The 122,500-nt window shown below is 36.0% G+C and overlaps 7 protein-coding genes across 7 annotated transcripts in view; 5 read left to right on the forward strand and 2 right to left on the reverse strand.

Annotated features, from left to right (window-relative positions):
- Positions 1-9,042: 9,042 nt before the first annotated feature.
- On the reverse strand, positions 9,043-11,188 carry tmem53 (transmembrane protein 53). The gene is made up of 3 exons (XM_030159855.1): positions 10,959-11,188; positions 10,675-10,778; positions 9,043-10,557 (listed from the first exon to the last, which is right to left on the reverse strand). Exons 1-3 carry the CDS (start codon positions 11,011-11,013, stop codon positions 9,856-9,858), a joined length of 861 nt encoding a protein of 286 aa, XP_030015715.1. The 5' UTR covers positions 11,014-11,188; the 3' UTR covers positions 9,043-9,855.
- Positions 11,189-16,593: 5,405 nt separating this feature from the next.
- toe1 (target of EGR1, exonuclease) lies at positions 16,594-24,436 on the reverse strand. The gene is made up of 8 exons (XM_030159853.1): positions 24,314-24,436; positions 24,148-24,188; positions 22,417-22,513; positions 22,098-22,256; positions 20,555-20,668; positions 19,378-19,526; positions 18,951-19,113; positions 16,594-17,463 (listed from the first exon to the last, which is right to left on the reverse strand). The coding sequence occupies exons 1-8, from the start codon at positions 24,425-24,427 to the stop codon at positions 16,729-16,731; spliced, it is 1,572 nt and encodes a 523-aa protein (XP_030015713.1). The 5' UTR covers positions 24,428-24,436; the 3' UTR covers positions 16,594-16,728.
- Positions 24,437-24,949: 513 nt separating this feature from the next.
- Positions 24,950-27,767, forward strand: LOC115436880 (THAP domain-containing protein 1 B). The gene is made up of 4 exons (XM_030159854.1): positions 24,950-25,392; positions 25,485-25,644; positions 25,798-25,973; positions 26,541-27,767. The coding sequence occupies exons 1-4, from the start codon at positions 25,243-25,245 to the stop codon at positions 26,922-26,924; spliced, it is 870 nt and encodes a 289-aa protein (XP_030015714.1). The 5' UTR covers positions 24,950-25,242; the 3' UTR covers positions 26,925-27,767.
- A 6,372-nt stretch (positions 27,768-34,139) lies between these two features.
- selenop2 (selenoprotein P2) lies at positions 34,140-43,912 on the forward strand. Its single transcript, XM_030159856.1, has 5 exons — positions 34,140-34,266; positions 36,120-36,368; positions 41,093-41,305; positions 41,413-41,521; positions 43,111-43,912. Exons 2-5 carry the CDS (start codon positions 36,142-36,144, stop codon positions 43,393-43,395), a joined length of 834 nt encoding a protein of 277 aa, XP_030015716.1. The 5' UTR covers positions 34,140-34,266; positions 36,120-36,141; the 3' UTR covers positions 43,396-43,912.
- Positions 43,913-46,310: 2,398 nt separating this feature from the next.
- On the forward strand, positions 46,311-78,663 carry elovl8a (ELOVL fatty acid elongase 8a). The gene is made up of 9 exons (XM_030159857.1): positions 46,311-46,450; positions 61,099-61,165; positions 64,961-65,148; positions 65,435-65,515; positions 67,102-67,158; positions 67,249-67,363; positions 69,972-70,099; positions 76,942-77,145; positions 78,493-78,663. The coding sequence occupies exons 1-8, from the start codon at positions 46,445-46,447 to the stop codon at positions 77,110-77,112; spliced, it is 813 nt and encodes a 270-aa protein (XP_030015717.1). The 5' UTR covers positions 46,311-46,444; the 3' UTR covers positions 77,113-77,145; positions 78,493-78,663.
- A 33,370-nt stretch (positions 78,664-112,033) lies between these two features.
- On the forward strand, positions 112,034-116,196 carry LOC115436884 (gastrotropin-like). Its single transcript, XM_030159858.1, has 4 exons — positions 112,034-112,131; positions 113,771-113,946; positions 114,302-114,391; positions 116,129-116,196. Exons 1-4 carry the CDS (start codon positions 112,065-112,067, stop codon positions 116,177-116,179), a joined length of 384 nt encoding a protein of 127 aa, XP_030015718.1. The 5' UTR covers positions 112,034-112,064; the 3' UTR covers positions 116,180-116,196.
- A 1,702-nt stretch (positions 116,197-117,898) lies between these two features.
- LOC115437417 (gastrotropin-like) overlaps positions 117,899-122,500 on the forward strand; it is an 11,028-nt gene continuing 6,426 nt past the window's right edge. Inside the window, exon 1 of the mRNA XM_030160642.1 lies at positions 117,899-117,965. Within this exon, the coding sequence (XP_030016502.1) occupies positions 117,899-117,965 (67 nt within the window). The remainder of the gene's footprint in view (positions 117,966-122,500) is intronic.

Here is a 122,500-nt window from a genome sequence, read left to right on the forward strand (position 1 = left end):
AAGGTCCACCTCTGCATGAACAGTGAATGGACCTGCTTTGTTAGGTACCATGAAGTAATGGTACTAATGTAAGGAATGATGTTCACAGGGATCATGTGGATGTGGACTGGGGTCTGGATCAGCACTTATGTTGGTCTAATGTTCTAAAATACATGTTCCGTTCACATTACAAGTGTTTTTCTTGTATTTTTTTTTATATTTATTTCTTGGATATATACATTTTTGGGGCACTTATGGGCAAGGAACCAAATATGGTAACTTCACTGACCTAGATTTTCTACATAACAATAAAAGAACGTTGAAAAATTTCACAAAAGTAATAAAGTCTTGTTATGTCCTCCAATAACACATCAAGGTTGAAATATTAAATTTCAGATTATTTCTATGACTGCCCTATAAAGGGTTAAAATGAGGCTAAATTATGATTAAGGCCATTGTAGTGGAAGACCAGATTGGACTAGAAATGCAACAAGGATATTATGGAAATCAGGTTTTTCCAGATATTTCAGATAGATTCTTGTTTAATGGGTGAGATTCTTCCTATTGTCAGTGAGTTGCAGGTTGTACACAGACAAATTAAGAATCTGCAAACACCAAATATAAGAGTTTTTCACACCAAAGTAACTACAGTCGTGGAAAAAAATTATTATTACCATCAAAAGTCATCAAAAATAATGGGTATGCAATCCAATACTAACTCCTATGTGTATCATGTGACTAAAACAGACAGAAAAGAAAACATGGAATGCCTTAAAGCACTGTTTTTGTCAGTACAATGCCATAGCTATTGATGTAAAAACTGAAGTGATTTTGATTATTATCCAGAAAACCATGGAAAATGGATAGATATCAGCTCTGAAATTTAACTACTCTGAGCCAGTTTTGTTGTTGTCATTATATTTGTCCAAACAAATGTACCTTTAGTTGTACCAGGCATTAAAATGAACAAGAAACTGAAGAAAACAAGGGGTGGTCTAATCATTTTTTCCATGACTGTATTTTGTTTCATGGTAACTTTAACTTTCAACCTGTTATTTGTGTTTTAACTGTGTGATCTTGTAACCGTGTGTGTTTACTCTCTAATCTCAATGGGATTTTTTTCCCTAGGTTAAAAAAAAGTTAATAAAAATAAATAAATAAAAAAAAGAGTCTTGTTAAGGGTCTGATTGTTAATGTCAGATGTTTATGCATTTCCACACCATTAAGATAAGCTTCTAAAACTGAAAATATTCCATTTAAAACCCTCTTTAAAGCATAGTCAGTGTATCAGGAATGCAATGATATCCCTATAGCTCCAGTCTGAGCTATAAATGCCAAGTCCTCTTTGTCCAAAACTAAGACGAAAGCAATTAAAAATGGATAGTCACTCCAAAACAAACAAAAAACTAAACAAAAACCTTTGCTCCAAATGGCCAGGAAATCAGAGTATGTCAGCCTAAAAATCAAAATGTCAAACACTATACAAAATCATCTTAAATCAGCAGAGAAGGAGGCCCACAGATATGCCATTAGATCCTATCTGTTACTGTGTGTGTGTGTGTCTGTGTGTTCCTGTCAGATAAAATATTGCACATCTCCATCCAATGATCTAGAAAGCGGGTTCACGGGGTAGCATCCCAAATGTCAACATGTACATAAATACAAACATTTGTTCAATTTGGAGTGACATTAAACCGAGCTGTGGTTGGAAAAAAATCTTTGCCGGTAATGTGAGCATTTCTGAGAGAAAGTTCAGATTTCGGCTTCCGCAATGTAAGGCCGGTCTGATAATCGGGAATCCAAAGTGCAAAAAGGGGAGGGTGTGTGTGTGTGTGTGTTGATTGTATTCCGTGATATGACTAACATTGATGTTACTCCGTCGGCTGAAGATGCTCACAGGTCTAGGGATGATGAAAACCCAGCCAGATTATTTGAATCCTGTAAATCACAGCTAAAAGTCAACGTGTAAAGCCAAGGTCTATGAAACTATCAGCGTGGAACAGAGAACATAGACGATATGTTACCGCATTGCCAAGTGCTACCACTTAATACCATTAATCTTGGTGCTCTCCCCCCATCTCTCTCACTCCATCTCGGTGTTGGAGTGCTCTGTGTCCTCTAAAAGTATGGATCTTGACCGCAGCCATTTTCCGTGGGAGAGGAAAAGGCTAAAGAGAAAGCGCTGACCCCTCTTCGCCGCAATTTTCCCCTCATCAACTTGTGAGACTTCATTAACTTCCATGGGGTAATTTCTTCTTTCAGTGCGTTTCTGAAAGAGGGTGTGTTATGACGTTTTCTTCCCATCCATCCATTTCATCCTCTTACCTCAGTCTCACATCTTTAACTTAAAAAAAAGACGCACATTTTCCTTTTCGTTATCTCAACTAAAGTATTATGGTATTATGGTATCGTAATTGTTTTGTATGATTTCGTCAGGTATATATTTACCCATGTTTTGTTGGTTTTGTACTTCCTGGATATGTAGTTTTGCACTTGGTTTTGTATTCATTTTGTATTATCTTTGGATGTATTTTGTTTGGTTTGTCTGACTTCATACAGTTTGACTTTATAGCTAGTTGTGTATAGGTAACTATTAAGGCTATTATTATTTAGAAGGGGGCAGGAAATATAAGATTTTCTTCATCCTGCTCCTTTTTGAGCATGTTTGTCCACCTGATGATTATTGAATGTCTGCTGATGAATGTCAGCACAATCATGAACGAAATAAATGAAATGAAATAAAATGATTTTTAATTTGCTGATTTTAGGAATTAACCGTTTAAACCCTAAGCCTAAAATGGTTGGGAGTTTTGTTTTTTCTTATTTTGACTATAAAAAGATTAGAAAATATGCTGCGAGTGACTTTTTTTGCCCGCTTGTCCAGAGCACTTAGAACTTTCAAAATCTAGCGGTCATTTACAATTTACTGCATGTTCTAATACTGCTAAAACGGCTTTTTCTGCAGCTTCTAGTACAGGCGTGAGTGAAAGCCTATAAAAGTGCAACGTCTCAGGTTTCAGAAACGGTTGGAATTTTTCCAATTGCACAAACAGTGAAAGAGTTACAACCATCCAAAATGCATATGTGTAGGGTGTGTCAGCAATGACACGTCAGGTTTTAAGGACTTAACCCATAAAGACCCAAATATACATAAATGACCAAAAGCATCTACTGATCGAAAATGTTTAATAACCTTAGAGGCAGTAAAATTATACAATTTGTTGTCTTTTCATGGTCATCAGATATGACCAATTTGGACGTTCAGAGGCTCTGTTGTTACCGTGGAAACACCATTATCTTCTACAACATTGATTCACCAGTAAAACCTATAGAATTGGATCAATGACAGTGGATGGAGACACTGGGTTTATGTCCAGTTGATGATAGATTTAGCTCAAAAGTCTATTTTTTCTTCATTTTTCTTTCTTTCTTTTTTTTTGGTATAATAACACTCAATAATAATAATAATAATAATAATAATAATAATAATAATAATAATAAGAAGAAGAAGAAGAAGAAGAAGAAGAAGAAGTAGAAGAAGAAGAAGAAGAAGAAGAAGAAGAAGAAGAATATATGTTTTACATATATCCTCAGTGTTCAGCCAGGGATGCAATATATTTCTATATATAGATATATTCTATATCTGTACTGTTTTTTGTTTTGTTTTTTTGGTTGGTTGACATGCTTGTTTTTTATTCTGTATATATTTACACTTTTCTTTTAAATTGTTTTGCACTATGCTCCACAAGAGAGTTGTCTCTTTTAATTTTGTTGTACATGTGTATAATGCCAATAAAGGCATTCTATTCTATTCTATTCTATTCTATTCTATTCTATTCTATTCTATTCAAATGTAATCTCAGTATGATGATTAAAGTGTATGATCAGTCATCTGAATCAGAAAATGCCTGATTTTCACTGAAAAAATGCAAAAGAATGAGGATAATATTATGATAAATGGTGATAAATCATTTAAGAAAAGGTTAAATAGAGAGAAAAATGAAATCGGAAACTGCCAAAAAAGTAGCACTGGGCCTTTACGGGTTAAGAGTGTTTTTAATTGTACAAAACGAAAGCACTTGAACTTGAGCCACATATATCTGCTTCCTCTGTCGATCCAAAGCAAAACAAACAGATACAGAGTAGGTACAATTGCACAGTATTTATCCCCCAGGAGCCAAAAAGACAATATCCACCGGTGGAGCTGCTGGTGGAGTTAGTGTGATGCTCAGCTGAGGCCTGATTTAGACAGTGTATGTTGACAACTGTGAGTTAATGCTGCCCTCTTCAGGAATATTTGTGCAATACTCCATGAAAGTCCATGCAATACTACTGTACATGTATACCAGGGGATGGTAGGAGAAGATAGAAGGAGATGAGAAATGTAAATCATGTAATTAGTCCATTTTGTTCAGGGATGTTGAGACCCTTCTGTTAGACTGAATTATGGACAGTTAATTAGTTAAACAATTAATAATGATAAACTATATATATATATGTACACTACCAGTCAAAAGTTTGGACACACCTTCTCATTTAAGTGACATGAGAAGGACCACAGGTGGACAGAAAAGGGTTCAGCATCACTGGGAACTCCTTCAAGACTGTTTCAGGTGACTACCTCATGAAGTTCATCGAGAGAATGCCAAGAATGTGCAAAGTAGTAAGAAAAGTAACGGGTGGCTGTTGTGAAGAATCTGAAATATTAACCTTATTCTTATCTTATCTTATCTTACCTCATCTCACCTTACCTTACCTCATCTCATCTCATCTCACCTTACCTTATTTCATCTCATCTCATCTCATCTCATCTCACCTTACCTTACCTTATTTCATCTCACCTTACCTCTTCTCATCTCATCTCACCTTACCTCATCTCTTCTCATCTTACATTACCTTATCTCATCTCGTCTTACCTTACATCATTTCATCTCACCTTACCTTATCTCATCTCATCTCACCTTACTTTACCTTATCTCTTCTCATCTCATCTCACCTTACCTTATCCCATTTCACCTTACCTTACCTCATCTTTTCTCATTTCACCTTACCTCACCTCATTTCATTTCATCTCACCTTACCTTGCCTCATCTCATCTCACCTTACCTTACCTCACCTCATCTCTTCTCATCTCACCTTATCTCACCTCATCTCACCTTATCTCATCTCACCTTACCTCATCTCATCTCTTCTCATCTCACCTTACCTCACCTCATTTCATCTCACCTTACCTTACCTCATCTCTTCTAATCTCATCTCACCTTACCTCATCTCTTCTCATCTCACCTTACCTCACCTCATCTCGTCGCACCTTACCTCATCTCTTCTCATCTCACCTTACCTTATCTCATCTCGCCTTATCTTATCTCATCTCACCTTACCTTACCTCATCTCACCTTACCTCATCGCTTCTCATCTCACCTTACCTTACCTCATCTCATCTCACCTTACCTTATTTCATCTCATCTCATCTCACCTTACCTTACCTTATTTCATCTCACCTTACCTCTTCTCATCTCATCTCACCTTACCTCATCTCTTCTCATCTTACATTACCTTATCTCATCTCGTCTTACCTTACATCATTTCATCTCACCTTACCTTATCTCATCTCATCTCACCTTACTGTACCTTATCTCTTCTCATCTCACCTTACCTTATCCCATTTCACCTTACCTTACCTCATCTTTTCTCATTTCACCTTACCTCACCTCATTTCATTTCATCTCACCTTACCTTGCCTCATCTCATCTCACCTTACCTTACCTCACCTCATCTCTTCTCATCTCACCTTATCTCACCTCATCTCACCTTATCTCATCTCACCTTACCTCATCTCATCTCTTCTCATCTCATCTCACCTTACCTCACCTCATTTCATCTCACCTTACCTTACCTCATCTCTTCTAATCTCATCTCACCTTACCTCATCCCTTCTCATCTCACCTTACCTCACCTCATCTCGTCTCACCTTACCTCATCTCTTCTCATCTCACCTTACCTTATCTCATCTCGCCTTATCTTATCTCATCTCACCTTACCTTACCTCATCTCACCTTACCTCATCGCTTCTCATCTCACCTTACCTTACCTCATCTCATCTCACCTTACCTTACCTCATCTCACCTTACCTCATCGCTTCTCATCTCACCTTACCTTACCTCATCTCATCTCACCTTACCTTACCTCATCTCATCTCACCTTACCTTACCTCATCTCTTCTCATCTCACCTTACCTTACCTTACTTTATCTTATCTCATCTCATCTGATCTTACCTAATCTTATCTTTTATTTTATCTTCTCTTACACTCCACTACCTGATGTTCATCTGTCTGAGCCGATATGTAAACTTTCCTCTTTCTCCTTTTCCTTCGAGCAGCTCTACATGATACATGAAGTGCCAAGGCCGGGGCTGGCGCTCAGACAAATGCCAACCACTCGCTCTTCCAAATGTCAAATGTGACATGTTGAAGACATTCAGAAACCACTCCTCAAACAGTCTGTGACATCTGATGACTCGACAAGAAGAGGAATGCAAGGAATTTATCAGCTCCTGAGTGGGACATAACAGACAGTGGATATGGACCTTCTCCTCATGTCATTTGTTGATATATTTATGGAAAAAAGTCACTTTTTCTTCAGATTTCTCTGTTTTTGATGTAATAACCCTCAACTTTAATCTGAGCTTTTATGAACATCTACATTATGATTGAATTGAATACAGGAAAATACATGATTTACACTGAAAAAAGACAAAACACAGAAGATCATATTATAATAAATGGGGATAAATCCCTTATTATAGAGAAAAACTATTTTGGAAATGCTACAGAAGTAGCACTGGGTCTTTATGGGATATATTATGTAAATCTAAATTTATATAAATAGTACATTTCTTTTTTCTCTTTGTATTTCATACATCACGTTGTATATTTTCAGCCTGTCTTCCCTGCACTTTATTTTTGTAACTTACTGTTGCCAACTGTCAAATTTCCCCTTTATCTTATCTTACACTTCATCTCTATATTTCTGTTTGTGTCATGTTAGAGAATACAATATTGCTGCATATGCTGGTTACTTTTGTAAAATTGTGAATCAGATATGCAATAGCACCTTCTAGATCAGGGGTGGGCAATTAATTATCCTGTGGGGCCACATGAGAAACTTTGACAGTTATTAAGGGCCAGGTCAATTCACTTGCAGCTCTGCTCAATATATATCTCTATAAAAACAGTAAATGAAACAGTACAATGATACAATGAAAATGTGGAGCACAGAATACAACTATCTAATGAATATTTACAAAAACATTTTCAAAAATGTGCAAAACCAGCTCCATGTTAATTTCACATGAACAACCATAAATGCAGCTTTGTTTGTTTGCATATCTCAGTTCCTTCTCTGACTTCAGTGAAGAAATACTTAGAAGTCCATGTCTTGTTAAAATCTCTGCATTCTTAACCGATCGTTCTATCTTAATGGGCTAAAACTGACCAACAAACCAATAAGCTTTATTATATCCATAAGCCTTTTGCTGAAAATGGAAAGTATGTGCGAAAACACGCTAATTTAGCAGATCCTACTAAATAAAAGCTGTGCCATTGCATTTATTACCCTGATTAATATTTGCATTGACTTTTAATTTGCCAGTGACCTCATGCGGGCCGGTTAGGGTCAGCCATCGGGCCGCATGTGGCCCGCGGGCCTTACTTTGCCCAGGTCTGTTCTAGATTCACCCTGTACTGCCAAGATGTGCCGACCAAAAATCTAATTTACAACAAGGTTCCACAAAGATCTCTGGTGTTGGTAATTGGTTTGTTCACATAATGAATTGGAAACACAAATGCTCCAGCCTCAGTCGTCCACAACACTTCATACGTTTAAAAACTGGACTGATTCTGAGGGGCTCTCTTGGATAAATTAACTCTTAAATAAATGGCCCATTTCTATCTCAGTTCCACAAATGGTGACTAACACACATTTTGAGCTGGAATATTTTTCTCTAAAAATCATATTCTAATAGAGTAGTGATTTAGAAAACATATAAATACTGTTTAGATTTGTAGAGACCTGTAAAACACCATGAAATATAATTATAGGTGTTAAAATTTTAATCCTTTATTCATTACAATGTCCAAATGTGCATAATCTTATTGCATCTTTACCTAAAAAGACTACATGTAGCAGTTTTATAGATCTGGGTCCAGTAATGGGCAGCATGGGAGCAATGATGAAAACCAGGATTGCATAAAGTCCTTTAAGAATCCTGCTGTAGAAAAGTCCTGAGCTAATATAGTTTCACAACCACAAAGATAAGCACATCCATGTCCTAAATGACGGAGAAGTCATAATTATTGGGTGACACCAGATTCACCCAGATTTTATGGGACTCCTGGATATGACCTTCAACGGTATCATGATTTCTACTGATAATTTCAACAGTAAAAGGTTCCTTGGGTTGTTGAAGAGCTGTGTCACTAATATATCGTTGAGGAAAAATGATTAGACCATCAAAAACCATGGTTATGCAATCAAATACTAACTCCTGTGCGTATCATGTGACTAAAACAGACAGAAAAGAAAACACGGAATGCCAAAAAGCACTGTTTTTGTCAATACAGTGCCATAGATATGGATGGAAGAACTGAAGTGATTTTGGTTATTATCAAGAAAACCATGGAAAATGGATAGATATCAGCTGTGAAATTAAACTCTTATGAGCTATTTTTGTTATCATTTTATTTGTCCAAACAAATGTACTTTCAGTTGTACCAGGAAAACAAGGGTGGTCAAATATTTTTTTTCCCCCACAGTAGGTCTTGACATGTTGCTTTGTGTGTCTAGTGTGTATTAACAGAAAAACCAACTGACGAACAAAGGTCACAAACTGTCATAAATGTTTCACCATGACATGTGACAACATAACCTACAACCTCTTCCAATGTTGCAGCATGATCTACTTTACCAGACGTCACAACCCGAACCCATAACCCACAAAATCTCAACCACAGTCTACCTGCATCTGAATCACTGTTGATAAGAATCAGTCTGACAAACGGTTGTATGAGCATTCGGATTTATTGAAGGCACATAAGTTAGAAGGAACAACAACAGTTGTGCTGGACATATACATTCACTGTCAATCACGTTTTTTTTCCTTAAACTAATCAAAGTTGCATCACCGATTAGGGCAGGGTATTCCACAAATCATGGACAGAAATCATTCAAAAGCGTTTACAATTAAAGGCAACAATTCAAAGACAGTGGGTCAATCATCTGATTAATCATTGTGATTTCTTCATCATGTTGCCTTCATTAGAAGCACCTCCCGATCTCATTTTAATGACCAATTGTAAGATTAAAACCATAACAGTATTTAAAATTCAATAAATAGAAGACATTAATTTATTATTATTAATTACCAATACTCTGCCCGGTCAGTCTTAGTCACTACTACTAATCTACAATGCATAACATTTCACAGCAATATTAAATACAATTTATATCAGCCTAAATAACTCAGTTTTTTCCAGTGTATGACATTATCTTATTTCTTGAAGTGGTATGTAAGTAGGTAGGATGGGTAAGGCCTTAGTGTCACACGTGAACATGTGACTTACAGTGTTTCAATGTGTACAGCTGGTCTTCCACATGAGGATTAACACATGGCACACCTCGTCCACATCGGTGGAACCTTCAGGTTATGTGCAGACACAGAAAAACATCAACAAGATTGAACTGGAAATCTTGCCAAAAGTTTTAGGCATTGATTTCAAGAGTGTTGTTTGACCTCAGAGGAGACGACAGCGCCTAGTTTTGTTAAAAATACTGCACAAACAGCTGCTATTCTTCTGAATCCCTTCCTGAAGTGTGTCTCACTGACTTTGAATAAGGTGTCTCCTCTTGACTTCAGTTCCTTCCAAGTCCTTCATGCAAGCAACCAGGAAATCACGGCACTTACGAGCATACTGCTCAGGAAAATCCCGAAAATGACCAACATGGGGACTGGAAACAAAATCAAAATGCTCCACCGGGACACCTTTGAGCCTGAAGTTCTCCATGAATACTTCAATGTCCCTGTGCCTGATGACCTGGTCGGCTCTGGAGTACAGGTACAGATGAGGCCAGGACGGCGGTCTGTCCTGTACGGCGTCATAGTGGTTCTTGTGTATGTACTTGGTCACTGGGTACAACACCACCCGCAACATGAAAACAGTCACTGCGAACAGTGCTAGCAGGACGTACCTCAAGACAGGACTTATTTTGGGCCCCAGGGTGGCTGTCAGTGCACGCAGGGCCCCACGTACGTTCCCACTGCCGGGGGCACTGTCCACTAAGGCCCCTATCACACACAGGGAGCTGAACTGTTTGTCACTGTGTAACAACTCTACGATGTACCTGTACAGCATAAAGCCTCCATTACTGAATATGTGGAAGAAAATAGGACTGTTCTCCACTTCATAGTCATAGAGGATCTCCAGCAGCTTCAGGGCTGTGCTGCTCAACTCCTTGTAGCCAAAAGACTCTGAGATGAAGACTGTCTTCAGTGGAGCTGTGTAGCGGATGGTGACACACCCCTATTGAGGAAGAGGAGGAAACAGAGGAATTAGATGCTGGAGGTGCCTCAGTGATGCTGTAACGCTTATATATGACTGTGCAGTGGAGCTTGTGTAATTTGCTTCCTCAGTTTTCACCTGTTCGTTGTAAATGGAGCTGTACTTGGAGAGATGTTTGTCTTTGCATCCAGCCCAACCCAACAGGATCACAACTGGCTCCTTTGTCCCCTGCCAGTGCCTCTCTGACACAAGACACAAGACAAAACAGGATGTTAACCGAGCCACAGCCACAAGCTAGGCTAAACTAAGCTAACATGCAGAGCGTTAGCAGGCAGAAAGACATCTACAAGGCGAATTTAATGATACGGCTAGCTAGCAGGCTAAGCTAACTGAACCCTACGTTACAATAAAGTGATGCTCACCCGATGTCCCCGCATCTGGAAACACGATATTATAATCTATTTCATTGTCCGCCATTTCTGTCCGTGAAAGTATCAGCTGCTGCTCGGAAATGTCAATGTTCGGTTCATTTGGCTGCTGTGAACATGAGTAAAACCAGGCTCAAATTAGCTGAAATGGGCTAAAGCAGTTTGTATAACATCTCGGACAGACTGGAGACAGGTCGGTCGGACTGTCACTGTACCGGAGCGGCTCTTCTTCTGCTGAACTGGGTCTGGAAACAGCAGCTGAAGCAGCATACTGTGACGTCACCGCCCCCTAGTGTTTGGAACTGGTATAGATGTAACAGGGTCAATTATTTAGCCCCAATGTGGGTGTGTGTATTGTATTGTGTATTGCTATAATTACACAAAATCTGTTCATTACCTCCGCCAAGGAGGTTATGTTTTTGCCAGGGTTTGTTTGTTTGTTTGTTTGTCTGCCTGTTTGTCTGTCCGTTAGTGTGCAACATAACTCAAAAAGTTATGGACAGATTTGGATGAAATTTTCAGGGTTTGTTGGAAATGGGATAAGGAAGAAATGATTAAATTTTGGTGGTGATCGGGGGTGGGGGGCCCCATGGGGGGGCCCATTTCCAACAAACCCTGAAAATTTCATCAAAATCTGTCCATAACTTTTTGAGTTATGTTGCACACTAACAGACAGACAAACAGACAGACAAACAAACAAACAAACAAACAAACCCTGGCAAAAACATAACCTCCTTGGCGTGGGGGGGCCCACGGGGGGGGGGGGGGGGGGGGGGGGGGGGGGGGGGGGCACTGATTAGCCTTGGCGGAGGTCTGCGCTCTCCGAGTGCTTCTAGTTTTATTTTCATTTCTTTTGGTTGGTACCTGACATCGTGGGCCTCCAGGTCAGTGTGTGGAACTGTTGGTTTTGGTCTGTTCCCTGCCGAGCAATTGACAGTGTGACACTGCGTGTATAACCTGAGTTTTCGCACCTTTGCCTCCTCCCTTTTGTTCCGGATTTCTGTGGGAGAGGTAAGCAGCCGTACAGTTTGTGAAAATTTTTGGTTTAGTCTTTGTTAATTGAATTTTCCTACATGAACAGGCTAGTTCAGGCTGTACCAGGTGTTTATGATGTGCTTAAACACATTTCTGTTTCATTTTGGTTTGTGTAGGAGGTTGTTTAACGGGGGATACTGACCGGAGGTTTTTATGTTTTCTGTTACTTTTGTCAGGTATGTTGTATTTTGTTTTAATGATTTAATATATGCCCTTTTGTTCCGGATTTCTGTGGGAGAGGAGGTTGTTTAATGGGGGATACTGACTGGAGGTTTTTATGTTTTCTGTCACTTTTCTCAGAACAATAAACGGAGACTGCCTCCAAGGACACACGTGCGGGTCTCGTCATTTAAAAAAAAAAAAAGAACACAACGCAGAGTCCGACACCACCGGTTACACAGACACAGACTGCATATGTTTATGCATTTGGCAGACGCTTTTTTCCAAAGCGACTTACAGGGGAAAACCAATCAAATCATTCAATCAATCAAATTTTATTTATATAGCGCCAGATCACAAAAAACTTATCTCATGAGACTTTATATATAGAGTTGGTCCAAACCAGACTCTAAGCCAATTTACAGAAACCCAACAGAATCCTCCAGGAGCAAACACTTGTGAGTGGTGACAGTGGTGAGGAAAAACTTCCCTTTAGCAGCAGAAACCTGGAGCAGACCCAGACTCCTGGAGGATGGACGACTGACAGGACCAGTTGGGGTTAAAGAGAGAGGGTAAAGAAAGAGAAAAAGAGAGAGCAATAGAGATAGAGACTGGGGGAGAGGGGGAGAAGGGGGGAGACACATGGAGGCAGGAGAGAGGCAGGACCACCGCAGCAGGTCCAGAGATGATCCTGGGAAAGTCTGTGATAATCCTGGGAAAAACCTTATTAAAATATTTAAAATGGAATGTCTGGCAGTGCTAGGACAGGAGGTACTCTCGGAAGAGCTGGGTCTTCAGGAGCTTCTTGAAGATAGGCAGGGACGCCTCTGTTCTTGTAGTGCTTGGTAGAACGTTCCATCAACATGGAACGACCAATGAAAAGAGCCTGGATTGTCTTGTACAAGGTCTGGGGACCACCAGACAACATTCCCCAGATGAGCGGAGTGGTCGTGGGGCAACATAAGCTTTTATCAGTGCACCTAGGTAGGTAGGAGCAGACCTGTTGAGAATTTTGTAGGCTAGGATTAACGATTTGAATTTGATGCGGGCAGCTATGGGTAGCCAGTGTAACTCAATAAGTAACAGGGAGACATGTGCCCTTTTAGGCTGATTGAAGACCAGATGCGCTGCTGCATTCTGGACCATCTGTAGTGGTTTGACAACACAAGCTGGGAGGCCTGTTAGAAGACCATTGCAGCAGTCAAGGCGGGAGATAACCATAGTCTGGAACAGGAGCTGGGTGGCCTGTTGGGTTAGGTATGGCCGGATCTTTCTTAGGTTGAACAGATAACATATAATGTTAATGGGTTCACCATACAGTGTGACCATCGTATGGGAATTAAATGGCTATTTGTCAAAAATGCTCTGTAATTTTTGGACCATTAATCTACACTCGGGATGTAACGATATGAAAATTTCATATCACGGTTATTGTGAATAAAATTATCACGGTTATCATTATCATTGTGGTATTGTTGAAATGTGCTCAAAATGTTCAAAAAGTACTTACACACACTGAAATAATTTAACCACATTGTATTTTGAAAACAAAAAAACAAAACAAAATAAATAAATAATAGGCGCAATGTACTTTTTATTGGCAGAAACATTCAAATATTAACATGTAAACATCAAACATACAAATGTGTATTAAAGATGGAACCTTATGGCCATTGTTTGACCATTTTCAATATTAAGTTTGAGTTGTTTTAGTTTCTTTTTCATATAGTCTCTCTCTCTCTGTGCACTTGGACCGGGTCTCTCTCTCTCTCTTTGTCTTTCAAAGTGTGGTAATTAAACATGGTTTTCATCATGATATTTATAATTTAAACGGTAATACTAACCGTCAGGAATTTTACCGCGGTTTATCCTTATACTGGTAATTGTTACATCCCTAATCTACACATATGCTTTAAAACAGTAAAGAAAATTAAAATGGAGTTCCTCAGTTTTTCAGTGTTAGCTTTTAGTTCTTATTTGGTGTTAAGACCCAAATTCAACATAATTTTCTACTATTTGCTTCGGAACGGTAGCATATTAGAGCAGACAGTCAATTGTGTGGAAATCTAAAACATCTACATTCAATTTTCTAAATAACAAAAAAAACTGGCAATGTTTTGTCTGAGTTACAGGGTAAAAAAAAAAATCACATTTTGACACTTATTTTTCCATGAAAATTGAAATAGAGGTACATATGGATCAGACGATATTTGACACCTGATTCTGACAGATACGAAAAACACGGTAAAAAAAAAAAAAAAAAAAAAAAAAAGAAGAGGTAGCATAAAAATGGTTCTTGGTTTCTGATGGTTAAAGATGTAGAACTATTTTTTGGGGACTTCAAAATTAATGTTTCCCTACATTTAATCATTAAGTGATTTACCACTATTAAGATCTGCATTTTTCAGTGAAAATCAGGTACATTTAAATTGCTGATCATGTAGATTATTCAGAAAAACAGTCAATTCAAAGGTTATCACATAAAAACCTAGAAAACGAAAGCAAAAATTATGTTTTTAACCAAATATATCATTAACTGAAAATAAAAATAAGTGCCTACATTAATACAGTAATAATACATTTTATTTGTATAGTGCTTTTCAATGCATAACATGCGACAACAGGCCCTACCCTACGTTTTGTGAAAATCAACGCCGTTTTTTTTGTATATTTATGAAGCCCAAGACAAATATAGCAGATTACTCTACATCCTTGGGTTCAGGTCAGAAGTGATGATACTGTATTCTGTGAGATACTTCACCTTTTGTCAAACCACAGTGGTAAATTAGCTAAAGATCCCAAAAGCTTTACAGCTGCTAAAACACTTTTCTGCTTGTTTTTGTGCCGCCTAAAGAAGCATCTGCACTGGTCAGAAATCTTAGTAAAATCCAGAAAATGAATCAAACATCAATTTGTGTTGTTGCAGAATCAATCAAAAGATTAAAACCCACAGAGGGTTATGAGTTTATTTGCAACACGTTGCTTCAGAAACCTTTACATACAAATGTATTAAAAGTAAAATGATAAATGTCTCTGAATGTGCGTCTCACTGCTGCCTGGAGAAAGCTCATTATCCATAAATTTTTCATCTTTCACATTTACAACGTATTTAGTTAGGTTTCGAAATAATAAGAGGCTGTCGAATATATCAAATCTACGGAAGAGGATTAGGACCACTGGGAAAAAAAAGCTCCAATATATATATTTGTATTATTATGAGAAAAAAGTCAGAATTCTGACTTTTTTCTTAGATAATTTAAAAAAATATTTGACCTTAATTTTTTTTTTCTGCAGTGGCCCTGATCCCTTCCTTTACAATTCATAAAGAGAGTGTAAGAAAAAAACCTGCATATGGTTGCATACATTTTATCTCCATGAATTGTCAGTTTTTAAAATGGATGTTTTAATATGACCTAAATGTGCTCATTGCTACTCATTATTCTCTTAGTTTATTAACATAAATCAGAGAAAGCTGTGAAGGCTCTTCAGACCTAAATGCTAACATGCTAACAACACACAGCAATAATTAAAGGTTGATAATTACATGTAATGAAAACATTCAGTGTTTCTTTGAAAGGCTTTAATCATGGACTGTCACAGCAATACATCATGATCAAACAAAAAGTGTCAGTCATGGTGGTCCAAGTCAAAAGCTGCACGAAAGGCAAAAAAATATGAACCTACACATCACTAGCCTCATAGTCATCCACTATATGGACGAAAGTATTGGGACACATTGAATTCAGGTGTTTCTTTTCTAACAGGGGTCTGGGATACAAAACAATAATAACAAAAATCATAATAATAATAATAATTTCATACTGCAATAAATATCCAATTGACATTTACCTCCGCCAAGGAGGTTATGTTTTTGCTGACGTTAGTTTGTCTGTCTGTCTGTCTGTCTGTGTGCAAGATAACTCAAAAAGTTATGAACGGATCTGAATGAAAATTTCAGGAAATATTGATAATGTTGATACTGGCACAAATGATTAAATTTTGGTGGTGATCGGGGGGGTGGGGGTGGGGGGATCTGCCTTGGCGGAGGTCTGCACTCTCCCAGTGCTTTTCTAGTTATATTTGAAATCAGCATGAACGGGGCATCTTACAGCTGTAGACATAATGTGTCCCAATATTTTTGTCCATATAGACTATAAACATCAATATTTCCTAAAAGTTTAATGGGAGATTTTTCTATGTAAGTGAGATGTGAAGAAAGTAGATGGTTAGTTTTGATAGAAAGTTATTATTTACAGTTAGAGCATGAAAAGTATTTTTGAAATTTAGAAATAGAACATTTAAAATCATATACACGAATAAAAAAAAAAATCATTGTTGAGAGAAATTAAGTAAAAACCATCTCTGAGGCATTTTAGAAACAAAGATAATTTAAACAAAACTAACCAATGTAATGATATTTATCCCAATATAAAACTATATTATGACATTTGTCCTAAACCCCTGTTAGAAAAGAAACACCTGAATTCAACGTGTCCCAATACTTTTGTCCATATAGTGTATGACTTGTATGAGGCTAACGATATGTAATGAGTAAATGTAAGTGTGTATTCTATGTTCTACTGCCCCACACCATCTCCATTTTCTGCACGTGAGCCCTGGATGACCTGGCGAAGGTGCTTTTCACGATGTTGAGTGGAACAGCTTTTCCGCTCAGGTAGACCTTATTGAGACAGGTGGGAAGCCACGTCTGCTCCGCCTCCTGCTGCTCCTCTGTCAAAGCTCCTCCCTCTTGTTTCTTCCTGATGAAGATACAGGAGTAGGCGAATATATATCCCGTCATGAAGGCGTCGAACCCGGCCCGATGTGTTCCCGTCTCCTGGGTCTTTTTCTGAGCGTCACCCTTGTTGGAGAGTTCAGTCCTGATTTTGGCGCTGTCGTCTGCACTGGTTGTTTTGTTTGTTTCATCAACGGCTGGAGCAGTTTCCATAGAGTTTCTGGAGTCGTTTTTGGCTTCACAAACTCCATTCCCCTCGCTCTCTGGGTTTGTATTTACTTCACTGCGCTGGTTGTTTCCATTGATGTCTGCCGACGGTAACATGGTCCCACTCTGCTCATCATCTGGTTTTCCTTGGGGATCCTCCTCCATGTGGGGCATTTTGTTTTCTGGGGCACCGTCAAAAAGTGAGGAATCCTCCACTACCGCTCCTCCTCCACTTCGCATCTTCTCCTTCTGTCTCTTCCTCTTTCTCCTCTTTTCCCCTTTGCTTTTCTCGTCTTGGAGGATGATGAGGTCGGTGTCATGTGATAATGGACACTGGTTTCCATCTGGACACCAACCAAACGCCTGCAAAGCAAAAGAGGCAACATGAGATACGTTTTATTTGGCCTCATCATATCAGATTTGAAAAAGAGCCCAGACAAGAGGATTTTCAGATTAGATTAGATTAGATAGAACTTTATTGATCTCTTGGGCAGAGCTCTCAGGAAATGAAGGTTCCAGTAGCAAAACAATGAATGTATACAGGGTGGGGAAGCAAAATTTACAATGAACATTTAGTTGTTTTTTTCTAAGCAGGCACTACGTCAAATGTTTTGAAACCAAACATATATTGATGTCATAATCATACCTAACACTATTATCCATACCTTTTCTGAAACTTTTGCCCATATGAGTAATCAGGAAAGCAAACGTCAAAGAGTGTGTGATTTGCTGAATGCACTCGTCACACCAAAGGAGATTTCAAAAATAATTGGAGTGTCCATAAAGACTGTTTATAATGGAAAGAAGAGAATGACTATGAGCAAAACTATTAGGAGAAGTCTGGAAGATACTATTACAGGAAGAATGGGAGTAAGTTGTCACCCGAATATTGAGGAACACTTGCGCAAGTTTCAGGAAGCGTTGTGAAGGCAGTATTGAGAAAGAAGGAGGACACATAGTATCAAAACATTTTCTATTATGTAATTTTCTTGTGGCAAATAAATTTCTCATGACTTTCAATAAAACTAATTGGTCATACACTGTCTTTCAATCCCTGCCTCAAAATATTGTAAATTTGATTCCCCACCTTGTATATAAAGAAAAATGACAATATAGGTAAAGAAATAAAGAACATAACATGCATGCACTTGAAAACCCTCTGTCTGACTTCAGGCACACTACTGCCCACCAGTGGCCTGACTTATCAATGCATGGCAAAGTTTTTGGACAGACGGACAGACAACCGATGACAATACCCAACGGGCCACTGTGGCCGAGGGTAAACATGGTAGCAATAGCTAAACAACAATAGTGAAAACAGGCAACCGCACATTAGAAAGTACTAGTGGAAAGAAATAATGAAGTAGTAGTAATAATAACATAACAATAATAAAGTAGCTATAATATGCAAAGTATATACGTACAATATATATATATATATATATATATATATATATATATATATATATATATATATATATATATATATATTATATATAAATAAAATAGTGTGTGTGTGTGTATATATATATGTAGTATACTATATATACATATTATATATACACTATAGTATATACTAATACTAATGCTAATATACTAATATATAATATTAGTAGAACTCCTAATGATAATTATAATAAAGTGATGATAGTAATAATAATAATAATAAGCAGCAGTAAGAAAAAAATATCACCAACATCAACAAACAAACATTGGATACTGGAGTAAACAATAAACATAAACAACACTGCACCACAGAACTGCACAGTTTCTTCAACTTTTACAAAATCACTACATACAAAAGTTCATAAATACAAAGGAAGACAGATTCTGCTTGGATTAAAACTCACAGAGAAGCGTTGGCAGATTTCAGTCTGTCCGTCAGGAGAGGCCACAGTTGGACACACTCTGAAGTCCACGTAGCTGGACATGTGACCCACATACTGACAGAACTCGACTTGAACGTGAGGTCCAGTGGCTCCAGAGTCCAGGCTCCGACTGTTTTCCAGTTTACTGTGTAGAGACGGACAACAAATGTAGCTTAGAAATGTGTGATTCATTGTTCCTTTTGTGAATCCATAACTATAGTACACCACAAATCACAGAGTGTAGAATGAACTTTCAAATATCCATTAAGTTTGTATTAGTCATAAAATGAGCAAAATAATGTCATTCCAATAGAGAAATATGCAAACAAAACACCCCCTTTCAGTGTCATTATTAACTATAATTCTACCCTGGGCATTTTCACTGTAACATTCTGCAATTAATACAAACCATTTCTTGTAGGCGTACTCCAGATAGGAGGCAATGAGCCTGAGCTCAAACTCAGTGACATATTTGGTATCATAGATGCCAGCAGGGAACATCTCAGATAGGTCAGCTGTGAAGGTGTCCAGACGCTCAGGCAGGTGAGCGTAAAAACTCTGCAGGCAAGGTCACGAACAAAAGGTCAGAAGAGACACAACACTGCAAAAATCTAAATCTTACCAAGTGTATTTTTCTCATTTCTAGTCAAAATATCTAATCACTCTTAAAATAGGACATAATCACCTGAAGAGTAACTTTTCAGTGAGATATAAGAACTTATTTTTAGACAATAGATCTTGAAAATCTTATTTCAAGAAATCTTACCAAGATAATTTCACTTGTTCCATTGGCAGATTTTCTTGCTTGAATTAAGAAAAAATAAATCTTGAATTAAGCAAAAATATCTTAATCTTAAGATATTTTTGCTTAATTCAAGATTTTTTTTTTTCTTAATTCAAGATATTTTTTGCATAATTCAATTTTTTTTTTTGCTTAATTCAAGATTTTTTTTTCTTAATTCAAGCAAAAAAAATCTGCCAATGGAACATGTGAAAATTATCTTGGTACAATTTGTTGAAATAAGATTTTCAAGATCTATTATCTAAAAATAAGTTCTTACATCTCACTGAAAAGTTATTCTTTAGGTGATTATGTCTTATTTTAATTGTGATGAGATATTTTGACTAAAAATGAGAAAAATACACTTGGTAAGATTTGGATTTTTGCAGTGAAAGTGTGCAGCAGATTAAAGATACTGAACGGACGGTTAACACAAATGACAATACAACCACCGTGATACCATGACTTGCGTAAATATACACGCCACTTTTAATTTCCCCGTTATTTGCACACATTATAAGCTTTCCGTGTGTATGTTCATGCCATTATGAGCCTCCTGTCCAACCTGAATTGATGAATCAAACACCATGCGCTGAAGGTTAGGGTTATGTGAACCAAGTTCTTGGCATCAACTGACACACGATCAAATAGAGTTGAATAACACGCGAAAGGCCAAAAATGCATAGGCAAAGCACCCCAAATACCATAAGAACTGCCGTGACATACGACGCCATTTATTAAGATAAGTCTGATACAATACAGCCAGAAAAAGTAAGAAACACAAGGCGTAGATGGTGCTTGGTACCTGATAAAGGAAGGCCATGTCAATGAGGCCGTTGTGGAGCACCAGGGGTTTCTTAGCACGCAGCAGTTCAGTGAATAACGCCCTGATGTGGACCCCCTGGTTATCTGATCCTCCCTGGGAATGAAGAAAAACAGAGAAACAGCAACTAGACGTTAGTAAGAAAATGACTTTGTTGGACGACTACTGGGCCAGATCAAGCAGTGACACGGGGACACATTTCCTGTTCAAAAAGCTCTGTGTTTAAACTAAATAACTGATCTCCATGTTTAATACATGTATGAATTCATATGACACGTTGCAATTTACAGAAATAAAATTTTGGGGTAAAAATACTTAAATTACTGCTGCGTGACACAGGGACTCAAAACTACTATTATTGTATTACCATTATTATTCATTTCATTTTACTCTTTATGTTATTGAAAGAAATGATGTTTATAGATATATAACCATCATTTCTTTTACTTTTAAGTCCTTTTATTTATCCCTCTATTTCATGGAAGGTATGCAAATGATACTCTTTTATTTTGTTTAAAATACAACTAGGTCAAAGTGAGGTCATTCTATAAGCCTTTCGGGTTTCCGACCTCACCTGCACATTTTCGTACCTTCCTCACTACCAAGAGAGATATGTACATGTATTTGTTTTAGTTTATATCTGTATGTGCAAATAAATAAATTTTTAAAAAAAAGATTTTTTTTTTCCACTTTATGCAAATGTACTGTATAAAACATGCTGTTCTTAGAAGAAATTGATCCTAAATGAAACATAGGGCTTCAGCTCTGATGTTAAACTACAATTATGATCAATATTAGATAAAAATGTTTAAATGATAAGTTTTTATGAACACAAATCAGTTGTGACGTGAACAGCAGTTTGTCACTTAGTTCAGTATCAGAATAAAAGACTTTGCTGGAACTAAAACACTACAAATATGCTAATAAACTTTTATTTAACATACATATTACAACTGAAGGGATATATACAGCTAATAGCAGAGCATATTTGACAAATAACTGGATCGTACATAACCTGTCTATATTCTTGTACTGTTGAATAATTAGTTTCCACAGATTCACAGACTGAAAATATCACTTATACAAGCAAGAAAAAAATATTATTATTAAAGTTAATAGTGCATTCACATATTTTAGTCCTTTTGAGGTTTCATTTTATATTGATTATATCTTGATATCTTTTTTTTCTACAAGTGATACTGATATTTTGTAAACAGTTCCATGAAATAGAGTTCTTAATTGCTGATGAAGAAGTGGAGCAAGCCCTCTCCTCCCGCCCACTTGTTATACTTGTTCTATATTTGTGAAATGACAGGAGAAAGTTCAATTTTTGACACTGATGTTCACTTTCACTTGATTTGGCCCTACTATATTCCAATCCATGGTCTGTGAAATGTGCTTCTGTCTTAACATACTGTATGCAGGATTAAACAGAGGTCACATAAATGAATTTAGAAACACAAAGTGCATTAGAAGTACCACAACACTGAGTATAACAAGACCTCAGTACAACAGGCAGCATCACCTTGTTATTGCCTTTAATGTACGGGATTCCATGACCGTACTGTTTGTTGAAATCAAATCCGTGCTGCACCAGGAACTGGACCGACTGAGGCTCGATAATGTACTCCTCTGAACAAAGCAGGGTGAGGTTATACACCTGGACCATGTATGTGTCTGCGGCCTGAGAGGGCGGGGAAATAAGAGCGAGTAGAGGGTGTCAGTAAAACACCTGCAGCACAATATGACAGCACTTCAGACTTCGACACTGCAGCTGTCTTTGTGAAGTGATGGTGCAATCCCAAGTAAACACCCTGATGAAAGGAAGCTTTACTCAGTCTCACCTTGTTGTCCAGTTTTTTGTAGCAGGCAAGTCCTAGAGAGATGATGGAGCGAGAGCGAGCTGCATGGCATATGGCTTTGTATCTGTCCTCTATGGATCTGGGACATTATGGACAGAAAATATCCAGGATTACATATTAAACAAAATCAAGGTGCTCAGACCAATACAGTATGAAGTTATATAAAGCAAGGATGTAAAAAAAAAACAACAAATTCATAGTATAGCAACATAAATAGACACACAGTTATAAAAGTACAAGATGTGTACAGGGTGGGGAAGCAAAATTTACAATATTTTGAGGCAAGGATTGAAAGACAGTGTATGACCAATTAGTTTATTGAAAGTCATGAGAATTTATTTGCCACAAGAAAATTTACATAATAGAAAATGTTTTTATTCTATGTGTCCTCCTTCTTTCTCAATAACTGCCTTCACACGCTTCCTGAAACTTGCGCAAGTGTTCCTCAAATATTCGGGTAACAACTTCTCCCATTCTTCTTTAATAGTATCTTCCAGACTTTCTCGTAATAGTTTTGCTCATAGTCATTCTCTTCTTTCCATTATAAACAGTCTTTATGGACACTCCAACTATTTTTGAAATCTCCTTTGGTGTGACGAGTGCATTCAGCAAATCACACACTCTTTGACGTTTGCTTTCCTGATTACTCATATGGGCAAAAGTTTCTGAAAAGGTATGGATAATAGTGTTAGGTATGATTATGACATCAATATATGTTTGGTTTCAAAACAATTGATGTAGTGCCTGCTGAGAAAAAACAACTAAATGTTTATTGTAAATTTTGCTTCCCCACCCTGTACAATAGATAAGGTGTGAAATAAAAAAACAAGGTGCATTTTAGTAAAAGCTTATTACACCATAAATGTAATATTGCATTGTAAAAATGATATTGAACTGCACATGAAGTGCAGTATTGCATTGCGGATGTTAAGAATAAGCATTTTCCTTGCAGCAGTATTGTCAGTGATTTCAGGAGCATGTAGGAAGTCCCCTAGAACCCAAAAAGTTGACCACATCACACCAGTTCTAAGGTCCTTACACTGGCTTCCTGTCTTCCAGCGGATAGACTTTAAAATATTGTTGTTAGTTTATAAAGCTCTGAATGGTCCAAATACATCAGTGACCTCCTTTTATTGTCTGAACCATCCAGACCACTCAGATCCTCTGGAACAGGTTTGCTCTCTGTCCCCAGAGTCAGAACCAAGGAGGGAGAAGCAGCTTTAAGTTTTTATGCTCCACACATCTGGAACAAACTACCAGAAAACTGCAGGTCTGCTGACACTCTCAGTTCTTTTAAATCAAGGTTAAAGACTCATTTGTTTACAGCTGTCTTTGATTAGAGTAGCTTTTTCAGCTCTAATACCTGCAATGCAACTCACAATTTTACCTGTCTTGATTGATTTAACATTAAATTCTCAATTTTAATCAATACCATTTTTAGCTTTTATTTTAATAACCTCTTATTACTGTTTTAATTTCCGTATTTATTTTCACATTTTCTGCACTTTCCTTTTGTTTGATGTTTCGTTTTCTATGATTTTAATGTAATTGTATGCCTTTGTAAAGCATTTTGAATTGCCTTGTGTATTCAATTATAGATGGCATGAAAACAGCCCAATAAGATGCATTCAAAGCTTTCAACACATCCCCACAATTATGTTAGAGATTAATAGTGAATAAAAGACAAGACAGCTTTAATAATGTTTTACTCACTCAGCAAGTAAAGACTTCCTGTTCCCAAGACCACTCAGCTCCTGAAAAAATTAAAGCAACAAATAATTCTTGGTGCTTAAATTAAAATGTGTTTACCTGCACATTTGTGTCTCCTCCTCTCACTCTATACAATTCTGTATGTTGTGTATCTTTCATGTTAGCTTACCGTGTCGAGAGCAATGAAGGAAGACGTTTTCATAGCCACAACCATTGCAGGCCAAAGCTCCTTGAAGTTATCATTCTGAACATCAATGACTGGGACTACCAGAGAAGATGCCATATTTACATTAACTTCTTAATTATGGCTACAGCACTGCAGTTTGATTTAGCGGCTGAGTCTGCAACACTCATCTACTACAGCCTCGAATGTTAGCTTAGCTAGCTTAGGTAGCTAAAGTTTAGAGGCCCGATGTGGTGTGCCTGCTTGTTTTTTTTTTTTTTTTCTTTTTTTTTTCCAAATAATTATTCGGGAATTATAACAGCGTTCATAAAGTACTTTGCATCTTTCCGGGACCACTGCTAACTTGTGCTTCAACCGTAAACATTTCAACGTGCTTTTGGGGGTCCTGTGAAATTTTCTTGGTAGCGCCCGGTCAACTGCCTGCTCGTAAATAAAACGCTTTTACGCTATCTGGACCCTAAACTACTCAAAATGTATTGACATGAAATTTTATTGCAATTTATTGTAATATTGAATAAAATAATTGGTTAAATAATTGATTTTGTATTTTTCAAGATAATTTTCAATCAGGCGTTCATAATGGACACATGTAAATACTACATCACTGTCCTGCTGTCCTCCAGTGTCGAAGAGAAGTGCGCCATTTTGGCTCAAACAAAGTCAGAAACATTTTATCCTTGATAAAGTATTCTATTGAAAAAACACACAATACGATGTGAACGCACTACAGGTCAGAACCCTGGTTTTCCACGAGTAAACATTTGATGCAGATGTAACTTTTTGATTGTTGTGTTGTGGTTGTATAGGTAAAAATAATGCATTAGTATAATATCCACAGCTGAGCTCCAGTGGCAGCCAAGCTAACTTAGCGACTGCTGAATTTAGCTTTGCCGTTTGTTTTGTAAACTGAGGCGATGGGCGGCTGCTCCGCTCCAAACTGCTCCAATTCCACCAGTATTGGGAAACAGCTGTTCAGGTTCCCCAAAGACCCTATTCGTAAGAAGAAATGGGTGGTGAATTGTCGACGTGACTTTGAGCCAACTCCTCACTCCAGACTCTGTCAGGTAGGTTCACACCCAGAACAGACACCACTAGTTCTCTTACAGGGTTTCACTTACTGCCTTTTGTTTATGTGTCTGGGTGTTGCATCTTTTAGGACCATTTCGAGCAGAGTCAGTTTGAGGAGATAGCCAGATCTCCAGCTGGGGGGAAGAAGCTGAAGCCTAATGCGATTCCCACTTTGTTCAGTGTTGGAGACCCACCTTACCCTGCAGTCACCACTCCATACATCTTACTGCCCCTGAAACCAGAACCAGGTACTTCAATGCAGCATGGATGTGGTCCAGTGAGGGCAGGGATATGTGTTGTCAGTGTGATCTGCTACTTTTGCCAAAAAAAAAAAAAAAAAAAAAAAACCTTTTCCCCAGGTTCTTGTAAATATCAGCCAACTGACATTTTTTGGTTTCTAGTGGAGAAGGAGTTGAATTTTGGAGACCATGGCTATGCGAGGCGCACCCCTCTGCCCAGGCTGGAGGAGGAGGACGTAGACAGATCTGCAGAGGACCAGCAGCCCTGTACTCAATGTCAGCTTCTCAAGAAACAGCTGGAACAGGAGATGCAACATACCGCAAGGCTACAGAAGGAGGTAAAGTAGTTTATTTTGAGATTATTTCAACTATTTATTTATTTATTTCTTCTTCTTTTTTTTTTTTACTTCTTTTTTTCTCCTATCTTCTCTCCTGTTATATCTTATTCTTATTCTAAGAAATGTTATTGTACTTTTAGAATGTAAGCCCCTTTTTATGTGTTTGGCTGTAACCTCTCCTGTATCTGTCATGTTTAATGATTTTCTTCCAGTGTATTAGTACTTTGTGATCTATGTGATGTTTTATTATGTTGGTCATTTGTCCAGGACAACAGATGGAAATTAGCTTCTCTGCTAAATCTGGTGCATGCATCTTGTTCTTTGCAACTAATGCCAATACACACTGTCCTGTAACTAAATAAATAAATAAATAAATAAATATAAATACAAACACATTACATCTGAAACAGTTTACTTCATCCTGGTTTTACAAGTCTTTTGTCAAGCTAATTACATTTCCTAGCCTGTTTGTTCTAATAACGTATATGCCGTCTTGACTGATGTTGACAAAAGTTATTTTTATATGTAAAAATTGATAAGGACTCTTATCTTTTCTGCTCCTATCAGGCAGAGGAAATGAAGAAGCGCCTCTATCGGCTAGACCGGATTGAAAAGGGCCTCCAGAACTTTCTGTACGAGGATCAGATTCGTGCCCTGTCCCTCACTAAGCGCTCCCGACGTGCTGTCTGGTCTCCTGAGACAATCATGAAAGCACGAAAGATCCGTTGTGCAGTTGGCACTAAGGGCTACGAGTATCTGAGAGAGGTGGGATACCCGTTACCCTCCTACAGGACCCTGTGTAACCGTCTGGAAACTAAAATCATGGTGACAACTGATATGAGCTGCGAGGAACTGGCTGAACTGGGTCTCGGGCTCATGGCCACCTGTGACAGTCCCACACAAGGTGTTGGGGACAATGACGAGGAAGAACTAATAGGTGTTTTATCCTGATTTTTGCCAGTTTGCATTACTTAACGACACTAATGAATAGGATGAATTTGCCGTGTTACGTGTCTAGAGATGACAGAAGTTGGAGATGCTTTGTTTGTTACCAATGAAAGCCATTTGCTGCAACTTAGTCATGCTTTGCTTCACATAAATCAGATCCTAAGTGATTTGAAGCATCACCCGCTTGTGATCCACACCACTAAAACACAGAAACATTATGTGAGATGCTAGGGCTTGCAGATAGCGTAGGGTTCGCTTTATGGATTGTGGCTGATCTGCTGTATGGTACAATTTTCAGACACGTGAAGAGACATACCTCATTGCACAGGGCCTGTTGAATTTGCTGCATGTGATAAAGGTCGAGTCTGGGACAGCTGATTTGTTTACACGCGTAATGGAGGAGTATTCAGGATAACCAAATATACTATACATGGGTATTCCAGCATTATGAAAACTACTGTGGCATGTAACATTCACTATTTGTTTCTGTGCTTAATGAAACTTGTATCTTTTGAGAAGATTTCCCTAAATATTATTTATCATTTGATCATGGGCGTAAAGGAGCAAACAGTCAAATATCTGGGTAAATGCTTGTTTGGATTTTGGTCTTAAAATTATGTTCACCTTCATTATTACAAACTCTACTAAAGTACTGTCAAAAAGTCTTGTTTATTTCCCTTTAAAGGTGTCTACTTCATGCATTTTGTTTTGATCCCAATTTCAAAACTGCTACTTGTGCAGAGTTTTTTTTTTTTTTTAAACATCTGATTCTACTGTTGACTGAACAGGGTTTAGTCCATGACCAAACACAAAATAAATCCTTCACTGGTAAATGTTTACACTAAACAGTTCGCTGTGTGTCATTAGGTTACATTCATTCAACCTTTATTTACATAGTTGTCACCCACTTACAGTAATACACGCACTTCTACAAGACATACAAAAACAGGGAATCGAGGTTGTTTAAGATAGCACAATAGTAGGCCAATAGTCTATGCATTTATGTATTTTTTTTCTCCAGTTTTGTGCCAGTGAATCACAGAAAAGTTCATTGTAAAAAGGTATATACTATTTGAAAGTGTGAGGCCTCTATTATATATTTGTTTGAGCATATATTCAATCATGCAGGTATAAAACAACAGAAACTTCATGTTATTTGCTGAAAGCTGATGTTGGTCAAAAAGTCAGATAGATAGATAGATAGATAGATAGACAGACAGACAGAGACAGATAGATAGATAGACTTTTTTTTAATCTTAAACTGGGTAATTAGTATGACACAATAAAAATAGAACACGAACAAACAGCATACATAATAATAAATTAGAGGTTTAAAAAGATCTGGGTAAAGAACCTGGATAATAACTAACATGCCGAAATAAAACTAGAAGGTGCAAAACAAGCTTCAATATTCAGAATGAGAAGGTGCAAAATGACATTTAACCCATAAAGACCCAGTGCTACTTTTATATCAGTTCCCAAATGAAGTTTTCTCTCTATTTAACCTTTCTTAAGCGATTTATCACCATTTATCATAATATTATCTTCTGTATTTTGTATTGTCCATTATACGGTCACGAAAAAAATGATTAGACCACACCTTGTTTTCTTCAATTTCTTGTTCATTCTAATGCCTGCTACAACTAAAGCTACATTTGTTTGGACAAATATAATGGTAACAACAAAAATAGCTCATAGTAGCTTAATTTCAGAGCTGATATCTATCAGTTTTCTATGTTTTCTTGATAATAACCAAAATCATTTCAGTTCTTACATCAATAGCTATGGCATTGTACTGACAAAAACAGTGCTTTTAGGCATTCCATGTTTTCTTTTCTGTCTGTTTTTGTCACATGATACACACAGGAGTTGGTACTTGATTGCATAATCCTTGTTTTTGATGACTTTTGATGGTCTAATCATTTTTTCCGCAACTGTATACCACATATTTCCCTATATTTAATTTCCTATACTTAATTTAGATGTTCATGAAAAATCAGTTAATTCAAAGGTTGTGTCAAAAACAGAGAAAACTGACGAAAAAGTGACTTTTCCAGCAAATATATCAATAACTGAACATAAAAACGAGTGTCTCCATCCACTATCATTTATTAAACTCCATGGGGTTTTACTGGTGAATCGATGTTGTAGAGGATGACTGTGTTTCCACGGTAACTACGGAGCCTCTGAATGTCCAAATGGGTCATATGTCATGACCATGAAAAGATGAATAACTGTATTTTACACCAATTATTTACACATATTAGTGGATCAACAGGTATTAAACGGTTTAGATCAGTAGATGTTTTTGGTCACCGGTGGATATTAGGGTCTTTAATAGATTTAAGACTAGAAACATCAGACGGAGGTGAGTTATTGTAGATTGTATGGTTGATGTATCTGTGCATCCCTATTGTTTTAATGGGAATCCAACTGCAACTCACATGTCCACTAGTAGGTAAAAAAAAAAAAGCTCACGACAGTAACTAAACACCCACTTTGTCCTGTCAGGTGATAACTGAGCCTCTGTTAACTTTACCCTGATACAAAAACATACACTGGTATTTCACTGAGGTCTGGGTTGGACTTTGAACAAATCGCTCACACGAAAAGATTAGATATTTGTTTTCAAGGCTTGTTACCTGAAGTGAACCAACATAAAAAGCCAAATTTTAATCTACAGACGTAATAAAACACATGACATCTGTCACGTACAGATTTGTTAAAACTAACCAAACCCAATGAATGTTAAAGACTTACAGCATGTGAGCAGATAACAGCCACTGAAAACACATCTTTTTGTAGCGAGCCTGTAACTTTGACCTTCTCGTGTTGATTGTCATAGATTTTGGCTTCTCATATAGAGCTGGAACCACAAGTTTGTTCACCTCCACACAGTCCAAAGCCTGACTCAGACATAATGGAGAAGAAAACGCACGGTAAAACAACTCCGGTAATGCGATACTGAGGTATACACACCCTACTGGGAACACTGGAGCTGTAGATCAGAGTTACTGAGGATTCACACTGATTTAATTAGAACAGTTCAGGCTCAGATTGAACGGAAAAAAGAGCCGAGATTAGCAGTGACTCAGGTATAAAATCCAACAGATAGACCATGAAATAGAAACAGTTTGATATTTCAAGTCAGTCATCTCTGAAACATGAGCCCAAAGCGGACTAATTCCATAATAATAGGCTTTTTATTCAGATTTTTCTTTAAAATTTAAGGTTGTTCTGGGTATTCACATGTTTTTTGTAAATATTTTCATAATTTAATGGGGGGGTTTTTTGCACTAAAACTGAAAATAATTGGAGTTGTCATTATTTAAAGGGTATTATGTTATTATTTTACTGGTGCAGCCTATTTGAGATCAAACTGGGATGGATGTGGAACCTGAAAGAAAATTAGTTTTTTTTTTTTTTGCAAAAGGAATATTTGTAAATTTAGACATTTGAGCAATTTCATAATGTAATTTAAGTTTTTTTTAGAATAGAACAGAATAGAATAGAATGCCTTTATTGTCATTATACATATGTACAATGAAATTGTAAGAGACAACTCTCTAGTGGTGCGTAGTGCAAACAGTTTAAAGAAGAAGAAAGAAAAGAGTAAATATATATACAGAATAAAAACACTAATAAAAGCACTAAAACAAAGCTTGGAACTTGGAAGAGCCAAGATTAGCAGTGACTCAGGTATAAAATCCAACAGATAGACCATGAAATAGAAACAGTTTGATATTTCAGGTGAGTCATCTCTGAAACATGAACCCAAAGCGGACTAATTCCACAATAATAGGCTTTTTATTCAGATTTTTCTTGAAAATTTCAGCTTGTTCTGGTTATTCGCATCTTTTTTGTTTGGATAGTTTGTAAATGTAAATATTTTCATAATTTAATGTTTGTTTGTTTTTTGCACTACAACTGGAAAAAATTTGGAGTTGTCATTAAACATGAGCCCAAAGCAGACTAATTCCACAATAACAGGTTTTTTATTCATACTTTTCTTTAAAATGTCAGGTTGTTCTGATTATTCATATCTTTTTTGTTTGGATAGTTTGTAAATGTAAATAAGTTCATAGATTAATGGGTTTTTTTTTGCACTAATATTGGGAAAAAATTGGAGTTGTCATTATTGTTTGGATAGTTTGTAAATGTAAATATTTTCATAATTTAATGATGTTTTTTTGCATTAAAACAAAACTGGCAAATTTGGAACTTGGAAGAGACAAGATAAGCAGTGACTCAGGTATAAAATCCAACTGATAGACCATGAAATAGAAACAGTTTGATATTTCAAGTGAGTCATCTCTGAAACATGAACCCAAAGTGGACTAATTCCAAAATAATAGGTTTTTTATTCAGATTTATCTTTACAATTTCAGGTTGTTTTGGTTATTCACATCTTTTTTGTTTGGATAGTTTGTAAATGTAAATAAGTTCATAGATTAATGGTTGTTTTTTTTTCACTAATATTGGGGAAAAATTGGAGTTGTCATTATTGTTTGGATAGTTTGTAAATGTAAATATTTTCATAATTTAATGTTGTTTTTTTGCATTAAAACAAAACTGGCAAATTTGGAACTTGGAAGAGACAAGATAAGCAGTGACTCAGGTATAAAATCCAACTGATAGACCATGAAATAGAAACAGTTTGATATTTCAAGTGAGTCATCTCTGAAACATGAACCCAAAGTGGACTAATTCCAAAATAATAGGCTTTTTATTCAGATTTATCTTTAAAATTTCAGCTTGTTCTGGTTATTCACATCTTTTTTGTTTGGATAGTTTGTAAATGTAAATAAGTTCATAGATTAATGGGTTTTTTTTTTTCACTAATATTGGGGAAAAATTGGAGTTGTCATTATTGTTTGGATAGTTTGTAAATGTAAATATTTTCATAATTTAATGTTTTTTTGCATTAAAACAAAGCTGACAAATTTAGAACTTGGAAGAGACAAGATAAGCAGTGACTCAGGTATAAAATCCAGCTGATAGACCATGAAATAGAAACAGTTTGATATTTCAGGTGAGTCATCTCTGAAACATGAACCCAAAGCGGACTAATTCCACAATAATAGGCTTTTTATTCAGATTTATCTTTAAAATTTCAGGTTGTTTTGGTTATTCACATCTTTTTTATTCGGATAGTTTGGAAATGTAAATAATTTCATAATTTAATGGGTTCTTTTTGCACTAAAACTGGAAAAACATTTGGAGTTGTCATTATTGTTTGGATAGTTTGTAAATGTAAATATTCTTACAATTTAATGTTTTTTTGTTTGTTTGTTTTTTGCACTACAACTGAAAAAATATTTGGAGTTGTCATTAAACATGAGCCCAAAGCAGACTAATTCCACAATAATAGGCTTTTTATTCATACTTTACTTTAAAATTTCAGGTTGTTCTGATTATTCACATCTTGTTTGTTTGGATAGTTTGTAAATGTAAATATTTTCATAATTTAATGTAGTTGTTTTTTGTTTTTTTTTTGCATTAAAACAAAGCTGACCAATTTAGAACTTGGAAGAGACGAGATAAGCAGTGACTCAGGTATAAAATCCAGCTGATAGACCATGAAATAGAAACAGTTTGATATTTCAAGTGAGTCATCTCTGAAACATGAATCCAAAGCGGACTAATTCCAAAATAATAGGCTTTTTATTCAGATTTATCTTTAAAATTTCAGGTTGTTTTGGTTATTCACATCTTTTTTATTCGGATAGTTTGGAAATGTAAATAATTTCATAATTTAATGGGTTCTTTTTGCACTAAAACTGGAAAAAACATTTGGAGTTGTCATTATTGTTTGGATAGTTTGTAAATGTAAATATTCTTACAATTTAATGTTTTTTTGTTTGTTTGTTTTTTGCACTACAACTGAAAAAATATTTGGAGTTGTCATTAAACATGAGCCCAAAGCAGACTAATTCCACAATAATAGGCTTTTTATTCATACTTTACTTTAAAATTTCAGGTTGTTCTGATTATTCACATCTTGTTTGTTTGGATAGTTTGTAAATGTAAATATTTTCATAATTTAATGTAGTTGTTTTTTGTTTTTTTTTGCATTAAAACAAAGCTGACCAATTTAGAACTTGGAAGAGACGAGATAAGCAGTGACTCAGGTATAAAATCCAGCTGATAGACCATGAAATAGAAACAGTTTGATATTTCAAGTGAGTCATCTCTGAAACATGAATCCAAAGCGGACTAATTCCAAAATAATAGGCTTTTTATTCAGATTTATCTTTAAAATTTCAGGTTGTTTTGGTTATTCACATCTTTTTTATTCGGATAGTTTGTAAATGTAAATTATCTCATAATTTAATGGGTTCTTTTTGGACTAAAACTGGAGAAAAAATTTGGAATTGTCATTATTTATAGGGTATTATATTATTATTTTACTGGTGCAGCCTATTTGAGATCAAATAGTCCTTAGTAACTGGAATCCTGTATCAGACCAGAATGCGACACTGTTCCTCTGCGAAAACTCCATCAACTGGTCTCAGTTCCAGATGTTCAGACTGAGGGGATGATACATAGTGGTAAACATGATAAACATTATACATAATAATAAATTAGAAGTATAAAAAGATCTGGGTGAAGAACCTGAATAATAACTAATCTGCCAAAATAAAACTATAAGGTGCAAAACAAGCTTTAATATTCAGAATGCATACTTGTGTGGCAGTTTTCAAATGAATCTTCCTCTCTATTTAACCTTTCTTAGGTGATTTATCACCATTTATTATAATATTATCTTCTGTATTTTGCATTTTTCAGTGGAAATCATGTATTTTCCTATATTTGATATAAAAGTAAATTCAAGGGTTATTGTACCAAAAAAGAGAAAACTGAAGAAAAAGTGCCTTTAAAAAAAAAAAAAAAAATTGATATCACTGCATTATTATTTTATTCACTAACTTTAATGAACATCTCAATCTGTTGCTTTACAGATTTTTAACCATATGATAATTGCTTTGAATATTAAAAAAATACACTTGTAAATAGTTTTTTAAAGATCTTTGTTTTGCAGGACTTCCACAACCAACACAAGTTTTTCTTTTGTTTTTCAGCTGTTTGCAACACTTCCTTTTTCTGCATAATGCTAAATATTCATTCATACTCCAGGTAATGATTCTCCTTTCCATGACAACATTTACATCATTACAGCTGTATTTTAAAGATGTCTGCGTGTTATCATGTGATTAGTGGTCGTCCCTCTCTCTTTGTCTGTGTTTGATTTGGGGGAAGTGCTTCATCGTCCCCAAAGCCTTTAAAAACACCCGGGGTCGACGGTTTCTTTATGTGGGACAAACGGGACAGAGAGACAACAGAGGTAAGAGATCCTGTTTGGGATTATTTTGACTAAATCTGCACTTCTTTGTTTTTATCCTCTCCCTTAATAGCATCTGAATGTAGCCTACTAATGTTTTTTTTTTTTGTCAAATCTTATTGATTCTTAAATTTTCTAATTCAGCTTTAAACCTTTGACTGACAGGCAGCATTTGTTTAGAGGGTAAAAACATTTTGTGACCTCTTTCCAGATACTCCTGTACTCATTTTGAGCAAATTTCCAGCAAAATCTCTTACATCTCTCAATAAATTCTGTAAAATCAGCCAGAAAATCAGACCCAGTTTGTACAGAGAGTTCAGTTTGTGGGTATAAACATGTTTATCTGTTCACTCTTTGTCTTTTTGCTTGCACGCCTGCCAGATTGTTTGTCCCTTTGCCCCCCGGCATTCTTCTGTCCTTCACTTGTTTGGCCCATAATAAACAGATTATCTCTGCATGTGATGATACAGACAATGAAGTGTTTTTTTTATTATTATTTTGGGATCAGACTAGACTGGCCATTTGGTTCAGGACACAGACCACAGACTGGATCTGTTTTATCCACGGCTGCAGATTCACATCCTGTTCGCTTAAACCATTGGTGTCAAACTCATTTTAGTTCAAAGGGATTCAAAGGATTCAAAGGAGTTTTATTTGTCATTCCATCACAAAGAAGAGAATGAAACTGGTTTCTGAGGACCCATATTTGCCATATGAATAAAATAAATAACTAATAAATAAATGAATACATTAAAAGCGACTAAAACTAAGGCTAATTTAAAATCAGTAAAATATACGTCTAAAATTAAACTTTAAAATACCTACATAAAATAATAGCACATATTCAGGTTCCACATTCAGCCCGATTTGATCTCAACTAGGCCGGACCAGTAAAATAACAACATAATAAATGATAAATAATAGCAAGTCAAATTTTTTCCAGTTTTAGTGCAAAAAAACCAAAACACAACATTAAATTATGGAAATATTTACATTTACATTTCCAGTTTTTTAAGGTTATTCACATCTTTTTTTTTTTTATTGTTTGGATAGTGTGTATCCAAACAATAAAAAAAAAAAAAAAAGATGTGAATAACCTTAAAAAACTGGAATTTCTTAAGATAAATAAGTGGAATTTTAACAATATTATACCTCAACTTAACATTTCTACATGTGCATTACAGATCGGATCTAAAATAGACACAAAACATAGTAACAGACAAAATATTGTTAAAACTGCACTTAATTTTCTTTAGATTTTTCAGGTTGTTCATAATTGTTCAAGTTATTCATATTTAATTGTTAAAGAACAGTTTGCTAATATGAATATTTTCATAATTTAATGCTTTTTTGCACTAAAACAGAGAAAAATTTGGAGCTGTTATTATTCATCGGCATAACGTAATATTTCTTTTCACATTAAACCAAGAAGAAAACTCAGAGTCGTTATTTATTTAAGATGAGATGAGATGAGATGAGATAAGTTAAGATAAGATAAGATAAGATAAGCCTTTATTAGTCCCACAAGGGGAAATTCCAGGTTTACAGCAGCAAAAGTACAAAAGTACATAAGAGCAAAAAAGTGCAAAATCAAAAATAAAGACAAATCAAAAATAAAAAAAGCCGTATATAATTTACAGTGTATGTTATTATGCTGTTATTTTACTTGAGATCATATTGGTTTGTATGTGGAACCTGAACTAAAATGACTTCGACACCCTTGACTGTTAACATCTTCAGTGTAATTTTTGCATATTGTAAACTTTTTCGGGCCGGTTTTGGCCCGCGAGCCGCATGTTTGACCCCCCTGACTTCAATCAACCTGATGAAGTCTAACTGGTGTTTTTCTCCTCCAGTGTGGGCGGCCATCGAGGGACAATGCGTTCTCTCTCGTCGCTGTGGCTGTACGTGGCCCTGCCAGGTCTGGTCTGGGCCTCGCACGTCACTCTGTTGGTAGAAGGCGACAACGATGCCTCCAGGATCTGCAAACCCGCCCCCTACTGGGACATAAAGGGACGTGCGCCCATGACGGAGCTGCTGGGAAATGTGGTTGTTGTGGCGCTGCTGAAGGCCAGCTGACAGTTCTGTCTCACTCAGGCCTCCAAGTAAGAAAACACTGTAGAACAGAGACCACATTCAGCCCAGTGTGATCTGACATGGACCGGACCAGTCAAATAATAACAGTGAAAGAAGTAAAATTACATAATGACAATGTTTCCATCCACAAAGTATCCTTTAATAAATGTGAATAACATGAACAACCTGAAAATTAAAAAAATGTACAGGGTGGGGAAGCAAAATTTACAATGAACATTTAGTTGTTTTTTCTCAGCAGGCACTACGTCAATTGTTTTGAAACCAAACATACATTGATGTCATAATCATACCTAACACTATTATCCATACCTTTTCTGAAACTTTTGCCCATTTTATTTTATTGTATTTCTGTTTTTATTTTTTATTTTATTGTATTTCAAATTTCATCTTATTTCTTGCACTTCAAAAATTCTATGCATAATCAAATATTTTAATGTGCGCTGTTTTTATATTTATTTTTATTTTATTGTATTTCTCTCAAATTTCATTTTATTTCTTGATGTATAATCAAATCTTAATGTATTTTAATATTGTATTTTTTTCTATCAATATGAAGCACTTTGGGCTACAATTTCTGTATAAAAGGTGCTATACAAATAAAGTTTATTATTATTATTATTATTATTATTATTATTATTATTATTATTATTATTATTATATGAGTAATCAGGAAAGCAAACGTCAAAGAGTGTGTGATTTGCTGAATGCACTCGTCACACCAAAGGAGATTTCAAAAATAGTTGGAGTGTCCGTAAAGACTGTTTAGAATGGAAAGAAGAGAATGACTATGAGCAAAACTATTAGGAGAAAGTCTGGAAGATACTATTAAAGAAGAATGGGAGAAGATGTCGCCCAAATATTTGAGGAACACTTGCACAAGTTTCAGGAAGTGTGTGAAGGCAGTTATTGAGAAAGAAGGAGGACACATAGAATAAAAACATTTTCTATTATGTACATTTTCTTGTGGCAAATAAATTCTCATGACTTTCAATAAACTAATTGGTCATACACTGTCTTTCAATCCACTGCCTCAAAATATTGTAAATTTTGCTTCCCCACCCTGTATATAGTATGTCTGTTTATCATTTACACATGTGCATTACAACTAGGGTTGCCAACCATCCCTTGAGAAGAAGAATTGTCCCGTATTTAGAAACAAAAGTATGTATTGAGCTCAAAAGGGACACAGTTTTTCACACACACAAAAAAGGCAAAATAAATTTACCACCTCGGGAGGGGTGAAGGAAATTGGGCCAGCCGGCCCTGCCAATGAGGTGTCCCTTATTAGCTTACCAGCCGTCGTCATGTGTCGTCTGTTACAAAAATTTCAATCGTCTTCTCCGAAACTACATTACCGATTGACTTCAAACTTGGTATACAGCTTCTTTATGATGATGTCAATGAAAGTTAGTGAAATTATTTGGATCCGGATCTGATTCTGGATTTGGTGCGACTTTGAAAAATTTCCCCGTTATAAGACATAGGAAGTGGATGGATGCAATAACTCAGTAAATATAAATGATAAGTGTAAATTTCTACAGTCCAGCCCTGATGGGGAGATGACCAAAACATAATGGCCACATGCTGATCAAGATCTTCTTCTGGATCTGGGAACTTATGGAAAATTTTACATGGGCTCTTATGGGGAAAAAATTTAAATCGTCTTTTTCTCTGAAACTCCAGTTCTGATTGACTTCAAACTTGGTATACAGTGTCTGTATGATGATGTCAACACATGGTATTGCAATTGTTTCAGTCCAGATATGATTCTGGATTTGGTGTGACTTTGAAAAATTTTCCCATTATAAGAGATAGGAAATGGATTGATCCAATAAATCAGTAAGTATCAATGATATCAAGTTGGAATTTCAATTTTTTACAGATCTGATTGGAATATGACCAAAACATGGGCTATTTCTGTAATATAATACACACACAGAACTGGGTGATAATAAATGGCATCTGGATACATTTCCCAAAGCTTTTAATTTGGCCGGTAAGCTACAGGGCCATTGGTCCTATTTTTTTTCTTAAAGCATCATATGACTTTAAACACTAATTTTTCTTCAGATTTGTAAAACCTGAGTGATATCCTAATTATCACTAATCCATTAGGCTTTCCATGATTATGCACCTGAAAAACTTCCCTCATGGTGAACAACTTCAAAGACGACTCCATCATAACCAACGTCCGCTTGTTTACATAACAAACTGAAACATCACTTGGACCTTTTCGGAAATTTTGTTGCTAAGTGCATAGTGGGGGGGGGGGGGGGGGGGGGTAAACATGACAAATTCATGGGGCCAAGCATTTATGGGGGGGCCCATAGAACAGTGGAGGGGTCCAATGGATACAGGCTAGAAGTTGTGAAAATTTTGTGTAAGCTGTATAAGAGAGGCAAAGGAGTTGGACGTTGAAAGCATGTTAAGCTTCAGTTTTGTCTTCACGCTAGTGTAAGTGACATTATGTATTGACACCCCCCCCACCCACACACAAGGGTCCACAATGTTTACCTTTCATGGGGCCCACAGTTGGTAGCGGCACCCCTGAGAATGGGAATTCCATGCAGCAGCAACAAAGATAGCAACCGAGCGAAAGCAGTTTGTCACAAATTCGGCAAGAAAACGAGCCAGATCGCTACAACGTAAGCGTCTCCAGTCCACCAGGGTTCTTTTATAGAATGAGTCTAGTCGGTGGATGGAAGAAAAGGCCACATTTGGGTTCAACACTCGCCAACAGACAGTGAAATTGCTGCTGTGTGGAATTCCCATTCCCACAATACACTTCGTGACAAAATTTCCGAAAAGGGCTGAATGTTGTTTCAGTTAGTTATGTAAACAAGTGAACTGTAATAATGGATCAGATTTATATAGTGCTTTTCTATGAACACATACTCAAAGCGTGCACAGTGGATCCATTATTCATTCACTCTCACATTCTCCCTCTGGTGGTGGTAAACTACATTTGTATCCACAGCTGCCCTGGGGCAGACTGACGGAGGTGTGGCTGCCAGTTTGCGTCTACGGCCCCTCCCACCACCACTGAACATTCACACACATTCATACACCAGTGTGAGTAGCAGCACTGGAGGCAAGGAGGGTGAAGTGTCTGGCCCAAGGACAAAACCGCCAACCCTTCGGCTATTGAACATCCTCCTGAGACCCAGCAGAATAAAAGTTTTAGCTTTTTTTTTATATTAAATAATTGTCTTGATTGAAAATGCCATGATGCAACAATTTTTTCAGATACATCTTTTATTTGTATTTTTTAATGGAATATTCTTTGCAGTGGACAGCATTAGTTTTTTTTGTTTTTTTTTTAGTAAAGCTATAAAATTCTTAGCCCCTGCAGAGGACAAAACTGCATTTCTGGGTCTCAGGAGGATATTGGTCTGTATGTGGAACCTGAACTACACTCATTTTGACACCAATGACTGTTAATATCTTCAGTGTAATTTTTGCATTTTACAAATTCATCCCACGAGGCCTTTGCCAGGTTGGTTTTAACCCAGGGGCCGCATGTTTGACACCCCTGCTGTAGTATATAGTTACACACCATTAAAATAAACGGTAGAAGCTTGATGATTCAGGACTAGTGATATAATCCAAATCCAGGGGAGAGTACTTAAGGAAAGAGCTGTTTCAACAAATTTCATAAGGGTTAACAAAATACATGGTATACTGGAACATTCCTTTTATTGGTATTTGCAGCAGGTATCTAAATGCAGCATCACCGGCTAAATAATGTATGAGGACACATCATGCTGCTGCAGTATGTTGCAGAGCTATAGGAGGGGTCTGCAAATACTTTTTTTATTCATTATATTGCCTATTCATTCCATTTTCAGCCACTTTTCTTCTACTTTAACTTTAGAACTGTCAGAAGTAGCTACTGAATATACCTACAACCACCAACAGGGTCAAACTGAGGCCATAAAAGGATGGTTAATTTACCTGGGTTTTGGTTTTACAGTTAAATTATGTCTAAAATGACGGTAAAATTGAGTATAAAAGAAAAAAAATGTGAGCATATTTGAGAGTTTCATGCATCTCAGTGTCTAATCAATTGATAAATAATTCAACTAAACGTACAAATGGTAGATCACACACTAGTGTTGCCTTTAAACTTTGAATTTTTACACATAAGTGATGCAAAAAAATCAGTGTATTTCTATGTATATACTTATTTAAATCTGGAATCATAATAAAGGTTAACTCACTTTATTATCTCTATAAGGAAATTCAGTGTTTGCATTTTACATAACACAGTACCAAGCATTAGCATTAGCATTAGCTTCCATTGAAGGTGCTTGGAGACTAACTTCAAATCTTAGTCAGCGCCTTGCTCAAGGGCACTGACAAAAGAATCAGGTCTGATCAGGACTTGCACATGGAACTATGTTGCTGTAAAGTAGAACCACAAACCATTACTCCACCAAATGCAAAATATGCAAAACATTTTAACCCTTTCATGCATGAATTCTGAAAAAAAGTGTCTAGTGTTTTTTTTTTTTTTTATTGATTTTCTTACACAAAAACTAAAACTTTAATACATGACCTTATCTGCCATAACAGAAGAAATGTACGGTGCAGTCACTTAATCATCGTTTTTCTTATTTATACAGTTTCCTTTTACAATAAACACTAATTAAAGATAAAATATGACTGCACAAGGGTCTAACAAAGTGGTGGAGTGATTTCATTTCCCAGCATTCTTCATGTTCCTCTGCAGAATCGGAGGCCTGCGTGATAAGCTGAACCGCAGTAACCTGACGGACGTGTCCTTCATGATCGTAAATGAGCGCGAGGCCCTGTCCAGAGCCATGTACTGGGAGCTGAAGAGAAGAGCGCCATCTGGTGTTCCCGTGTATCAGCAAACTCCTTTTCAAAATGACGTATGGGAGGCGCTGGATGGCGATAAAGACGACTTCCTGATCTATGACCGGTACAGTACGGCCAAATGGGAAAACAACGCAATCCACTGACTTTCATATTAAAAGACAAAAAAAAACTCCATGATTTTCCTCTTTTTGCTTTTTTTTTTCTCTCCAGGTGTGGTCTCCTTACCTTTCACATAGTGTTGCCTTTTAGTGTCCTGCATTATCCCTATGTAGAGGCTGCAGTCAGAGCCACCTACTTAAAAAATATCTGCAATTGCACTGTAAGTAAAAACCACAGTGTGCAAACATGCAAAAGCGCCAAAACAATGAAGTTGCACCACTTAAACGGATACAATTATTGATGTTTTTGCATCATTGCAATAGCCCGTTAATGCCTGAATTATATACAAGTATATTAAACATAAATTGTGTTTTCGCTTTCAAGAAGATGCTGAATTAAATGGAGATTGTTAATTTACTATAGCACATAAAACAGATAGAAATTTGGGTATGATGCAAATTTGTCTCAATGGGCATAATGGTCAATAGTAATGAAAAATTTGAGGAAGACTTAAACTATCTAATGGAAACGGTTTGATGTAAATAGAATAGAATAGAATAAGCTTTATTGTCATTGCAAAATACCATTGTGCACTACAATGAAATTTGGTTTTATGCTCTGTATGGTGTTCAAATAAAATGCACACATCAATTATGATACAGTAAAAAAAAAAAAAAAAAAAAAAAAAAAAATCTAAAAATCCTATATTATAAAAGGGAAGTGGACTCTGTGTGTCTCGGACATCATACAAAATCTGTTTAGTGCTGACTGCTGCAGTTTGACATGCTTATGTATTTTTGGTCGAGGAATAGACTAGTGAAAATGGCAAGTTGATGGACCAATATTTTGGGAGATATTAGTAATTCTGGAACACACTGGCCTCCCAATGGCCAATCGTGTTGCTATGTCCAGAATCAAAGAATCATCACTGAAGTGGGTTACCTAGCAACAGTTAAACAATAGTGACACGTTGCCATGGCGTTAAACTTCATGTGCAGAAACAGACATGCCAGCTGAGAGGTTATTCAACTGAAAATGCCAGTGGAATTTACCAAGAAAGTGGAAGAATGAACTGGATCACTGGTCAACATGCTAGTATATACACTACAAACAAAAAGTTATGGATATTTTTAATTTCTGGGCTATTTTTTTCAGTTGGGATTCTTGCACAGCTCTTTTTAGGTTTTTTGAGTGTGAACTGAATTGAAACATATTTTTTTGGTTTTATTTACAAATGGCAAAATTGACCCAAAAAAAAAGACAAAAAAAAGAAATATCCATAACTTTTTGTTTGTAGTGTATATAAATAGTTAGAAATTTAAAAGTTAAAAGTTAAAAGTTAAAAATGAGACACACACACACACACACACACAAGTGAGTCCAGTATCAAAATGTGCAGAATATACAGGTGACAGTAACAACTATAATGTTAAGTCTTTTTAAGTTAAGTGGGTAGCGCAGGGGTGTCAAACTCCGGTCTTCGAGGGCTGGTATCCTGCATGTTTTAGATATTTCCCTTTTCCATCACACCTGGAAGCCATTACATCATTATCAGGCTTCTGCAGAGCATGATAATGAACTGATCATTAATTGAACCAGGTGTGCTGGAAGAGGGAAATATCTAAAACATGCATTATATACCAACCCTCCAGGACTGGAGTTTGACACCTCTGGGGTAATGCAACGTCCTGAGTATTACAGTTGACGTCGAAGGGATAATTTTACATAGATATAACACAAAAATAATATCAAATCTGTTCAACTGCCATAATATAATGTAACATAATACCTGTCTTTTTCTTTCCCCAGGCCAGTGTTATGAATGAGACAGCACAGTATCACCTCAACCAGACAGTACACAATAATTCAACTGACTTAGGAGACCCAGAAGAACCTGATATTACACCCGGAACACACCAGAACCGCCACCATCACCATCATCACCATCATCCTCATCATCATCATCATCATCATCCTCCACCAACCAATCACCGGAATCAGCATCAAATCAATTCTACAAGTCAGAATTCCACTGTTCATTCCCATACTCACCATCCCCACACTCATCCTCCACATAACCACCGTCACAACTAGGATTCCACTTAATTAACTCCTGTTTTTAGTTGCTCCTCTCTCCATTGTTTTCACTGATGAGGCTGTTTTTTTTTTTTTTTTTTTTTTTTAATCAGTGACTCGACTGCAGTTTCTCTGCTGGCATTTCCACCCCTCGCTGCTCTGTGTGGATAAAAAGTCCGGTTCTGCCCTGTTGTCTCCCGTTAATGAAGTCTGCGGTGGAAAACCTGCCTGCAGGAGGCTGCAGATGGATGCATGTGGAGCAGGGTTGGACTTAATGGTACTGGTACCCACACAGAGCCACAGGATGGGGGGGGGCGGCTGTGGAGAAAACCTCAGTCTGGTCACTGATAGAAACACGTTCCTCTTTTCAGTTTCAGCTGCTCTCAATTGTTTTTCCTGATTTTCTCTGATAATACATCACTGTAATAGTACTAACCCACTGTATTCAATATGTAAAATAAATCACACAGTCAGATGTCACTTACAGTCATTTATTTTTGTTTTGTGTTGAGAAATAAACGAAGAGTGAATCAAAGCGTTTTCGTAGTGGTTTATTCTGCTCTACTTTATCTAAATTTAAGACATACAGGGTGGGGAAGCAAAATTTACAATGAACATTTAGTTGTTTTTTCTCAGCAGGCACTACGTCAATTGTTTTGAAACCAAACATATATTGATGTCATAATCATACCTAACACTATCATCCATACCTTTTCAGAAACTTTTGCCCATATGAGTAATCAGGAAAGCAAACGTCAAAGAGTGTGTGATTTGCTGAATGCACTCGTCACACCAAAGGAGATTTCAAAAATAGTTGGAGTGTCCATAAAGACTGTTTATAATGGAAAGAAGAGAATGACTATGAGCAAAACTATTACGAGAAAGTCTGGAAGATACTATTAAAGAAGAATGGGAGAAGTTGTCACCCGAATATTTGAGGAACACTTGCGCAAGTTTCAGGAAGAGTGTGAAGGCAGTTATTGAGAAAGAAGGAGGACACATAGAATAAAAACATTTTCTATTATGGAAATTTTGTTGTGGCAAATAAATTCTCATGACTTTCAATAAACTAATTGGTCATACACTGTCTTTCAATCCCTGCCTCAAAATATTGTAAATTTTGCTTCCCCACCCTGTATTTCATCTTTTTTTTGACATTTAGTAAATATCGGTGAAGTTCTGTGCATATGTTCAATGGAAAAGTGACTACTGTTGTTCTTTTATATGGCTGGTACTGTTTATTTATTTTAGGGATGCACCGATGCCGATACCAGTATCAAGTATCGGTATGATACTGAGCTTATGTACTTTTACTAGTACTCGTAAAAATACTTTGATATAACCGCACCGATACCACTTACGACACTTATGCGTGACATTCACATTTAAGTGCAGCAGGTATGCAGCGGAGGAGTAATGTCAGCAGTGTGGAGATTTTTCAAAATAAACAACAGTGACAAAAGTAATGCTGACTGCAAGTAACGTTAAAGAAACAGACGGATACGGACGGAGCGTTCTGTCCGTCCTCCGCGTACATAATTCCATCCGTTTTCCAGGTGATCTCGAATGCGCACCCAAATGGAGAATACCAGCGGGAACCGTGGAGGTAGAGGATCTGTTCAAAGAGCCACTGTGTGAGTTAGAGAAAAACTACTGACACATTTATGACAACTACCCAGGGCTGGGCTGGTTTCTGTCCTACTTATAATACTATGGAGGTTCGAAGCGGTGTGAACCACCACCAGTGGAAGTGAAAACAAAACTTATGGCTCATTTATCTTTTCCCTACCTCATGAAACTTCACTTTTAAACCTTACCAGTGAAGACGCTCCGACATTAGTATCACAGTAGTATTACCTCTGCTGTCTCCATGTTTGTTATTACTGACTTTCTTCTTCTTTTTCTCAAAAAAGTTTACTTTTCTTCGTGGTATTTGTCCAGTATGGTTAATTAAGAGTGGCGCCCCCTGATGGATTGATTGAGAAACGCTCATTCCAACACATTAAATGTCAGTAGCAGCACTTTGTTCCAGTCAGACTAATGACAACAACAGTAAAGCACATTTTCAAAAGTAACTAAGAACTGGAATGGTATTATTAAGTACTCATATCAGTACTCGGTATTGGCAAGTAATCAAATGTAAGTACTTGTACTTGTACTCAGTCTGGAAAAAAGTGGTATCGGTGCATCCCTAATTTATTACCTCCACCAAGGATTGGCAGAGGTTGTGTTTTCATCGGGGTTTGTCTGTTTATTTGCAAGATAACTCAAGGTTAAGGATGGATTTTGATGAAATTTTCAGGAAATGTTGATACTGGCACAAGGAGCAAATGACTAAATTTTGGTGGTGATTGGGGGGGGATGGGGGGCTGATCTGCTTTGGCAGAGGTCTGCGCTCTCAAAGTGCTTTTCTAGTTTCAATTTTATATTCCTCATTCATAACCCTCAACAACAAATGAACAAATGATATTGTAGATGTCGCTCTAAAATGAACAGAGACCTTTCTGTCCACTTCTTTATGACATTTCAGAACTTTTTTTTCCATATGTTTTCCTTTTGTAATAACTCTCGGGTAACACTGACAAAATGCCATGCAGTGACACACCGAATGCCAACATTTGACAGGCGTGGCAACAGTAACCAAGGGAGGCGGGGCTTATTGTAAAGTGAATTGAGAGGTGAGAATAGCCCTATATGTTACAACAGTCTGACAAAAGCAGTGTTAGTCCAATCTGTGTTTATTTTATAATTGATTTTAAAAAAGAAATGGATGACAAGTGTCTTTGCTGAGACGAATGATTACTCAAATCTGCTTTTCTTGACTTTGAGGATAAGCTGAGAGGTCAAAGGTGCAGTGTTCTGCATTACTGTGGATCACTGTCAAACTGGATTACATGGGGAGGTACCTGAGCTGCTACGCTGGTAAAAGACGCACGCTGCCACATGTCAGGCATTAGCCACAGTACACACAGGTAGAGTACTCAGCTCTGGCATGGAGTATGATTTAATTTAAGGACAACAACAACAACAACAACAACAACAACAACGACAGAAAGCTGCCATCAGAATGGAGGTAAGTTCAAGTACAATTTCCAGGATAATTACAACATCCTGCAGGAGAACGATATAGTAACCGGACTTTAAAGCATACATACATGTAGGACTTAAAGGGGTCTTATTTCGCTAAAAACACTTTTATTAGTCTTTGGTTCATTTATTTGTGTATTTGGACCCTAATAGTTCATATAGTTTGAATGTGAACCGTCCAGGTGCTGCAAAACTATCTTTATATTAATTCCGGCAAAAATCGAGTTGATTTCTACAACCTGTTTTAATTCCTGCTTAATTTTTTTTACGTTTTATAACTAGTTACGTCACGACATTTGCACATATAAGGTCAAGACTTCCGATGAACATTTCTCCGAGTATGACATAATTGTTTATCAGCAGCAGTGGTTGAAGATGGACCCGTGGAGTTGAATTAATGAAGAGTTCAGACCCAAGGAGTGCATTTACAGTTTATGGAGACCACAGGGAAAAGATTTAAAATACATGATTGCATTTAAAAAAAGCAAATTATCACTTCTTTGCTGGATTTTTGGATGTATGACTCTCAGTTTTAGTTGTTTTGCATCAAAAATTGGCACAAACAGATGTAACACAAGGGAGTCAGTAAAGTTAATGCACATATATTGACAACAATAAGGTTGAAAATGCAAAGTTAAACAGTTGTAACAGATAATAACCTTTCTATTTTGATGTCCTAGAATAGGTTAACCCATAAAGACCCAGCCCTACTTTTATGTCAGTTCCAAAATGATATTTTCTCTATATCTAACCTTTCTGAAGTGAGTTATCACCATTTATTTATAATATTATCCTCTGTATTTCATATTTTATCATAATAAATCAGGTATTTTCCTGTATTTAATTCGCTGATTTTGTAGATGTTCATAAAAGCTCAGATTAAAGTTCAGGGTTATTATATCAAAAACAGCGAAAATTGAAGAAAAAGGGATTCTCTTCAATGAAATCTATCATTAACTGAGCATAAAAAACAAGTGTTTCCATCTGCTGTCATTGATCCAACTCCATGGGTTTTAATGGTGAATCAATGTGGTAGAAGATGATGGTGTTTCCATAGTAACTACGGAGCCTCTGAATGTCCAAATGGGTCATAACTGATGGCCATAAAAAGATGACAAACTGTATTTTACACCAATTATTTACATGTATTGATAGGATTAATGGATCAACAGGTATTAAACAGTTTTGATCAGTAGATGCTTTTGATTGGTGGGGATTTTTTGTGACTTTTGTGGCAGTTCCCAAATTAATTTTTCTCTAGATTTAACCTTTTTTTTTTTTTTTTTTTTTTTAACCCTTTCATGCATACTGGTCACTACAGTGGACAGCTATTCTTTAGCTGTTCTCTTGTATATTCATGGATTTTGTTATTCTTTTCATTGTTTTTTTTTTTTTTTTTTTACACATATCTTTATTAAAGTTTTAAGACACTACATATCTTTTCTGACATGAATTGGTAACAATTTGTAGATCTCTCCTGAGCATAAACCCCCAGAATCACAAGCCCTCCCCATAGTTTTCACACAATTTATCACTAAATTCATGTTTCTTTGCATCAAAAATTAAACGTGTGGTGTCCAGCTGAGAGGACATTTTTGCAACTTAATGAAAAATAGGTTCATAAGAATTTTTGTTTTTCATTATTTATACTGAACAAAAATATAAATGCACGACTTTTGTTTTTGCTCCCATTTTTCATGAGCTGAACTGAAAGATCTAAAACTTTTTCTGTGTACACACAAGGTTTATTTCTCTCAAATATTGCTCACAAATCTGTCTAAATTTGTGTTAGTGAACACTTCTTCTTTGCTGAGATAATCCATCCACCTCACAGGTGTGGCATATCAAGATGCTGATTAGACAGCATGATTTTTGCACAGGTGTGCCTTAGGCTGGCCACAATAAAAAGCCACTCTAAAATGTGCAGTTTTATCACACAGCACAATACCACAGATGTCACAAGTTTTGAGGGAATATGCAGTTGGCATGCTGACTTCAGGAATCTCCACCAGAGCTTTTGCCTGTGAATTGAATGTTCATTTCTCTACCATAAGCCATCTGCAAAGGTGTTTCAGAGAATTCATGAAGAAGACTGTGCGAGGAAAATGGTGGTCACACCAAATACTGACTGGTTTTCTGACCCCCCTGGACCACCCAATACAGTGAAACTGCACATTTTAGAGTGGCTTTTTATTGTGGCCAGCTTAAGTCACACCTGTGCAATAATCCTGCTGTCTAATCAGCATCTTGATCTGCCACACCTGTGAGGTGGATGGATTATCTCAGCAAAGGACAAAGGAGAAGTGCTCACTAACACAGATTTAGACAAATTTATGAACAATATTTGAGAGAAATAGGCCTTTTGTGTACATAGAAAAAGTTTTAGATCTTTGCGTTCAGCTCATGAACGTGAACGTGCATTTATATTTTTGTTCAGTGTATTTATATTTTTTTAAATGTATTTTTGAATTTTTTTTGAATTTTTTTGAATTTTATTTTTATTATTTTTATTTATTTTTCAGAAGAAATTTTTCAATCGCATTGTTTTTTTTTCATGCGTAAAGAGGAATAAAAACACTCAGGAAAAAAATTTGATTAAGGTTCTCATAATTCATGCATGAAAGGGTTAAAGGGATTTATCACCATTTATTATATATTATATACTGTGTTTTGCAGGTTTTTTCCAGTGAAAATCATATATTTTTCTGTATTTAATTCACTGATTATGTAGATGTTCATAAATATGTATATTGTTCAAAAAATAATGTTTAAAAAATATCTGATGACCATGAAAATATGACAAACTGTATTTTACACCAGTTATTTACATGTGTTGATAGAATTAGTGGATCAACAAGTATTAAACATTTTAGATCAGTAGATGGTTTTGGTCAGTGATGGATGTTTGGGTCTATATGGGTTAAGAATAAGCAGAAATAACTGCAGTAAGGAGTAAAATGAAGTTTATTTTATTTCATTGGTTTATTTAATAGGGACCATGCACATTTATGAACATTGCTGTATAAAAAAATACACTCATATAAATATGCCAGATTTAGTAAAAATAACTCCTTTTACTTGTACTTTTTGAACCTGTTCATTGTGTTAACACATTTTTTAATCACATATTTAGAGAATGCATTTGCTAATTGCTTGTGTTTTCTCTGCCTTTTCCTTGGGATTCTGGTGAGCTATGAATTTGCTCACACCTACAACACACCTCTACCAAATCAACCTGATGAGCACATTTGTTGACGTGCAGACAGAAGACAGCTGTAGTGTCAATTTTGAGTGTTTCCGAGAAGGTTTCCGATTTGGTTCAAAGATGTGAAAGTGTGAAAACCTGACAGATCTTTGGTTGTTCCATCTATATTATGGCTGATTTTACTACACTTATTATAGTCTTGCTTTTATGTCGCTCTGGGATGACTTTGGCCTGTATTTTATCTACATTTTAACTTATTCTTAATCTGTTTTAGTATTTTTTTTAGACTTATACGACTGCAGATGAAAAATAACAATTAGGCCAACTCTGGTGCATTTACAACTACCAATGCAAAATGCCACTGTTAAATAAACCAATAAAATAAAATAAATAAAATATTAACTATTAACTATGAACAGTGACTTTTTAGAATGGCTATTGTCACGTTGTTTGTTGCGATTTGATCAAACTAATTGTTTTCACCGCATGTTTTTTTTTTTTTTTTTTTCAATTTCTTACCTAGTTTTACTGTTCAGGCTGTTATTGTCACCTTTGCCTCATTAAATTACAGTCTACCTTGTCGCTCACAGAGTAGCTCCACCCAATTTTTTAGTGTGTATGTAATTTCCCCCGGAACATTTTTGGCATTGCTTTGTGGCAGGATTGTTTTGGGTGAAACTGCCAGCGAGTTCAGCAGACAAATATGTATTCACCTGACTGACATTTACAGGCAATAAGAGTTAAAACTGGTTAAAAATGTAACTATGGAGCCAAAATAAAGGTTAATATCAAGATAATGTTCTGGAGTCACAAACAGATGTCGCAATTAGGTATCTGGAAGATGAGGCGAAAGGCAAGGCAAGGCAAGTTTATTTGTATAGCACATTTCAGCAACAAGGCAATTCAAGGTGCTTCACACAGGACATTGAAATAAAAGAAACAAAAAGAAACACATTTAAAACATTATAAAAGAAACATGTAAAAGGTGATTAAAAACAGGGAGTAATAAAACAACACATAAAATAAAAAAAAAAAAAAATAGAATAAAATAAAAATAAAAACACACACATATTAAAATAAGAGTTGCAGTGCAGAGTTTCAAAGAGAATATAAAGTTTAAAAAGTCAAAAGCCTTTTAGTCAAAGGCAGCAGTGAACAGGTGAGTCTTTAACCTTGACTTAAAAGAACTCAGACTCTCAGCAGACCTGATATTTTCTGGTAGTTTGTTCCAGATATATGGAGCATAGAAAAGGCATAACTTCATTTTAGAGGAGTTCCAAGTAAAACACCTTTTCCCCACTATTCCCCCAGCTGTACACATTAATTCAACAATATATCAGGATGGAATAGACTTTATTTATCCCACTGTGGGAAAATTAAAGTGTCATAGCAGCATTTACAGTAAAGTGAGCGTAACAGTTAACAATCATCAACAAAGAGTTGGAGTCATGACTGCAAATAATGTAGCTTTAATTAAAGGCTGAATAACCTTCCACTGCAGTAATGTCATGCATGAAAGGGTTAAGAACACAGGAGTGTCATCAGGCTGATTTGGTGCAGGTTTGTACCAGGTCTCACCATAGTTCACCATCAGCCCAACAGAAGGACGTTCTACATATTAACCCAAAAAGACCCAGTGCTACTACTGTGTCACTTCCCAAATGATTTTTCTCTATATTCAATCTTTCTTAAGTGATTTTACACCATTTATTGTGGTATTATCTTCTTTACTTTGTGTTTTTTCAGTGAAAATCACATAATTTCCTGTATTCAATTCACTGATTATGTAGATGTTTGTAAAAGCTCAGATTAACATTGAGGCTTATTAAATAAAAAACAGAGAAAACTGACTTTTTCAGCAAAGATATAAATAACTGAACATAAACCCAGTGTCTCCATCCACTTTCATTGATCCAACTTCATTGGTTTTACAGGTGAATCGATGTTGTAGAAGATGAGGGTGTTTCCATGGTAACTACGGAGCCTCTGAACGTCCAAATGAGTCATATTTGATGACCATGAAAAGATGATAAACTGTATTTTACACCAATTATTTACATGTATTGATAGAATTAGTGGATCAGCAGGTATTAAACAGTTTAGATCAGTAGATGCTTTTGGTTGGTGGTTGCTTGTGACTTTTGTGGCAGTTCACAAATTAATTTTTCTCTAGATTTAACCTTTTTTAAGTGATTTATCATCAGTTATTATATATTATGTGCTGTGTCCTGCAGGTTTTTTTCAGTGAAAATCATATATTTTTTCTGTATTTAATTTACTGATTATGTAGATGTTCATAAAAGCTCAGATTAACATTGAAGGTTATTATATCAAAAACAGAGAAAACTGAAAAAAAACCTGACTTTTTCAGCAAAGATTTCAATAATTGAACATAAAATAAGTGTCTCCATTCACTTTCATTGATCCAACTCCATGGGTTTTACTAGTGAATCAATGTTGTAAAATATGACTGGGTTTCCATGGTAACTACAGAGCCTCTGTACGTGCAAATGGGTCATATCTGATGACCATGAAAAGACAACAAACTGTATTTTACAACAATTATTTACATGTATTGATAGAATTAGTGGATCAACAAGTATTAAACAGTTTAGATCAGTAGATGCTTTTGGTTGGTGGTTGCTTGTGACTTTTGTGGCAGTTCACAAATTAATTTTTCTCTAGATTTAACCTTTTTTAAGTGATTTATCATCAGTTATTATGTATTATGTGCTGTGTCCTGCAGGTTTTTTTCAGTGAAAATCATATCTTTTTCTGTATTTAATTTACTGATTATGTAGATGTTCATAAAAGCTCAGATTAACATTGAAGGTTATTATATCAAAAACAGAGAAAACTGAAAAAAAAATTGACTTTTTCAGCAAAGATTTCAATAATTGAACATAAAATAAGTGTCTCCATTCACTGTCATTGATCCAACTCCATGGGTTTTACTAGTGAATCAATGTTGTAAAAGATGACTGGGTTTCCATGGTAACCACAGAGCCTCTGTACGTGCAAATGGGTCATATCTGATGACCATGAAAAGACAACAAACTGTATTTTACAACAATTATTTACATGTATTGATAGAATTAGTGGATCAACAAGTATTAAACAGTTTAGATCAGTAGATGCTTTTGGTTGGTGGTTGCTTGTGACTTTTGTGGCAGTTCACAAATTAATTTTTCTCTAGATTTAACCTTTTTTAAGTGATTTATCATCAGTTATTATGTATTATGTGCTGTGTCCTGCAGGTTTTTTTCAGTGAAAATCATATCTTTTTCTGTATTTAATTTACTGATTATGTAGATGTTCATAAAAGCTCAGATTAACATTGAAGGTTATTATATCAAAAACAGAGAAAACTGAAAAAAAAATTGACTTTTTCAGCAAAGATTTCAATAATTGAACATAAAATAAGTGTCTCCATTCACTGTCATTGATCCAAGTCCATGGGTTTTACTAGTGAATCAATGTTGTAAAAGATGACTGGGTTTCCATGGTAACCACAGAGCCTCTGTACGTGCAAATGGGTCATATCTGATGACCATGAAAAGACAACAAACTGTATTTTACAACAATTATTTACATGTATTGATAGAATTAGTGGATCAACAAGTATTAAACAGTTTAGATCAGTAGATGCTTTTGGTTGGTGGTTGCTTGTGACTTTTGTGGCAGTTCACAAATAAATTTTTCTCTAGATTTAACCTTTTTTAAGTGATTTATCATCAGTTATTATGTATTATGTGCTGTGTCCTGCAGGTTTTTTTCAGTGAAAATCATATATTTTTTCTGTATTTAATTTACTGATTATGTAGATATTCATAAAAGCTCAGATTAACATTGAAGGTTATTATATCAAAAACAGAGAAAACTGAAAAAAAAACCTGACTTTTTCAGCAAAGATTTCAATAATTGAACATAAAATAAGTGTCTCCATTCACTGTCATTGATCCAACTCCATGGGTTTTACTAGTGAATCAATGTTGTAAAAGATGACTGGGTTTCCATGGTAACCACAGAGCCTCTGTACGTGCAAATGGGTCATATCTGATGACCATGAAAAGACAACAAACTGTATTTTACAACAATTATTTACATGTATTGATAGAATTAGTGGATCAACAAGTATTAAACAGTTTAGATCAGTAGATGCTTTTGGTTGGTGGTTGCTTGTGACTTTTGTGGCAGTTCACAAATTAATTTTTCTCTAGATTTAACCTTTTTTAAGTGATTTATCATCAGTTATTATGTATTATGTGCTGTGTCCTGCAGGTTTTTTTCAGTGAAAATCATATATTTTTTCTGTATTTAATTTACTGATTATGTAGATGTTCATAAAAGCTCAGATTAACATTGAAGGTTATTACATCAAAAACAGAGAAAACTGAAAAAAAAAAAAGACTTTTTCAGCAAAGATTTCAATAATTGAACATAAAATAAGTGTCTCCATTCACTGTCATTGATCCAACTCCATGGGTTTTACTAGTGAATCAATGTTGTAAAAGATGACTGGGTTTCCATGGTAACCACAGAGCCTCTGTACGTGCAAATGGGTCATATCTGATGACCATGAAAAGACAACAAACTGTATTTTACAACAATTATTTACATGTATTGATAGAATTAGTGGATCAACAAGTATTAAACAGTTTAGATCAGTAGATGCTTTTGGTTGGTGGTTGCTTGTGACTTTTGTGGCAGTTCACAAATTAATTTTTCTCTAGATTTAACCTTTTTTAAGTGATTTATCATCAGTTATTATGTATTATGTGCTGTGTCCTGCAGGTTTTTTTCAGTGAAAATCATATCTTTTTCTGTATTTAATTTACTGATTATGTAGATGTTCATAAAAGCTCAGATTAACAATGAAGGTTATTATATCAAAAACAGAGAAAACTGAAAAAAAAATTGACTTTTTCAGCAAAGATTTCAATAATTGAACATAAAATAAGTGTCTCCATTCACTGTCATTGATCCAACTCCATGGGTTTTACTAGTGAATCAATGTTGTAAAAGATGACTGGGTTTCCATGGTAACCACAGAGCCTCTGTACGTGCAAATGGGTCATATCTGATGACCATGAAAAGACAACAAACTGTATTTTACAACAATTATTTACATGTATTGATAGAATTAGTGGATCAACAAGTATTAAACAGTTTAGATCAGTAGATGCTTTTGGTTGGTGGTTGCTTGTGACTTTTGTGGCAGTTCACAAATAAATTTTTCTCTAGATTTAACCTTTTTTAAGTGATTTATCATCAGTTATTATGTATTATGTGCTGTGTCCTGCAGGTTTTTTTCAGTGAAAATCATATCTTTTTCTGTATTTAATTTACTGATTATGTAGATGTTCATAAAAGCTCAGATTAACATTGAAGGTTATTATATCAAAAACAGAGAAAACTGAAAAAAAAAAAAAAAGACTTTTTCAGCAAAGATTTCAATAATTGAACATAAAATAAGTGTCTCCATTCACTGTCATTGATCCAAGTCCATGGGTTTTACTAGTGAATCAATGTTGTAAAAGATGACTGGGTTTCCATGGTAACCACAGAGCCTCTGTACGTGCAAATGGGTCATATCTGATGACCATGAAAAGACAACAAACTGTATTTTACAACAATTATTTACATGTATTGATAGAATTAGTGGATCAACAGGTATTGAACAGTTTAGATCAGTAGATGGTTTAGGTCGACGGTAGATGTTTGGGTCTTTCAGGGTTAAACAGCACCAGAATAAGTAGTGATCATCCATTGTCTGGTAAAACTGGTCATGTTTAGCTCCCATTCTAATGCTACATTGTGTTACTGAGCTGCAGGTCCATTGACAGACAGGGAGGAGGGACAGAGTAGAAAACAAAAGCCAGTGTGTTCCTGTTGTGTTTGTCAGTGACGGTGCCAGATGTGAGAAAATTCAGAAAAACTTGTTCGGCTGGTACAACTTCATCCACTCCTGTCTCCGGTGTAGTATCATCCAAACAAATGTTTATGTGAGTGAAAATCTACTGTCAAAGCAGATGTTTAACATTAAGATGAGTGTCATGTATGGTGTAAAACATGATTCATATACAGTGAACAGTTAGTTTAATACAGTGTGGTGCAGGTGCAGAAGACGTTAATCCTCTGTAATCTAAACAGCGTCAATTTGATTTATTTAATACAATTTGTTTAAAACTTTTAACTTTTTTTTTTTTTTTTTTGTATTTCATCATTGTTAACCGTACACAAAAATACCAAATACTCAATAATTGTCATATTTTTTGCCATATTTGTTATATAAACAAACCATTTTTTGGACGCAAAAAACACAACGAAGTAGATTTTTCTCCCAATATGCTATATCAAAATTGGATTTCTTTTTTTTTTCTTTTTTTTTTTTGCAGCCTGGCATATGTCAGTGATTAACAGCAACATTGGCTAATATACTTTTTTTTTTCTGCTATGTAAAATATTCTAAAATTTTGCCATTTGTTTGTAATGTAAATAAACCATATTTTCTGATGCGAAAAACACAACGAAATAGTATAAAGTAAAAAAAAAAAAAGTACACTACCAGTCAAAAGTTTTAGAACACCCCAATTTTTCTAGTTTTGTATTGAAATTCCAGCAGTTCAAGTGCAATGAACAGCTTGAAATGGTACAAAGGTAAGTGGTGAACTGCCAGAGGTAAAAAAAAAAAGAAAAAAAAAAAAGGTAAGGTTAAACAAAACTAAAAAACAATGTACATTTCGGAATGATACAAAAAGGTGAACAAGAAATGGGTACACAACTTAAAGCAGTAGTGGAGGTTGATCAAGCCTCGGAAGTTGCTGCTACCAATTCCCTTAGGTGTCCCAACGTTTGTGAATTCCTTCCAACCCCCTGTGTCTGCATAAACGTAGTGTTGGAACACACTTTGGTACCATACCGCTGTGAGCATTATTTGAACAGTATTGGACTGCAGAAAGTAGTGTGTTACTATAAAAATGGAAAAGAGGAAAAGGCTAATAATGATAGAAGAGAGACAGACCATCACAGGGCTCGTGACTGCGACTGAATTACGGTCGCATGCGCCTGAGAATTTCGGTAGTGCGACTGTTTTTGAGATTACGATGGCACGGTGCGCCAATAAAAAAATGAGTGAAAATTAATATGTGCGCCTAGAATAATGGCTGCAGAAGTAACTCGTCAGCTGAAAATAAACAAGCTCCACGCCCTGCTGACTGAAGCGGAAAATCTAGTCCCCGCCCCCTCGCGTGCGCAGGCGGCATAAACGAAGGGATCAAATAACTCCACCGACGTTTGAAACAATCTCCCGCCAAACCCGGTTAGTAGCGCTGGCGTTGTTCCAAGTATTTTCCCATGATGTAATGTATCCTGCAAGTCAGATGATCATGTTGCGCGAATCAACTTGCTACACGATCAGCTGACCGTAACCAGCGAATCGAGGGGCTAATAAATAAACAACAAGCGGTATCCAGACGTGTACATGATTCGTCAAAAGTTTGACTTGACTTCAGGCGTGGTGTAGACCACAGTGACTAAGGGCCTTTAGGCCATGAAATAAAAAAGTTGGTTGTTGCAAATAATGGTGTGATTCGTCTTTCTTCTCCAAGAACCAACTAAAGTATATACCACACATTGACAATTGTTTTGCACCTGTGTCAATGTAAGCTTTTTCTTTCATACTCTATTCAAATACTTTATTCTAGGTTGTTAACATTGCTTAAATACATATAGGAATATTACTTGGTATGGCCAAGAGTTTTGCTTGTTCTCCAAATTTTTTATATAATAGTGGTGCGCCTAAATTTTAGCCTGTGCTCCTAACTTTTTAGGGTTAGGAGCACAGTGCTCCTAGGTCAAAAAGTTAATTTTGAGCCCTGCATCATAACATTGAGAAATGTAGGTCTGTCCTACAGAGAAATGTCCAAGAAAGTCCAGGTGTCAGTAAATTCAGTTTCCTTCACAATCCAAAGGCACTCAGAAACTGGAGAAAATGCAGACAGGAAGAGGTACTGCTCTAATGTAATTCATCTGCAAATGTTATGCATAATCAGCAAAAACTTTCGTGTTAGCATGAATAAATTAATACCAAATACATATCCAAACATACAAATAACTAGGGATGTCCGATAATATCAGTCCACCGATATTGGCATAAAAATGTAATATCGGTGATATCGTTATAGTATTTTTTTGCCGATCATTAAAACCGATAAAATAATGCCTTGATTTCGCCGACATTTACCGACGCGTAAATGAAGCATTGTTTGTAGCTGAAAGAAATGTGTAGTTTTCAAAATTGTACAATAGAGTTGCCACACTGTAACAGACTCATGGAGGGAAGGAGAGAAAATAAATAAATATGGCATTTTTTCCACAACTTAAGTAGAAGTATGTATTCTTTGCACAGTGTTTACATTTTGAAAGCCTTGTTGCATTTGAGAATGCATCCAATGGGGCATCACAATAAAATTAGGCATGACGTGTTAATTCCATGACAGGAGATATGTGATGTTACCTAAAATTAGTTTAATATCCCACATATATCGGCAGCGGTATCAGTAGATATCGGAATCGGAAATTAAGCGTTGGATAATATCGGTATATCGGTTTTTGGCAAGAAAGCCAATATCGGACATCCCTATAAATAACCGAACATAAAAGGTATAACAGCGTGTCTTGCCTTATGCGCCGTTTTTCCTCTTCTGTTTCCCTCAAATATGCAAAGAGCAAACACCTCTGGAGATAGAAATGACCATAAATGAACATAAACTCCGTACGGTCCACATTGCTGGTTTATTTACACCTAACTACCACAATGGGCTCTATACACAGCCCCTCTACTTCCTGAACTTCATTATTGGACACACTGATTAATCCAGGTGTGTCTAATTAGTCAGCAGTCACAACAGGAAGTAGCAGACACACCTGGATTAATCAGTGTGTCCAATAATGAAAGACTGATAATGATTCCTTACAGTTTGATGTGACTTGCCTGGAACGTTACAAAGTGGTGAGTTTGAAGTTGTGATTTACGAGCTCAAAAACCTGCCTGGAACGCACTTCCACTCTGGAAGGTGGTTTCACTTTTTTTTACATTTTCTACCTCCAAATTCGCTGTTGCTGTCTAAAACAAAAAGCACATCTGATAAAATATTTTGCCGTTTTCACCTGGGAACGTTGTCGTGTAAACCGGGCCTTAATCTGCTGCAGTGATTTGCAGGCTGTCGAAGGTTATCGAAGCCCGGAGGTGGGAGGGATTTTCCCTGTAAATCCTGATGGAGTGGAGAGGCTGAATGACTTAACTCTGTCCATCAGCCGATCGATAGTTTGCTTGTATTCAGTTATACAACATAGAAAAAAAACATCTTAGATTAAGTCTGTTTGGTCAAATAAACTGGTTGATACATGGAACTGAAACTGAAAACACCTGCTAACCTTTTCTTTTTTCCTCTGAGAGGTGTTTGCAAGTTCATTCTACAAAAAGCTAAATTAGCATTAGCATAGCTTCGTTCTCCTGATCCTCGTCACATTTCTTTCCAGTTTAAAGACATTTTTTTTAGCCTTGAATGAGAAAAGCGAACGGTAATTTTTGGTTTAAAGTGTTTTTTTCTTTGATCACAATATAACAAATGCTTCAGAAATGTAGATGTAGAGCAACAAAACTGAACTGACTTTAAAAAAAAGAAACAAAACATTGAAATAGTTTGTTTTTTCTGACAATATAAACAAAAGAACCCCCCCCCCAAAAAAAAGTGTTATTGCAATATAGAATCTATTTTTTGTTACTTATTCCCATTTAACAAACAAATCTTCCTAATAAATATGACAAAAGTCTGTTTTAATGTCTTTTAGGTCACACATATGTTAATCACATTTTGTGTCACTTTACACCCATTGGATAGTTCACAAATTAGTTGGGTTTTTTTCTAGCAATTTGCTCATTTATTCAATCTTTTTTTTTTTTTTTTTTATAATTCAAATTTTTATTAGAGTTTTCACTTGGATCATGACATTCATACAGTGTTGCTTAATAATAACAATAACATTGAGGGTTTCTGTACATACATGAAAAAAACAAAAAGCAAAAACAAAACAAAACTACAAGGCGTGGAAGATCTTAAAGAAAAAAAAATAAAAAAATAAAAATGATAATTAATTACTTAATTAATTAATTAATTAAATACATAAAATACAGGAGGGAAGTAGTTCAAAGTTGTTTTTTTTAATAAATATTTATAATGACAGTGTTGATCCTCTATATTTATTGGTTATAGATTAAACTGATGCATAATGCTTTATGAGTGTCACCAGAATTTAATAAATTTACACAAATTTACAAACTATTTCTTCATTTAAACTAATGAATACATTGAATTTCCAACGTTAAATAAGAAAAAACAAGCTGTAGTTTAACTCAAGAAATAAAATGGTGAAGAATGAGAAGAAAATAAAGACTTACAGACAAGTGGAAAGAATAGTTTATCATTTATTAGACTCCCTTTTTAAAATCTATATTCTAATTATATAGGTATTTTTTTTTAGTTTCCTTAGATATTGTGATTATAATTTTGTAGTCACTGCTGTTCCACAGAATATAGTACTACATATATAATTTCCTCATCAAGCAAAAAATAAAGTAATTTTTGAAGTTCATATTACATACATACATGCATATATACTTATACTAATACATACATATACAAACTTATGTATGTATATATTGTATATCCATCATTAATCCACCTACAAATTCACATAATATTGAATTAAAATAATAAATAAGGATAAAGTCAGAATGATGGAAATGTGGTTTTAAAGAAAACATTTTTTTTTTTTTTTTTACAACTGTAGCATCAATAAATCTGGATTGACAGCTAAATCGTCCGGTCAGGTTTGTACATGATACCACAAGGGGGAGCTAAAATCCTCCCAAAAGACAACGCACAGTTACACCAACATCAGCCCCATGGGGTAAATGAAGATGTAAAGATGTGGAAAAAAAGATGAAATAAAACTTGTTGAACATCCACATCCGGTCAGTAGATGGCAGCACTGACTCAGGTCCATCCTCTGGTCCCTTCATCAAGAGGCTTATTAGTTATTATCCATTATCAGGAGATACGTTTGGATTAGTGAACATAATCCCTGAATTATAATCCTGCTCATCTCTGAGTGGTTTAATCAAATTTACAGCAGGATAGTAGAACACTGACTGGAAGGTAATGTTTATGAAAAACAAACATATTAAAGATGCACACAAATAAACACAAATATCTTGCTTTTTAAACTATTTTAAAGTGATTCATCTAGATTTTTTTTTTGTTGATGTCATACATATTTCCCAAATATGGTTTAGAGGCTGAGTTTAGTTATTTTTGTCCACTTTATCTAATAATGACCTCATAGTTTTTTTTTTTTCATGTCAGGGACCCCTCACTGTTACCACATGGCAGAAAATCCAGTTATTTTACCAAGGGATTCTGGAAAATGGAGGTATGTTTCTCACTTCTCACTGAGTACATTTAAATGCACATGATTTTTCCAAATATGACATTATTCTGAACTGGATAAGTATGTGGATAATCTGGATTTTTCATTTAACCCATGAACACTTAGACCTACTTTTGAGGCAAATTCCAAATGAATTTTTCCTCTACATTTAACATTTCATAAGTGACTTATTACCATTTATTACAACATAATCCTCTGCATTTTGTCTTTTTGAAGTTATTTTCCTGTATTTGAGTAATTTCAATGGTAATTATACCATGTATATAAAAGAGAGAAAACTGAAGAAAAAGTAAATTTTTGACAAAATCAAGCAGAGCATTTACAGTTTATGTAGACCACAGGGAAATGTTTTAAAGTGCATAACTCTATTTTTTAAAAAAAGCTAAATACCACTCCTTTCTGTGATATTTTGACACATGAGTCTCAGTTTCAGTTATTTTGCATCAAAAATGGGCAAAAACAGATGTAACACAAGGGAGTCAGTAAAGTTAATACACCTATATTGACAACAGTGAGGTTGAAAATGCAAAGTTAAACAGTTGTAACAGATAATAGCCTTTTTTTATTAGCCTGATGTCCTAGAACAGGTTAACCCATAAAGACCCAGCTCTACTTTTCTGTCAGTTCCAAAATGACATTTTCTCTGTATCTAACCTTTCTTAAGTGATTTATCACCATCTAGTTATAATATTATCCTCTGTATTTTGTATTTTATCATTATAAATCAGGTATTTTCCTATATGTAATTCAATGATCATGTAGATGTTCATAAAAGCTCAGATTGAAGTTGAGGGTTATTATATCAAAAACAGAGAAAAATGAAGAAAAAGTGACTTTTTCCATCAAATCTATTATTAACTGAACATAAAACCATGTCTCCATCCACTGTCATTGATCCAACTCCATGGGTTTTACTGGTGAATCAATGTTGTAGAAGATGACAGTGTTTCCATGGTAGCTATGGAGCCTCTGAACGTCCAAATGGGTCATATCTGATGACCATGAAAAGATGAAAAACTGCATTTTACACCAGTTATTCACATGTATTGATAGGATTGGTGGATCAGTGGTTTTGGTCGCCAGGGGCTGGTTATACTCAACAATTAAACATGCAATATAATAGAAAACTAAAGCAGGCTAGTGTTCACTAACTATACCTAAAGCCACTGCGGGGATTTCATCATTGGTGACTTGTCTGCAGCCTATGTTGCTTTGGATGAAATACCCATCTTTGAGAATTGAGCCTTTGGGTTTATCCGATGAATCGATTAGTTATTCAAACAATCTACAGATTAATCGATTATTAACCCTATAACACCAAACGTTTCATATTTGATACATGAGTTTTGAAGCCCTCTACATGATCAATGTGATTTTTTTTTTCTTGAAAATCCTGATGTATACAATTAGATACATGCAATACACAGATAATCCACCAGGGGGGAGGGATTCATTCACTAGAGGCCTTTCCAGTGACACTACAAGACTGTCATTAATGAGGAAGGAGGAAGAACTTTGGCAATTTTGAGAAGGAATAATCAATTTGTTAGACATGCTTGTGTTATATTATGTTTTTGTTTGTTCAAAAATAATAATATTTGAGCATTGAGACCTGAAGTATCAAATATGATACGAAATTGAAACTCATACATGGAAACTGATATTTAAAAAAAACAACAACATTTTTTTGGTTGTTCAGAAGGACCAATAAAGGCTCCAGTTTCAAAGAACTGGAATTTTCTGTCAATGATTTAATGGTTCAGGCTTTACAGGGTTAAAATTATCGTTAATCGCAGCCCTAAAATATAAGGATGAGGAACAACAGTTTAACCCAGGATGGTAAAGGAAGTGTTTAAAGACAGAAATACAGCTGCATCGTTTTGTGCTCTTTTGTTTTCTATGCTATGTTATAACTTTAGCCCCTTTCCTGTAACTTAGTACTGACCTTTTTTTATGGATTGTATGCGTTAGTTATGTAAATTTGGGTAGGACAATATAAACTCAACTTCTTCCTACTCCATTTCGGACATATAGCATTGTTGAGGAACAACAATGAGGTAGTTGAACATTGTGTTTTGTTTTTTCTTTTTGGTTGGCTTATTGCCTACAATACTTTGAAATGTTCTGTTTAAATTTGTGGTTTCTCTTTGCCTTTTGTTCACCTTTGTATTTGGTTTCTACTTAAGTTTGACGTTTGTGCATGTAAACGTACTTCGGACACTAGTCAGGTGGTTTACTGTTACTGGTTGGACAAAAGCACCATGAGTTACAACACTGTACTTCATTAATTTCTAGCTGTGATAGCAACTTCTTATTGCGGGTATTCAAACACTGAGCTTAGAGCTGGGATTCAAACCCCTGACCCTCTGCCCCAAAGTCAGTAGTGTAGACCACTGAGCTACCCAGTCACTATTATAAATATATAGGCAGCATGACATGTATATCACAGTTAAAATTTGATTCGTTTATTACCAACTGCACAAATTAAAATCAGATTCAGCTCATTCAGTAGCCTAAAAATTTACATATTGACATTAGTGTTAGCCTTGAGAATCCTGAAAAGAAATATTTGTCCTTAGATGCTGACCACATGAAGCTGTGTTATTTGGGAGAAGTTTTTGAAATCTTTCATGGGCTCCGAGTCTGAAGAAGCCTCATGCAAAATATGATGCTTTTATCCACCTGGTAACACTAAATTTTAATAATAGCATTAACCCATAAAGACCCAGTGCTACTTTTGTGGCACTTCTAAGACAGTTTTTTCCTCTATATTTGACTTCTCTTAAGTACTTCATCACCATTTGTTCTAATACTATCCTCTGTATTTTGTGTGTTTTCAGTTTAAATCGTGTATTTTCCTATATTTAATTCAATGATCATGTAGATGTTCATAAAAGCTCAGATTAAAGTTGAGAGTTATTATATCAAAAACAGAGAAAACTAAAGAAAAAGTGACTTTTTCAGTCAAAATCTATCATCACTTGACTATAATCAAGTGTCCCCATTCACTGTCATTGATCCAACTCCATGGGTTTTACTGGTGAATCAATGTTGTAGAAGATGACGGTGTTTCCATGGTAACTACGGAGCCTCTGAACGTCCAAATGGGTCATAACTGATGACCGTAAAAAGATGACAAACTGTATTTTACACCAATTGTTTACACATATTGATAGGATTGGTGGATCAACAGGTATTAAACAGCTTAGATCAGTAGATGCTTTTGGTTGGTGGTGAGTGTTTGCGACTTTTGTGGCAGTTCCCAAATGAATTTTTCTCTAGATTTAACTTTTTTTAAAAGGGATTTATCGCCATTTATTATATATTATATCCTATGTTTTGTGGGTTTTTTCAGTGAAAATCATATATTTTTCTGTATTTAATTCACTGATTATGCAGATGTTCATAAATATGTATATTGTTCAAAAAAATATTTATGAACATTGCTGTATAAAAAATATACACATGTAAATATGCCCAAATTAGTTAAAATAGCTACTTTTACTTTTTGAAGCTGTTCATTGTGGAGCCTCTGAACGTCCAAATGGGTCATATCTGATGACCGTGAAAAGACGACAAATTGTATTTTACACCAATTATTTACATGTATTGATAGAATTAGTGGATCAACAGGTATTAAACAGTTTAGATCAGTAGATGGTTTAGGTTGATGGTGGATGTTTTTGGTCTTTATGGGTTAAACCACCTGACTACATCTACTGTTGGACATCAGTATAACTAACGTCTGCTGTCCATTCACTGTCCCCCACTGTCTAGACAAGAGGACAGACGGTTGGCTGCTGGTCTACTCTCCCGTCCCTGTTGGATGTATCTTCCTGTGCTACTTGATTATTTTATGGGCGGGGCCTAGGCTGATGGCCCGGCGTCAGCCCATCAACCTGAGGCCTGTGCTGCTGCTGTATAACTTCGCCATGGTCTGCCTGTCCGCCTACATGTTCTACGAGGTACGAGAACCCAGGGACCCAAGTGTGACCTTAAGTGTCCAAACAGATGCATTAAGACACCAGTGTCCTTGTTCCCTGTCCCCGAGGAGGACAAGAACACCTCGTCCCCGTGGGGATCCCCCCCCCGTTCCATGTGTTCTGTCCATTGTGAGCGTTATCTGTGAAACAGGAAGTGATTGCACTGCCTCGGTGGTAGCCAGTTTGTGTGTGAAGACATGAGATGAAAGGTCCCAGAGCTGATAGAGACGAACTGAAGCAGAGATGAAAGCGGCTTTTGTGTTTGCAGTTCACAGCCTCTGCCTGGTTGTCCAGTTACAGTCTGCTGTGCCAGCCCGTGGACTACAGCCACAGCCCGCTGGCCATGAGGGTACGCACTGCTGTTTTAGATCCACAACGTTTCATCATTAAAATCATTTCCTGCAGTGTTTGGGGAGATCAAATGCAATCAGTTACAGATTAAACATCATATTTAAATGGTTATTCCTCTCATTACTTCATTAAATTAAATAACTACCCAGAAAGTTGGAATAAAATATTTTCACCTGCTGTCGTGAAATGATTCTGACAATGTGTTCAACGCCCTGACCCTTTTTCTTAACCTATTAATGTTGTTTTTTTTAAATTAGATTAGATTAGATATGAAATACCACAAGAAAATAGCAAAACAATTACTCTAAAAGAAAAACAAGTTTAAAAAAAAACAAGCATCAAAGTGTTAATAATAATAATACTGCTATAATGGACATTCTGTGTCCGGCGCGTCTTTGTCCGACGCGTGTCCCAATGTTGCAGCACAGGTCGGTGTACGGGTGCAATGTCGATTTTGCACCATGGGAGGGCGCTATCATACAATGGCACCACGGGTACAATGCCGCTAGTAATAATAATAATAATAATAATAATAATAATAATAATGATAATAATAATAATAAAAAAATAATAATAGCTAATTATGTTTTATGCATGTATATTTTATATGAATACATATATTTGTGCTGTCAAATGATTAAAATTTTAATCAGATTAATCACAGGGTTGCTGTGGATTAATTTTGATTAATCACGATGAAATATCATTCATTTTTAATCTATATGAATTGCGTTTCATTTTGCATGAGCAAACAGACTCAAGAAAGAAGGGAATATATATGCACTTAACGGGTTTATTAAACACCTTCAACAGTTTAAACAAAATAACTTGAAACAACTGTTCCGTCTTATTTTTTTTGTCCTCATATTTCCATCCAGAGCTCCAATATGCTTTTTAGTGTCTTCCATCTATATGGGTTGGTTCTGCTGCCATGTATAGTTTAATGATCACAGGATAAAAGTTATAATAAAATGATAATAGTAATAGTAGTCATAACAACAATATAGAATATTTTTATTCGTAGTATTATTATTATAGAACTATATTAACTATAAAATACTACTACTACTACTACTACTACTACTACCACTACTACTACTACTACTACTACTACTACTAATAATAATAATAATAATTATTATTATTATTATTATAGAGCTAAATTACCAACAACAAGGAAGCAAACATTACACCCTTGAATAAACAATACACAACCTAAACAACATTGCACAGAATTGCATGTTTCTGTGCCTAAACCAGCTCAGACTGGAACCATGAAATTTTCTTTGGGACTATCATCCATTGAAAACTGACCCTCTGAGGTTCTCTATGAAACAAAACAACCTGTTCAAGCATCAGTATGTGATGATTTTAGAGTGAAAATGTATAATATTACTATTTCATCCACTAACGCTTCACTCCCCAACACTGCTTTATTTAATAATGTTAACCTTCTGCATTCTTGAATTAAAGCTTAAACCTAACATGAAGCAGGTTAAATGTAGTCAAACTGCACTGGAAACTACATTTATGACATTTGCGGAGCTTGAGCAGATTAATAACATTTTCCTGTGCTGTGAACAGATGGCCAGAGTGTGCTGGTGGTTCTATTTCTCCAAGGTGATAGAACTCAGTGACACTGTGAGTAACAACAAGCATCACTCAATATTTAGATAATATTGACTCTTCTATGGTATTTCTGAATGATCTGATCGCTGTTGTCTGTTCCAGGTATTTTTTATCCTGAGGAAGAAGAACAATCAGATAACCTTCCTCCATGTTTACCATCACGCCACCATGGTCTTCAACTGGTGGTCTGGGGTTAAATATGTGGCTGGGGGCCAGTGTGAGTAGACGTCCCCCAACAGTCTGGGGTCCTGGTGGTTTTTTTAGGGTTAGAGTTTCAACCATGTTTAGATCAAGGGGCGTCAAAGTCATTTTAGCTCAAGGGGCCACATACAAAAGATCTGAAGTGGACCAGACCTGTTAAAAACATAACATAATAACCTATAAATAATGACAGTTCCAAACTTTTATCAATGTTTTAAAGTGAAAAAAGACAAATTATTTTATGAAAAGGTTTACATCTACAAACTAACCCTTATAAAATGTGAATAATATGAACAACCTGATCAACCTGGGCTATTTCAGATCCAGTACAGTTACTGATACCCAGGTTTTTCCAGGTACAGCCTGGTTCTGTCGGAGGTTTTCCAACAAAAAATAGTTTTTCCTTCTCACTGTTTCTGTAGATTTTTTCCCTGGAGGATTTGTTGGGTTTACTCTTTAGACAGTCTTTTTAAGGCAGGGGTGTCAAATTCATTTTAGTTCTGGGACCACATTCAGCCCAATTTGATCTGAAGTAAAATAATAACATAATAATATATAAAAAATGATCTCAACTCCCAACTTTTCTATGTGTTTTAGAATGAAAAAAGTCGAAATTACATAGTAAAAATGTTTACATCTTCAAACTATGCTTCCGAAAAAGTGTGAATAACCTGAACAACTATGACTAAACTGAAATTTTTTAAGGAAAATGAGTGCAATTTTAACAATATTATGCCTCAGTTTATCACTTACACATGTGTATTTCAACCTACAGATTTCATTTCATTTATTTGGATCTCCATTAGCTTTGGCTTAGGCCATCGCTATTCTTCATGGAGTCCACACCCATCACAATTGTCTTTATACTGCAATACACAAATGACAAAAAAAAACAAAAAACAAAACACAAAACAACAAAACAACACAAATAACAACTAAAAACCATTCATCACAATTACAAAACAAAAACAACATACATGTAATACAGGACCAAGTTCAATTAACAGTACCTTCCAAAAAGTGTTTTTTTTTAGCATACTTTGTAAATGGTCAGATATATTTCAGTTATATATCAATGTAATGTCAATCAACTAAACCACAGGTGTCAAACATGCAGCCCGGGGGCCAAATGCGGCCCGCCAAAGATTCTAATCTGGCCCGTGAGATGAATTTGCAGAGTCAAAAATTCTACACTTTTGAAATGAATTAAGCAAAAAAAATAAATAAATCTTGAATTAAGGAAAACATGTTGAATTAAGCAAAAAAAAAAAAAAAATCTTCAATTGACTAAAAAAAAATCTTGAATTAAGCAAAAAAAAAAAAAATCTTGAATTAAGCAAAAAAAATCTTGAATTAAGCAAAAAAAAATCTTGAATTAAGCAAAAAAACCAAAATCTTAAATTTAGCAAAAAAAATCTTAAATCAACAACTTTAAAAAAATTTTCTTTGCGTTAGTGCAAAAAAATAACATTAAATTATTAAAACATTTACATTTACAAACTATCCTGTAACAGTAAAATGTGAATAACCTGAACAAATATGAACAACCTGAAATGTCTAAAGAAAATTAAGCACAATTTTAACTATTTTCTGCCTCTTACTAAGTGTTTAGTGTCTTTGTAGATCTGATCCATAATGCACATGTAGAAATTATAAAGTTGAGGCAGAATATTGTTAAAATTGCACTGATCTTTCTTAAGAAATTTCATTTTTTTCAGGTTTTTCACATCTTTTTTGTTTGGATAGTTTATAAAATTAAGTATTTTTGCAATTTAATGTTTTTTTTTTCTTTACACTTAAACAAAGACAACAATTTGGAGTAGTCATTATTTATGTGTTGTTATTATTTTACTGGTCCGGCCCACTGGAGATCAAATTTAGCTGAATGTGGCCCCTGAACTAAAAGGAGTTTGACACTCCTGAACTAAACATTAGCAGACACCGAGCATTGTTTTGCAAATAAATACTCTTTCAGTAATTCTTTAAATCTGTATTTTTTATTTTCTTGAATGATTCGTCCCAGCAGAGCATTCCATATCAGCATGGCGCCATACGTCACAGTACTTTTCATTTTATTTGATCACAGCGGATCTACAAATGCGCAAATATTGTTAGTAACAGACAGAATTTTACTAAATTTGCATTTACTTTTTTAAAATACATTCTATTTTACGTATATTTATTCAGGTTATTTACATTTTTTTGTGAAAGGATAGTTTTTATATGTAAACATTTTCATAAAATATTATTTTTTTTACAGTAAAACAAAGATAAAAAAATTGGAGTTGTCATTATTTATAGGTTATTATGTAGTATTTTACTGGTCTGACCCACTTCAGATCAAATTGTTCTGTATGTGGCCCCAGAACTAAAATTATTTCGACATACTTAACTGTTAATATCTTCAGCGTAATTTTTGCATTTCACAGATTCTTCCCATGGACCAGATTGGACCATTTTGCGGGCCGGTTTTGGCCATATGGTTAACAGCCCTGGTTTAGACTGAAATGAAGCTCAGTGACATGAACTCTGGGCTTACTGTTCTACTGTTTGACCCCAAGTTAGAAAACATTGGATGGACATGTTAAACTCATCCAGCTGTCGTTTTTTTCTTCCATTCATAGCTTTCCTGATTGGTCTGATCAACTCCCTGGTCCACGTAGTGATGTATCTGTACTATGGTCTGGCAGCTGTCGGACCCAGCATGACCAAATACCTCTGGTGGAAACGCTACCTCACCTCCCTGCAGTTGGTCAGTATCTGTTCTGTTGTTATAATTAGCTCTATATTTTATATCTCGGCACAACATTGAATTTGAATTCCCTCTGGATTAACTTGAATTTCCCTCGGGATTAAGAAAGTATCTATCTATCTACACTGAACAAAAATATAAATGGACCACTTTTGTTTTTGCTCCCATTTTTCATGAGCTGAACTCAAAGATCTAAAACTTTTTCTATGTACACAAAAGGCCTATTTCTCTCAAATATTGTTTATAAATTTGTCTAAATCTGTGTTAGTGAGCACTTCTCCTTTGTCCTTTGCTGAGATAATCCATCCACCTCACAGGTGTGGCATATCAAGATGCTGATTAGACAGCAGGATTATTGCACAGGTGTGACTTAGGCTGGCCACAATAAAAGGCCACTCTAAAATGTGCACTTTTACTGTATTGGGTGGTCCAGGAGGGTCAGAAAACCAGTCAGTATTTGGTGTGACCACCATTTTCCTCGCACAGTCTTCTTCATGAATTCTCTGAAACAGCTTTGGAGATGGCTTATGGTAGAGAAATGAACATTCAATTCACAGGCAAAAGCTCTGGTGGAGATTCCTGAAGTCAGCATGCCAATTGCATATTCCCTCAAAACTTGTGACATCTGTGGTATTGTGCTGTGTGATAAAACTGCACATTTTGGAGTGGCCTTTTATTGTGGCCAGCCTAAGGCACACCTGTGCAAAATCATGCTGTCTAATCAGCATCTTGATATGCCACATCTGTGAGGTGGATGGATTATCTCAGCAAAGAAGAAGTGTTCACTAACACAAATTTAGACAGATTTGTGAGCAATATTTGAGAGAAATAAACCTTGTGTGTACACAGAAAAAGTTTTAGATCTTTCAGTTCAGCTCATGAAAAATGGGAGCAAAAACAAAAGTGGTGGGTTTATATTTTTGTTCAGTCTATCTATCTATCTATCTATCTATCTATCTATCTATCTATCTATCTATCTATCTATCTATCTATCTATCTATCTATCTATCTATCTATCTATCTATCTATCTATCTATCTGTCTGTCTGTCTGTCTGTCAAATATTGAATCTTTTAACCCTTTATAGTTCACTTATAGAAATACTCTGAAATTCAACATTTCGACCTTAGTGTGTTATTGGGTTACATAAGACTTTATTACTTATGTGAAAATTAAAAAAAAAAAATTTTTTCATTCTATATAGAAAGTCAAAGTCAATGAAGTTACCATATTTGGTTCCTTACCCGTAAGTGGCAAAAAAAAAAAAAAAAATCTGAGAGGTAAATATAAATAAGTGGTTCCAGGCACAACAAACCCTGCCCCTCACATGTATTGTAGCTTATTCTGTCATGGATCCAGCTGATGTCATCATGTCAATGCATGTGTTGATGTCAGCATATCAATTACCTCTATATATGTGCCAAGTTTGAGGTAAATTGAAACAAAACTGATGTTTTTCTAGACATGTGAAATTCAAGTAAATGGGAAATTTTTTTGTTTAATTCATAAAAAAATTTAACTTATACCTACTTTTTCCAAAATGTAATGACATCTATTCTGGATCACTAGTAATCTACAAACCTAATTTGATGTGAATTCAACCAATAGTTTTGCTGCTATAGACATTTGAAATTTCACCCATTATAAGTAAATGGGGGGAAAAAAATTTTTAAAAATTCATTAAAATTTTGAACTTTGACCTACTGTTCCCAAAATGTAATCAGATCTGTTCTGGGTCACGGGCAATATATAAACCCAATTTGGTATGAATTCAACCAATAGTTTTGCTGCTACAGTGTTAACAATGAAACAAACAAACAAACAAACTGAACCCAAAACAATACCCCTTGCCTCCCCTATGGCAGGCGGGGTAATAAATACAAGAAAAACACATGTAAGGTGAAAGTAATATGTCTTTTAGAACATTAGAACATCACTTTTATAGCATTAGACCAACATTAGTGCTGATCCAGACACCTGCCAAAATCCACATTATCCCTTTGAACATCATTCCTTACATTAGTACCATTACTGCATGGTACCGAACAAAGCAGGTCCACTAACTGTTCATGTAGAGGTGGACCTTATAGACCAGGGCTCTCAAATGCCTGATTTAATCTCCAGTGGGCTGGACCAGTAAAATAATAGCATTATGACCTATAAATAATGACAACTCCAAATTTTTGTCTTTGTTTTAGTGCAAAAACCCCCATTAAATTGTGAAAATACTAACTTTTATACACTATCCAAACAAAAAAAAAAAGTAAATAACCTGAAAAAACTGAAATTTCTTAAGAAAAATAAGTGCAATTTTAACAATATTCTACCTCAACTTATCATTTCTACATGTGCATCATAGATCAGATCTACAAAGACACTAAACACTTGGTAACAGGAAGAAAATTATTAAAATTGTGCTTAATTTTCTTTAGACATTTCAGGTTGTTCATATTTGTTCAGGTTATTTACATTTTATTTTTACATCATAGTTTGTAAATGTAAATATTTTCATAATTTAGTGTTATTTTTTGCACTAAAACAAAGACAAAAAATTGAAGTTGTCATTATTTATAGGTATAGTGTAACATTTTTTTTTTCATGAACCGAGAAGAAAATATGGAGTCATTATTTTTTGTAGGTTATTATGTTATTATTTTACTTGAACCTGAACTAAAATGAGTTCGACAGCCTTGACTGTGGAATTTTTGCCCTTTGCTAATTCATCCCGAATTGGAACCTTTGACGTGCCGCATTTGGCAGCTGGGCCGCATGTTTGACACCCCTGTTATAGACCCTGGAGACCACATTGGACCTGAGATCGTTGACTCACTGTCCTCACTGTAACTGTTTCTGTCACTGTCTTGTAATGCATGCAGAAATGACCAAAAACACTGGTCTACAAGGAAAATGCTTCCAGAATAAAAGTAATGAAATTTTACTACATGAGAATCACTGAAAAAGAAAAATCAAGTAAAAAATGCTGGTTGGCTGAACTTTCCAAGATACAGCCTCGGGTCAAAATGTGAAATTCAAGAATTAACGAGAGAATGGGTTTGACTCAAAAGGAATATTTGTCTCAGAGCTACAAGATCTACTTCAAAACACTGTCTGCACATTAGAATACATTCACTTTACAGGTTCTATTTAGTGGAAGATTTATAAAACTATTATATAAATGTACATAAACCAATATATATGTGTAATAATAACACTTAATCATATACCTTGAAAACATCAGCAAACCAGCATTTTTGTCGTTTATTTTCCAATTAATCTTATTAAAATACGGAACATTTAGCACATTTAATGTCTGAAGCAAATCATTTCTAAAAAATTGTAGACCAGTGAAATAGTCACTTGCCCGATAAAGCCTTAGACAAGTTTTCACATACGATGAGTGTGTTGCTCAGGTGTAACGTTTCATTAAATCCTCTTGACACACAACCAGGTAATGTCCAAAAGCTTGATATGTCTCTTTAACTTGTGAAGAAGCCTTAACACAGAAAGCCTACTGATTGCTTTTTCATTGTTTTGACTAGCATTACTAAAGGGATTAGCGCCACTGATGCTAATCAACAAACTACCGGACCATCTGTTTTCTCCTAGAGCTTATGAAGAGACAATAAACCCTGTAGTGTCTGTCCAGTCTATATGAAACAGCATATATAGGTCAGCTTTATGGCACACTGCCATTATGTAACTATAATAGTACTGACCTCAGAGGTGACCTCCAAGCTTTAGTTAACAGTCAACTTCACAATGTGGTGACTTGAAGACCGGACAGTTGAGCGTAGAGGTTCATTTATGAGGCCATCCACTGCAACGGGAGGACAGTGTGAAGACGAGAGGGGACGTAGGTGTTTAACGACTGTGTTCATTCATTCATGAGGATGAATGTAGTAGCTGCGATACATATGGATATACATCTGTCCATATGTTATGACAATGACAGTTGTGCATCACGCTAAATGAGGGTGACATTTGTCTATTGAGGGCTGAATTATTACATTAGTTTTATTGTCAGTGAATGGATGCTCTTTGATTAAAAAAAAAAATCCAATTAGCCTACCAACGCCTTCAGCTGCTTCTGTCACAAGACAATACCCCCCCCCCCCCCAAGCTGGAACAAATGTGTGGAAGTCTCTTCAAATGTTCTTTATTAAAACTTATAAACTTTATTGGTAAAGCTTGTTTTAATTCATCGGTTTTGGGAAAAATACTTTGCCAGTCACCTACCAACCCCTGGATTCAGGACATGTAACAACGGTAAATCTATCCTAAGGAGAAACATTGGCTAGCTAGGTAAAAAGAACTACTTTATGAGTAAAATATAGGAAAATAAAATGACAATGTGTGACTTATATGGAAATATAATAAAATATAATAGGAAAAAATGACCATCCCTGCAAAGAATCCTATTATATTAAATTTAACATGAAATTGTAGAGCAGGATGAAGTCATTAGTTTGTAGTTTGGAGCTAGAAGTGACCATATTTGGATAAAAGGGGTGGAGGTATGGAATCCCAGTAAGTTAGAGTTGAGCTAATGCTAAAACATTACATTCATAGTACTCTTCAAAGTACTTTTACAGTCTTGTTAGAGGAACCTCTTAACCACAACTCCAGCTGAGCTGTTTGTCAGGGAAAAATGCATTTATTAAATACACCGAAATTGGAAAGGGTTTGATCTCAGCATTGGTAGTGACACTAACAACCTCCGTTAAAAGACATAGTCACTCTCTTTATGCGAGGAAATGTGTCCCAGAGTGTTGTGATAAAAATTATTCTCTCAAACAGAGATAAAAATAAACAAAATATTTGTTGCGAAAATTTATGCCTCATCCAAACTTGATATTGACAAGTCACCATCGTCATATACGAACCTTCACCCATGGAAATTCGGAAAATCCATCTTAGCAGGTGAATGAACAGTCATATAGACCTGTCAATCAAAGTCTGTCGTCAATTTTCTATTTGACCTGAGATCTAATATATAGAGGACAAATATAAAGGTGGACCAGATTACTTATTAAATGAATGAGGCCAGAATAAGACCTAGAAAAGTCCAATGTAAATCTATGGGAAGCAGGTCTTTTTGGGGCAGCATCTAGTGGCCATCAGTGGTATTACAGCTGTCAGATACTTCCACACTCCTGGAGCTGAAGTCCTTGTTGGTTGAAAGAAAATTAGTCAATGATTGGTAAAAGGGCATTTAATTACAATTAAATAGTGATGGTAAAATAAAAACTATAGTTTGCAGTTAAAATAGTTCAATGTACAGCACCTACAAATGTATTTATTTATTTTTTTCATTTTACAGTGGGTGTCACCCAGTGTGTACCAGGTTTATTAATCTAATAATTAAAATCCCAGGATGGATACGCACAGTTTAAAAAAACAAACAAACAAAAAAAAAGGACTTTTTGCAGCCAGTTTAGCCAGATCTGCAGCTGCATTCTGCCATTTCACCACTAGATGTCGCCAAATATTACACAAAAGGTGGCAACAACATAAATTAACTAAATGACCTGCTGAATAATATTGGGGCGATCACAGTACTAGGGATGGGGTCGATGTGGGTCAGCCAGGAGTGATCACTGTTTGGAAATAATTCAAATAAAAAAAAAAAAAATGTCCTTTGATGAGGGTGGTGGTGGGCCTAAATAAATGAATATTAATAAAAATAAATAAATAAATATATGAATTGCTGAATATAGTTTATATACCTGCAAGCTACTGTGAAGTGTAGTTAACCCTTTATAGGACACTGAAATTCAACATTTCCACCTTAGTGTGTTATTGGATATCATCATTTACCTCCTCATTGGTTGCTGTGACACCAGTCTCCCTCCATATGTAATAAAATGAATGTTATAAGGTCATAAACTGACAAAAATCACTCATATTCACTATTTACAGCTTCAAAATGTCTATAAAATCTCTCTGAATCACTGTATATTGTTATAAAAATTGGCACTAGTTTATTTATTTTTTGTTTTGTTTTTAAATTCCACAGCTTTTTATGTTGTTGGTTTTTTTTAAAATATCTATTCTTGTATTTTATTCTTTTATTTTGGTTTTATTTAGTCTTCTGTACAGCACTTTGGTCCACCGAAGTTGTTTTAAAGTGCTTCACAAATAAAGTTGGATTGGATTGGATAAAAACCAACATGCTTCTGGACCTGACTGAAGCACAGGATTGGATCCCTATTTAATATTTGCAGAAATGACTAAAAATAGTCACTTGCCCGATACAGACATAAATCACTGTAGTTTATGTAGCTAAACTAACACTTCTTCCAACTCCGTACTGACAATAGAAGTGTAATGTGAGGGTTCGTTGGTGGTTGATGGTTCATTCTTTATAAAATGAGACAGCAGTATGGAGACAGATTTCTTCTTAAACAGTGCCTTACTTTTCACATACCATAACTACTGCTACAACACTTCCTGAAACACCATCTCACATGACTGAACAAACCAATCAGGAGCTAGCAGTACAGAGATCGGTAAATGTAAGTGATTTAGAAAGGCACATTCAACAGATTATTTTAGCTGCTTGTACACTACAAATGAGAATATTTAAATGTGCAATTGTGTAAATAAAAAATTTGGTAAACATAAATGTAAATAGTAATTTGGGTAAACACTGTCAAATATATGAATTTACTTATTCCTTGTAATTTATTTCACTAATAAACCTTACATTTCTTCAACATAAATTACTTTAACCTCTGAGCCTTACAGATGTATTAATAATTTTGTTTACTGCTATTTTTATCATCGTTGCATGGAGATGGAGTTGATAAACTATTCTGATTCTGAGCTCTTTGTGTCTCCCAGCTCCAGTTTTTCATCGTAACCATCCATACAACCTACAACCTGTTCGCCGACTGTGACTATCCTGACTCCATGAACGCCGTGGTGGTGGCGTACTCGCTCAGCCTCATCGTTCTGTTCAGTAACTTCTACTACCGCAGCTACCTCGCCAAGAAAACCACCAAGACAACATAAACATAAAGACAAAACAAAGAAGAAAGATGTGACATGTATAGGGATGGGAATCGAGAACCGGTTCTTTTTGAGAACCAGATCCCAGTAGCTTAATTCCTTGGAATCGTTTGCCTGCCTGCTTAACGATTCTGCTTATTGATTCTGCCTTCGTTGTGCATGTGTGATGACGTCACGGTTACGCTGCATTGTTTTGGCCAGAACGTAGCTAACATAGCGTTGAAGCAGAAACGGTCTAAAAAGATGACACCAGGTCCACTGGAACACTGTCAAAGCTTCCATTTGTTCAAAAGGGTGGAATCCCTCCAATCTACTCCAACATTTGTCCACAGCATGGGATTCATTTAATTCGCTACTTAGCGGCGCTTGTGAATCTAGCGGCAGAGTGAACACCAGGCCGTCATCCGGGCCCAGTTCCAGTTCCGGTTCAGGCAACAAACGTTGTAACTCCTCAAATACAAGTTTCCGAAGGTAGGGGAAAGGAAATGAGGTGCACAACAACGGGAGACAAGCCGAGTCGAACCGGTTCAACGTAGTGGAAATGCGGCAATAGAGGAATTAGTAAAGTGTCTTTAGTTTCACTTTCACTGCACCCCCCCACCCCCAAACCGGGCCTGGCGTCATCTGTTATTATTTGTACAAACTCTACAGGGTGGGGAAGCAAAATTTACAATGAACATTTAGTTGTTTTTTCTCAGCAGGCACTACGTCAATTGTTTTGAAACCAAACATATATTGATGTCATAATCATACCTAACACTATTATCCATACCTTTTCAGAAACTTTTGCCCATATGAGTAATCAGGAAAGCAAACGTCAAAGAGTGTGTGATTTGCTGAATGCACTCGTCACACCAAAGGAGATTTCAAAAATAGTTGGAGTGTCCATAAAGACTGTTTATAATGGAAAGAAGAGAATGACTATGAGCAAAACTATTACCAGAAAGTCTGGAAGATACTATTAAAGAAGAATGGGAGAAGTTGTCACCCGAATATTTCAGGAACATTTGCGCAAGTTTCAGGAAGCGTGTGAAGGCAGTTATTGAGAAAGAAGGAGGACACACAGAGTAAAAACATTTTCTATGATGCAAATTTCCTTGTGGCAAATAAATTCTCATGACTTTCGATAAACTAATTGGTCATACACTGTCTTTCAATCCCTGCCTCAAAATATTGTAAATGTTGCTTCCCCACCCTGTATATGTTCTATTTTCTGTGCAGAGATGGAAATATAAAAGACATTTAATGCAAACACACCTGTTTGTACTTTTATTCCCTCACCCAATGAGAATCAATAAGAGAATCGATAAGGAATCGGATCAATAAGCAAAATTGGTAATGGAATCGGAATCGTTAAATTCTTATCGAGTCCCATCCCTAGACATGTATGTGGAAGTTTATAATAAAGACTATTTAAATGATGTTTTTTGTGGTTAGTGTTCTTAATTAATATATCCATTTGATCCAGGACTGCAAACACTCAATCCATATTTAACCCTGTTCCATAGCCCCCCTGCCCCTCCCCCTGTTGCTATTACAGCAGACCTTAATCACCACTGGAGTCGCTTTATTCTTCTTTCATACCCCTTGACAGCCAATCAACTACTGCCTGCCATTAGCTCTGTATCCCCCCGCCTCATTCTCCATCTATCGGGGACCCGCTCCTCATTTTCTTGCATTAAATCCCTCCTACCAACATGGACTCAGCCCAACCCAAAGCCCCCCCCCCCCCCACGCTCCATCTGTCATGAACTATAATTACCAAAGTCGTGATGCATTTGAGCGAGCCCCTCCGCTCCCCCTTGTGGACAGAAATTAAAGAGCGATTACAGCACTGACTAAATTAAACATATCTGCTCCCCTTACGTTTTATTTCCCCCGCCATCCTTTCTCATTCCGTCTCTGTTCACCATCTATTTTTCTACTTTTATCTCCTCCAGCATATTGGTTTTGACTCTCCTCTGTTCCAGGCTCTACAGGGGGCGGAAAAATAACAGAACACCACATGAAAAAGCACTTTGAAGTGACTAAATCAAAGTTCCAAAGGCAGCTGCTAAGGCAAATCATTTTAATACCGATCAGCACAATGTGGCAACTTGACAAAGTTCAAAGAAACAACAGCCAATAATAATAATAAAAAAAAAAAAAAAAAAAAAACCCTGTTTTTAAGGCTGTTTCAATCTGACAAGGTTAAACTCTGGAAGTTAGACAACTGTAGAAAAAGTCTGGATTCAGTGTTTTGGTGATTGAAAACTCTACCATGTATTAAGGCGCTGTACACAAAGACGATCATGTGACAATAAGTGTTAACGTCGTGCATTTTAACACTCTTTTAAAACTCTTTCTTACCTTAAGCCATAAAAACCCAGTGTTTCTTTTGTGTCAGTTCCCAAGTGAAATTTTCTCTATATCTAACCTTCCTGAAGTGATTTATCCCCATTTTATTCTAAAATGTCTTCTGTATTTTGAATTTTATCAGTATAAATCAGGTCTTTTCCTGTATTTAATTTATGGATCATGCAGATGTTCATAAAAGCTCAGATTAACCCTTTCATTCATGACATTTGTGGACACATACAGTTGCGGAAAAAATTACTAGAACATCAAAAGTCATTAAAAACAATGGTTATGCAATCAAGTACTAACTCCTGTGTGTATCATGTGACTAAAACAGACAGAAAAGAAAACATGGAATGCCTAAATGCACTGTTTTTGTCAGTACAATGCCATAGATATTGATGTAAGAACTGAAGTGATTTTGGTTATTATCGAGAAAACATGGAAAATGGATAAATATCAGCTCTGAAATTAAAGTACTATGAGCCATTTTTGTTGTTATCATTATATTTGTCCAAACAAATGTAGCTTTAGTTGTACCACGCATTAAAATGAACAAGAAATTGAAGAAAACAAGGGTGGACCGTAGTTTAGGTTCACTTTCCAAAGGGTTATAAATAGGGATGTCCAATATTGGCTTTTTTGCCAAAAACCGATATGCCGATATTATCCAACGCTTAATTTCTGATTCCGATATCTACCGATACTGCTGCCAATATATGTGGGATATTAAACTAATTTTAGGTAACATCACATATCTCCTGTCATGGAATTAACACATCATGCCTAATTTTATTGTGATGCCCCGTTGGATGCATTCTCAAATGCAACAAGGCTTTCAAAATGTAAACACTGTCTGTGCAAAGAATACATACTTCAACTTAAGTTGTGGAAAAAAATGCCATATTTATCTATTTTCTCTCCCTATTACAGTGTGGCAACTCTACTGTACAATTTTGAAAACTGCACATTTCTTTCAGCTACAAACAATGCTTCATGTACGTGTCAGTAAATGCTGGCGAAATCAAGGCATTATTTTATCAGTTTTAATGATAGGCAAAAAAACCAATAACGATATTCACTGATATTACATTTTTATGCCAGTATCGGGCCGATAATATCGGTGGGCTGATATTATCAGACATCCCTAGTTATAAAGGCAATATTCTCCGAACCACATGGGGGCAGTCTCTATAGACCGTAAGCAATACAATGAAAAAAGTATCATTTTAGTTTTACAATTTGATACAAATGTAAAAAAAAAAAAAAAAAAAAAATGCATCTGAAGAAACAGTTGGATCATGTGTCCAATAAAGGCAATTATTTAATTACAAAAAAAGCCAAGTACTTTCCTGGGTCTCAGGAGGTTAAAAATCTTCTTAATAAAACCATATTTAAAAAAAAAAAAAAAATGCATTTAAACTTTGGCCCAATTTTGAGTAAATCATTGACCTAAAAAAATAAAAAAAATGTATACTTTATTTCATAATTAATGCCTGAAGGGGTTAAAGTTGAGGATTATTATATCAGAAACAGAAAACTGCAGAAAAAGTGACATTTTCAGTAAAATATATTAACTGAACATAAACCAAATATTTCCATCCACTGTCATTGATCCAACTCCATAAGTTTTACTGGTGAATCAATGTTGTAGAAGATGACAGTGTTTCCACGGTAACAACAGAGCCTCTGAATGTCCAAATGGGTCATATCTGAAGACCATGAAAAGAAGACAAACTGTATTATTTACATGTATTGATAGGATAAATGGATCAACAGGTATTAAACAGTTTCGATCAGTAGATGCTTTTGGTCGGTGGTGGACGTTTGGGTCTTTATGGATTAAAACAGATGGTTTTGATGGATGGTAACCAGGTTTTGTTAAACCACATACATCTGCAAACACTATGGCTCTCACACGTTTCCATTGATGCCTGAAGCTGATAAGAAACAGTTACATACGCTTCATGAAAGACCAGGAAGAAGACATACTGCATGTATTTGGATGAAAGTGATGTTGTTCTACATTTCATTTGCATATATAATTTATTAAAAAAAATGTTTGCAATAACTGTGTAACAGCACAACAGGAAAGAGAAAAACTAAGGATCAGGCTCTAAGGTTGTGTGACCCTATGCTCTCATTGGCTGGCGTTCTGTAACGCTTTGCTCTGATTGGCTGACGTTCTGTGACGCTACGTTCTCATTTGCTGACATTCTGTGACACAGTGCTCTCATTGGCTGACATTCTGTGACGCTGCGCTCTCATTGGCTGGCGTTCTGTGACACTGCACTCTCATTGGCTGACGTTCTGTGATGCTGCGCTCTGATTTGCTGGCATTCCGTGACGCTGCGTTCTCATTGGCTGACGTTCTGTGACGCTTCGCTCTCATTGGCTGGTGTTCTGTGACGCTACACTCTAATTGGCTGGTGTTCTGTGACGCTGCGCTCTCATTGGCTGATGTTCTGTGACGCTGCACTCTCATTGGCTGGCATTCCGTGACGCTGCGTTCTCATTGGCTGGCGTTTTGTGATGCTGCGTTCTCATTGGCTGCTCAAAACAAATAAATTAATGAATGAAAAAAAGCCTGTTTTGTTTAAACTCATGGCTTCCTGGTGCTTTTTCAGGCTAAAAACTCAAAAAAAGACTGTTCTAGGTAATTTGCAAATGCCCATGTTCCTTTGACTTTAATAAAAGAAGCCTCAAATCATCACAACTTTCACCGCAATTTTTTGGAAAAGCTGCCACAAAATCAGGCATTTTAGGACACAACAATCAAAAAAAAAAAATCCCAGCGAAATCCTGGAGGGACTGATATATACTCCATTTACTCATATAAATGGTAAATAACACCAACTGCGATCCTAAGGGGCAGCATTTCACCAGAAGGTTTTCCACTGATGTTATCTGCTCAACTCGACTTAACTCAGTGCGGGTACTATCATCCATATTTATCCATATTATTTCCAGTACCACCCAGTTCCAAGTGAGTCAAAGCCATTCTTGATGTTACATAAAGTCCTGCAGATCACAGACTGATCAATCCAAAATAATCTCTGCATCACTTCGCATGTGCGCCACTTATTTATGAATTTATTGGTTTATTTGACAGGAACCACTCACATTAATCAATTAGGGTGTAAATGCTGCAGAATTAGCCCAACGACTATTTTTGGCTGTTGACAGATTTTGCTTTGTCACTATAAAAACAAAGTATGAAAGATTTACAATCATGTTCATCATCTATAAAAATGTGCATTCATAAGAAAAAACAAAGAAAAAGCTGATCCAGTATGTTAGACAGTGTTAGCCTAACCATGTGGCTACACTGTAATCCCGGATTTTGTTAGAGCATATACAGTTTAGTTGTCATTGCTTAATCTTGTATGTTTTTGTCTTTTTTCTGTGTTACTAAACTTTACCAGCTGTTTGTACTACTTTTGCATGATATTGTTGTGAAAAATAATGTTAAACTGTAATTACTAATCCAGATATAATCAGTCAGAAGGGCGGGATCTATTTTCAAATTTAGGGCTGCATCATTGCGTTAGCGTCAGCCTGTTAGTGCCTCCATGTCAACATAGCGTCCTTGGGCACGTTCTGCAAAGTGTGTTCACAGTTTTAAGAAATTTAGATTTTTGAATTTTTTATGATTTTTTAAAAAATATTTAAAAATGTGCCTTTACTTATAATGGGCCATATGTTGGTGGCTTATAACATGTAAATGGTTACAGATATTAATATAGTTATTACTGAGCACTGATAGGAAGTCATATATGGACTTTCATTTGGAGCCATCAAAGGGTCAAACTCAAGGTCATTAATGTCTACGTTTCAACAGTCTTCTCCAAAACTACTGGTCGGATTTGTTTTAAATTTTATATATAGCTTCCTTGGAACAATGTGTACAACACAGGTGTCAAACTATACAGCCCACTGGCCAAAACCACCCTGTAAAAAGGTCAAATCCTGTTTGTGGGATGAATTTGTAAAATACAAAAATTACACTGAAGATATGAAAAGGTTTAGTTCAGGGGCCACATACAGACCAATACAGCCTCAAGTGGGTCAGACCAGTAAAACACTATCATAATAATCTAGAAACAATGACAACTACACATTTTTTTTTTGTTTTCATGCAAAAAAAAAGGAAATTTCCATGAAGATGCTTACATTTACAAACTATCCTTTCACTATCCTGAACAAAATATGAAGGTGAAATGTCTGGAGAACCAAGTGTAATTTTAACAATATTCTGCCTGTTACTAAGTGTTGTGTGTATTTTTAGATCCACTGTGATCTGTACGTTGTAATGCACATGTGTAAATGATAAGCGTATGAAAACTGTTATTTTTCTGAAGACATTTCAGGTTGTTCATGTTATTGACATTTTTAAGGAAAGTTTGTAGATGTAAACATTTTCATAATGTAATTTTACTTCTTTCACTGTTCAGTTTGGTTTACTGGTTCAGTTTACTGTTTTTTTTGTTATTATTATTATTATTATTATTATTATTATTATTATTGCTTCCTAGAATTTTCATTTCTATATTACGTTGTGCAAAGAAGTCAATTAGTAGCAATACCAACACCATTTCCATATTTCAGAATAAATTAATTTTTAAAAAAAAAGAGTTTGACACCCCTGGTTTACAAAGTTTGTGCACAGGTTTGAAAAACTTGCTTAATATAAATATTATTTATTAATTAATATATATATGATATTACATATATTGCCTCAGTTTGGGAGATAACTGATCTGCACTTTACTTTAATAAACACCTCATTTATCAAACATAATGGCAAGATCAGTAAAATTCAACAATTATCTATAAAAATTATATGTATACTATAACTCCAACCCTTACCTGAGCAGGTATCTCTCCAACAGAATGTATTAATATCTGTAAAATAACACTAAAACTTATTTCTTTTGTTTATTGTTGCACGGTTTAACCCTTTCATGTACACTGGTCACTACAGTGGACAGCTATTCTACAGCTGTTCTCTTGTATATTCATGGATTTTGTTGTTCTTTTTGTTGTTGTTGTTGTTGTTGTTTTTACAAATATCTTTATTAAAATTTTAAGACACTACATATCTTTTCTGACATGAATTGGTATCATTATGTAGATCTCTCCTGAGCATAAACCCCCAGAATCACAAGCCCTCCCCATAGTTTTCACACAATTTATCAGTAAATACATGTTTCTGTGCATCAAAAATTAAACATGTGGTGTCCAGCTGAGTGGACATTTTTGCAGCCTCATGAAAAATAGGTTCATAAGAATTTTTTTTTCTTTCTTATTTTTTATGTTGTTTTTTTTAATTTTTTAAAAAATTATTTCTATTTATTTTTCAGAAGAAAATTTTTAATCGCATTGTTTTTTTTCATGCCTAAAGAGGAATAAAAACACTCAGGAAAAATTTTTAATTAACGTTCACATAATTCGTGCATGAAAGGGTTAAAGTTGAAATATTACAAACTGCCCCTTTAATAAGGAAGGAAAAGGCCTCCAGGATACACATGATGCATTTTGATCTTATTTACAAAAACAGAACAAAGCACAGGTATGAATACTACATGTTCTTTCACTTCCTTTCCTCATACATTACAGATTCCTCTGATGGTTGGTTTCCTCATATGATATCTGATCTGAGGCGTCATTTGTGTGCATCTCGTCGAGTGTAAAACAGCACCGTATGGCCGCTCCTAAAATAACACAGAACACACTTGTGTAGCATTATAGCCATATTTTCCTGCTGGTAAGTAGTTAATCTGCTCTCCATCTCAACATGAGTGTGTTCCAAGCGTATACACACACACATATACACACACACCCAGCTGATTGCCAGAAGCCCATTTAAAGCCCGTGGTCCCTGAGCCTCGCTGCAGGCATGGCTCCAGGTTGATTACCGCTGAGTATCACCGACTCTGGCATCACCGTCGCTTTGATCAACTCACATTTTTGCAACTAGACGATAGGTTTCATCTCAGTCTGTTCACTACGATTTTCAGACTATGCTAAACTCCGAACAGGTGTCGTCATTCCAATTATGTGTGAAATGACTTAATTTGTTTTTACCTCACCAGTCAATAGACAATGAGCTAATGTGAAGGCGTGTCCGGAGAAATTTAGATTTTTGATGAATTTTTGAAATATTACAAATTTGCCTTTACTTATAATGGTTCGTATCTTAATGGCTTATAACATGTAAATGGTTACAGATATAGTTACTATTGAGCACTGATAGGAAGTCATATATGGACTTTCATTTGGATCCATGACCTTTGACCTTGAGTGACCTTGAAGGGTCAAACTCAAGATCACCACTGTCTAGATTTCAACAATCTTCTACAAAACTACTGGTCAGATTCATTTCAAATTTTATATGTAGCTTCCTTGGGATAATGTTTACAAAGTTTGCGCACACTTTTGAGAAATTTAGAATTTTGAATTTTTGATGATTTTTTTTTAAATATTAAAAATTTGCCATACATTTCAACAATCTTCTTCTCCAAAACTACTGGTTGGATTCATGTTTTTTATGAATTATGTAGCTTCCTTGGGATATTGTCTACAAAATTTGTTCACAGTTTTAACAATTTTAGATGTTAGAATTTTTTACAAATTTTTGAAATATTAAAAATTTGGCTTTACTTATAATGGTCCATATTTTAATGGCTTATAACATGTAAAGGGTTACAGACTACTGGTCAGATTCATTTCAAATTTTATATGTAGCTTCCTTGGGACAATATTTACAAAGTTTGTTTACAGTTCTAAGAAATTTAGATTTTAGAATTTTTGACGAATTTTTCAATTATAAAAATGTTGCCTTTACTTACAATGGTCCATATTTTAGTGGCTTATAACATGGAAATGATTAGAGATATTGATGTCGTTCCTATTGAGCACTGATAAGAAGTCACATATGGACTTCCTTTAATTAGTTGAGTTATTCTCCAGTCAAAGTACTGCCCATTTCTCGTAGCGTCAGAATCTGACAACCTCGCAAATTCAACTTGTTATTGAATCTGAATCAGGGCCATTGGTCCTATTTTCTGTTGTTACATTTTGGACACATTTGAAACAGACTCGCTAAAACATTCACCTTACGCTCCACCAACATGTGCATGTGTGTTTTCCGAATGTGGTTAGCGACTGACTTTGTGTCAGTCTCCTTGGTAACAGTGTCAGACAGCGGTTGGGCTGCGGTCAGCTAAAGGCAGACTATAATTAATAATCAGGTTAGAGGGAGAGGATATTGAAGCGCTCTTCAAGCCGCTGTTGCTAACTTTCTAGCCGGTGAGAGGAACAGAGATACACAATCACACAAGGACACACACAACACACACACACACACGCACACAGACATAATTGTTGATAGTGAAAGAGGTTTGGGAATAAGAGGCTGATAAGTGCGCTTGAAGGTGAGCCACTGGGTTGTTTCATACAATGAGGGTTAACAAGAGGCTGCTGCAATCTCAGCATGATGGGAGCACACTTAGCTACAGACAAGCTAGTGTTAATCAGCCAACCAACCAGCTACTAGCCTCCTGTCAAGTGTGTATTTGTGTAATTACCAAGCATGAAGCTCTAAGTAGTTGCCAGCACCGAGTCTTGAAGAGCGGAGGAGAATGCTTTTCTTACCCCCCACCCCCCTCCACATTTGGAAGCTTGCAATAAATCACATCTGTTAAAAATCACTTATCATTCACGTTGTCATTGTGTGTGTCTGTTGTGCATGTGTCATTGTTTCCAACCAGAGGAACCCCATCTGTTGGCGACACTGCCCCCATTTCTGGACAATGGGATGTACCAGGCGCCACCTGTATCTGCGTTATCAAAGTTGTACCGGGGATGTGTCATTTACCCTGACGGCCCGATAAGCTTGATTTATGACTTTTATTGTTTGTTGTGAGTCTCCAAATCCCAGACCTGGAGCGATGACCGGAGCCCACAGGGGATTATTTTATTTGATTCGTTGTAGCATCTACCTAATTGTGTAAATTCAAATCAGATTTAATTACTAAAAGTGATGAGAGACGGGCAATATTCTCTGCAAACACAAAGATGTGAAACTAAAAACAGGACATCTTTGTTTAATGCATTAAATTAGAATTACGTTAGACATAAATTAGAAATATTATTGATTTGTTTCAATAGATTTGAGGCTTGGGAACTACATCACCTGACAAATACTAAGCTAAACTAGAGTAAAATAACACTGTTGGTATTTGTGTCTGTTATTCAGACAGAATTGTGTTTCTGATCTGCAAATACTGACAAATATTTAATACAGATGTTCATAAGGCTTTGTACATTAAATAGAAAAGTAAGAAAAGACATCACAAATCATCAATGATTGAATAATTGACAAAGGTCTTCATTCTAGTGGATAATAAAGGACTTTATTTTTGTATACCTGAGTACCTCTGTTGTTTTTGTGGCTGTTGTAGTTTTCATTATGTTGTTTTTTAAATATTGATTATTGGTCCTTTTTTTAATTCCTTTATTTTATGTGACGTGTACATTTTACATTGTATTTTACATCAAAACAGTGAAGCTCCCACTTCATTAGTACACATATTAATACTATTACTACTACTACTACTACTACTAATACCACTACTACTGTTACCACTACTACTACTACTACTAATACCCTTACTACTATTACCACTACTACTTCTACTACTTCTACTAGTACTGCTATTAGTATTACTACTACTACTACTACTACTACTTCTACTACTTCTACTAATACTACTATTAGTATTACTACTACTACTTCTACTATTCCTTCTATTACTACTACTTCTACAACTACTAAGATTACTATTACTACTACTGCTACCAATACTACTACTACCACTTCAATTATTGCTATTACTACTACTACTACTACTTCTACTACTTCTACTAATACTACTATTACTATTACTACTACTACTTCTACTATTCCTTCTATTACTACTACTTCTACAACTACTAAGATTACTATTACTACTACTGCTACCAATACTACTACTACCACTTCAATTATTGCTATTACTACTACTACTACTACTTCTACTACTACTACTATTACTACTACCACTACCACTACTATGACTACTACTATTACAATCACTACTACTACTGCTATTAGCACTACTACTACTACTTCTACTACTACTAATATTACTTTTACTATTACTACTACTATTACTGTTACTATTACTACTACTCATACTATTATTACCACTACTACTAATGCAAATACTACTACTACTACTACTACTAATAATAATAATAATAATGACATGAGTTCTACAGTTTTTATCCACTTTATCTTTAATATTTCCTCAGAATCGGCCTTGTCCATTCAATAGACTCACACAGCTGCGCTCAGCATCAGCTTCAATTTAACCATCATCACACACTTTTTTTTGTAAAGAAAATGCCATAAATCTACTTATAAAGGCTCTATTTTTTGGTTTATAGAGCATAATAATAACTTTGTAGATATTTAATTCATTTTAAGGGTAATTTGATGGCCAAAAAAGAAAAAAAAAAACAGATAAAACCTTTTAAATATACCAAGTGGTCTAATCATTTTGGCAGCCACTGTAAACAAATGTATTTATATAAATAATGAACAGAAAATAGCACATTTTCTGACTGTGGCATTAGGTGCATTTTTTGCATAAATTAACAATCTGTGGTGTTGAAAAACAGAATATGAGATGCTTATTATATTTCACTTCTATAGAAAACCACAGGCGGTCCCATAATTATTTCCCGAGGACTATAGTTATCTATAGCATTGGCGCAAATTAAAACAGTAAGTATTCACTAATTTCTGGCAGCATTATTCAGGTATTATCCTTGATAGTCAGAGGTAAGTTAGTTCATGTCAGCCAGAAACTCCATATGCATATAAATTCCTTCCATCTGTGGTAATTGTCCATGTTCTGTGTTGAATATGGAAGCGGTGGAGCAGCTCTTAAACGCTCATGTTTTAACAATGTTCTCCGTCCTTCACAGCATCTTTAGCTGCACAAAGACTGTGAAGAGCCACCGTCTCCCATCCATCTCCTCTTTAACTTCACTTTTTTTTCCCTCCTTTCATGTATTTTCTTCTTATCTCACACCTTTCCTCTTCTTTTACATCTCCCATAACATATATATGCACCTCCTCCACATCCGTTTATTCCCTTTTTTAATTTATTCAACATATATTTAACCAGGTTGGTCCCATTGAGATGTGGGATCACTTTGTCAAGGGAGACCTGGCCGAGACAGCAGCGATACAGTCACATTATTACAGTTTTACAAAAATAAAAGCAGAAAAAACATATACCAGGAGTGTCAAACATAAGGCTTGTGTAATGCTCAGTGTACGAAAACTGAACCCATATGCACGACCCAGAGACAGATGTAAAAGTTCACAGTGTTTATTCAACACCAAGCTCACTGACAGTTCAATGAAAATGATAATGAACAAAATCTTGAGGGTAATGGTCACTGGGTTCTTCTCAGGGTTAGTACACCGGACCGGAGACGAAAACCCACCGTCTGGTTCGGTAGAACACGTCGGTACCCCGACTAGGGAGAAGCAGAGGGAGGTCAGTGGCAGAACCAGGTCATACACGGGTAGGCAATCAGACAGGCAACAGGACATAGGGATCAGGCTAGCTCACGTACCGTAAAAATCAGGCGAAGAGGTCAAACACACGAGGTCAGAAGGAGGCAGAAAAAACTGACAGGGATTAGGCAACAGGCAAAACAGAGATGGCAAACCAGGTCAAACACAGGTAGGCAGACAGGATCAAAAATGCTGGTAGGTATCTCACGAGGAAAATACGAACTGGCAACAAACAAGGGGAAAGACAGGGCTTAAATACACAAAAGGGAGGGAAGACAATGAGACACAGGTGGAACAAATTAGGGCGGAGTCAGGTAATCACACAGGTGGACACAATCAGGGACAGGAAGCAAAGACACCAGACATGACACACGAGGGAAACTTAACAAAATAAAACAGGAAATGACACACAAGACAGACAAAACCAGACTATCGTCTGGTGGCAGGCTTGACAGCTTGTGGGCCAAAACCAGCTTGACATAGGTTATAATTTGGCTCGTGGAATGGATTTGTGAAGTGCAAAAGTTACACTGAATGTATTAACAGTCAAGGGTGTAACGCTCATTTTAACCCAAGTTGATCTCTAGTGGGTCAGACCAGTAAAATAATAGCAGAATAACCTATAAATGATGACTCCAACTCCAAATTCAAACAATAATTTCTGCCTGTTACTAAATCTTTTGTGCCTTTATAGATATAATCTGTAATGCACTTGAAGGTCAGGGAAATTCATCCAGATTTAACAATGTGACGAATGCATCCACTTTAATTACTAAAAAGTATCGGAACTCTATCTGTCTCGTATCACTTTAGTATCGGCAATAGTGGTCCTATATTTACTTGTTATCGATTCAATACCAAATATTGCAGTATCGCCCAACACTATTATGAATAAAGTCTCTGACTCCAAGCTACAAATTCCAAACTCAAAAAAGTTTTACAATATTTAGCCCGTTACTAAATATTTTGTGCCTTTATAGATCCACTATAATCTGTAATGCACATGTATACATGATAAGCTGAGGCATAATATTGTTAAAATTGCCCTTATTTTTCTTCATTAAATTCAGGTTGTTCATATTTTTCACATTTTTTGTGGAAGGAAAGTTTGTAAATGTAAACACTTTCATAGGAGAATTTTCCTTTTTTGCACTAAAACAAAGAAAAGAATTGGAGTTCTCATTATTTATGGTCTATTATGTTATTATTTTAATGTTTCAGCCCATTTGAGTTTATAAAAATGGACTGTATGTGGCCTCCGAACTAAAATAAGTTTGACACCCCTTACATATACAGTCAGTGGAAACATTTACAGACCAACAGCTTTGATTCCAGAGTTTTAACGCTCTTTTTAAATTCAGAGGAATCAGTGTTTGTAGCTGGAGCTCACACTGAAACCTGTTCCAAGCATCAGGAGCTGAAAACTGCAAAGATTTATTATCTAATTCAGTCCTTATCTTTGGAACAAACAGTTTCAAAGTGTTCATTGAGTGGAGATTGTAACTTCTATGATTCCAGGTTAACAGTGAACATAAATAAGAAGGAAGTCTCCCCAAAATTGCTGTAAATTAAAATATACCAGTAACTGAGTCAACTAACAGATACAGATGACCTGTAAATGTTACTGTAGAAACACAGTGATGAGTGACAGATGCACAGTTTGCAATGAATCTCAGAGATAAACACTGTCCAACAGGTGAAGAGAATGGACAGTGGAATGGTCAAATGTCAGCTTTATTCAGCTCTGTGGGAGCCTTACGCCTGTGATCCACGAGCAAACATCGCAAACTCCACACTGCAGTACCCAACCACACCACTGCCTTCCTCCAGGACGCTTGTTGTAAGAGTTTCCATTTGTAGATGGGCGTGACTGAAGCGGCAGAAGGCGCCTGGTGTTCTGCTATTGGATACTCGCCTCACATTGGATGGATTCATTCGCATAAAGTTGGGCATTGCTCAACTTTTTGACGGAACCATCTATGTGGTTGTCCGATTAGGTTCATACTGTCTACTAGAATTTACACAGATTAACTTTTCTTATTTGTCAGACAGATGGAAAAAGAGTTAATTCTTTTACTATCACAGGTAGTACAGAGGACCCAAATGCAGAAACACAAGTTAAAGTTTTTGAACAGTTTATTAACAACCAAACTATGAGCAGACAGGGAGCAGGCAGTGGGAGAGTCAGAGATAGACGGCAGGTCGGGAGCCAAGGAATCCAATCTTTAACCAGGTGGGCGAGGACTGAAGACGTGGTCGGGGACAGAAGGCGGTTCAGCATCCAGGGCTCAGGCGGAGAGGCGAGGTGAAACAAAGGCAGGTTGTTACCGGGGGACGAGGACAGGCAAGCGGGGTCGAATCCAGGCAGCAAACGAAACGGGTCAGGACAGGCAGGGTCAGGATCTGGAAACAGGCTGGGAGAGTAACGCTGGAGAGTACACACTAAGTGAGACAATCTGGCAAAAGGATAAGCCAGAGAGACACTATAGAGGGTATGCACATATGTCACTTCCCCCCTGGGCCACACCCCTCTAAGTCAGACTGAGTGGCAAAAATAAACCGGCTCAACATGGCGGAGTTTAGCAGTAACTACAGCGAGACCAGGAAAAATATGGAATATAACATGAAATTAAAGACAACTGGACTTGACATGGGCGACACGGTGGTGCAGTGGTTAGCACTCGTGCCTCACAGCAAGAAGGTCCTGGGTTCGATTCCAACACCAGTTGACGGGGGGTGGGACCTTTCTGTGTGGAGTTAGCACGTTCTCCCCGTGTCTGCGTGGGTTCTCTCCGGGTACTCCAGCTTCCTCCCACCATCCAAAGACATGCACTGATAGGTTAATTGGTTAATCTAAATTGCCCATAGGTGTGAATGTGAGAGTGATTGTTTGTCTCTATATGTTCAGCCCTGCGATGAACTGGCGACTTGTCCAGGGTGTACCCCGCCTTCGCCCCTATGTAGCTGGGATAGGCTCCAAGCGACCCCCGTGACCCTAGTGAGGATAAAGCGGGTTCAGAAAATGAATGAATGAATGAATAGACTTGACATGGATCCATACAAGCTACCAAACAAGTGGTCTACGAACATTGATATGTGGCCGGAAATCACATATCCTGACATTTATATGAACCTGATTTCAACACCGGGAAAATACACAATGCAAAGCCTGAAAGCATACAAAAGCCAAAGAGTTGTTGACATCCTCATCATCGTTAATTAGAGGATTACAGCTGGTGAGTGCATTCAATTCAACGTACTATTATTTTTGAGGTTTTATGTCAGTGTAGATGTATTTTCTTGGCGGTGATTGCCAAGGTAAAGGCCCAGCAGTAGTGCTCACAGTTCACTACTGATTTACTGGAGTTGAACTAGGGCTGCACGATTAATCGATTTTATATCGAAATCGGATTTTTTAATTAGGACGATTTTTAAAAAAGGGAAATCGTAAAATCGATTTCATCTGTCTCGTGCCTCCGGGCCGCGCGCCTCCGCGCACCCGCGGGCTACCGTAGGCTCCTCCTCCTATCAGTGACAGCGGTCTGTCACAGAAGTCTGTGTAATGACCGGACTTTAAATGTGTTAATGAGCCCGCAGCACTTATAGCAGTGTAAGCCGTGGCTTCACGTACGGATCCCGCAACTGAAATAGAACTGCATGCGGATCACTCATCTTACGTTGTCCCGGATCCGTACCGTACTGTCTTCTTCCGAACCGGGTCCGGGTCTCTGGTCATCAGCCTCAGCAGAGGAGCCCACACAGCCCTGTGCCCACACACATCCACCAGCTCCACAGATAGAATCCCTCCAGCGTGTCCTGGGTCGGTCTGTTCCACGCACGGATCCCCCAGTTTAAATAGAACCGCATGTGGATCACTCATATTGTGTGGTCCACGCACGCATGCATGCACGACTGATGCCTGTCACTGACTTGCATTGGTATCACTTCTGTGGGCCAGATACCCCAAAAAGGGGGAAAAAAAACCCTTTTTTTTTTTTTTTTAAATAAATAATTTAGTCCTCTTACTTGCTAAATTTTTCATTCACAAATGTAAGTTCTGTAACACAAAACCAAATAGTATTTATTTTTTGTAAGATGTTGAACTTTATTTAAAGCTGTTAGATAAATCTGGAAACAAAAAGGCTGTAAAAACATAAGTATTTGCTCTGATTTGGACATTTTATTGTAGTGTATTCCCCCTGACAAACTTATGTTGTTTTCTTGTTGTATACATTGTTTGTACACTCTACTTCATTTTAAAGATTTAATGAAGAGAAAAAAACAAAACAAAAAAAAACTGTGGGTTCATCACATGATACCATCACAGATTTGAGGTAGGGAGCAGTGCCTTGCATAGTGGGCTGCTCACGAAAATGACATGCTGACTTCTGTTGTCTTTTGTAGTTTTACCCAAAAATCGAAATCGAAAATCGAGTTTTTAGAGGAAAAAATCTGGATTTTTTTTTTTGCCAAAATCGTGCAGCCCTAAGTTGAACCCTTAGTATTGACCCAAGTGAGTGGATGATCTACTGGTACTGTGGAGATTTAAGTAGAGTTAACATCAAATACTGGATACAACACAGCTACAACAGCTTTGTGCTAGAGTACCCCCTTATTTGGAAAACTAGGTTAGCCTCAGTTTAAGCTAGTTTACAAATTATGTAGAACACAAGGTTCAGAATCACACAATTGAAGACAAAAACGTTTCAGTTATGAAATATAGAACCAAATGACAGATGCTAACATTAAGAGCTTTACTAAGAAGTAACGTTAGCCAAAACAATATGTAATTTAAGGTATGATTTTATGCAAGAACACAGCATAAATTAATGTTACCTGACACGAATCCAGGTTTCGTTGCCTGGATTCCAGTGATTTCTACGAATTGCAGCGATCCATCTGCTTCTTCTGTCTTTGGCTTTAGGTCACCGCTAAAACGATAGCTCCGAGTGCTTTTTAAACGTATTTGTGCGATCAATGGCACAACAGCTCTTCCCCATTTTTTAGATTGTTCTAAAGTTTTTGCAGTATTCAAGCCAAAGCCGCTACTCATCTCCCTCTTTCTGCCACTCAGTGGGCATAACCGCAGTGACTTCCACTAGCGGTGACGTCACATGTATACCCTCTATATATACGCCCCCGACTAATGAGCCACGGCTGCGACCACAGGTAGAAAGGGTTAGGCTGATAGCAGGAGTGATAAAAGAGAATGAGGAGGTGTGGCCAAGGGAGAGAGAGAGGAGAAAAAAGAGCAGAGTAGATAGGGATGTGACATTTACCTTGACATGTTTCGTCATCTGTTTGGTTTCGCCGCATGCTCGCAATGCTTTGCGGAAGTGTCGGACGCTGTCCCATAAATGAATAGGGGTAATGCAGTGTGAAGTTCGCGATGGTTGCTAGTGGATCACCACGGTCAATTCACCAGTGAAACCCATGGAGTTGGATCGATGACAGTGGATGGAGACATGTTTTACGTTCAGTTAATGATATATTTTGTCAAAAATTCTCAGAGCCCCTTGACAAACACTGTCTCAACTCTCCAGTCTTACCCTTGGTATACTTCTTGTCTCCTCCACCCCTCCCCTACCTCCTCCTCCCACCGCCGCCCCTCCTCTCTCCACCTCGGTTCACCCTCTGATGATTGCCGAGCACATTTCATTTGACATGAAGACAAAGGGCTGAGTACACATGTGGTTTCTCTGCAAGTCCTGTGTAATATGAAATATTAATGCAGGCATAATTTGGCTCCCTGGATGGAGAGTGGAGATGGGAGCGGTGGGGGCTTCATAATCACCAGTGACTGCCGTTTCCTTCCCCAAAGGATGCTAAGGCTGTCAGAATGGATTGAGAAAGAGTAAAGATAACAACAACAGAATGCTTACTGTTGGCGGCTACTGTGGCCTATTTCTGTCTCGGTGTTTAATGGTTATATTGGCACAACGCCCAAGTTACAGAAGCAGCTCTTCCCATCATGTTTTTCAAAGGTAAAGGTGCTCTCTGCAGCATTTCCCTCCACCAATAGTCACGGTCAAATTAGTTGTGATAGACTGCTTTAATTAGCGCTATATAAACAATTTAAAACCTTGATCATTAGCCGGTGCTGTAGTTCTGATCCATAATGCACTTTCAGAGGCGGTATTTCACTTCCTCCTTTGTGCTAAGATGCAATTATGAAGAAAAACTTTCATGTGTTTTACACTCAATAACCTTATAATGTTAAAGGAGATATACGCAGTGTTTCTATTTTCAAATATTAAGAAATTAACTGTCTAAGGCTACGTTCAGACAGCAGGTCTTAATGCACAATTCAGATTTTTGGTTGAAATCTGATTTTTTTTTTGTGTGCTGGTCCATATTACACATTAAATGCGACTTCTATCAGTTTTGAGTGTGAACTGAATGTGACCCTGATGTGACCCACATGCGCAAAAGAGGTCCTGATGTAATATGTGACCACGCATGCACGCACTGTGTTTACGTAACTAAGTATGTTTTTCCTGCTGCTCCTCCTCCTGGGATGCAGACTTGTGATGTTTGTCGCTTTTACGCCCCAGGCTAGGGGAACCAGAGCATAACATAAAAATGGCGCCCCTCCTTCTTCGAGCTTCCAATAAAAAAAGGCCGTGCAATCACTTTACAGTCCAACATATTTAATTAGTGATCAGAACGACAAAAGGCGTCAGGGAGGGCAGGGCCAAAACGACAAACAAAAAGGTTCTCAAACAGAAAACTTCCTTATCTTATAAACAAAAGAACAACAATTTCAAATCTTCCAAACCAAAACAAGAGAAAACAGCAAAAACAAAATGGCTTCCCTCCCCTACAGAAAAGTGGACTGTTAACACAATAAAACAAAGAATCAATACTCTATTGACACGATTTACAATCATCAAAACAAGCTGACCCACTCCTGGTCAGCACTCCTGCACAACCTCAGTGGCTGCATGAAGAAGGAGAGAGAGACTGAGCTCCACCAGCTTCCTCCTTAAAAAGAAGCTGCAGCCAATCATCTCCTGCCACCTGGAACACTGGAAATAGGCACACACAAGCAGACACACACAGAGTGGAAAACACCACCCTGTGTCCAGGAGGATACATAGCATACAAAATAATACTATAAATGAACAAAGGTCTTAATATCACATTTCAGTGATGTGAAGGTTGGATAAATGCAACCTGGCCCTTACAAAATATCAGATACGTATCAGATTTAAGACCACATATGACAGTGGCCTGGGTCGGATTTAAAAAAATCGGATTTGTGCTGTTCAAACTGTCTTGAACAGATTGGATACATGTCACATATGTGCAAAAAAAATTGGATTTGGGCCACATTTGCCTTTAGTCTGAACGTAGCCTATCTGTTTCTAGAGTGTTTAGAATAAAGAGTTCTGAAGTTCTGCCAAAGATGCCAATGTATTGGACTGTAGAGATGTGAAGTAAAATTATTTTTAGTGACAGGCCGGGGGAATAAAGAATTAAGGAAAAGAAGTGATAAAAATAGAAGCCACTGGACACAGCTCTAAATGAAAAGAATGATGGATTTAGGTGACCACTAGAGGGAGTTGAGAGTCACTCTGCCATAGCAAATTGACAAAGAGATCCGTTTAAGACACTGTTTAAGAGTCACAAAAAACAAGTGATATAAATTTTCTCCACTGGACTCAGCTCTAAATAAGAAGGAAAGTAGGAAGTAGAGGTCTCTAGCCTTTGACATTTTCGTAAAATATAGACATTTATGTTTGTTTGTTTGTTTGTTTGTTTGTGACCATATGTTTAGTGTCATTTCATCAGAGATAACATTACATAACTGCGTGTTTGGTTGTGTATTTATTCCTTGATTTATTGTCTTAGATACATGTACCCTTACCTGTTCAGGTGTTTTTTTGTTTTTTTGTTTGTTTGTTTTTTTTACATTTTTAACAATTTAAAAAAAAAAAAGACAATTTGAATGTGAGCAAGTGAGTCCTTTTAGTTTTGGTGCAGAATGAAATCAGTTATTTACAGTAACTGGAAACACTGTTATTCATCCCAGTTGCATACAAATGGAATAGAATGGAAACCATGGATACGTGTAAAGGGTTAATTTGACCCTGAACATAACAACAACCTGTGTTTAACAACATCACAAAGTAAATCTGTAGAGAAAACGAAAAAAAAAAAACAACATGTTTGACTTAATAAATATCTTGAAGATTACCTGGTTCAAAAAAGCCCATTATCGAATATTTTGTCGGCCTATTTTTGTTTGATTACAGGATGCATTGGTCACGACATCATTTATCCCTCACAATGCATTATGGGTGACTCAACAGGGTCAGTGTGGACTCATCAGACCACATGACCTTTTTCCATTGAAACACAGTCCGGTCTTTATGCTGCCGTTTAAAAAATGAGCAGCTCCTTATTGCATCAGTTAAAGGGTTAATGAACTAAAACATATTAATCACTGTTGTAATTATCCAGTGGAAAGATCTGAACTATTCACTTATTAAATCCAGTTGGGCGTTTTTTGATCAGGGTGCGTACGATCAAGGATTTCACAGAGTTTTTATTGTGTCCTTAATAATCCTGATGGAACCCTGAGCTATAAGAGTGAACAACAGTCCTGCATTAAAGAATAATTCGATCATCATTAATCTTCTAAAACTTATCAGAAACCAAATTAATCCTACACAAACATCATTACTAACCTCTTTAAACCATGCACTGGATCAAACTGACCCACAGTTACTTTGACAAATATACATACATAACTCTAAGCCTCATCATGAGGATATCTAATCATCCTTAACATCACACAACACAGGAAATCATTCAGATTGTTTAATTCTACCTCATAACCATATAATTATACACAACAATATTTTATATTTGCATGCCTTTACTTATAATTTTGATAACATTTGTAACCAGCACATATTGTTAAAATTGCTGTTCTAATTGTGTCTGAATAGAGTGTTTTAATATGTTTATTTGGTGTGTGTGTGTGTGTGTGTGTGTCTGTGTGTGTGTGTGTGTAATATTAATCTCCTAAAACCCAGGAAATGTCAGCAAAGTACCAGCTTTTACTGTTTTTTATTAAATAAGTGCCTATATTGGAAACATCATGATGCAACAGTTTTTTCAGATGCAGTTTTTAACATTTTTATGGAATGTCCTTTGTGGTGGACAGTTTTCTTTTTTTTTTTTTTTTTTGTATAAAGTTGTGAAACTCTTGTCCACAAATGTGGATAGAAAACCCATAGCTGGGTCTTAGGAAGTTAAATTTGCGTTAGTAAGTTAAATCATTATTTTATATATATATATATATATATATATATATATATATATATATATATATATATATATATATATGTTTTTTTTTTTTTTTTTTTTTTTTTTTTTTTTTGCCTACTGGACATACTGAAAGAGTTTCCTATACGTAACAAACAGCATTAGTATCTATCAACCTCCTGTTGAAGAAGTTCCTAAAGTTTGTAAATACTTAAACAAACTTAATCCTCACAATAAACTGGATTAAACCATTGAAATGGAGACATAAGATGGAACCAGGAGTAGATCTATAGGGGGTGAAGGGAGGCAACTGGAGGAGCCCCCCAAAAGTGACTTTATTAAGCAGGACTTTTACTTGTAGTAGATTAGTTTCATTTTGCTGTTAATACTTTTACACTGGAAAAAATTTAAATCTTATCTAGTGTATTTTTCTCATTTCTAGTCAAAATATCTTATCACACTTAAAATAAGACATAATCACCTAAAGAGTAACTTTTCAGCGAGATATAAGAACTTACATAAGTGTGATGAGATATTTTTACTAAAACTGAGAAAAATACACTTGGTAAGATAAGGATTTTTGCAGTGCACAACTGTGATAACACATAGTTGAACAAGTGTACCTAATAAATTGGCCACTGAGTGTACTTGAAATTGAAAATACACTTGGTAAGATTTGGATTTTTGCAGTGTTTTTAGGAGCTGCCTAGGTTTATTTAGTCTGAACACTGGTCTAGCTCCTGTCATGTTGATACATGACAGTTTGAGACAATAAATAGAGTAGAGGTTGGGGATTCCCTCATACCGTCCTCCCATGTCACCGTTCAGAGACCTCAAACCCCCCCTCCCTTTGCACCCCCATGTCAAATTTTCTACATCCACCACTGAAGTAAACCTAACTGGAAGGTTGTGTGCATGGAGAAAGAGGAAAACCTGCTTTATTTCACTCGGATTTTTAGACCAACACATTTCGGTCATCATGACCCTGATGAAGGCCACCGGCTGAAACATGTTGGTCTATATTTAGAGTGAAATAAAGTGGAGCTGCTGGAGCTGTTGACCTGTAGATCTACCACTGAACAGAACATATGAGAACACAAATGACTGTAGAGGTCGACTGATGGGGACATTTTACAGGTTGATAGGGATGACACATGTAAATATGGACAGTTTATTTAGATTTTTGTAGTATTGTCATGAAAGGGACAGAGTTTAATTTTGATATACGTCACTGCTAAGAAAAGGACAGTTTATTCTGATTTGTGTATTACTGTCAAGTCAAAAATATTTAACACAATTAACCCATCTGCAGTGCAGAATGACTCTGGCAATGCTTTTGGGTCAGTTTGTCCAAGTAGAGTTAATGTCACACATGAACAAATGGGCAGTTGATCTGGTAGTGACAGGCAGCAGAACCAACCCATAAAGATGGAAGACACTAAACAGCACGTTGGACCTCTGGGTGGAAATATGAGAAAAAAAAAAAAACAAGGCGGAACAGTTGTTTCAAGTTATTTTGATTAAACTGTTGAAGGTGTTTAATAAACACATTAAGTGCATATATATTCCCTTCTTTTTTGAGTCTGTTTGCTCATGCAAAATGAAACACGATTTATATAGATGTAAAATATGACATTTAATTGTGATTAATCTGATGAAAAATTTTAAACATTTGACAGCACTTATACATATATATATATATACATAAATAAATAATATATATATATATATATATATATATATATATATATATATATATATATACTGTATATATAATGATGTTCTGTTGTTAAAAGAAAGCAAAGGGGGCCCTGTAGTGGTCAGAATAAGTTGCAGTACCGTATATTTTGTCCTTTCACTGTTTCCGTAGCCACTTCAGCCATAAGAAGGAACTAACAAACATGTTTCTCACGCTGTTTGTTTGGCCAGGAAAACGCTTGCCTGTGAGTATTTTATGTTCAGTTGTTATAGTAATGAATAATAAAAATATGACTGATGTGAACCTTTGTTGCTGAATAAAAATACGTTATATATCTTAAGTCAATCTGTAAACGCTAATCGTTAGCCTGTCTATGGGTTTTCACATTCAAATTAGCATCGAGCTAACGATCTATTTCCTATTCATTTAAATGTATAATGCCATGTAAATGTACAAAGGCAGTGAAAATAACTGAGATATATTTTGTATGTATGTTTGCAGTTGTACAGTGAGTGTCACGTAAAGCTTTGGAGAAGTTTTGGCTTCTGGCTTTTCTTGGGAAACCTGTTGTCTATCTGCCCAGCTAATGCTACACACACACAAGCAGGGGCAGAATATGTATATATATATATATATATATATATATATATATATATATATATATATATATATATATATATGTGTGTGTGTGTGTGTGTGTGTGTGTGTGTCTGTGTGTATTTTTTCTTTTATTGTATTGAAAATTTCTTTCTTGCCACTTTTTATTCTACTTGAATGAAGCAACTGTAAAACTCAATACTTTCCTCCTGGGTTTAATAAAATATTATGATTCGGATTGAACAAGCATTTATAAACGTAGGCCAAGGAACACAAACAAAATAAGATTACACTTTTTGCGAATACAAGGAAATACAAGAACCAAAGAAAACCGTCTCTTAACCCACCATCTGCCGTCCCATTCTGCTTAAAAATAGTAAATGACAAAAACTGCAAAGGAAAAACAATGCTCGCAAGACAAAAAGAGTCCATTAAGGTTTGTTATTTTCAGTTCTTCTGCTCTCAAAGCCTAAGAGCCCTCAGCCACTATCAGGACCAACTTATGCCAATACTGATATCCTTTATAAAAGATCCTCCTCTAGTGTCCTGGCAGATGCATTAATACTGTATGTGCACTTTGAGCATGTGCTTGTGTCAGTAAAGTTGCATTTACGTCTCTTTACTCACAGTACAAAGGTGAAGCCGGTGCGTATACTGTCCTCATTGTATGCCCTGCACACATTATTTGCCTTTCACATGTTGAATTCTTCATATAAAAGTGTGTTTCCTCCTGCTTTCACACTCACTCCTCATATCTGCGCTCACATAAACACACCCTCGTAGGCACTTGCATCACTGGTGAATTACCATGCCGTTCCACGTTATTAAACATGACACTCGGCCCAGATAATGGAGCCTTTCTTCATCTCAATTTGGAAGGCTAATCTTATTGCTTTGATTAGCAGCAGCTTCATTTGCATATCAAGGCTTCCCCTCCTTTAATTCCTCCATTGCAAATCCCCTCTTTATAGCTGTAGATAAAAAGAATCTATCTATATGTATCTTTCTTTAGAATCTACTCTTCCTCCCCCCTCTTTCCTGTCTTCTCTTGTTCTTCGTAAACTCCTTCTTCATTTGTTCTATCTTGTTTTTTCATTTTCTTGTTTTGGTATTCATCGTTATTCTTCTTCTTGTGCACCCAAAGATACTTATCACGCATCGAGAAAAGAGGAAAAAAAAGGAAAATGATGACTTCATCTGCATGTGATTGGACATAAGGTAATGGACAGTAATCCTGGTTACACATTGTCTAGCTTCACATTTAAGCACATAAGAAGGGAGGGAGTAGAGAAAAAAGGAAACGTTTCAGCAAAAGTGTTCGTTACAGCCTCCTATTAAAGAATAACCCCAAGGTTATAACGTCTGCAGTAAATGGTTCCAGGTGGACTTTACTCAGTGTAGTTGATTCAGTTTGACCTTGAAACAATTAAAACTATAGTAAAAACAGACACAGTGTTGGTGAATTGTCTTTTTATAGAATGTTAATGCATCAAATTTCTTTGAAAAAATGGGCATTTTTACAACAGAACATACAGAGTTTGGACAAAAACAAAACACTACTCCAAAAGAAATACAGATATTTATTTTTACTGTACATTTTATATGATCTCATGTCATTTCTCTATATCAGGGGCGTCAAACTCATTTTATTCTTTTTTTTTTCTTTTTTGTGTGTTTTGTTTATTTGCTTGGGGAGGTATTTATATGAGTTTATTTGGCTTCTAACCTCTCCTGCACAATGGTGTTACTTGTGTAATTCTTTTTTTTTTCTTATTGTTGTTTGTAATGTGCAAATAAATAAATAAAATGAATAAACAAGTGGTGCCAGGCACAACAAACCCTGCCCCTCGCATATATTGTAGCTTATGTTGGCATAGATCCAGCTGATGTCATCATGTCCGTGCATGTGCTAATGTCAGTGCCAATGTGCCAAGTTTGAAGTAAATTGAAACAAAACTGATGTTTTTATAGACATTTGAAATTCGGCCCATTATGAGTAAATGGGAGAAAAAATAAATAAATTAAACAATTTATTAAAAATGGGAACTTTGACCTAATTTTCCATATTTTTTCCCTAATTTTTCCCATGTAATGACATCTATTCTGGGTCATTGGCAATCTATAGACCCAATTTGGTAAGAATTCAACCAATAGTTTTGCTGTTCGAGTGTTAACAATGAATGAAAGAAAGAAAGAAACAAACAAACAAATTGAACCAAAAAGAATACCCCTTGCCTCCCCTTCAGTAACAAAAATAAATACAGGGCCCACATTTTCCCAATATGATCTGAAGTGGATCAGACTAGTACAATAATAACATAATAATAAATAAATAATGTCAACTCCAAACTTTTCTCTATGTTTCAGGGTGAAAAAAGGTCAAATTACATTCTGAAAACATTAACATCTACAAACTATCCTTTAAAAAAATGCGAATAACATGAACGACCATGAAAAAATGAAATGTATTTAGAAAAATAAGTGCAATTTTAACAATATTACGCCTCAGCTTCTTATTTTCACATGTGCAGAACCACTTACAGACCACAGTGGATCTACAAATACACCAAACATTTAGTAACAGACAGCATATTGTTAAAATTGCACTTATTTCTCTTGAGACATTTCAGGTTGTTCATATTTTCACTGTTCTGTGAAAGGATAGTTTATAAACGCAAACATTGTCATCATGTAATTGTAGTATTTTACTGGTTTGACTCACTTGAGATCAAAATTGGGCTGAATGTGACCCCTGAACTAAAATGACTATTAATAAATGAAGTCTAATTTTTGCATTACACAGATTCATCCTTGGTCCGTGAGCCGTACGTTTGACAGCTGTGCTCTATGTAGTCAGACTTGTGTGTCTTTGGTATGATAACCCCATTCCCCATTCACTCTAAATTACGCAAAACTTCCACTTGTGTCTTAATGGTTTTATCTCCTCAGCTCCAGTTTTGTTCATTGGGTTTAAGGGGTTTAATGGCAGCTCCTAATAGGATCATTAAAACAAATGAGAAAATATTGGCTCAAGAAAATGATCATAATTTTTCCCTTTCCACAGTTTTTTTTTTTTTTTAAATGAATCAGTTGTTTCTCTCTGTGCCATTCGCCTGTACAGATCTGGGTCAAAGGACTTTTGTCTGCTCTGCTCCTTGCACATGGAATATGTTGCTAAAAGACTGGAAACTGACTGAACTGATCTCCTTGAATGCTTTTAAATCCTAACTCAAAGTGCTAGAGACTAACTCAATAACTTGCAATTGTTTTTCATAGTTTGACTTGTCCTGTTAATTCTTGTATGTTGTAACTATGTGTTGTATTTCATGCAGGACTCCGTTGAAAAGGAGGTTCTTAATCTCAATGGGATTTGTTTTTCCTGGTTAAATAAAGTCTAAATTAAAATGAAATAGAAAATAAAAAACTGACATCAAAATGTCCTTGAACTAAAATGAGTCTGACACCTCTGTGTTACAGCCAAAGACAAGAGACGAGTAATTTTCCACTATTGTTCCATCATTTACACACATGAAGTTAAGTTTAAAAGATAACTTTATGAGTCAAGACACCGTTAAAGTATCAGTATCGTAAAATACCTGAAGGTCATGAAGGTGATGTCATCGTAACGGTCTCTGTTCAGAGTCTGACGATGTCTCTGCAGCGTCAACATGACTAGTCTTGTGGTTTTCACCTGTTTTAATAGTATTTTTTTCACATTCCTCTCAAAAAACTATGTTAAATATGCTGAGGCAATGTCTGTTTTAGTGTTGAAGACATGAGAAATACAGTCCACTAAGCTGTTTCCAGGCAAAATGTCACGCTTCTGCAAAAACAACTGCAACTTTTGACTCGTAAAATTATCTTTTAATTTGACAAACATCATATGAGTAAATGTTGACACTTTGGCAATTGACCGTATATCATATTTTTTTGTGGTTTTTGTTTGTTTTTACAATGTTTTTATGTTGAATGAATGAATACCGTTAAGGATTGCACTTTTAATTTCGTTATACAATGTACAGTGACAATGAAGATATTCTATTCTATTCTATTTTTTCAGTCAGGTCCCATTGAGCAGTACTTCACTTTTGTATTTGCCATATTCATCAGTGCAACATTTTATTAATAAAAAAAAAAAAAAAAGAAATTTCAAAGAAAAATAATGTAATAATGATGAAATGGAGCAACAATCTTGACATTTTTATGTTAATTTAGTGAAAAACAATGATTTAATGGCTAATACTGATGCAGATGAGATTTGTTATTATTGTTTATGAAAAGTTTTAGGGAAATCTATGAGAGTGTTCTTGTTTGCTTGTTTGTTTTTTTCCCGCACAAGTTGAAACTGAAAAGCTCTATTTATTTACTAGAATTAAAATTAACAGCTAAACAAAAATGTGATTAAATTCTTTTCTCTTTTACTACAATAACATATCTTTATCATATCACATTGAACAAATACAGGTATCCAGTCCAGTCACTTCCCTCAGTATATCCTTATGCAATCACTTCACACAAGAATGTGCCAAAACCCTGTATAATGTGAATTATTTGCAATAAGTTGTGTAATAATCTTCTGTTCTTGCACTAACAATGCAATATTTATTCAATATTTGACCAAACATAAATGCTCTATTTTTATATAGACTTGTGGTCATAGATATACATACTGTTCCATATTCTGTTTGTGTAATTTGTCTTGACCAGGTCGTTATTGGAAGTGAGAATTGGTTCTCACCTAATTTACCTGATTGAATAAAATGAAATAAAATAAAATAAATGATAATATCGTGTTTATTCATATTTTATGCCATTTTTTTTTATTTTTAGTATAGTTTTAGCTCTATTCATAATTTGCTTAAACTTTTTACATAAAATTTTATATTCTATTTTCCTATCTTATTTTTAGTTTTTGTAATTTTATTTTCCCCACTATGCTTATTTTCTGAAGCATTGTTTAAAAAAAATAAAATAAAATAATAATAATAATAATAATAATAATAATAATAATAATAATGTGACCCAGACTGGAGTGGCACTTCTAATTTAATTGTACACACAATGACAACAAAGGCTATTCTATTCTATTCTATTCTATTCTATTCTATTCTATTCTATTCTATTCTATTCTATTCTATTCTATTCTATTGTGTTCTGTTCTCTTCTGTTCTCTTCTATTCTATTGTGTTCAATTCTTTTGTGTTCTACAGGGTGGGGAAGCAAAATTTACAATATTTTGAGGCAGGGATTGAAAGACAGTGTATGACCAATTAGTTTATTGAAAGTCATGAGAATCTATTTGCCACAAGAAAATTGACATAATAGAAAATGTTTTTATTCTATGTGTCCTCCTTCTTTCTCAATAACTGCCTTCACACACTTCCTGAAACTCGCGCAAGTGTTCCTCAAATATTGGGGTGACAACTTCTCCCATTCTTCTTTAATAGTATCTTCCAGACTTTCTCGTAATAGTTTTGCTCATAGTCATTCTCTTCTTTCCATTATAAACAGTCTTTATGGACACTCCAACTATTTTTCAAATCTCCTTTGGTGTGACGAGTGCATTCAGCAAATCACACACTCTTTGACGTTTGCTTTCCTGATTACTCATATGGGCAAAAGTTTCTGAAAAGGTATGGATAATAGTGTTAGGTATGATTATGACATCAATATATGTTTGGTTTCAAAACAATTGACGTAGTGCCTGCTGAGAAAAAACAACTAAATGTTCATTGTAAATTTTGCTTCCCCACCCTCTATTCTATTCTATTCTATTCTATTCTATTCTATCGAAGTCTACGTTGCAGTACCACTGAGCCCAAACGCTGTATTTCATGCTGGGTTGTATACATATAACACACAGTCTGCAGGTAATGCAGCTGGGGAATAATGTGTTAAATGTGATGAGGAATAAGCTTTTAAAAGTGCCGTTTGTGCACTTCAGACCACTAACCCCGTGTGAGTGTATGAGGCTAAGAAAGATCCAGAGACCGTAAAAAGGAGAAGCAGAGATAGTGGGAGACTTTTATAGGATATTGGCCAATATGATGTTTTATGTATCTATAAAGAGCTCCAAGGCCATGTTGACTTTTTGTGGTTTAGAAACACTATCACTGGACGGTGAAAATGGCTGCATTGTGTGGGATTGAAGTTAAGTGCAGCATCAAAAGCTTTTACCTATTCACAGTTTGTCAGAATTGAAAGCCTGAGGTGCTTCAGTCATGTAGTCACAGTAATGGACAATTTTCAGCCACCGATGTGTACAACTAACATTACGCTGTAATTGTGTTAACTGTGGCCGCTCTGCAGAGTTTTTTTATACAGGGAGGTTGAAGAAGTGCAGGTTTTTGTCACTAGTTTTGTATTTGTGTCGGGCTGTCTGTCACACACACACACAATCAGAAGTCTGTTATATCCACAGGAATTAAAAATGCATTATTGTGATTCCATATTTTACCTTTAATGTTAATTAAAGGAGTCACACTTTGCTTTTTTTTTTTTTTTTTTTCTCGGAATTATGCATTTTAAAACATTTCCCTGTGCTCTACATAAACTGTAAATGCCATACTTGATATAATAACGTTTGGATTTACACTGATTTTCATGAATATCTAAATTAAATATAGAAAAATACATGATTTACTTTGAAAAATGTAAAATACAGAGGATAATATTTTAATAAACACATATGAATGACTTAAAGGAGAGATATTTAGCTTTTTTTTTTAACAGAATTATGCATTTTAAAACATTTCCTTGTGGTCTACATGAACTGTAAATGCTATACATGATATAATAACGTTTGGATTTACACTGATTTTCATGAATATCTAAATTAAATATAGAAAAATACATGATTTACTGTGAAAAATGTAAAATACAGAGGATAATATTTTAATAAATATGTATGAATGACTTAAAGGAGTGATATTTTTGCTTTTTTTTAATGGAATCATGCATTTTCAAACATTTCCCTGTGGTCTACATAAACTGTAAATGCTCTGTTTGGGTCTGAATTCTTCATTAATTCAACTCCATAGGTCCACTTCAACCCTATTTCTGAGTAATTACACCAGAAAGGTGGTTTGGAGCGCTGCACTGGAAAAAAATCTAAATCTTACCAAGTGTATTTTTCTCATTTCTAGTCCAAATATCTCATCACACTTAAAATGAAACATAATCGCCTAAAGAGTAAATTTTCAGTGAGATATAAGAACTTATTTTTGACAATAGGTCTTGAAAATCTTATTTCAAGAAATTTTACTAAGATCATTTTTTCACTTCTTCCATTGGCAGATTTTTTTTTTTTTTGCTTAAATCAAGATTTTGTTGCTTGAATTAAGCAAAAAAAAAAAATTCTTTAATTATGCAAAAAAAAAAAAAAAAAAAATTCAGAATTAAGCAAAAATATCTTGCATTAAGCAAAAAAAATCTTGAATTAAGCAAGAAAATATCTTGAATTTAGCAAAAAAAATATCTTGAATTAAGCAAAAAAAAAAAAAAAAAAAAATCTTGAATTAAGCAAAAAAAAAAAAAAAATCTTGAATTAAGCAAAAAAAAAAAAAAAAAAATCTTGAATTAAGCAAAAAATCTGCCAGTGGAACAAGTGAAAATTATCTTGGTAAGATTTCTTGAAATAAGATTTTCAAGCTCTATTGTCTGAAAATAAGTTTGGTTGGTTAAACTAAGAAAAACAATTCAAGACACTGTATCTAAAATGCATCATATATTGATTTTCCTTTCTTGAAAAAAAAGAAAAAAAAAAGAAAAAGGAAGTTTTGACCTTATATGTGCAAATGTGACGTAATGTGACGTGACGTAACGAGTTATAAAATGTAACAAATTAAGAAGGAATTAAAACAAGTTGTAGAAATCCACTCAATTTTTGCCCAAATGAATATAAAGATAGTTTTGCAGCACCTGGAGGGTTCAAATTCAAACTGTATGAACTATTAGGGTCCAAATACACAAATAAATGAACCAAAGACTAATAAAAGTGGGTTTAGATAAATATGACCTCTTTAAAATACATTCACTTCTTATTACTGGTGCACACACTATGATACTTTATCATATGTAAAGTAAGTACATTTTGGTTTTCATTTGGTACATCAGATATAAAACTAATTAAAAAAGAAGCCTTTATTAGTTCATTTAACTGATCATCCCTATCGTTTTTTTTATCTCATTCAATCTGACAGAATAAAATCCACTTATTTCTGACATTTTCCCAAGATACTGAACTCATAAAGACCCAAACCTCCACTAGTTACCAAAAGAACTGAACTAAACTGTTTAATACCTGTTGATCCACTAATTCTATCAGTCCTTGTAATTAATTGGTGTAAAATGCAGTTTGTCATCTTTTCATGGTCATCAGATATGACCCATTTGGACGTTCAAAGGCTCCGTAGTTACCATGGAAACACTGTCATCTACAACATTGATTCACCAATAAAACCCATGGAGCTGGATCAATGACAGTGGATGGAGACACTTGTTTTTATGTTCAGTTATTGATATATTTGCTGAAAAAGTCAGTTTTTTTTCCTGTTTTGTCTGTTTTTAATATAATAACCCTCAACTTTAATCAGAGTTTTTATGCACATCTACATGATCAGTGAATTAAATATAAGAAAATACTTGATTTTTAATAGAAAATTTGCAAAATATAGGGGATAATACTACAATAAGTGGTGATAAATCACTTAAGAAAGGTTAAATAGAAAGAAAAAAAATATTTGGGAACCGACACAAAAGTCACACTGGGTCTATATGGGTTAATACCTGTTGATCCACTAATTCTATTAAAACATGTAAATAATTGGTGTAAAATACAGTTTTTCATCTTTTCATGGTCATCAGATATGACCGAATTTGGACGTTCAGAGGCTCCATAGTTACCATGGAAACACCGTCATCTTCTACAACTTCTACTCACCAGTAAAACCAATGAAGTTGGATCAATGACAGTGGATGGACACACTTGTTTTTTTTACATTCCGTTGTTGATATCTTTGCTGAAAAAAAAAAAATCACTTTTTCTTCAGTTTTCTCTGTTTTGATATAATAACCTTTGAATTAACAGGATTTTCAAGAACATATAGGAAGTTAAATATAGGAAAATACATGATTTACAGTGAAAATTCACAAAATACAGAGGATAATATTTTAATAAATGGTGATAAATCACTTAGGAAAGGTTAAATAGGGAGAAAAATTCATTTGGGAACTGACACAAAAGTAGCACTGGGTCTTTATGGGTTAAAAAGAAGCATTTATTAGTTAATTTAACTGATCATTACTCATTTTTGTTTTTTAAAAATCTGATTTGACATAATAAAATCTACTTATTTCTGACATTTTGCCAAGATATTTGAAGATAAAAAAAAACATCTCCTCTAGAAAGATAATGTTCCCATCAGTCTTTTATTTCCCTCATCCACACATGTATATTTAGTATTATTAGTATTTCCGGTAGAGCACCAGTTACAATGCAATGCCAAATAATCCTCATTCATCAATACCTGATGAATGACTAAAACTTTAATTCCTTTTGTTTTTTTAATTATATTTTTACATATTTGATGACAAAGTATACACATATAGAACTGAAACCCCTGCATCTCATGTTCCGTCACAGAGGATAAATCTGAATAAATCAAATAAAACACACAGTAAAACAGCAGTAAAAAAAAAAAAAAAAAAAAAAACTTTCATTCCTCCACTGATCCTTTTACTACTACAACCCTTTTCCTTTTGGTTTTTGATTTTACGTTCAAACACTTGTGCTCTTTTATTTGAATCCTGTCTTTCTCCTAAACCTCCTATAACCATTTTCGATAAATGGTAGTTAAAGTCATTGACATGCTCATAAAATAGTTCATATCGCAAAGTTTGACCGTATTCTGCTGCATCCGAGACCTTGAATAAATATGTGATGATCATTTTACAGATCAGGCCATTTCCATTCTAGTGATAACAATCTTCAAATAAATGGCTCGTATTCTAAAACAAAGCCTTTTTTATTTGATTTTTTGAATATGCTGCAGTAAAAAGTCAAGGGTGCCACCATAAAGCTATTGTCGGACGGGTCATTGACCTGGAGGTGAGTTTTTGTAACGGTTCACTCCGATGAGTAGTCAGCATTTTACCTTGTGCAGGGGAACTCCATAAAGGCCTGTTTATGCAGGTTATTGGCCTCTCCCTCTACAGCCTATTGGAGTAATCATCCTGGGCTGTAATTGCACTCTTGTGTCATCACATGCAGATGAGGGAGGAGAGGCCGCTGCTGGAGTACACAGTTGTACAGTATATAAACGCCACACGGTCCTGGCTTCAACACCTCGCTCTTCCCTCAGCTTGCCTCAGCATCTCTGCTCTCTCACCTCCACCCACAACAACCACCACAATGGCCTTCGCTGGACGATGGGAAACTGAGACCCAGGAGGGATACGATGCTTTCTGCAAGCTGCTTGGTGAGAACGCAACCTGAATTTTAACCCACTTTGCAACTTTCATGGTAGTTCCTGACTGAATTTTTCTCTCTATTTAACCTTCTTATGCAGTATATCACCATTTGTTATACTAGTATCCTCTATATTTTGCATTTTTCAGTCTGATTTTTTTGCTTAATTCAAGATTTTTTTTTTGCTTAATTCAAGATATCTTTTGCTTAATTCAAGATTTTTTTTTTGCTTAATTCATTTTTTTTTTTTTTGCTTAATTCATAATCACCTAAAGAGTAACTTTTCAGTGAGATATAAGAATTTATTTTTAGACAATAGATTTGGAAAATCTTATTTCAAGAAATCTTATTAAGATAATTTTCACTTGTTCCACTGGCAGATTTTTTGCTTGACATGAGCAAAAAATGTCTTTAATTAAGCAAAAAAAAAAAAAAAAAATCTTTAATTAAGCAAAAAAAAATCTTGAATTAAGCAAAAAAAAAAAAAAAAAAAATCTGCCAACGGAACAAGTAAAAAATATCTCGGAAAAATTTATTGAAATAAGATTTTCCAGATCTATTGTCTGAAAATAAGTTCTTATATCTCACTGAAAAGTTACTCTTTTGGTGATTATGTCCTATTTCAAGTGTGATGAGATATTTTGACTAGAAATGAGAAAAATATACTTGGTAAAGTTTTGATTTTTGCAGTGTGTGGCAGTTCCTGAATGAATTTTTCTCTCTATTTAACCTTTCTTTTGCAATATATCACCATTTGTTATAATAGTATCCTCAATATTTTGCATTTTTCAGTCATAATTTGCAGATATTTTCCTGTAGGTAACTTACTGATCATGTAGATGTTCAGAAAAGCTCAGAGTAAAGTAGATGACAAACAGGAAGAAAACTCCAAGGCACTCTCTTTAAGCAGTTAAAATGCCTTTATTCTCATGGCATGGTCATATATAGACCTTAAAAAACACTTCAATGCATTCCAGCTTCAATCCTTCATCAGGAAGTCAAACAAAACAGAAGCCTGGAAAACTGTAGGTTCTTTTAAAGTAGGTCCTGACCAATAGGAACCTGTTTTTTAAGGTCTATATATGACCATGCCATGAGAATAAAGGCATTTTAAAGTTTAAAGAGAGTGCCTTGGAGTTTTCTTCCTGTTTGTTATCTACTTTATAAATCCCTTTTTCCAAAGAGCACCTCGAACAAACTCTTTTTTGGGTCCTAGAAGCATTCTTTCCCATGACTTTTCAAGCTGAGAGTAAAGTTGAGGGTTTCATCAAAAAGAGAGAAAACTGAAGAAAAAAAAAAGACTTTTTCAGCAAAGATACCAATAACTGAGTTTAAAAATCAGCTGTCATTGATCCAACTCAATGGGTTTTACTGTTGAATCAATGTTGTAGAAGATGACGGTGTTTCCACGGTAATTATGGAGCCTCTGAACGTCCAAATGGGTCATATCTGATGACGATAAAAAGTTGACAAACTGTATTTTACACCAATTACTTATAAGTATTGATAGGATTAGTAGATCAACAGGTTTTAAACAGTTTACATTAGCAGACCGTTTTGGTTGCTAGTGACTGTTTAGGTCTTTGAGGGTTAATTCCAGGTCCCTTTCACATCCTTACTGAATTCTCCGTCCTCCTGTCCCATATCAGGTATCCCCGATGACATCATCGAGAAGGGCCGTGACTACAAGCTGATCACAGAGGTCACCCAGGATGGTAATGACTTCTCCTGGACCCAGGTTTACCCCACCAACGCAAGGGTCACCAACAAGTTCACCATCGGCAAGGAGTGCGACATGGAGACCATCGGAGGGAAGAAATTCAAGGTAGGAGGGAAAATGATAATACTAATGGTTTTGATTTCTATAGGGCTTTTCAAGGCACTCAGAGGGTGTAGGCTGTGAAATGGCATTAAATTCTGTTTTAGTCTTGAAAAGGTCTTCAATTTAACTTGTCGGAACCCTGTGCACTAATTGATCTCACGTTGAAGAAAAATGGACCAATGGACCTTGAAGTGATTAAAAACTTTGATAACCACTGAGTACATAGAACAAATCTGATTAACATATCTCATTAGTTGCTTTTGTAATGCATGCTTAAATTGTAAAGAGACTTTGTGGACACCCTGTATGTGGAGGACTGTCATGTGACCGGTTGTTCTGATTCCTTTTCTGTGTTCAGGCCACAGTCCAGATGGAGGGAGGAAAGCTGAGCACATCCTTCCCCAACTATCAACACGTCACTGAGATCGTTGGAGGCAAGCTCGTCGAGGTAAATACACTCACTTAGGCTTTTAGTGCAGAGAAACAAGCGTGATGATAATAGTTATAACACTCAACTGTCTGCAGGGATCATTAGACCTAATGATGTTACTTCTCTGCACAGTAGGATTAGCATTTATGAAACAAAAACGGACTCAATCATGGACTAGCATGACCAAGTCCATTTAACAAGATATTACCTGCAATCAATTTCGGAGATCATTTCCATATTCTCACGAGACCCAAGATAATACACATTTTGGCTTTTTTACATTAAATAATGCCCTTGATTGTTGATTTTTTTTTTTTAAAGCTCTATTTTTTAAAATTAATTTATGTAATGTCCTTTGACGTATACAACATTTTACAAATTCAAATTTTATTATTATTATTATTTTTTTTTTTATTAACCTTTATTGAACCAGGAAAAAACATTTTTCAACATACATACATACTAGAAATATATATAAAACACGTAATAAAAACACAAAAATGGTAGTAGTAGTAGTAGTAGTAGTAGTAGTTTATTTGGTCGTTAATCACTTCAAACAACAAACAAAAACAACATATCCATTGTTCCATGTACAATGTGACTGAAAGGGTTTAGGCTGAAGTTCAGACTTATTTTGCTGAATCCTATTTACAATTTACACAATTTTTCCACTAGAAAACAATGAAAAAAAAATTTTTTTTTCAATGTAATCATTGCTAAAAATACAGCAGAAGAGAATACATATTTAATTTAATGCAGGTAAATCATGTCCTTATCTCAACTACCAATATTGATCCTAGTCTTTTAAATTAGTGTTTTCTTTCGTCAATCCTGAGCTCTATATTTTTGAATAATAGTTAATTTGTACATCTTTTTAAAAGTTTTAATTGTTTTAGACTGCTTTGATCGATCTTCCAGGCCATTATAAAGATTAACTCCTCTAACAGAAATACATCTACTTTTTATTACCTCCACCAGGAGGTATTGTGATCACTTTGCTTTGTGTGTTTGTTTGTTTGTTTGATTGTTAGCAACTTTACGGGAAAACTATTCCAACCATCCTTACCAAATTGTACCCACAGATAGGCCTAGGCCCTGGGACCAACCCATTAAATTTTGGGCCAAGTAGGCCAAAGTTCAAGGTCACAGCAAGGTCACAAAATGTCAAATTTTCCTATCTCTCATCATTGAGCAATTTCTGGAACTTCATAAAAAATTCAAAACGAATCTGATTAGCCTTCAATCTGATCCACCCGTAGCTTATAACAATGTCTTGTATCTGGTACAAAATTGTCCACATCCACTGTGGAATGCAGACTCTGTGGACATTTCAATTTAACATTGAAAATCCCATTTACCACACATTTTTCATTATAACTCAACAAATATTGATTGGAATTTAATATAATTGGACATACACATGACTGGTGCCAAGCTTCAACTTTTTCTGCTGTATGGAACAACCTTGAAACTGTTTAATCTAAAAAGAAACAGTCGATCCACACATGCACACCGTTCGGGGTGCTTGGCGGAGGTTTGTGTTCTCTGAACACTTGTTTTATTTGTTCTTGCCTTAGCTTACATACACTACAAATACACTGAATACAGGAGGGTGTCATATTCGACTGAATTATTGGGCCCTTTATGTGGACTGCAAAAAACTACAACTTGTCATGAGCAAAAAAACCCCTGCTTAATTGTATTTTGCTCATATCTCACTATACTTTTTTTTTTTTTTACCCTTTCTCCAAATAGACCTCCACCGCTGGCTCTGTAGTGCTGAAGAGAACCAGCAAGAAGATCTAAATGCTGTTCAACCCTTGACTTCTACACCAGTTACAACAGAGACCTCAGAATTAAAGCAACTAAAAATAAAATAAGACTTAAACCAACTGGAGCCTGTGTTACTGTCTTCACTACAGTTTGTGTGTCATTATATATATGATGGTCCTGTGATATTTACATCTATTTGAAGGTAAATATGCCAGTCCAGATGGAGGGAGGAAAGCTGAGCACATCCTTCCCCAACTACCAACACGTCACTGAGATCTGCTTAGATGCAGGTCAGCTGATTGGGCTGTGAGCAACAGGTGGAGAGGGTGGAAGTTGATGAGGGAGAGGACAGCAGTTGGGAGTCCAAGGTGAAAGTGAAGCTTCTCAGATAGCAGCTGACACTACGTCGGATCTGGCCACAACTCGCCAGATTCACATAGTAATCATGCCCGTTGAACGTCATTGGATCAGATGTGGCCAGGGTCATCAGACTGACAGTCTAAATAAGGGGTGGCCAACCCTGGTCCTGGAGAGCCACTGTCCTTCATGTTTTAGATGAATCCCTCTTCCAGCACACCTGATTCAAACGATAAGCCTATCATCAAGCTCTGCAGAAGCCTGATAACAACCGTGAGGTGTGCTGGAAGAGGGAAATCTATCATTTCATCAATCATTTTTTTTCTATCATCTATCACTATCATTTAAAAAAAAAAAAATCTGATTTGATGGAATAAAATCTACTTATTTCTGACATTTTCCCAACATATCTGAAGATAAAAAACATCTCCTCCAGAAAGATACTGTTCCCATCAGGCTTTTATTTCCCTCATCCACACATGTATATTTTTAGTATTATTAGTATTTCAGGTAGAGCACTAGTTACAATGCAATGTCAAATAATCCTCATTCATCGATACCTGATTCCTTTTTTTATTATTATTACATTTTTACATATTCGATTACAAAGTATACGCATATAGAACTCAAACCTAAATCTCATGTTCCCTCACAGAGGATAAATCAGAATAAATCAAATCAAACACACAGTAAAACAGTAGTTTAAAAAAATTCCTCCACTGATCCTTCTACTACTACAACCCTTTTCCTTTCAGTTTTTGATTTCATATTCAAGCACTTCTGCTCTTATATCTGAATCCTGTCTCTTAACTGCAAAGACAAAGCCTTTCCCTTAAACCTCCTATAACCATTTTCTATAAATGATTGATAAAGTCATTGACATGCTCATAAAATAGTTCATATCACAATGTTTGACTGTATTCTATTGTATCCGAGACCTTGGATAAGTGCGTGATGATCATTTTACAGATCAGGCCATTTCCATTTTAGTGATAACAAATAAATGGCTTGTATTCTAAAACAAAGCCTTTTTTATTTGATTTTTTTAATACGCTGCAGTAAAAAGTCGAGGGTGCCACCATAAAGCTATTGTTGGACGGGTCATTGACCTGGAGGTGAGTTTTCATACTGGTTTTCCCTTGTGCAGGGGAACTCCATAAAGGCCTGTTTATGCAGGTTATTGGCCTCTCCCTCTACAGCCTATTGGAGTAACCATCCTGGGCTGTAATTGCACTCTTGTGTCATCACATGCAGATGAGGGAGGAGAGGCCGCTACTGGAGTACACAGTTGTACAGTATATAAACACCACACGGTCCTGGCTTCAACACCTCACTCTTCCCTCAGCTTGCCTCAGCATCTCTGCTCTCTCACCTCCACCCACAATAACTACCACAATGGCCTTTGCTGGAGTATGGCAAACTGAGACCCAGGATGCATACGATGCTTTCTGCAAGCTGCTTGGTGAGAACGCAACCTGAATTTTAACCCACTTTGCTACTTTCATGGTAGTTCCTGACTAAATTTTTCTCTCTATTTAACCTTTATTACGCAGTATATCACCATTTGAAATAAATACATAAATAAGTAAATTTGTTATAAAAAATGTGTTATAATAGTATCCTCAATATTTTGCATTTTTCAGTCATAATTTGCAGATATTTTCCTGTAGGTAACTTACTGATCATGTAGATGCAGGATGACGTAGGCAAGGTAGGCAGCTGCCTAGGGCCCCCTCACTGAAGAGGGCCCCCAATGGCGGCATGGTCATTTACCTGTACAACTTATTAAAAACCATTGTAAACAAACCACCACAGTGAGGCAGCGCTAACCCTCTCCTGTACTGTTTTGTGACTGGGGGCCCCCCAGACTAGAGGGATTCCCCCTATGCAATGACAAACACTATGAGGGTCATGTAGAAGTGACCTCCGCCCTCGCACACCCCCCATCACACCCCCCACTTGCTGTCAGTGGAACTAACGGTCTGTCCACACTGAGCACGGCGGCGGCCATTTTGATGAAGAGCACCTACCCTTCAGGGTTTGCAAAAAGACAAAAAACGAAAGAAGAGGAGGAAAAACGCCAACGACACAGCAGTAAGTATTAAGTAAACCATTGTCTTCTCCAAATAGGCTACAACTGTGTGATATGTTTGAAAGTGTGCGAACAAAAGCCCTCACATCAGTGACCAAACACACAGATAGATGTTAGCATGAGAGGGAGAGGTTCAGTTCAAGAACTAATCATATACACACAACACAACTGTGTTCTGTTTTCAGAATTTAAGTATAAAATAAACACAACTTCTCCATCGCCCTTTTCTACTGTTGTGCAGCGTTCCAAAACTTCTTTTGAGCTAAATAATTTGGATGTGGAGGACCGAAGTACGACAGCATTAAAAGTATTTAGTCCTGAAAAGCCAAAGCTAAGCCTACTGAAGTGTTTTCACTTACTCTGGACGGTTGTCTGCTCCTGCTGCGGTCACCCACACAACTTTATTCCAAATAAAATTGTCTGGTCCTATGAATCCCATCCAGTTTGGCCAAATAATCCATCCAGTTCAGTGTACATTTTCAGTTAGCTAGCAGTTTCCGTTGGTGATCTGTCCATCCCATTAGGAGAAAAATGTCCCTTTTCCATTGCGTTTGTCCGTCTCATCAGTACGTCTGTTCCTTGTGTGTCAGCTGGTTTAGGCACAGAAGAGGACTAGAGTAGGACTGCAGCAGAAGTTTGTATTTTCAGTCCAACATTAGTTCAGTCCCTCACATCAGCTCTGTGCCCTCACTGCGGAACTGAGTTATGTTCACGTTCAAGGAGGCGCCCGTAAACAATACATGAGGCGTTCAGGAACAATTAGAATAATTAGGAAATTACAACACTTTTCAAAATCGTCAAATATTCAGAATATTCAAATACAACATCAAAAAAATGAATGGCGGTGTCTGTGAACCATGTCTATGAACCATGTAATCACAATCCTACATTTTAAACTCTGTAATTATCTATATTTCCCACACTTGCCCGTCAACACATCACAACACTTTGCACCATGGGCTCAGGTAGTTTTGCCAATAAGGTCTGATGTTACATTTTGGCGCATTATGGGAAGTGAAGTTCTTCTCCTGCAAAGTTACTATCAAATCCTCAGCACTTTAATCATATACTTCTACAATAAGGACAAAAGTAAGCCTACTCACCAAATGCCTTCTTTTTTTTTTAGGCGCTTTGCTTAAATTTCTGTCAGCACCAACTGATAGTGACAATTTGTGTCATTCCCATCAACAATGCCAAACTGAAGACACTGTGTCCTTCATTACACTCTGGTGGATACTCTGTGTTGCGTAATACATGACTCAGTAAATGCACCAGAAAACAGGAAATCGCATCTGGATTTTATTTTTCTTCTGTGGTGATTCGACCACCACATCTTCACGTATTAGGGGCCTCACTTTACTTTCTTGCCTGGGGCCCCCAGATATCTTGAAACGGCCCTGTGTAGATGTTCAGAAAAGCTCAGAGTAAAGTAGATGACAAACAGGAAGAAAACTCCAAGGCACTGTCTTTAAGCATTAAAATGCCTTTATTCTCATGGCATGGTCATATATAGACCTTAAAAAACACTTCAGTGTGTTTCAGCTTCAAGCCTTCATCAGGAAGTCAAACACAACAGAAGCCTAGAAAACTGTAGGTTCTTTTAAAGTACGTCCTGACATATTAACCCTTTCCACATTACATCACGCTCTGTTCGCATCACAAACAAGTGCCATGACGGACGGCGGAAGTGCCGGACTGCACACTGGACGGCAAACCGGCTAATATAGAATTTGATCTGACCGTTGTCGTTTTTGTTCATTTTTTAATCCTGCTTTACACGTACAGTGGTCGCACACAACAGTTCCATCCCTCTTCACAGACACCCATGGTTTCAGCTGGTTCCAGACAGAGCCTGGATCTGATGGACCTGATATTACGGATAGAACAGGCTCTGTTTGTGTCCATAGCATATTAACTCCACCTAGCTAGATAGCTAGACTGGGTTAACATTTTTTTTTTTTAGACTGGGTTAACTACTATGAGCCACTCTGTTCCAGTGGCTGTCATTAGTAGCCTTCAATATCAGCTCTGCTGTTGCAGTGGCTGCCTTTTTTTACCAGCTACACTGTGTTTTATGAAATACTGTTACTGTCATTATGCTGTTCCATATGTTCTCGTGGTGGAACTGTACATATGACTGTGTGTAGACAGTAGAAAGGCAGACACTTCAACAACCGAGCTAACACTGTAGGATACTGATGACACACACTAACATTGTGACACCATGTTAGTTAATTAGAGCTGCTTTTGGTTCCAGTCTATTTGAGTTTGGATGGCATGCTGGGGGAAACATGTTAAAAACATACACAGCTAGCTAGCTAACGTTAGCTGTATCTTACCTTTACCATTAGGAGATACATTCCTCTGCCGTGAGCGCAGTACAGCCACTGGGTAATCTACCCTGACACTAAGAACTGGTATCATCCAGACTTTAGTCTGCTTTTAGATCAGCACCTGTGTATGGGGACGCTCCATTTCAGTGGTGACTGCTCGTCTTTCAGAGAAGGGAAGCTCATTGTCGGCTTACATTTAAAAAAAATGTCAAGTTATTTAAACATAAATTTGTCCCTCTGTTCCTTTTTAGGAAAATGGTCCGTGACCTTATCATACCAAGTAAACAAGAAAACATTGAAATTATATTAAATTGAAAGAAGGAAGTACAATGAGTGTGTTTTATTTACAGTGCAAGAAATGAACAAGTAATTTCGTAGTGGTTTCTCTTTCGATTTCACAGCAGAATGCGTGACAGTATTAAACTGAACTCTGTCAAGTGAAGGAGTAGATCTCAACTAGCTGTCAATCAAACAGGATTCAGCCTTTCGACTGATCCTCCAATCAGCACGTGGAAGCCCAGCATCCAGCCCGACCGAGCTCCGCCCACAGCTCCATTTACCCCCAGAGACGCTGAGCAACATTGTGGCATTCATCCAATTACCGTCCAATTTTGAGGCAATGAAAAAAACTGTTCCACTCAGTCCCACTGAAGTGCATGGACGCTGAGCGTCTATGGACAAATGCACTGAGCAGAGATCGAATAAGAAAACAGAGACACGAGAATGTATGAGAAGTGAACAACATCGAGTCTGTTGATTTGTGATAAAGCTGATTCTGAACGAACTTGTCTGTGAGATGAACGTGTTCTAACACATTTGTAGTCAATGAAATGTCAACACAACTGTACATATTTGACCATTTAATTTTTGTAATTTTAGGGGAAGCCAAGCTTCCTTTCCAGTCTACAAGAAATCACCTCTGCTCCATTTATAACATAATGGTACAGATCGTGTGCTTTAAACTCCGGTAGACTGGAGGATTTTGCTCGATCCGTAAACACATCAGGAGGGAGAAGGGTTGGTAGCTAGCCCTGCTATCGCTAGGTTCTCCAAATAGCGTTCTTTCTGCTGTCCAGTAAAGTTAGTCACTTCGCAGGACAACTCCAAAATTCTATTTTCAGTACTGGTAGCCATAATCTGTTGCTCATTCGTTTGTTTGTTGTGTTGCTTTTGCCGTCCACCATGGCGCTGAACCCCTAGTCACGTGATAACTGTGACGTTGGTGCAAAGGGTCAATATGAAGCTGCCAACTGGGCAAGTCGGTAAGAACGCAACCTGAAGTTAACCCACAAAGACCCACTGCTACTTTCATGGTAGTTTCTGACTGAATTTTTCTCTCTATTTAACCTTTTTTTATGCAGTATATCACCATTTGTTAAAATAGTATCCTCTATATTTTGCATTTTTCAGTCATAATTTTCAGAATTTTTCCTGTAGGTAACTAACTGATCATGTAGATGTTCATAAAAGCTCAAAATAAAGTAGATGACAAACAGGAAGAAAACGCCAAGGTACTCTCTTTAAGCATTAAAATGTCTATTCTCATGGCAAAGTAGGTCCTGACCAATAGGA

Source organism: Sphaeramia orbicularis, chromosome 17, assembly GCF_902148855.1.
Source record: "Sphaeramia orbicularis chromosome 17, fSphaOr1.1, whole genome shotgun sequence".
Taxonomy (NCBI): domain Eukaryota; kingdom Metazoa; phylum Chordata; class Actinopteri; order Kurtiformes; family Apogonidae; genus Sphaeramia; species Sphaeramia orbicularis.

Excerpts from the sequence above, each read along its gene's own strand:
- LOC115436884 (XM_030159858.1), top strand. The coding sequence starts at position 112,065 with ATGGCCTTCGCTGGACGATGGGAAACTGAGACCCAGGAGGGATACGAT. Across the intron at positions 113,947-114,301 it reads TCGGAGGGAAGAAATTCAAG|GCCACAGTCCAGATGGAGGG; the intron begins GTAGGAGGGAAA and ends TTCTGTGTTCAG. Across the intron at positions 114,392-116,128 it reads TTGGAGGCAAGCTCGTCGAG|ACCTCCACCGCTGGCTCTGT; the intron begins GTAAATACACTC and ends TTCTCCAAATAG.
- LOC115436880 (XM_030159854.1), top strand. The coding sequence starts at position 25,243 with ATGGGCGGCTGCTCCGCTCCAAACTGCTCCAATTCCACCAGTATTGGG. Across the intron at positions 25,393-25,484 it reads CTCACTCCAGACTCTGTCAG|GACCATTTCGAGCAGAGTCA; the intron begins GTAGGTTCACAC and ends TGCATCTTTTAG. Across the intron at positions 25,645-25,797 it reads GCCCCTGAAACCAGAACCAG|TGGAGAAGGAGTTGAATTTT; the intron begins GTACTTCAATGC and ends TTTGGTTTCTAG.
- toe1 (XM_030159853.1), bottom strand. The coding sequence starts at position 24,427 with ATGGCATCTTCTCTGGTAGTCCCAGTCATTGATGTTCAGAATGATAAC. Across the intron at positions 22,257-22,416 it reads ACAAAAAACTGGACAACAAG|GCCGCAGACACATACATGGT; the intron begins GTGAGACTGAGT and ends CCGCCCTCTCAG. Across the intron at positions 20,669-22,097 it reads ACATTAAAGGCAATAACAAG|GGAGGATCAGATAACCAGGG; the intron begins GTGATGCTGCCT and ends CTTCATTCCCAG.
- elovl8a (XM_030159857.1), top strand. Across the intron at positions 61,166-64,960 it reads AGGGATTCTGGAAAATGGAG|ACAAGAGGACAGACGGTTGG; the intron begins GTATGTTTCTCA and ends CCCACTGTCTAG. Across the intron at positions 65,516-67,101 it reads ACAGCCCGCTGGCCATGAGG|ATGGCCAGAGTGTGCTGGTG; the intron begins GTACGCACTGCT and ends TGCTGTGAACAG.
- tmem53 (XM_030159855.1), bottom strand. The coding sequence starts at position 11,013 with ATGGCGGACAATGAAATAGATTATAATATCGTGTTTCCAGATGCGGGG. Across the intron at positions 10,779-10,958 it reads TCCAGATGCGGGGACATCGG|AGAGGCACTGGCAGGGGACA; the intron begins GTGAGCATCACT and ends GTCTTGTGTCAG. Across the intron at positions 10,558-10,674 it reads GCTCCATTTACAACGAACAG|GGGTGTGTCACCATCCGCTA; the intron begins GTGAAAACTGAG and ends CTTCCTCAATAG.